Source organism: Phalangium opilio, unplaced genomic scaffold (genome assembly GCF_054372755.1).
Source record: "Phalangium opilio isolate 3A_F unplaced genomic scaffold, DU_Popi_V2 ptg000391l_1, whole genome shotgun sequence".
In the NCBI taxonomy this organism is placed as follows: Eukaryota; Metazoa; Arthropoda; class Arachnida; order Opiliones; family Phalangiidae; genus Phalangium; species Phalangium opilio.
In genome coordinates this window covers 1600821-1744999 of record NW_028324235.1, presented here as the reverse complement: position 1 = coordinate 1744999, position 144179 = coordinate 1600821, and the positions used below count along the sequence as shown (strand labels likewise).

The 144179-nt window shown below is 36.9% G+C and overlaps 8 protein-coding genes and 1 long non-coding RNA gene across 10 annotated transcripts; 5 read left to right on the top strand and 4 right to left on the bottom strand.

The window, feature by feature from the left end:
* The first annotated feature begins 27418 nt into the window (after positions 1 to 27418).
* LOC149594087 (uncharacterized) lies at positions 27419 to 28069 on the top strand. The gene is made up of 3 exons (XM_089861630.1): positions 27419 to 27503; positions 27560 to 27710; positions 27834 to 28069. Exons 1-3 carry the CDS (start codon positions 27480 to 27482, stop codon positions 28067 to 28069), a joined length of 411 nt encoding a protein of 136 aa, XP_089717756.1. The 5' UTR covers positions 27419 to 27479.
* Positions 27835 to 28520, top strand: LOC149594086 (uncharacterized). The gene is made up of 2 exons (XM_089861629.1): positions 27835 to 28039; positions 28101 to 28520. The coding sequence occupies exon 2, from the start codon at positions 28218 to 28220 to the stop codon at positions 28518 to 28520; it is 303 nt and encodes a 100-aa protein (XP_089717755.1). The 5' UTR covers positions 27835 to 28039; positions 28101 to 28217.
* A 32662-nt stretch (positions 28521 to 61182) lies between these two features.
* LOC149594085 (uncharacterized) lies at positions 61183 to 68393 on the top strand. Its single transcript, XM_089861628.1, has 4 exons — positions 61183 to 61213; positions 62642 to 62764; positions 64133 to 64213; positions 66238 to 68393. Exons 1-4 carry the CDS (start codon positions 61183 to 61185, stop codon positions 68391 to 68393), a joined length of 2391 nt encoding a protein of 796 aa, XP_089717754.1.
* Positions 68394 to 70214: 1821 nt separating this feature from the next.
* LOC149594084 (uncharacterized) lies at positions 70215 to 71638 on the top strand. The gene is made up of 5 exons (XM_089861612.1): positions 70215 to 70313; positions 70482 to 70736; positions 70812 to 71174; positions 71244 to 71348; positions 71405 to 71638. The coding sequence occupies exons 1-5, from the start codon at positions 70251 to 70253 to the stop codon at positions 71579 to 71581; spliced, it is 963 nt and encodes a 320-aa protein (XP_089717738.1). The 5' UTR covers positions 70215 to 70250; the 3' UTR covers positions 71582 to 71638.
* A 9781-nt stretch (positions 71639 to 81419) lies between these two features.
* On the bottom strand, positions 81420 to 83198 carry LOC149594083 (uncharacterized). The gene is made up of 2 exons (XM_089861627.1): positions 81900 to 83198; positions 81420 to 81788 (listed from the first exon to the last, which is right to left on the bottom strand). Exons 1-2 carry the CDS (start codon positions 83196 to 83198, stop codon positions 81420 to 81422), a joined length of 1668 nt encoding a protein of 555 aa, XP_089717753.1.
* Positions 83199 to 83258: 60 nt separating this feature from the next.
* LOC149594082 (uncharacterized) lies at positions 83259 to 85037 on the bottom strand. Its single transcript, XM_089861626.1, has 2 exons — positions 83739 to 85037; positions 83259 to 83627 (listed from the first exon to the last, which is right to left on the bottom strand). Exons 1-2 carry the CDS (start codon positions 85035 to 85037, stop codon positions 83259 to 83261), a joined length of 1668 nt encoding a protein of 555 aa, XP_089717752.1.
* Positions 85038 to 100781: 15744 nt separating this feature from the next.
* Positions 100782 to 101774, bottom strand: LOC149594081 (uncharacterized). Of its 2 annotated transcripts, none has more exons than XR_016379499.1 (4): positions 101563 to 101774; positions 101338 to 101485; positions 101156 to 101254; positions 100782 to 101048 (listed from the first exon to the last, which is right to left on the bottom strand). It is a non-coding gene; the product is annotated as an uncharacterized LOC149594081 (long non-coding RNA). The 2 variants fall into 2 exon arrangements; XR_016379500.1 differs by having other exon boundaries at positions 101543 to 101593.
* A 5772-nt stretch (positions 101775 to 107546) lies between these two features.
* On the bottom strand, positions 107547 to 110559 carry LOC149594080 (uncharacterized). The gene is made up of 6 exons (XM_089861625.1): positions 110410 to 110559; positions 109452 to 110330; positions 109175 to 109383; positions 108806 to 109087; positions 108606 to 108741; positions 107547 to 108353 (listed from the first exon to the last, which is right to left on the bottom strand). The coding sequence occupies exons 1-6, from the start codon at positions 110557 to 110559 to the stop codon at positions 107547 to 107549; spliced, it is 2463 nt and encodes an 820-aa protein (XP_089717751.1).
* A 26120-nt stretch (positions 110560 to 136679) lies between these two features.
* Positions 136680 to 137970, top strand: LOC149594079 (uncharacterized protein F54H12.2-like). The gene is made up of 4 exons (XM_089861624.1): positions 136680 to 136783; positions 136844 to 137193; positions 137252 to 137443; positions 137522 to 137970. Exons 1-4 carry the CDS (start codon positions 136680 to 136682, stop codon positions 137968 to 137970), a joined length of 1095 nt encoding a protein of 364 aa, XP_089717750.1.
* Positions 137971 to 144179: the final 6209 nt, after the last annotated feature.

Genomic DNA, 144179 nt, shown 5'->3' with positions numbered 1-144179 from the left:
CTTATAAGATACAGCTCACAATTCGTTTTAGAACCCGAGCTTTATAGTCAATTTCAAAACAAACCTGCCACGATTTTAAACTATCAAAGCCGTATATTTTACAGTCCACTTTACGATTGCAATTATCCATGACATTGCGTGCACTGCCCTTGTACGTTTACAGTGATTGGCACCGTGGACAGTTATTTTAATTAAAATACCTAGGCCACATGTCCAGTTTTAAAAATATCCTTATTTCCAACACTGATCCATCTATCCTTCCAGCTTTTACAATCACCCATTGCATAGACTCACTCAATAGTCTGCCTAAGCATGGATTTATAATAAAAGCTTACGCTTCCTGGATATTTCACTCACCTTAAAACGCGCGCAACATTTATTCCTCGTCTGAAATAGTACCAGCCTGGCACGCGCGTTTGTGAGGTAGAATTTGAGGCAAATTCAGAGGGGGGTTGAAGTTTTTCACGTGATCGAGTTCTAATTTTGAATAGCGCGCGCGCACGCGCGCCAAAAGTAAAAAGTTTGCCTCAATTTCTACGTCATCAGCCCCCCAGTCCCCACCCGCGCGAATTTTTGTGCCATAAATGTGTTTAAAATCAAAATGCCTTACTGAAGGCTACAGGGAAATATCCATGATGCGTAAGCTTCTATTATAAATCCATGGCCTAAGTAAGGTAACTTAAGCCTTGGTCGAAACTAACATCTAAAATATAAATTAAAAAGGTATCTTAAGTATAGAATTTCAACCGAGACACATAATTAAATGAAAATTAGACCCGCCAGAGAAGTTTTTAATAAATATAGTGTTATATTTATTGAAAAATATTAAGTTAAAGTTTCAAGGCGGTGAAATGGCAAGTAAGCGTCCTCTACTGTAGAGTAACGAACAATTAGCGTCGTCTGCTGTAGAATAATCTTTTGAGGTACTTACATTTTTAATTAAATTAACATACTTAGACTTAATTAAATTTGATGAAACTTGAAAAAGGCACACCTTGAATAGTTACTTGTTAATTTAAAAGTATTCCGAAAGCTAACGGCTATGTAGTTTTTAAATGATTCGATGTACAGGAGCACCAAAAACCCCATGTTATTCCTATGGGAAAATCGGCGAAAATCTGTGAATTTTCATTTAACATTACGGGAGGGTGTGGGATCTTATCTAGAAGGGCCTACCGGCCCTCTAGAATAGTACGGGAGAGGGTAAAACAGCCTTTGTACCATCATAAAACTTAATGGTTTAATATATCCCATTGTTCGCCCACACTTGTCAATACGGCTAAAATGAGTTAAAGCGTGTGAAACAAAGTTGACAAAACCAAGCGTATACTTTAAATGAAGATTATGGAATTGAACTTTTTAATTAGCTTCTCTTTCACCAACAAGTGCGGCAGCAAAGCAGCATTCAAATAGAGTTTATCACCAAGTTCAAACGTGGCTTGGAAGCAGCCTAAATGCTAGAGATTGGGGTTGGAGACAGGTAGGATCTGAACTCAAACCAATCGTTACAACTACAACCTGCTCCAGCTGAGCTTCTGCAGATGATCCCTCGTAAATGCAAGGACGTCTGTGACTTGAAATGTGAATGCGGTAAAACTGGTCCAATCTGTTCTTCAATTTGTAGACAATGCAAGGGAGCATCTTGTTCAAATAAACATAGAGATTTTGAGGCTCAACCTCAAGTAGAGGACTAAGATTAAACTTTAGCTTAACCAATATTGATAAATATACTAATATACAAGTTGGTAAACCAAAATAAACCTCTCCGATACGAGACGCAATTAAGAGGTTATTCTTAAATAATTAAGAAAATATAATTGATATTAATTACTTTAGTCGTCAGTAGTTTAACGTAATTCTACTGAGGTCGTTTTAAGAAACTTAATTCCTAAAATAATTTTAAACATAGCTCTTGTTGACGTTTGAATTCTAGCGTATGCCTCTTTAACAATTTTTGGAAATTTAGGGTATATAAGGCGATTGATTCACAATAAATGATAAGAAATCCGCAATTGCATGAACCTTTGGTTGAAGCCCTGCAATTGGGAGGCTAGAAGTTTCTCGTGACCCTAGCCGATCGCCACGCACTTCTTGATCCTAACGTTGGGAGTTATTATACTGCGAACACGTTTGCTCCGATTTGCCAATAGGTGTTTCTTCAAATCCTAGAAGGTCAAATTTTACTGTTTTTATATTAGTTCAGTTCAGTTCAGTTCAGTTTGGTTTGGTTTGTCTGGGTTTCCCATCGTGGTTAGGTCCCTCCGGGAAACTGGATTCCTTCTCTTGTAATCGACTTTCGCCCAAAGTTAAGTTCTTGTCTTTCACCGGTTTAAATAATAATTTAGCTCGCCAAGAAGAGTTTTTACAAACACTTGAACTGTTCGGGTAGATAAATTTCATATAAAAATATCTCCGGGCCTTAGCGTGCCCTAACCCCTAAGCAGTAATTTTAAATTTCTTACAGACGACATAACAAATAAACGAATTTTTAGAGTGACGTTTTGCCTGCGTTCAGTGAGATAAACCGATCTTATGTATTATACTGAATCGAAATCTTTGGTACCTTTCACTGAACGTATTTATTGTGACGTCGACAAAAACAGTAAACCCGTCCCGAAACAAGCTGGAATGTGCCCAGACAAATTGGAGAAACACCTATTGCGAACGCGGTGACCGACACACACAGACAGACACCCCCCCGTTCACGTCCAGTATAATACCGCTCCGTGACGTCATCGTCACTTAAAGAGGTAAAAATATAATGGGAATAACATATTTTAGGTTTAAAACCCGCTTTGCTTTTATTTCGCTTGAAACCGTTTAGAAATACTCAAAAATTAGATAGGTCTGTGAGTCAAGTTGTTGAAGTACTGATTATAACTGAAAAGGTAGCCTTTCCCATTTTTCACCCAAATGTCCTGGCAACGCTTAACTGCAAAATACCCTTTAGAGTTTGACATTTTTTGAGAGGTTTTTTTAAATTTTCTACTTAATTTGTTAGGTTTCGAATCCATGGACAATTTATTTTGAAATCGTCATTGCCAAATTGAAATCGAAGCAATAAATGAAAGTTGGGGAAGAACCCCTTCTTTACCTTTCGAAGTAATAGGTGTATTGGCCGATACGTTTCTAGCTTCCAAAAAGCTGAGGAAACATTGGATAAAGTAGAAAAATGGCTAAATTTTATTCAGTCGCCCGAAAGGTGGCATAGAAGAATCTTCAATACGTCAAGTTCCCTTGAGGAATTGGCTTCCTTGAAAGAAAGCCATTTAGGTTTTACACTCTCTTTGACGTTCTTGATTGTGTTGTGATGGTAAGAAATATATAACTAGGAACGCGATAAAAACACGCAACAAAATTTTGTATCATCAGCTCATTGTGTGCCTAAACTTTAAATTAACACGATATACAGGATCAAGATTTCATTGACTCTCTGAGATCTACATGTTTGATTGCGAACATAGAGAACGTGCCGCAACCCAATCCTGAGGATCCTTTGCGCATGATGAGGATCTTCACTCTATTATGAAACCATCCATAAACATCGCGTCTATTCTGAGTGAAACAGGCCCGACCGTTTCTAAGATCATGGGTTTGATACTGGGCCTCTTCAACTCTTTGAGGAAAATGACAGAAAACATATTTGACGTCTTCATTAAGGAAGTCCAAAAAAATTTGCCAAAAGGTTTTCGAATTTAATTAAAGGCAAAAAATTTGTTGTACCTTCTGTTTTGGACCCCAGGAAAAAACACGCTTGTTTAAAGGTAAGATCTCAATGTTTTAGGATATGGTGATTTTTAATACTAATAATTTAATGATAACGACCATAACAGTATTAATGATTACAAAACATTTTACAGTCTACCATGTGCCAGTTTGGCACCAGCAATATCCACTTTTCAACACAGTGGATGAAAATGTTGCAAAAAAATGGTTCTGGAGCAAATGCCGACTAATGAAACAATTTTAGAACCAGAGAAAGAGCTACATGCTAATTTATTTGATGACATTCTGGATCTCAATAATGAAACGAGATCGAATAGTAACAACACATCAGTACCTGAACGAAAGGGTTGTTACTAATAAAGAGGCCCAAACAAACAATAACTTTGTTTTGGACTTTTCGCGAACCAATAATAAGGCAAATATTGCCAGAAAAGCCTTGGGAATGAGCATCTCTTCGGGGTTCGAAAATATACCAGTGGAAAGGACAAAGTCAATTTTAGAGTACCAAAAGGCAGGACACGATTTAGTAACAACTGCCTCGTTCCTAACCTTAAAAGGAGCTTAATGATAGGCAATAGTCCCTTTTGAAACAGGAAGGAGCAGTTACGCTGCTCGCAATTTGATTATTTTTTTGTAAAATAAAAACATTTCATTTATTGTACTTGAGGTTATTAAATGCCTGAATTGACATAGGCCGTTTATTTACCACGAGAGTGCTGTTACGTCCCTTGTGGGGTATTACGGAAAATCTAAAGGTCTCATGTAGCTGGTTTGATAATTAGTAGCCGCGTAGTCGTTATAAGCGAATAAACAGACTTATTTTGATGAAACGAAAAACTTATTTATTGATTAACGGAAATCGGTAAGAAACACTTTTACTAAGTTTAAAACGCCAAAGGGGTTAACTGATTATTAACGTATTGCGGTGATAGCGACGGATTTAGGGTTAGCGTTCGGCTAAAGCGAGGGGCCGAAAGGGGTTTCAAGCGAAAATTCAGACTAGGGGGTCCGAAAGCGAAAGCGTGTATCCTTAGCGAGATACCAAAAAACGACTGACTTTTTTTCTCCTCGAGTCCTAGCTCTCTTCTTTTTTCAGGGTGGTCTCAAAAGCTTAGGTAGAAAGGGGCAAAGGTCAACTTACAGAGCAGTTTCGGGGGGTTTTTGGTGACGTCGTTCTACACGTTTCAGTGACGTCTTGGGTTTTTGGGTTCTTTGGCGTAACCAACTTAGTCTTACAAATATTTGAGTATAAAGAAAATGAAATTGGCAGAGGGCCATAACCAAAAGTTTAAACTAAAAAAATTCATAATGTGAAGTTGTGATTTCACACCATTGGAACGAATCATAAATCCGCCAAAGTGCGGGTTTTTCGGTTGATTGGGATTCGGTGCAATGGAAGTGAACCACATACAACAAATATGTTTTCTTTGGGAAACTTTATTAAAGAAAACTTTGATTAAAAAACTTTCTCAGATGAGAAGGATCAAGGGGGTAATCACTATTTTCCCCGCCTATACACCAATTGGGGAAGAACAGTAACGAGGTGTCAACCGTGTCATCATTACACACTATTTATTTAAAAAGAACAGAACAGCCACGAATTAGGCCTAATAGTACAGGAAAAATAGGTTTTAACCCGCAACAAATTGAAACAAAGCTGAAAATTTCAGATCTTATAGATTTTTGGGCGCTCTTTAACGTGGTGTGGTCTCCCACACTCTCCCATTGGAGGAATTTCCGCCATATTGGAAAATGGCGGACAAAAGCGAGAAAACGTTTAATAACTCCGGTTCTACTTAACCGATTAACACGTAGTTAGGCTTAAATTGTAAATCACCTTCGAACACATAATTCATGTCTCACGATGTTATGCCCTACAACTAACCGGAAGTTCACAATCTGACCCTGAAGATTAGCCTCATATAAAAAAATGGGGATTTAAAGCATTTATGGTTTCTATTTTCAGAATACGTTTCCAAAATTAAACATATAGTTCCTATTACTGATAAATTTTGTTTCTTTTCTGACAAGAGCTATAATGTATTATATAAAAAAGGACTTGGTTTGCCCAAGCCTAAAAATCAAAACGATAAGAGTTTTTTCCAGTTGACTGAAGCGCGGATATTTTATTTTTCTATATAATTTTAAAGACAATCTGTATTTTACTACTCTTTAATTCAATGTCCTGATTTTACTGGTAATGGATTTATTTCCTATAAATTAATTGAAATAAAAAATCTTATCTCAGATTTTTCAACAACAATTTCCATTTTCGTAAAAATTTTATCATGAAAAATCTGAAATAAGTAATATTTTATTTCAATTAATTTATAGGAAATAAATCCATTACCAGTAAAATCAGGAGATTGAATTAAAGAGTAGTAAAATACAGATTGTCTTTAAAATTATATAGAAAAATAAAATATCCGCGCTTCAGTCAACTGGAAAAAAACTCTTATCGTTTGGATTTTTAGGCTTGGGCAAACCAAGTCCTTTTTTATATAATATCTGTTCCTTCAGTCTGCATTTGTTTTATTCTATTATAAAACAATTTTTTGCCTGAAATGCGAAATTTTCCACTTCTAGGACGAGGTTAAAAATGGTTCTACACTTCTACTAATTCTTATAAGATACAGCTCACAATTCGTTTTAGAACCCGAGCTTTATAGTCAATTTCAAAACAAACCTGCCACGATTTTAAACTATCAAAGCCGTATATTTTACAGTCCACTTTACGATTGCAATTATCCATGACATTGCGTGCACTGCCCTTGTACGTTTACAGTGATTGGCACCGTGGACAGTTATTTTAATTAAAATACCTAGGCCACATGTCCAGTTTTAAAAATATCCTTATTTCCAACACTGATCCATCTATCCTTCCAGCTTTTACAATCACCCATTGCATAGACTCACTCAATAGTCTGCCTAAGCATGGATTTATAATAAAAGCTTACGCTTCCTGGATATTTCACTCACCTTAAAACGCGCGCAACATTTATTCCTCGTCTGAAATAGTACCAGCCTGGCACGCGCGTTTGTGAGGTAGAATTTGAGGCAAATTCAGAGGGGGGTTGAAGTTTTTCACGTGATCGAGTTCTAATTTTGAATAGCGCGCGCGCACGCGCGCCAAAAGTAAAAAGTTTGCCTCAATTTCTACGTCATCAGCCCCCCAGTCCCCACCCGCGCGAATTTTTGTGCCATAAATGTGTTTAAAATCAAAATGCCTTACTGAAGGCTACAGGGAAATATCCATGATGCGTAAGCTTCTATTATAAATCCATGGCCTAAGTAAGGTAACTTAAGCCTTGGTCGAAACTAACATCTAAAATATAAATTAAAAAGGTATCTTAAGTATAGAATTTCAACCGAGACACATAATTAAATGAAAATTAGACCCGCCAGAGAAGTTTTTAATAAATATAGTGTTATATTTATTGAAAAATATTAAGTTAAAGTTTCAAGGCGGTGAAATGGCAAGTAAGCGTCCTCTACTGTAGAGTAACGAACAATTAGCGTCGTCTGCTGTAGAATAATCTTTTGAGGTACTTACATTTTTAATTAAATTAACATACTTAGACTTAATTAAATTTGATGAAACTTGAAAAAGGCACACCTTGAATAGTTACTTGTTAATTTAAAAGTATTCCGAAAGCTAACGGCTATGTAGTTTTTAAATGATTCGATGTACAGGAGCACCAAAAACCCCATGTTATTCCTATGGGAAAATCGGCGAAAATCTGTGAATTTTCATTTAACATTACGGGAGGGTGTGGGATCTTATCTAGAAGGGCCTACCGGCCCTCTAGAATAGTACGGGAGAGGGTAAAACAGCCTTTGTACCATCATAAAACTTAATGGTTTAATATATCCCATTGTTCGCCCACACTTGTCAATACGGCTAAAATGAGTTAAAGCGTGTGAAACAAAGTTGACAAAACCAAGCGTATACTTTAAATGAAGATTATGGAATTGAACTTTTTAATTAGCTTCTCTTTCACCAACAAGTGCGGCAGCAAAGCAGCATTCAAATAGAGTTTATCACCAAGTTCAAACGTGGCTTGGAAGCAGCCTAAATGCTAGAGATTGGGGTTGGAGACAGGTAGGATCTGAACTCAAACCAATCGTTACAACTACAACCTGCTCCAGCTGAGCTTCTGCAGATGATCCCTCGTAAATGCAAGGACGTCTGTGACTTGAAATGTGAATGCGGTAAAACTGGTACAATCTGTTCTTCAATTTGTAGACAATGCAAGGGAGCATCTTGTTCAAATAAACATAGAGATTTTGAGGCTCAACCTCAAGTAGAGGACTAAGATTAAACTTTAGCTTAACCAATATTGATAAATATACAAATATACAAGTTGGTAAACCAAAATAAACCTCTCCGATACGAGACGCAATTAAGAGGTTATTCTTAAATAATTAAGAAAATATAATTGATATTAATTACTTTAGTCGTCAGTAGTTTAACGTAATTCTACTGAGGTCGTTTTAAGAAACTTAATTCCTAAAATAATTTTAAACATAGCTCTTGTTGACGTTTGAATTCTAGCGTATGCCTCTTTAACAATTTTTGGAAATTTAGGGTATATAAGGCGATTGATTCACAATAAATGATAAGAAATCCGCAATTGCATGAACCTTTGGTTGAAGCCCTGCAATTGGGAGGCTAGAAGTTTCTCGTGACCCTAGCCGATCGCCACGCACTTCTTGATCCTAACGTTGGGAGTTATTATACTGCGAACACGTTTGCTCCGATTTGCCAATAGGTGTTTCTTCAAATCCTAGAAGGTCAAATTTTACTGTTTTTATATTAGTTCAGTTCAGTTCAGTTCAGTTTGGTTTGGTTTGTCTGGGTTTCCCATCGTGGTTAGGTCCCTCCGGGAAACTGGATTCCTTCTCTTGTAATCGACTTTCGCCCAAAGTTAAGTTCTTGTCTTTCACCGGTTTAAATAATAATTTAGCTCGCCAAGAAGAGTTTTTACAAGCACTTGAACTGTTCGGGTAGATAAATTTCATATAAAAATATCTCCGGGCCTTAGCGTGCCCTAACCCCTAAGCAGTAATTTTAAATTTCTTACAGACGACATAACAAATAAACGAATTTTTAGAGTGACGTTTTGCCTGCGTTCAGTGAGATAAACCGATCTTATGTATTATACTGAATCGAAATCTTTGGTACCTTTCACTGAACGTATTTATTGTGACGTCGACAAAAACAGTAAACCCGTCCCGAAACAAGCTGGAATGTGCCCAGACAAATTGGAGAAACACCTATTGCGAACGCGGTGACCGACACACACAGACAGACACCCCCCCGTTCACGTCCAGTATAATACCGCTCCGTGACGTCATCGTCACTTAAAGAGGTAAAAATATAATGGGAATAACATATTTTAGGTTTAAAACCCGCTTTGCTTTTATTTCGCTTGAAACCGTTTAGAAATACTCAAAAATTAGATTTGCCTTACCTTCCGGGCTGGATTGTGAACTTCCGGTTAGTTGTAGGACAACATATCTTTTAGGATGAATTATGTGTTTGAAAGTAATCTACAATTGAAGCCTAATAACTTGTTAATCGGGTTAGTAGACCAGAGTTATTAAATTTTTTCTCGATTTTGGAAATGTATTCTGAATATAGAAACCATAAAATGCTTTAAATTTCCATTTTTATATGAGGCCAATCTTTAGGGTCAGATTGTGAACTTCCGGTTAGTTGTAGGACAAAATATCTTAAGACATGAATTATGTGTTTGAAGGTGATCAATATTTAAAGCCTAATTACATGTTGATCGGTTAAGTAGAACCGGAGTTATTAAACGTTTTCTCGATTTTGTCCGCCATTTTCCAATATGGCGGAAATTCCTCTAATGGGAGAGTGTGGGAGACCACACCACGTTAAAGAGCGCCCAAAAATCTATAAGATCTGAAATTTTCAGCTTTGTTTCAATTTGTTGCGGGTTCCCTCTATTTTTGGGCTAAAATGACTGTACTATAAAGTGGTTACAAAATTAACAAAGCGACATTTATTACTGTATCAATTTACGTACGCTAGAACGAGGGATTCGCTACGCGTCTCATTCCTCTACCATAGAAACCCCAACGTGCTTATACACTACGGTTGATTGTACTTTAGTAAAACTTTCTTATATTTCAAATGTACATTGTACGATTGCTAATAAAATGATGCAGATTATCTGCCCTCAAAATGATGTCAAAACTAATTTTAAACGCAAATAAAATTTAGTTTATGGGGAAACTTGCAACTACAACTATTACTAAGCTATGTTTTTAAAGCATAAATTTAGTGAATGGATTTTTGCAAACGAATGTTTAGATTAGCTAAATTGGCATAAGTCTACATTTTAAGTTTAATTTTTATCCACAATTTAATTGCAATTTTTTATCTTCAACTAACTTAAGGGCCAATCAGATTACCCAACTTTAGTCAGCTGACAAAGCCGACTGACCAGTCAGGCTAGATTGGCAAGAAATATGAACGTTTTCACCCAACCGTACTATTGTCAGGGCGAAGCTCTGATTTTAATCGGGTAGGTAGGCGATTGGAGTCGGGCCGACTAAAGTAAGAGAGAGAAGCGAAACAATCAAAATAGGCGAAACCATTACGTCACGGGGCACTTGTCGTTTTTCTTGTCACGAGAGAGAACCGACAGTAGCGGCCATTTATAGTAGCTAGAAGCGTGAGAAAGGATTTCGGGCCTTGGTTTTATATTAATATGCATCTAATAAAAATGAGGCATTTATTAAGTTTGATAGTTTTTTCCTCATTGTGTATTATTGATCTTTATTATATCTAGAACTGAAGAAATTTTATTGGAATAGTACGGATACTCGCAGATAAATCGAGTTTATTCGAGAATTTGAGATTCTATATAATTCAAAACATGAAAAAACCGGAATTCGAGACAAGGCGTTTGAAGATGCGTCGAATAAAACTGGCTGTTTTGGTAAGCACTTATTTCAAACTTCAATTATAGTTTTGGCTGGGATGAATGGCTAGAATGTAAATTTAAGTGAACGATGTTAAAAGCCTTTTTTCTCCTGAAATTTCTAAAGTTACGGCATCGAAAAAAAGTGGTTTTAGGACTGACGATATCTACGAACCGAAGTGGCAATTTATCCCTGATTTGCTTTTTCTCAGTCAAGAAAGGCCAGCTCCAGTTTGGAAATTGTACATTAAAAGCCGAAGACAATTGAAAAGGTATAGAAAAAATGTGAAACGTTAATTTCAGTATTTTCTCTCCTAAATGTGGTTTCACCTACATAGGGGCAAAACGAAGAAGCCATTGCCTTAAATCATGAGGAAGGCGTAGGATTTTTCCAAGGTGAGATTATTGAAACTCATTTTGATGAAAACCCAAGTGCTAATGACAATCCTGAAATAGTAGTAGATATACCAACGTCTCGTCCATCAACATCTGCAGTTCAAGTTCTGACGCCAGGCACTCTGAATATAATAGCAGCTCGAATAGAAAGAAAAGAAGAACACAGGGTACACCAACAACAGAGGAATTTCTGGCTGAAGCTTTGACAGTCCTAAAAACACCCAGCAAGAAAGAGGATGTTCCTGATGAACAAGAACTCTTTGGTTCTTTTATCGCTTCCAAACTGAGGTCGCTACCAATTAGAGAGTCTGCTGAACTTAAATGAAAATTCATGAAATATTGTGTTCGGAAAAATATACCTGCCCTATTTAATTGATATGCGATTGAACACCACAAAATGACTTTAATATAGGTATTTATTCAGTGACATTATAGGGAATGGTTTATGTTTGTTTTATTTGGTTTTAAAAAGTAGAAAATTTGTTTCCAATAAGCTCTAAAATATGTATTAATACTCTCGGATCCTATTCCACTGCCAATCCAAAGCCCCTTCATTGCAGAAAAAGCCATAAATTCCACCTGAACTTCTTTCGCTGGTAGTGATTCAACGGCATTGCCCATACTGAATTTAGTACGCAATGAGAATGGGTCTGAAAAGCGTGACATTTGACAAATCCTTTTAAACCAGGAAGTCTTCAATATTTACTTTGAACTTAGCGTCAACGAGTGCCAAGTGAACAATACTAAAGCTGCCTTTGTAATTGTAGTAGTATGAGCCTATAGATTTCGTTCTTTTGCTTTTTTTTAGAAATTTTCCGTTCAGGGAAATTATTTTGATTTTTAATTTAATAGCTGGGTGAGCTTAATTTATTTTCATTTAATCTTATCTTTTAAGCCGACCGAAAGAATTTTAAAGATAAGGCAACTATTTGATTTTCACAAACATTTTATTTTTGCGCTCAATTAATTGCGACAATTTAATTAGTTAATTTTTGTTTCAATTTATTGAGAATTTTAGATTGTCACTTAATATTTTTTCATTTAAATTTTCGCGCACAGAAATCGCGTCAATTTCGAAAGGGTACAACAATTGTAGTGGCCTTTTTATTACATTTCCGTTGTAGGTCCTAATCATACATGATGTAATTTTCCCGTCTCTACCATCGAATATTTCTGTCACTAGGCCTAACTTCTATAAATGCTTCTTTACAATTTCTTCGTGTTTCATCATTACATCTCCATTTTTAATTTTACATAAATTTTGAGCTAACTTTATTTTATGTGCAGATCTGAGCTCTAATAAATATTCTTTTTTTCCATTTGTTCCATAATCTGGTCATCAGAGCGGAGCGATACTTTGGTCTATTATTCATTTATAATTGACTTTTAGGTACGTATTCATTTTTAATTATTAGTTACACGTTTTCCAATTAGAAAATGAGAGGCGGTCAAAGGTTGGTCAGTGGCGCCACTATCCATGATCCAAACATTCTTCCTAAACTCTGTATTCCAGATACTGATTACGCTTCGTATCGTATTTCGGTATTGCGAGTCGTTTTGTTCATTGGTTCAATGTCAGTTGTGATTTCAACGCAAGCTCTTTCTTGTTTGCTTAGTTCCTATTCACGACCCTTGCAATTTCTTTCAAAATGTCCAAATTCGAAACATCGATAACATTTGAGATTGCAGTGTGACTCATTGTCCTCACTTGATTTTGATGTAGGCAGTTTATTGTGCTTGCCATCACTGCACTGTTTTGGGGTGCGATTCAGCAGGCATGGGTTATGACTTTAACGCTAGAAAACTTGCGTTATGATATCACTTTGCGTTAAATTTTAAAAAATGCGATTCACGTGTCAGCGTCACGATATCACGCGTTATCATAACGCCAAATGTCGGGGATATCGTATCGGGATTCGTTTGTTAGCGTTAAAGCTTTATCGCGAGCGTTAAAAAACAATTTTCACGTTTTTTTTTTGAGCCAAAATCCAAAATGGCTTCCTCCGTTATGTTTGTCCATTCGTTGCGGACTGCTGAAATTGAGGAAAGGAGAAATTTAAATAGGGAAAGAGTTTTCAGAGATGATACTCAAGCGTTCTTCTTTTCGAACATTGTTTCGGTTAACTATACCACTGGTCATAGATTTAAATGAGGCTCTACGAGACAGTATAACTGGACCAAGGACCAGTATTATTTTAATCGATAATAAAGCAAAGATTTGCTTTCTACTTTTATTGAAGTGTAAGGTCAACAAACATTGATTTAAAAATGTTGCAAATCCTGTAGGTGCTTATTGCATTAGGATTTTTGCGGTTGGTTCGTACCAACGAGCTGTAGAGCTAGTCTACAGTTTCTAGATGCGTTAAGGCTGTAAGCCACTCATTAACCGATACGCTGCTCAAAAAGACATTTAAATTCCCAACAAGTGAGATGGAGCAGATAATGATCCAAGTTAGGTGTGTAATAATTATCTATAATGCTAAGCACCCTTTTAATTACTGATCTACTTGAATGTAACTTATGCAGTGTAGATTCATGGATACAAAAGGTTTCCAGGGTGTTTTAGCGCAATTGATTTCACCCATATTCCAATAATAGCACCACCCAAATCCGACGAACGATTTAGAGAAAATCTGTACTTAAATCGCAAAGGCTTTCTTTCAATTTATTTTCAACTTGTAATGCGCTAGGCCTAATTATGCATAACGATACTACTGTGCAAAAACATAAATGTCTTCATTTGTAGATTTGTGACTATGACACCGTCGTTTTAAATTACAATGCCCATTACCCAGATCAACTCACGATCTATTTAAGTGGAATAATAGCCCAATATATTCCGTAGAGAAGGATAGAGTGGACGGGGCCGTGGCTGGTTAATCGGTACAGACTAATAATAACACTTAAATAAGCCAACATAAGTAAAGTTCTGGTTTTCTCAGGCGAAGTTGGTTATCCGTTTCAACCGTGGCTTATGTTTGCAATTTCGAGTGGCCTACCAAATTCCCCAGAATGGAATTTTAATGAGCGACTGTGAAGCGCGAGACAATGCGTTGAAAGATGCAATGGTTTGCTGAAAATGAGATTTCGATGCTTGTTTCGAAAATTGCAGTACAGTCCAACAGCTGCTGAATTTATAATTTATGCCTGCGTTATTTTGCACAATATTTTGTGAAAGAAAAGGTTCTTGAGGAATTCGAACCCATGGAAATAGGTGAAGAAGCTTTAATTGCGGATCAAAGAGTTGGAGACGATGTTTTTTAAGGAATCATGGACAGAAAGGAGAAACACTCCATGGACGCGGGTCGCGCATCCGTAGGGACTCAACTGAACTCGTTGTTTCAACAAAAAATGAATTATTACTATTACTATTGTAGCGTTTAAACTAATATATTTATTTGAAAAATGTATTAATCAAATTAAATTGGCTTGTATACCCGGGGTTTCATAATATGTTATCGGGGTTATTAATTAATGGTTGGCAAAGCGCCTCAGAGATATCGCGAAATGATGCCGCGATGCTTGTCAAGGCATCTGCAAATTTTTCATCGGCCGTAGCGCGTCCCTCTTGCCCCAAAAATGCACCTCGCGGCAATCCATTCCCATTAATGCCCCAAACATGCGCTCGCGGCAAGCCTCTCCCATTAATGCCCCAAACACGCGCTCGAGGCAAGCCCCTCCCTTTTATGTCCCAAACAAGAGCAACGGGAAGCTCCTCCCTTTTATGTCCCAAACAAGCGCCACGACAAACCTCTCCCTTTTATGCCCCAAACATGCACCTCGGAAAGCTTCGCTCTTTAATGCTCCAACCACACACGATGGTAAAGCCCCCCTCGCCCCTTTAATTTCGACCATGCACTATGGCAGCCTCCACTATAACCCCTCAGACATGCACCATGGCAAACCCTACACTAATCTGTTACAAAATTCCAACGACCAGTCAATTTTTTAGTCAACCATAAATAGTCAAACCATGGAACTAACTAACGCTAGGGACGGTCCGCACCGATAGAACTGACATTAGTCTCTCTGAAAAACATTCGTTGATACACCCTCTCGCTTTTAACTCCCTCTCCAGAAATTTGGTGTTTCAAAATGGAATTGGGCTAGATTCGTAACGCCAATTATAATTTAGTTTTCGTACTAATATACGGGATCTATTGTAAAAGTCGTCTGCTATGTTATACTTAGCGTAATCTTTGTGTAGATTGTGCTACTATGGAACTAATTAACGGTTAGAAATTCATTTTATCCCTAACCTTGAAACATAGTTTATTAATCAAAAATCCCTTGATTACAACAAGACTTAAAAAAGTATCGATAAGACTGAGGTTATCACTTGACTGAAGGATCAGATATTAATTTTTCTTTTTAATTGAAACTTAAAGGCATGCTTAAGAAAAAAAACAACGTTCCATTACCGTTTTCCTTTGAAATAACTTATTTTACAGGTAATCAATTTCAAAAATTTACTTATCTCGGGTTTTCGACCACAATTTTATTCCCCCAAAACATTTTATCATATATATTGGTCGTAAAGTGATATATTAATCGAAAAGTGATATATATTAACCGAAAAGTGATGTATATTAATCGAAAAGTGATATAACAGTCGAAAAGTGGTATATATATTAGTCGGGAAGTGATATATATGTTAGTCGAATAGTGATTTATATATTAGTCGAAAAGTGATATATATTAGTCGAAAAGTGATATATATTAGTCGAAAGTTGGTGGCCAAGAGTGACACTTGTGCAATCTCCGAGTGGGATTGTGGGGGTCAACAGATAGAGGGGAAGGTAAAATTGAAGCGTGGAAAATTTTTTGTTAGCTCGTCCCAGTCTTCTGTTCTTTAAAATAGCAGAAATTGGTTTCTCTTAGAAACAATATTATTCAAAATGAAGTCCGTGTTTTTAGCCACATCGTAGTATACGATAGGCTCTTAGTTTGACCCAAGCCGTCCGTAGTAGTAGCAGTAGTAGTAGTTGTAGTAGTGGCCGGGGTTGTCGCTTCGTTATCGTCAGATTTTAGCTTAAAAGGAACTTTATATTACCACAACTCACCCAAAGGGGTTACTAGGCTCCGTTAGAGATTTAATTTTAATTAAAATTTTTTCAGGTCAGACCCGGGAAACGAACCCGGGTCGCTGGCGTAGTAGACCGCCATTCTACCAATGAACCATAGAGACTTCATAGAAACCCAGAGTTTTTTATTATTTATTCTTATCTCTAAAATGTCGGGGTGATGTGGGGTGGGGTACCTCTTAATCTGTTTTGTCGGAAACTTTTGAATTTTTATCTGTGGGGTCGGATACTTATGAATTTAAATGTTTGGGGTTTTTATATTTCTTTTATTTATGTGCTAATTAAATAGATAACGATTTTCCCCGTTTCCTACCGCGCTCCTCATGTGTTTCGTTCTCGTTCGCCATCTATGTTATGTTTGACTGGAACGTTTTGGCGGTTAATTCGTTTGCCGGTCGGATACTTCTGAATTTGTCTCTTTGGGGTCGGATACTTCTGAATTTGTATCTTTGGGGTCGGATACTTCTGAATTTGTATCTTTGGGGTCGGATACTTCTGAATTTGTATCTTTGGGGTCGGATACTTCTGAACTTGTATCTTTGGGGTCGGATACTTCTGAACTTGTATCTTTGGGGTCGGATACTTCTGAACTTGTATCTTTGGGTCGGATACTTCAGAACTTGTGTCTTTGGGTTTTTACGATTGCGTACTAACTACAGTGTTTCACAAGTAAAACGTTCTCGATTGCTGGAGCCTTACAAACGATGCGGCTCTAATCTGGCCGGGGCCATCTTGTTTATATTAGGTTTTGTTATCATTGTTTTCGGTTTACATTGTAGTTGTAACGAAGTTGAAGACTACATTCGTGAATTAAGACACGCTTACGAGCAAAGTTTGCGACACCGTTATTCAATGGATATTAATGTTGTTGAAATAAATCATCGTAGGCTACAAGGCCACTGCAGAGTTTTGGAAGCAATTTTAACCTCTGTTCAACGTAATCCCGATCCAAATGGCGTCTTTCTATACTTAGTTCAAGTAGTATATAACGGATTGGCTTCTTTGGTTAACGAAATGGAGGATATTTTAAACACTAGGGAGGATGTAGAAGAACCTTACATTTGCCCTGTTTTGCGAGAATGCACAGTAGGAAGGCCGCGATATCAATTAACTATTGAGCAGATAGAATTTTGTCGAAGTACACTCGGTTTGTCGTGGGTGAGAGTAGCGTCATTTCTTGGAGTAACAGTTCGAACACTTCAGCGACACCGTTCTTATCTTGGCCTGGAAAGTGAAAATTACGAACCAATAACAGATCCCTAACTTGAACAATTTATTACAAATGTATTAAATAATAATCCCAACATTGGAGAAACGTACGTTATTGGTGCCTTGCGAAGCTCGAGATTAAGAGTGCAACGATGGAGAGTGAGAGAGCGACTAAATATACAGGGTGTTACAAAAAGATATTTCACAAATTCAGGGGCGTATTCTACGGGTCAAAACAAGATTAAGTCACCAAAGAACTATGGTTCAAAACTGAACACCCGCGGAGATACGGGCCATCAAAGTATCACGTAAAATGCGATGAATTTTCCCTTCGAGTGAAACGACGAATATGACTTGACCATATTGTTTTCAATTAATTGGTCATAATTGAAAAAGGTTCGATATTTAAGAAACGATCGATTCTGGGGGCAGAGCTAAAAGCATTTTAGACCAAAAAATTAAACATTTAATTTGGTAAAGTGTTTTAATGTGGCCTAAAGTTACAACGGCGTTTTCAGATCGCTGTAGTTGCTGAGTGGCTTGGTTTTTCATTCATTAAAACGATGGCCCATTAAACTTCTTTGTCAAGCCAACGAGTAAAGTGCTTTTACGTGTAATCAAGAGCGCCTAGTTATTGGAAAGATGTCGTGACAACGGCATGAACCTAGTAAAACCGGCGTTTTTAACCAGACCGTGGTATTATTACCCAATCTCGCATGTCTGTTATCGAACTCCTGTGGAAGTTACGTTTGCCATCGAACATTCGTGGATTTCTGTGTCGTGGGACATTCTTCTAAGATAGATTCACTATCGGCCACGTATGCAATAAATGACGCATACGGCGACAAACGACCAATGATATTTCTCACGTGATTGTAATATTGTATGACGCGTAATCCTTCGAAAAGAAGTCGCTTAAGTACATTACTGCTAGTAATGATTGATAACTACACCTGCTAGATCAAATGTCAACTAATACATTACAATGTTTTTTAAAGGGTGCAATGAGCATCGAGATAGTATTTTATTATTTAAATTTTACAAAATTGGTTCAAAATGTTGTAAATGAGCTCTTACGCAAGCTTCGGCCCTTTTAACGGAAGACCCACGATACTCGAATCTATACGACAATGAATCTATTACTAAAACAGTGTTCTTGAAAGGCTGCGTTTTTTAACACCATACCCATAAAGCGTTTAAAGCTCAATGCAAGAGATATTTGGTATCATTCTGGAAATATCTTATCAGGAGAAAATACTTAAAAATGGTTAAATTGTTTATGAACTTCATTGAAGGAACGCTTGGCCGTCGAGGGGAAAGGCGAGGTGGTGAAAGTCAAAGACCTGGCACACGACTGTGCTATGCTTGTAGGCAGTTTGGCCATCAGGCTGCCAACTGTCCGCTGTTAAGAGGTAACGACTATTTTTATAGATTTTTTAGCGATAGGTTAGTGTAATATGGGGAAACAAATAAGATTTTTATTCATTAATATATGCTCATTAGCCTTACAACAGCGAGCTACCACTCAGCCAGCGGCCACCCAGCCATCGCCCATCCAGCCAGCGGCCACAAAGCCAGCGGCCAACCAGCCATCGCCCATCCAGCCAGCGCCCACACTACCTGGTTTTCAAACGGAAAGTCTTAGGAAAAATAGTTACTGGTAACTGGTTATGAACTATGTTTTGGGGATATTTGAATAGGTTAATTAGAGAGCTGCAAAATGAAAATATTAACCTCCAACTCCTTCCAACTCCAAGGCGATACACAACAATGACTCCAATTCCTCCCAATGCCATAATCAAAAGTTTCAACTCCGCAGAACTCCGCCAAGCGAAATGTAAAACTCCTCCCAACTCCTTCCATGAAAATTAAAATTTCTTAAACTCCTCCCAACTCCACCCATGAAAATTAAAATTTCTTAAACTCCTCCCAACTCCTCCCATGAAAAATAAAATTTCTTAAACTCCTCCCAACTCCTCCCATGAAAAATAAAATTTCTTAAACACCTCCCAATTCCTTCCATGGAAATTAAAATTTCTTAAACTCCTCCCAACTCCTTCTAACTTCGTCCATTAAAACCTTTCTAGTTTCTAGTCTTTGGAAGATTTCTTTACTCTTTAGAATTGGAAAAATAGAAAGTTCAAGTAAAACGTGTAGCTCATTGGTTTTCTTTCAAACTTGGCCTGAGATTGATATCACGAGTGCTTATAAATTATGATTTTCAAATAAGGAATAATATTTACTCATACAATTCTTCTTGACTTTAAAACTTAAGATTTGGGGAAAAAGGCGCTACGCGTTGTCGTTCAGTCATATTTTACGCTTAGTTTCTTAAATTAGCTACTTAATTAAAATCGGACTGATTCGCTTCGCAAATGCTATTTTAAAGGACAAGTCCACAAACTTCATGAATCAAAAAATACTAACACTAGAGTTCATTCTGTTATAAGTTGTGCCTGCTAATATGCCTACTGCCTTACTTTAATATGCCTCAAAGCTAGAAAGGAGACTCTTGTCAATGGGTTTAAGAGAAAAGGAAAGCGCCCGCGGCCCCATTGTGTGAGAGACTCACTGAGGGGGCGTGTCACGTGAGGTTAAGGGTGAAAAAAGAATTTCGTACGAAGCTTCAAAAGACAAATAACGCTAAGGTCCGCTTTTAAATTGGAGCCCTGCCACTTGGCAGACTTAAGTTTTCCAACTCCATAGATTTCCATGTTTTAAGATAATTTTCCATTGCCTCCCAACTCCGCAATTATAAATATCATTATTCCCAGTGCCTCCCAACTCCGCACACGAAAACTTCCACTGCCACCAAACTCCAATCTTATCTCAGAAAAACACTTCCAACTCCTGGAGTTCCCATCGCTTAAACGCGGAACCCAGCGGGTTTCGGAGTTCTTCCACGGAGTTGCAGCTCTCTAAGGTTAATGGTGAATAATTAATTTAAAATTCCTTTATTAGAGACAATTATTTTGCTTTATTTCTTTTTTATATATAGATGAAACCAAATAAAACATTGAATTAATTCTGAACACGTTTTTGGAACCCATTTTTTTCCAAAATTTGCAATGTAAAAAGGGGGTTAGACAACACTCAGCATATCGGGACATATAAGGGGAGGTAATCTAATTTTTCTAAGGCTCAAAAGGCTAATAACGTTATGTTCCCTATACCGGCTTCTATACACCACCATCATCTGGTCTTTTGTCCATCCCACATGTACACCAGTCTGAACATACTGGCTTCTATCTCAATCATCATCGTTAAGGTTACGATATACGCGGCGATCGGCTAGGGTTACGAGAAACGTCTAGCCTCCCAATCGTGGGGCTTCCACCAAAGGTTCCCGCAATTGCGCTGTTATTATTCATAGATAAGATTTGAAACCTTTATGTACTACCGATTTGAGTAGGGCGAAACAACAGGCGTATCCTTCATTTCAAACGTCAATATTAGTCAAGTCTCCCAAGAATATTTAGTTATTCTTTTTTAAAACTATGTAACGCTTATTTATACTTATTTTAGTATTTAAGATAATATTGTTTCTCAACTCAAAGTTAATACAGAAAGAGTTAAACAGCAGTCAATGTGATTGTCTGTGTGTGTCCGTCAGTAGTTACACTAGTGCACCGCGTTAGCAGTTCGCCTTGTATAAAGAAATTCTGCAAAAATCTTAATATTTCCATTTTTCATAGTATAAAGTGAATATATGAAAATGTTTTTCGTAATTTCGATGCCTTAAGTAGTTTTGTAGCTGTAAAGATCCGTTTCATTATGATATTCCAAGAGTATTTTATGTATTATTATTTGAAATGTCGTCTGAATTACTGTATATTATAAGCCTATAATTATCGCCTTTCTTCATTTGTTGTTTATGGGGGAGGAGTGGGGTGTTCGACGGCTTACTAGAGCGGTTAGGAAGATGCAAGACAAACACCTACCTCTTTTCACTTATGATTCAACCTCGCTAACGCTAGACAAGATGTTAGAATGCAGTCAGTTGTGGAGAGTTAAGGCCTTTTAACGGGAACGAGGGGCTTATAAAATTTCTGAATCAAAAGTGACCGCGTTTGATGGTATGTGTCAATTGAGAGTCAAAATAGAGTCTAATCTAAATTTTAATATTCAACATAATATTCAATCTTGTTCATAAATTTTCACACACTTTTATAGGGGTCAAAATAAAAATTAAACAAAAATCAAAAGGGAGGTTTTTCAATTTATAACCTCTATGGAATGTCTCCTTTAAGTTTCAAATTTTAATTTTAGGGATGTTTGGGTTAAAACCGTCCAGTTATGCATTAAAAACAATAATGTTCAAAAATAGAAAGTTAAGATTTTTTAAAATTGAATCAATCCGTCAACCATAATCTAAGTTCTTTAACCATAGTTTCAAGTCAGTTTATCAAAATAGTTTCAAGTTTTTAATTTCTTACGCCAAGTTGCTCCTCTTCCATATTCTTCTTAATGGTTATTTTTTCTTCTTTCTAGATTTAAGAGATAATTATGATTTTTTTTCTTTTCTCGCGATTTAAGGGTTAATTATTATTTTTTTTTCTCGATTTATTTCGCGCACTCGTGCTCCTTCTCTTCTTCAACTTAGGGGTTAAAAAAAATGTCTCCGAGTTTTCTCCGAAAAATTAAGCATTCAAATTGACGAAAAATAAAGGAATCAAAATGAATAAAATAAAATCTGCGATATAAAATAATACTCCGGACTTCTAAGGGTTTCTCAAGGGTGAGCCGACAGGGTCTCGTTAAGACAGTTCAGGAATCGACTGAGGGTGGGACAGGAGGGACTTCGTATTTATAACTTCTACTTTTCGCGAGGATCTCTGGGACAATGACGTTTGTTGATTGACTTCGATTTGGCGAATAGTGAACCATATTTATGACGTAGCCGGGCGGATTCATGATAACAGGGAATAGGCAAAACTTTTTGTTTTGGGACCAAATACGGATTGGTCAGTTTAAGGGTTAAAAAAATGTTCTTGAAGTTTCTCGGGCCAGGTACCAGGATAGTAACTTAAGGTCTTGTTGCTTGGGGTCTAAATCAGCGTTCATGGAAAGTATTTTAGTTGCTAGGTATTTCATTTTGCACAGTGTATATAGGGGTATAGGATAGTTATAGAAAGTTTTCTGTCAATTTTGATGTGCTAGTTCCTCTTTTATTGTACGAAACCGTGAATCTCTTTTCAGTTTTTTTAAAGGGATAGGTCTAAGTTTAAAGTGCTAATATTATCATTATAATGTTAATTTAAGGTATTTCGTTAATAATTTAAAGATTAGTTGTAAATTTAATTCAATTTTTGAGTTATGATGGTTACAATATGCGCTATGCTTCGAATACTGCTTAAATAATTCGTAAATTTTTACTTCAAAAACAAATTGGAAATATTTCCATATCTAGGTAAATATGTTTGTAAGTAGACTTACTCTTGACTCGGAGAGGTAATATTTTGGGTTATCGTTTTAACACTTTCGAAGTTGTTGGCTTCGTGAGCGGCCGTCCAGACTGCTAATACGAGTAAAGGCCGGTTTTCAATCAAGTTTTTTTGATCAAAAACGCAAGCCTTTGCTTGAAAAATCACAGCAAAACGCAAAAAGCAAAATATTTTGCCGTTTTCAATCGCGCTTGGGCTGAAGCTTTAAGCTTTCATAGGCGTCGATTTTGCTTGAATGTTTGTTCAAGTGAATATCTATCCTCCGTAGATATTTGCGTTAACTTTTTGCTTTCAAGCGCGATGGAGGATGACGTCACAGTTCAGTATCCAATAGAAATTCTCCATTTTTCATGCCTCTTGAGTGTGTGTTGACCGTTCGACTCGGAGATTTTGTGTTATATTTTACATTGAATAACTTGTAACAATTATGCTATTATTGAAAATGGCAAAAAAAGTAAATAATAAAAGAAATGCTACGGATAGGCAGCTAAAAACGCTGTTAAAAATTGGGGACACATAACGCAAACTTGCGGAACCGAGGCTTAACATACGCCGTCTTTTCGAGGTGACCGCCATATTTGTTTATAGTTTTAGGGGCGAAAACGTGATATCGGTAGCCGCACGCTTTAAAAGGTTTGCGCCACCAGTTTGAAAACGGTTAGAAGTTTTGCAGTTTGCTTTTTTCTCACGCGGTAGCGCGCTGATTGAAAACCTTGCTTTTTTGCCACCTCAATTGTAAGCAAAACGCGTAAACTTTTTGCTTGATTGAAAACGAGCCTTAAAAGCGGGATCAACTTCTTCCATGTACTAGTAGAAATGACGAAACTTTTTAACGATGGTATCCTGCATAGCTGAACCTCTGGATCAAGGGTACCGTTCACAAAACCCGTTGTTAAGAACATCTCTTTCGAGATGTGGAATCTGCCGTTAATTTTACGTTCATTAGTTACGCCTATCTTCTCGAATAATGATACTCTACTCTATAAAGTCAGAGTGTTTTTATACTAAATTTATTACGTAGCTATTGCGAAATATCTATTGTACTTGACTGTCCCATTGTTAGGCTGTAAGCATATTTTTATGTCAAAGTTCTGAAACCATAGATGCCAGAATATTTTATAATACAATAAGTAATTTCTGGGGATTATTCTCCAAGATCTGACGAATTCTCGACAGCCTTTATGTATATTTTACGAGTGAATAAATTAAACAATAGTAAACTTGACCTATTTATCTATTACTAGATTTATCTAACCTGCCAATATTTGATTGATTGATGAAATATTTTCTTATTAATACATCTTCCTGTAATATCGTAAAAAAACCCCACTAATGAAATGACGCATCATCTCTTTTGTTACAATACTTTCGTTGAATTATAAAATCTATTGATGACTCATCCTTTTGTTACCATTTGACACTTCTTAAAATCAATCGGACGTCAATCTTATGCCACTATTGTTGATTGACAAACAATATTAGACTTGTTTAAACACGTCAGAAAGGTCAACGTACCATTGGTCAATAGAAGCTAGGTAACCCTTCACCCTCTACCCTCCTCCCCCTACTAATAAGCCTAGAGAAATTTAGTATAAAATAATAGAGATGGGCTGATACCTATCCCATCGGTATCGTTATCGGTTAAAAATGAACCGATATTTCTACCCGATATTTTGTAAAGAAAAATACTTATGTTGAGAGTAGATGGCACCATAAGACTTAATATTTAACGAGTCACAAGCCTAGAGAATTACAGCAGAGTGAGCAGACGACGTATAACTAGGAATTCTGTTACTTCCGTCGCCTGAAACCTCAAAAAGTCGGAAAGTTGGCGTTTTTGAACAAGTGCACTCTTTAAATACTACATTATTACATGATACAATTATAGTATAGTAACAACTGATTTCGTTGAGCAACACAAGTCGATCCTAAGAGAAACGTTTTTACGATGTGTTGAATCTTTGGTTACCAGAGAAGACGGTGTGATAATATGCAGAGAATTACAGAGAAAATTCACCCACGCTTATGCAACGAATTCATAACATCGAGAAAAGAGAAAGTGAAAGATGCCAATGGGCTAGTAGGTGAACTTTTTGTTCTAAGGAAACAAGTTTGGAATATAGTAGCCTAAAGTTCAAAATGTTACAGCATAGTGAAACGACCCCAGAACATTCCCGTAGATGTATGAAATGAAATTTGGTAGATAAGATAGCTAGTGAGCATGTTAATTCGGAAGAAATAAATCTTAAGAAACTATTATAAAATCAAGAAACAGTTAACCATCAAATTTCAGGATGTTGGAAAAACATTTACAAAGAAATTGATCTCAAGAATAATGCATTAAAGAAACAAAAAAGACCCACTAAAATGTTAAAAATATCTTAAATCAATGTGATCGTTTAGAAGTGAGAGAAAATGGAAGGAGGAGCAAAAAAGCTACCTGCTTACTTTTCTTCCTATGTATCGTGATATTGGTATTGTGATTAAAATGATGAAACTTTAAACAGATATCATTATACATTTTTTGGTGCCTGTAAAAGGAGAGTGAATTGGCAAAACATTAACTTTTTATGCACTTAGACTCCCAAAAAAATTACAAAATATTATTTATAAAATTTTAGAGTCTCAGTTCTTTGTTTCTTTTACAAATAATAGCCTTATAATTATCTTTATCTAAAGGCTATATTAGTAGGTTTCAATTAAAATTGTAAGGGGGACTCATCTACTTGCACCAGAGGCCATGGTATAATCAACCTCATCATAAATATGCCTATAAACATACATGGCCTCAAGTTTTGATGTGTTGTTCATATTTTGGTTAACAGCCATTCATTTATTTTTAATTTGTGCTCAGCTCTGGACCCAACTTAGAATATGGATTTCATTCAAAAGAACTACAGCAAAGCCATGGGCAAATCCATTAAGTCTATGATAGTAAACGTATTCAATACATTTTACGAAAGCAGTCAAATTGTTGCTTCACATGCTTCTGATAATAATGAGGGGATTTACGCATTCTATCCTAAATGACCAGCTAGATTGGCTCGTAGCTCGGAACTTCTTAAATATTTTAAAGATGATCTACTGCCACCCAAAACAGATATTCTACAATGGTGGAAGGTCAGTATGCAAAGCTGTCTGAATTAAGCTGGTCGTGTCTGTGGATTCTTAATTGAAAACCAGTTTTGCAACTATGGGTCCGAAATTTGCGAGAGCCCTAATATAAATAAAGTTGCGTACCATTCGCTATATTATACTCAATTTATTTGCAGGCAAATGAATTTAATTACCCGTCTGTCTCAAAAATGGCTAGAGATTATGCTGCGATACCGGCAACTTCCGTCCCTGCAGAGAGAATATTTTCTGCGGGGTCAGATTTAATTCCACCAAAGAGAGGAAGTCTACAAGCTGAAACTATATCCGATATGATGTGTCTAAAATGTTGGTGGAGAGATTAGGATACAAATACAATGAAATCAAAAACATCTTGAAGTTGAACCTTTCTAAACATTTATTATTCAAGTTTAAATAAAGTTTTCAAACCGATGATCTAAATAGTGCCAATTCTTTCTAGAGGTCTAATAATTTCCTAAAATATTATTTCATACTTGGCTTGCAATAATATTTAATGCAAGACGACGCATCTTCCACATAATTAACTAGAAAACATGAAAACTGCTATTGAAATCGTTAACCTGCTGTTTGGATAATAATCGTTTGCTTATTCATCAACGCCTTTGCGTTATATAGTTATTCGTAAATAATTGTAATTTGTGAGAGAAATTAAACGAAAGAACACGACTAAAGTTAATTAATTATTCGGATTATCCACAAAGAATCGCGCATTTATTGGTTAATTGCTCAATATCGCCGAGCCCTAGTTACACTTGTTTCAGAACAGTCATCACCATCAGCAAATTTTTCAGATTGATCATTTGGTTTTAGCAAAGAAATTATGTCTCAATCAAATGTATCATTGCTCAACGACTCTAAAAGTTCGTTTACTAACAATGAAAAATCTATAAGGAATTCTTTCTGGTCAAAATTTTCAGAATGAGGACTCCCACAGAAATTTCTTAAAATAATAGTGAAAAAAGAGATCTTTCACGGTAAAAATAGGGACCAAATTCTTGTAAATAGGAAACAAATAGAGACCAATTCAAAATCAAAATGAGATCTTTATTAGTACGGAAGTATCACAAAAAAGTGTTTAAGCTTTAGTTATCATATTGATAAAGGTTATATGAGACAAATTCTCTAAGATTATTTTCTTTTTGATAAAGTCACATTAAGTCTTCTGTTTCGCTTTTCAACAAAATAAGAAATAATGTCAGATGGCGCGTTCACACTATCCAACTTTAGTCAGCTGACAAAGCTGACCTGATAAGTCGGGCCTACAGGTCAGGTAGTGTGAACGCCGCACCTGCCCCAACTTTTGTCAGATTTTGGACCAGATTTTTATCGGGTAGCTACCTGACTTGAGTCAGGCCGACTAAAGTTGGATGGTTCAATAGCCAATAAAACACGCGAGAATATGCACGTGATCGTTGACGTAAATTGTAATATTTCCACTCTCGCTCTTGATTGTCGTCTGCTCGTTCAGGGAGGACACATTAAAAAGAGGCTTAAGATTTTTGTGGAAAATCTATTAAGATAAGTGCTAAAATATGTGTTCCAAAAAGAAAAACGAGGTAAGTTTTTGTTTACCATACGTTTTTTAATGTTAATTAAGGGTTTTGCTTCATAGAAATATAACTGGAACTCCATGAACACAAGGAAATTAATTGAAATCGTCAAGGATCATGAGCATATACATAATCCAAAGCACAAGGATTACAAGAAAAGTGGACTTCGGGATCAAGTTTTTCAGGAATTCGCTGCTAGTATTGATTATTCAGGTTCGTTAAACGTGAAGTTTAGAAATCGAATACTAGTAGCACTGAGCGTCGGGGGTGATATTAGTAAATTCTAATTAATAAACAAACGTTTTGAATGCTAATCAATAAACGTTTTGAATTCAGTAACTGATGTAAAGGCACGTTGGGAAGGTTTAAGAACCTATTTCATGCAAGAAATGGCAAAAGTTTCGCAATCGAAGACCAGTGGCACTGGTACAGATGATATATATACGCCAAAATGGGAATTTTTTACCGATATGGAATTTATGAGAACCTCTGTTCAAGCAAGGAAAGGACGGACAAACATGGATTTGGAAGAACCGGAAACAGTTACGACTTATTGCCTTTTATATTTATGAGCTATAATTGACCTAAACTTTTGTTTAACAGATTACGAAAGAAACCGATCCCCTCTCAGTTTAAAGTGTTGGATTATTTGAAGACGAAATAATAGAGCCATCTGATATTGAGGAGCAAGCGTCAAGGATCAGCGATGGAGTAAAAAATATGCCCAGTTCAAGCTCAAGTGCCGGATTTGATACCTTGAATGAAAAGAAAAAAACCTCTCCAAGGAGAACAAGAAAGAAGAACGATGATAGCTCCTTAGAAACTGATTTTATGGAGGAAGCCCTCAAATGCCTAAAATCTAAACCAGAAACTAAAGAATCGGAGGATGAACACGATAAATTTGCCGCGTTTTTAGCTACCCAAATGAGAGTTTTGAGCTTGGAAGACTCCGATAAACTAAAGTTGGAAATAATGAAATTAGTTTTTGAGAAGAAGCGTAAAAGAAGTTATTGTTCAATGTAAACATTCATGTTGTTCATTGCCACACATGTTCTATTAAACATTAACAATTTGAAAGGTCCTGCGATTTATTGAATATTTTTAATTGCATTAGTTAATAGTTATACAATCTTGTCCACTGTTTGCCAAAAGCACCTTCATTACAAAAAATGCCATATATTCACCCCTAACAGATTTTGCTACTTGTGATGCGTTGCATCCTTGATGTTCCAGGGCTGTTAAAGTGGAAGCATCTGTTTTATTTTTTAGCCACATCGTAGTATACGATGAGGCTCTTAGTTCGACCCGAGCCGTAGTAGTAGTAGTAGTAGTAGTACATGTGGCCGGAGTTTTCGCTTTCGTTATCGTTATTTTTTAGCTTAAAAGGAACTGTACATTACCACCCATAGGGATAACTGGGCTCGGTTAGACATTTAATTTCAATTAAAATTTTTTTCGGATCGCAGCCGGGAATCGAACCCGGGTCGGTCACGCAGTAGACAGACATTCTACCACTGAGCTATAGAGACTTGATACAAACTCCGAGTTTTTTATCCTTTATTTTAATCTCTAAAATATCGGGGTGATGTGGGGTCGGATACTTTTGAATTTTTATCTGTGGGGTTGGATACTTATGAATTTGTATGTTTGGGGTTTTTATATTTATTTTCTTTTTATTTATGTGCTAATTAAATAGATGACGACTTTCCCCGTTTCGTTCTCGTTCGGTTGCTATCGCCATCTATGTTATGATTGACTGGAACGTTTTGGCGGTTAATTCCAATGTGGGTTTAGATAGAGCTAACATAGTGTTAAATGAGCGTAATGCGTTTGATCATTTTAGCATTGCTAAAGGTAATTCGAGGAGATAATCACTAAAATAGGTAATCACTATAATGAACTTGTATCTTTGGGGTCGGGTACTTCTGAACTTGTATTTTTGGGGTCGGATACTTCTGAACTTGTATCTTTGGGGTCGGGTACTTCTGAACTTGTATCTTTGGGGTCGGGTACTTCTGAACTTGTATCTTTGGGGTCGGGTACTTCTGAACTTGTATCTTTGGGGTCGGGTACTTCTGAACTTGTATCTTTGGGGTCGGGTACTTCTGAACCTGTATCTTTGGGGTCGGGTACTTCTGAACCTGTATCTTTGGGGTCGGGTACTTCTGAACCTGTATCTTTGGGGTCGGATACTTCTGAACCTGTATCTTTGGGGTCGGATACTTCTGAACTTGTATCTTTGGGGTCGGATACTTCTGAACTTGTATCTTCGGGGTCGGATACTTCTGATTTTGTATGTTTGGGGTTTTTAGCCACATATCGTATCTTTGGGGTCGTATAATCCACCATACTTCATTAATTAAAATGAAAGTGGCGAATTTAATTCTTAAAATAACCATTAATAATCTCTAAATTTTTTCGCCGGAATATTACAATTACAGCATGGGTAAATCATTTCAGCATTGTACTCATTAGGGTAAGGTATAGAGGAGTGATCCACTCGTTTGGGTATGTATGGAGGGGCTATTCACTCGTACGATGTGGCTACTATTACGAGCCCTTGGGCCGTCTTGTTCTTATTATTTTCCACATCATCGTCATCATAATATTCTATTTCGGCATTTGATTTATCACGTAAAATGTTGTGCAAAGTGCAAATGCACAAAACAATAGTTTCTATGTTGTCAGGGGTGCATTGAAACGTCCCCAGCAAAATGCGAAAACGACTAGCGAGAATACCAAAATATTTTTTTGAGATTATTCTTGCTCTTGAGAGTCTAAATATTAACACAAACCTTATTTATGTGTTTTTTTTTTAATGGAAAAGTAATTTATTTATTGGTTTAAATTTAACCTGTAGTTGAAAACTCTTCTGTGGAAATTCAGCTCGTGTTTAGAATAGGGTCTCATAATGTTTTCCATCAAGAGCTCCGATGCAATGATCAAATTGCCATTTGTTTTTGAAAACTTCTGCCACTTTAATCCAGTCACCGGTGGATGTGGGGCAAAGAATGTGCCTGTCGAATCCAATATCATTTAGAAACCATTCATATAATTTCTCCCCTAAGCTTTAAATATCCATTGGTGCTAGTTGCTGGTATATAGCTTCACAGGTCTCGTACACTATATTATGAATGGTACTGAGTCCCAAACGGAATTGATACCTAAGGGAACGCATTGATTCTCCTTTGAAAACGAAACCATACCTGTTATCAACCTATCTCCTTAAAGGGCAAAATGAAATTCAAAACATATAACAAACCTGTGGCGAGAAATCTGAGTGTTACGGCGAGTCTTTCATCTGCTGGTATTGCGTCTCTAAACAACGTATCTGCTTTTTCAATCCTACATTTTACGGCGTTCAAAATGTAGGTGAAGGTTTCGTGGGACATACGAAGGTAACCTCGGTAATCCAGCGAATCTTAGAGCCTTAGCGGGAATTTTGGAGAATAGTACCTGCACCCCCCCTTTTTTTACTCGTTAGAGCGTGAAAAAAAATACGGTGCTAAATTTTTGGGCGCAAATGATTATTAATGGTAGAAAATCACAATTAAGAAATCGTGCAAAAATGGCGGGAAATTCAAATTTGACATTTTTGCGAATTGAATAAACCGAACCTAACCTAACCTAACCTAGTATTTGTGAATTAATGGGCAATTGCAATTGGAAATAACTTTTATTAGATGTATTTTTAACATGGAAAAAAGAAACAAAGTTTTTAGTTGGCAGCATCAGTATCTTGGGTTTCAATATTACCAACAGGATCATAAAGTTTCGTTGCAGCTTCTAAAAATGCCAAAAAAACGTTTTTGTTCTGACGTTTGGCCCACATTCTAAACATATACATCGCAAAATATCCGGTATAAAAAGCCTTTTTTCTTTCACCTCTTGGCATAGAGGCCTTCGCATGAGCCCATGCTCCCTCAATTTTATTTGTGTGCACACCGGTTTCTTTATCTTTAAAGTTTACGGAATGGTTCACTTTTAAATGAGTATAGTCCTCTTCCGATAAACAATCATAGGCTTTCCAATAATCACTATGAATTGTTGTTCCGGGTAAAACCCATTCCTTGATTATTGGTATCAGAGTTGCAGCATCGCTTTTTTCAACAGGGACCATGAAAAATTTTGAAGATTCCCTTTCGATTCCTCCGAAAATCCACTGTCCTTCCTGTATTTTACCTCTGTTATATTTCCGTTTTCCAAATTTTGGTTCGTCAATTTCGACAATTTTTCCGGGGCCACCTATTTTTTCACTATTACATACTCTGTCATACGCGACTTCGCGGCAAAACATTCGCCAATCAACTAGTGTCTTTTGCGAAATGTACAACTCGCAAGAGACATACGATTGGGGGTTTACATTGTAAACGTAGTATTGCACTACGAGCAAAATTTCACGAAAACTGAGTTTTGATTTAGAAAAAAAAGAATTTGCTCGTATGGAAGTTGCGGTGTCGCAGGATTTAAAACCTTTTTTTTTGGGCAATTTTTGCCTTCTCTGGCATCGCCAAACATAACCATCAATATTGTCTAGCTATGATAGTGTCATTTCCTGACCGCACGTATTACATTTGGTAGATTTGGCAATTAAATTGAAGATGACGCAAAATTAGATAAATCTCGCTCCGAAGAGCTGAAAGAGTCCGACATTTAAAAAAAAAGCTGGAAGTAATAGTGAAATGTGTTTGTCCAAAAAAAAATGAAATAACAACTCCAGTTTTAGTTTCACTTTTATTTGTAGGTTTAGTTTTAGTTTCATTTCTAGTTTATACATGTGTTTAACGCCTTCTAGTGACATTCCCCAACAAAAAATTCAAAATTGTTTCCTAGTATTGTCATTATTATCATTGCAACATCATTAATTCCAGTATATTTTCACCCTGAAACACCTGTAAATAAACGAGATTAATATGAAATAATGAAATTAATTATGAATATTTTTAACTTGCCATGGGATGGGCTCGAACCTGCGAGTGCTTGCTGTGGCTGGTTCCACGTTGCAGCGGCTATAAAGTCTCGGCTACCGGGTCGTTGCAACCTTTCGTTTTTGAGGTTATAATTATCTCTAATTTTTCTCGCGCATGCGTGAGCGTTTAATTTTGAACAATAGTGTTCTGTTCAAATTTGAACGCAAAGAAGTTATTCAAATTTGAACGCAAAGAAGTTATTCAAGTTTGAACGCAAAGAGTTTATTCAAATTTGAACGCAAAGAGTTTATTCAAATTTGAACGTTAAAGCGTACCACCACAATGTCGGGGCTATGCACGCCTAAGCAATCAAAGATGAACCTCACTTTTTTACAGTGTATGTTTTCCATCAAGGGCTCGCATTGATTCTCCTTTGAAAACGAAACCATACCTGTTATCAACCTATCTCCTTAAAGGGCAAAATGAAATTCAAAACATATAACAAACCTGTGGCGAGAAATCTGAGTGTTACGGCGAGTCTTTCATCTGCTGGTATTGCGTCTCTAAACAACGTATCTGCTTTTTCAATCCTACATTTTACGGCGTTCAAAATGTAGGTGAAGGTTTCGTGGGACATACGAAGGTAACCTCGGTAATCCAGCGAATCTTCGAGCCTTAGCGGGAATTTTGGAGAATAGTACCTGCACCCCCCTTTTGTTTACTCGTTTGAGCGTGAAAAAAATACGGTGCTAAATTTTTGGGCGCAAATGATTATTAATGGTAGAAAATCACAATTAAGAAATCGTGCAAAAATGGCGGGAAATTCAAATTTGACATTTTTGCGAATTGAACAAACCGAACCTAACCTAACCTAACCTAACCTAGTATTTGTGAATTAATGGGCAATTGCAATTGGAAATAAACTTTATTAGATGTATTTTTAACATGGAAAAAAGAAACAAAATTTTTAGTTGGCAGCATCAGTATCTTGGGTTTCAATATTACCAACAGGATCATAAAGTTTCGTTGCAGCTTCTAAAAATGCCAAAAAAAAACGTTTTTGTTCTGACGTTTGGCCCACATTCTAAACATATACATCGCTAAATATCCGGTATAAAAAGCCTTTTTTCTTCCACCTCTTGGCATAGAGGCCTTCGCATGAGCCCATGCTCCCTCAATTTTATTTGTGTGCACACCGGTTTCTTTATCTTTAAAGTTTACGGAATGGTTCACTTTTAAATGAGTATAGTCCTCTTCCGATAAACAATCATAGGCTTTCCAATAATCACTATGAATTGTTGTTCCGGGTAAAACCCATTCCTTGATTATTGGTATCAGAGTTGCAGCATCGCTTTTTTCAACAGGGACCATGAAAAATTTTGAAGATTCCCTTTCGATTCCTCCGAAAATCCACTGTCCTTCCTGTATTTTACCTCTGTTATATTTCCGTTTTCCAAATTTTGGTTCGTCAATTTCGACAATTTTTCCGGGGCCACCTATTTTTTCACTATTACATAAAACTCTGTCATACGCGACTTCGCGGCAAAACATTCGCCAATCAACTAGTGTCTTTTGCGAAATGTACAACTCGCAAGAGACATACGATTGGGGGCTTACATTGTAAACGTAGTATTGCACTACGAGCAAAATTTCACGAAAACTGAGTTTTGATTTAGAAAAAAAAGAATTTGCTCGTATGGAAGTTGCGGTGTCGCAGGATTTAAAACCTTTTTTTTTGGGCAATTTTTGCCTTCTCTGGCATCGCCAAACATAACCATCAATATTGTCTAGCTATGATAGTGTCATTTCCTGACCGCACGTATTACATTTTGTAGATTTGGCAATTAAATTGAAGATGACGCAAAATTAGATAAATCTCGCTCCGAAGAGCTGAAAGAGTCCGACATTTTAAAAAAAAGCTTGAAGTAATAGTGAAATGTGTTTGTCCAAAAAAAATGAAATAACAACTCCAGTTTTAGTTTCACTTTTATTTGTAGGTTTAGTTTTAGTTTCATTTCTAGTTTATACATGTGTTTAACGCCTTCTAGTGACATTTCCCAACAAAAAATTCAAAATTGTTTCCTAGTATTGTCATTATTATCATTGCAACATCATTAATTCCAGTATATTTTCACCCTGAAACACCTGTAAATAAACGAGATTAATATGAAATAATGAAATTAATTATGAATATTTTTAACTTGCCATGGGATGGGCTAGAACCTGCGAGTGCTTGCTGTGGCTGGTTCCACGTTGCAGCGGCTATAAAGTCTCGGCTACCGGGTCGTTGCAACCTTTCGTTTTTGAGGTTATAATTATCTCTAATTTTTCTCGCGCATGCGTGAGCGTTTAATTTTGAACAATAGTGTTCTGTTCAAATTTGAACGCAAAGAAGTTATTCAAATTTGAACGCAAAGAAGTTATTCAAGTTTGAACGCAAAGAGTTTATTCAAATTTGAACGCAAAGAGTTTATTCAAATTTGAACGTTAAAGCGTACCACCACAATGTCGGGGCTATGCACGCCTAAGCAATCAAAGATGAACCTCACTTTTTTACAGTGTATGTTTTCCATCAAGGGCTCCAATGCAATGATCAAATTGCCATTTGTTTTTGAAAACTTCTGCCACTTTAATCCAGTCAACGGTGGATGTGGGGCAAAGAATGTGCCTGTCGAATCCAATATCATTTAGAAACCATTCATATAATTTCTCCCCTAAGCTTTAAATATCCATTGGTGCTAGTTGCTGGTATATAGCTTCACAGGTCTCGTACACTATATTATGAATGGTACTGAGTCCCAAACGGAATTGATACCTAAGGGAACGCATTGATTCTCCTTTGAAAACGAAACCATACCTGTTATCAACCTATCTCCTTAAAGGGCAAAATGAAATTCAAAACATATAACAAACCTGTGGCGAGAAATCTGAGTGTTACGGCGAGTCTTTCATCTGCTGGTATTGCGTCTCTAAACAACGTATCTGCTTTTTCAATCCTACATTTTACGGCGTTCAAAATGTAGGTGAAGGTTTCGTGGGACATAAGAAGGTAACCTCGGTAATCCAGCGAATCTTCGAGCCTTAGCGGGAATTTTGGAGAATAGTACCTGCACCCCCCTTTTGTTTACTCGTTTGAGCGTGAAAAAAATACGGTGCTAAATTTTTGGGCGCAAATGATTATTAATGGTAGAAAATCACAATTAAGAAATCGTGCAAAAATGGCGGGAAATTCAAATTTGACATTTTTGCGAATTGAACAAACCGAACCTAACCTAACCTAACCTAACCTAGTATTTGTGAATTAATGGGCAATTGCAATTGGAAATAAACTTTATTAGATGTATTTTTAACATGGAAAAAAGAAACAAAATTTTTAGTTGGCAGCATCAGTATCTTGGGTTTCAATATTACCAACAGGATCATAAAGTTTCGTTGCAGCTTCTAAAAATGCCAAAAAAAAAACGTTTTTGTTCTGACGTTTGGCCCACATTCTAAACATATACATCGCTAAATATCCGGTATAAAAAGCCTTTTTTCTTCCACCTCTTGGCATAGAGGCCTTCGCATGAGCCCATGCTCCCTCAATTTTATTTGTGTGCACACCGGTTTCTTTATCTTTAAAGTTTACGGAATGGTTCACTTTTAAATGAGTATAGTCCTCTTCCGATAAACAATCATAGGCTTTCCAATAATCACTATGAATTGTTGTTCCGGGTAAAACCCATTCCTTGATTATTGGTATCAGAGTTGCAGCATCGCTTTTTTCAACAGGGACCATGAAAAATTTTGAAGATTCCCTTTCGATTCCTCCGAAAATCCACTGTCCTTCCTGTCTTTTACCTCTGTTATATTTCCGTTTTCCAAATTTTGGTTCGTCAATTTCGACAATTTTTCCGGGGCCACCTATTTTTTCACTATTACATAAAACACTGTCATACGCGACTTCGCGGCAAAACATTCGCCAATCAACTAGTGTCTTTTGCGAAATGTACAACTCGCGAGAGACATACGATTGGGGGTTTACATTGTAAACGTAGTAATGCACTACGAGCAAAATTTCACGAAAACTGAGTTTTGATTTAGAAAAAAAAAAAGAATTTGCTCGTATGGAAGTCGCGGTGTCGCAGGATTTAAAACCTTTTTTTTGGGCAATTTTTGCCTTCTCCGGCATCGCCAAACATAACCATCAATATTGTCTAGCTATGATAGTGTTATTTCCTGACCGCACGTATTACATTTTGTAGATTTGGCAATTAAATTGGAGATGACGCAAAAATAGATAAATCTCGCTCCGAAGAGCTGAAAGGGTCCGACATTTTAAAAGAAAGTTTGAAGTAATAGTGAAATGTGTTTGTCCAAAAAATTGAAATAACAACTCCAGTTTTAGTTTCACTTTTATTTGTAGGTTTAGTTTTAGTTTCATTTCTACATGTGTTTAACGCCTTCTAGTGACATTTTCCCAACAAAAAATTGAAAATTGTTTCCTAGTATTGTCATTATTATCATTGCACCATCATTAATTCCAGTATATTTTCACCCTGAAACACCTGTAAATAAACGAGATTAATATGAAATAATGAAATTAATTATGAATATTTTTAACTTACCATGGGAGCCCCTGGGCTCGAACCTGCGAGTGCTTGCTGAGGCTGGTTCCACGCTGCAGCGGCTATTCTAGGAGAGCGGTCGCTCTCTTAGATAAGACTTGATACTGCCTCTAATGCTAAAGGAGGGTTTTTTGATTGACCGTAACTTTTTTCGTATTGTGTTCGCAGCTTTGAAATTTTGCCAGTGAACTAAAATTCGGGCCCTTATTGTGTGGTTAAAATTTCAAAGAGATCTAACTAACAGTTAATTCTATAAAGAATAAAGTTGTTAAGGGTGGTTTTAGAATCCATAAAATGAATCCGACATTTGGTGAAAAATACTATATTCTTCCATAGAGATAACATGGGATTTTTTGAAAAATTACCTTAATTGCGATTGTGTATAAAGAAAACTATTCATTCGTTACGTTTGGGAACCATCTTAAATGAAAGATAGCAGTCCATAGATGTGCCTTCCCTTAGTTTCATTAAGATAAGTTAAGTTTAAGTATTGATTTTTATCATTATTAACACATACTTTGACTTACGTTGTTTTGGGTATTGGAATTACGGCGTCTTACCACTGTTAGAGACACGCATTTTAGCCCTAATTTTTTATATTGGACTTACGACGTTTTTGTCGTTATTCGCGCCGTAACTTCCCGTAAGAGGGACTTTAGCTAGATAAACATGGCGTTTGAGCTCTCTCGGTTAAAACCAAAATTTTGGAATTAGAATTAGGTCGTGGCTAATTAGGTATGATTTTTTCTTACTTTCATAACAAAAAACGTCTTTGAAATTTACTAAAATTAATTTTAAATTTAAATTCCAACAGAATATTTTATTATTAAACAAATAAAACAATTTCGCTAAGCCTCGGTCAAGGTAGCGTTATGTGATGTTGATTTTCTACTTGTCTAATTTGTCTTCTCATCATCAACTTCGGTTATTTGGGATAAAAGAATACTGTCGGTAGGTTCAAATAAATTATTATAAAAAACGTCTTGGTTTGGACCAAGGCCGAAAAAACAAACGATATGTGTGAGGTTTATCAATTGGCTGAAGTTCAGATATTGCAATTTTTTTAGTTATTTTTATCCATTTAATCCTTAATCAATATTAAATTCAATCAACTGATTTTACTGTTAATCGATCTATTCCCTCTAAATTAATTGAAAAAATTACATATCTACGCTTTTTCAAGAACAATTACATTTTCCGAAAACATTTTATCATGAAATTAATTATTTTGAAGGGAGTACGTGTTGAGAGCTCAGTATTGAATATTTGAAACACTCTGTCTAAAAAGACCAAGCGAACTTTGATATAATTCGAAAGGAAAATGTAAATATTTAATAGTGGATGCAAAACCAGGGTGTTGCACGAATTCATACATTTAATTTCGTATATCGAAATGCTGGGTGACTCCCATAATCCCCCTGGACATAATCCCCCCAAAAATTTCCCCCCGTCCAAATGGGCATAAGACAAAATCCCCCCATTTGCATACAAAATCGCCCCAAACTGGAGACAAAATCCCTCCCAAATTGGAGACAAAATCCCCGCTTACGGAACGAAATCCCCACCTTGGAGACGAACCCTTCAGGGGTCATTCCAATTTTAGAGGTCGTTTTCCACAGTGGAAATATTTTTAGTAGGATAGTAGTAAAAATAGTAGTATTCCCCCTACGAGGAAAAGCGGAACCAATGATGGAGAAAATAGTATGAATTGCCGACTAACCATAAATTTTCGCCTTTTCCAAAATATTGCTGACTAACCATAAATTTACGCCTTTTCCAAAATATCGCTGACTAACCATAAATTTCCGCCTTTTCCAAAATATCGCTGACTAACCATAAATTTCCGCCTTTTCCAAAATATCGCTGACTAACCATAAATTTCCGCCTTTTCCAAAATATTTTTGACTAACCACAAATTTCCGCCTTTTCCAAAATATCGCTGACTTACCATAAATTTCCGCCTTTTCCAAAATATCGCTGACTAACCATAAATTTCCGCCTTTTCCAAAATATCGCTGACTAACCATAAATTTCCTCCTTTTCCAAAATATCGCTGACTAACCATAAATTTCCGCCTTTTCCAAAATACTGCTGATAACCATAAATTTCCGCCTTTTCCAAAATATTGCTGACTAACCATAAATTTCTGCCTTTTCCAAAATATCGCTGACTAACCATAAATTTCCGCCTTTTCCAAAATACTGCTGATAACCATAAATTTCCGCCTTTTCCAAAATATTGCCGACTAACCATAAATTGCCGCCTTTTCCAAAATATTTTTGACTAACCATGAATTTCCGCCTTTTCCAAAATATCGCTGACTAACCATAAATTTCCCCCTTTTCCAAAGTATTGCTGACTAACCATAAATTGTCGCCTTTTCCAGAATATCGCTGACTAACCATAAATTGCCGCCTTTTCCAAAATATTTTTGACTAACCACAAATTTCCGCCTTTTCCAAAATATCGCTGACTAACCATAAATTTCCCCCTTTTCCAAAATATCGCTGACTAACCATAAATTTCCGCCTTTTCCAAAATATCGCTGACTAACCATAAATTTCCGCCTTTTCCAAAATATTGCTGACTAACCATAAAATGCCGCCTTTTCCAAAATATTGGAATTTTGGAAATAAGTTAAAACAAAATCAGTAGTTTACTTCTTTTGGTTTAGGAACATTGTTTGCAATACCTTTCACTCTTGTGAATTATACTTTTGCATTATTATTAAAGATAATCTTTGGATTTGGGCTTCCGTTTACCTTTACTTCTAAATGCCTATTATCTGGGGGATTTTCAATAAAATGATCCTTTCGGTAGGATTTTGTTGAACAGTTTTCCTTTTGGGGGATTTTGTCCTGGACGTTTTCTCTGGGGGGATTTTGTACAAACACGTCTAAAATCGGGGGGAAAAAGTCTTGGCAAATCCAAAATAGGGGGATTTTGTCCGGGGGGATTATGTCCAGGGGGATTATGTACGAGACCCCGAAATGCTACATTTCTAATGTCGCGACTATGAAACAAAGGTTGCACTGCAATTTCCTTCTTCGTACTTTAGACTTTCTGGGGGGGGAGGGGGTTAAGTTAAGTGTGACCTTCTTCGTTTAACTGGTAATGAATGGAAATGAATATAACAAGCCATTGGTACTGAAACGTATTTCTTTTTATGTAATCTTTACCTATACCTTTGGTTATATTTATACCGATATCATATATTTCCAGTGCTACATATAGCTACCTACTAACAAAAACCAGACAGGATAAACGATGTTGCTTTGTCTTAAGTATGCGGCATTCGTTTATTAACTAGTCTGAACAAAATAAATTTTAATTATCATATTTTTTTTAACATCAGTCGTCTTAGCAACTTACCGATTTAAGTTTTTTTTTGATGCAAACTTGAAAATTTGTCAAGCCAGGAACAATTAAAACTATGTCTGTCAAGGGGCTTACACGAAATCCCTTCAAAATAATTAATTTCACGATAAAATGTTTTCGTAAAATGGAATTATTCTTGAAAAAGCGTAGATATGTAATTTTTTCAATTAATTTGGAGGGAATAGATCGATTAACAGTAAAAATCAGTTGATTGAATTTAATATCGATTAAGGTTTAAAGGAATAAAAATAATTAAAAAAAATTGCAGTATCTGAAACTTCAGCCAATTGATAAACCTCACACATATCGTTTGTTTTTTCGGCCTTGGTCCAAACCAAGACGTTTTTTTATAATATCTGTTACTTCAGTCTTAATGTAATTAAATTTTGAATAATTATGTTTGCTTTACCGTCATACATTTGGGGTTGATCTATTTCTAATTGCTTAAAGAACTACTTAAGTATCGTTAATTACATTTAACTTATATCCAATAACATTGATTTCGATAAGCATATAATGTTGCACTTTACTTATGAAAGAAGCTTAAAAACGACTGTATTTGAAATATGGAAGAAGTTTAATTATAAGGTATCCATGATTTTACCAAAAACATTCGTGGTTTGGGTTAATTTCACATTAATTATACTTGATTAAGTTTAATTTGGGTTAATTTCACATTAATTATACTTGATTAAGTTTAATTTAACGGTTTATCTAGTGTGGATTTAGTTTATAATACAAGTTTCAATGAAATATTAACTTTAATTGCAATTACTCTAAACTTTTGAATTTCGCGTCAATTAATGTACTTTAAACATAGTTGAAATTAACTGATGTGTTAAATAGAAAACATTGGGATTTATCAACGGCTTGGGTAGTTTTAATCTTAATTAAACAGTTTATTTAAAAGTTATTTGAGCTTTTAATCCAAAAAATGAATATTTTTGGTTTAATTTCACGTTAATTATATTTAATTGATTTAAAATTAACGTAGGATTGTGTTTCGGCAGTGTACAGTCCCCGACAAAAGTTTCTGGACATTTTCATTTGGCTGCCATTTTGTTCCTATTTGAGCTAAAGTAACAAAATAGGGCTTTCTAGATAGGTTGCCTTCTCAAGATTATTTTAAAATTACAAATGACACTGTGGCGCTAATAGGGCGTTAGCCATAGCGGAAATAGTAAAGCCCTCCGATAATGACGTTACGAAATAATGCTTCAAATGGATCAATAATTCTATCGTTGCACGCGTCTTGTCACGTAGAATCCGAAACTGTTTTCAAATTGTAAATCGGTTCAGAAAATCAAAAGTTATGACAAAAAACGTGACGTTCAAAACAATAGCAAATAAGCCTAACGATTATTTATTTGTTCTATGTCAACTTAGCTCAGTAGTAAAACATTACGATTAGAAAAACAAGATGTTCCAACCCAAGAATTTTTAGTTCCACACTGACATATGAGAAATGGGAACTTATGAATTAGACTCAGTCTTCGGAAATGGAGGATTGTTGGTGGCGGTTTGTAAACGTCTAAATATTTAGAGATTTGGATATGCTTAAAGATTTTTTATAATTTACTAGTTGCTTATACAGTGGGTGGATATTTAGGGATAATTCTTTTGACGGATATTTTACGGCAGACGGCGTTATGTGTTGAATTGGTATTAAAAGTTGGACGAGCCGCGGTATTGGATGATGGACAGTGTTTCAAGAATATACTTTGAGATGGTTTAAGGAGCAAAATAGGTGGCATGACTAAAATACAGGTGTAACAGAACTTATTTGACGTTCGGTAATCAATTTTTGGACGCCTGAGAATTGGATGTTGAGAAATGCTCTGAAAATAATATTGTGGGAATAATATTTCGACGGCAAATTCATGAGGATGGTTGAGAAGACATATTGTTCAATTCAAAGTGGATGAGAATGGTTTGAATTATAATAATATATATATATTAAATTATACGCAAGTTCTTATGACATGAAAATATTTAAGCAGCTATTGGATATTGTTGCTATTGAAATGCTTGTATAAAAAGACTAGCTTGACCGTTATTTCATTTCTTAGCCTATCCAGCAAGACAAACTGAAGTTCTGGGAAAAACTTAAACTGAAATTTAACAACACTATGATTCATTTTAATTATAGGTCTTTTCTAGTTAAGTTTCTTCTCGAGTTTCTTAACCTACTTCTTGGAATCTTAGAAAACATTTTTTAAAAATAAAAATATATTCTTGATTTTAATCAAATAATTTTTTTAAAAAAATCGCTTGATTTAAATAAAACAACCCTGGAACAGAGCACACAATTTAGACACTCGAGCAGTTAGAATGTGTAGTCTTTACGAATGATAAACGTTTCATCGTCGGACACGATGGCCAGATAATTTTTTAGAGGATGGATGTGCACCAATTTATGCCCATCCACTTCGAAAGGCTTAATGTGGTTTAGTAGGGTAAAAGTCTTAAAACGGAAGTTAAAGAATGCCATTTTTTACAACTCAACTTTCATAATTTCTCTATTAGGTGATGAAATGATCTTCAAAAAGCTGCGATATCAAATTATGAATGGTTTTAGCATTTTTAAAATATTATAATTTTTACTAAGCGCTATTTTAGAGGAAACCTTTTCGTATATTTCTATGTAAATATTGTAGTAATATTGTAAAATATAATGTTTACCAAAGGTTCTACCGCTAAAAATTATAAAAATCAATTTCTATTTATGTAAAAAGGCGGATCTCATGGCGAATTCCACTGGGTCCTCCCGGAGCGCTCCCATGGAGCAATAAACATGGGAGGAGTAGTTGCCGGATAGTTAAAGACTGTTTTTCCGTAATTAGGGTCTCTCATTTTTATTGCTCCATGGGAGCGGTCCGGGAGGACCCAGTGGAATTCGCCATCAGTCTGTTTTTCCTTCCAAGGGTTTTTATCCTACTGGGTACCATAGGAGCATGGATAAAGAATTCGCGTGAGGAAATTTGTATTCACGCTATAGGATAGGCAACTCCCCTATTTCTGACGACAGCTTATTCTGTATAATCTGATTCAGCTTGGGTTGTCAGCACGCGCAAAGCTGGGTCTCTATGTAACGTAGCTTTGTTCGTGATGACAAGAGACGAAGAAAATAATAATTCTCTGGATTTAAAATATCCGCGAGTTTTAGCTCAAATGTATGGGCGGAAATTCTAGTAGGCTTCGAAAAAAGTTGAAGTGCCTCGACTGTCGAGTGTCGACTTCATAGTCGAGCCAGTGACTTTTAAAATTTCAAGTAATACTAATTTAGACTATTACAGAAGGATGTTAGAGTTAGTATTATAAATATTTATTACGTTTCTAAATCTTTTGGGAATCTAAAGAAATAATTTTCGCTATTTTTAATAGCACAACGTTCCTTGATAATGTTTGAAGGACCCACCAATTGAATACATACGACTATGCACGTATTTGAAACTAAAGCCTACAGGTCCGTGCATTTGAGATAAAAATCTCGCGGATATTTATAATCCTTTTTTTTCTTCGTCTCTTGTCAGCACGCACAAAGCTACATAACATAGAGACCTAGCTTTGCGCGTGCTAACAACCGAAGCTGAAAATAGTGTATATACATAATAAGCTGCTGTCGGAGATAGGGGAGCTGCCTATCCTATAGCGTGAAAACAAATTTCCTCGCGTGCATTCTTTATCCAAAACAGAAGGTTGAAATTTGGCAAAGAGTTTCCTGAGACCCCGTGAATGGTATCCGTAATTCTAAAACTCCCACAATAGCCCAGGACTTTTAGGGTTTGACCTAGAACATTTGAACATAAAGATGAAAATTGGTACATGTGTTGTTTTTGACCCAACAAAAAATATACTAAAAGTCCCCTGCTGTAGAGCGCGAGCTTTCGCCGCCATCTTGGAAAATGGCCGCCGGGAATGCCAGCTACAATGTATTCCACGTTCTTCTTCAAAAATTATCAAAATTGGTACACATAATGATTGGAAACACATAAACATCATGGCAAACTTTTACAGCTCTGTGTTCAATAGTTTGGTCGCCATATTGGAAAATGGCCGCCGTGAATGCTAGGTACAGTATATTTCACCATGTTGTTGGAAAATTATGAAAATTGATAGGTATTATAATCAGAGCTGTGTGAACCTCATAGTAAAATATTGAAGCCATTAGTCAGATATTTTGGCCGCCATGTTGGAAAATGGCCGCCATCAATGCCATTTAGATAGAGTATATGGTTCAAGAATTATGAAAATTGGTAATTATTATGTTAAAGACCATCTAAATATCATACTTGAATATTGAAGACGTGCTACTGATAGTTTGGGCGCCATCTTCGAAAATGACTGCTCGAAGTGCCAAATATATTACTGATATATAAATTTTTACGATATTTGTTTATTGAGTAGATGATTTTCATTAACGTAATGAATAACAAAAAACGGATATCTCAAAGTCGAAATTATCGACGCCATCTTTAAAAATGGCCACACGAAAATCATTGCCCTAAATTCTGAAAGAAAGTTATTCTAAGCTGTTATTCTCAACATTTTGATTAGAGAATATGATTTAATATGGGGTTTATACATTCTAGTGTTGTTTAAGATTAGAATTTAGACAAATATCTAGCATTTCATACATATTTATCGTCATCTTGAAGATTTTTCATAATAATTGCATGTCAGAGCCCTTGATTAGGCGCTACACCTAGCTGGCGGCCTTATCAGCGCCCCTCCCCATCATATTCCAAATTTAACCTGCGGAACCGCCGTCATGGCACACGGGATCGGCCAGCGGGTCCGACAAATGCCACTTGAGCAGGTGACTGAAGCTGGACACCGTCAGCGGCGAGCCCAGTCAGGAGGTGGTCGGTGACAGGGAAGGATTAAGGCAGCAGAAGACTCGAGGGGACGGGGGGGTTCTCTCCAAGCACAACAGTGCCATACGGCCCAAACAAATAGTGTATTCGCGACCCCTAGAGGGTGGCCAATAGCGGGGGTGAAAGCGGCCCAGCAAAACCTTCACGGAATGGGGCAAGGAACGGTCTGAACCAAGGGCGAAGCCAAGGAACTCCCGAACCGTCACACCGAACTCGGGACCCTCCGCCACGACAAGTCCTTTGAGTTAAAAAGGTTAAGAGAGCACTTCTTTCATTTACATGCTGTAACTGGGTGTGGTTATGATAAGGCGTGGTTTAAAGTAATGACAGATAATCAACATCTTACAAATTTGTTGCGCTTTTTTAATGACCATATTGCATCTAAGGAAGCCATAGCTCCTGCCGAAGAAGGATTTCTTTTCGCTTTTTTTAGGGTGATAATTGACACACACTGTCAAGTCCTCATTTGATCTTGCCAAGCTTCATCCAACAACCGACGCCCCAAAACTACATTTTTGCCGAGCGTATCTTCAAGTCCAACAATAGCTAGGAAACGATTTAATCCCGAACAGTGGGGATTGGTTCGCGATCGGGAAAGTCGAAGACCCATCCACACCATTCTCCTTCCGGCATCAGATGAACTTATAACACTCATTATTTGTACCTGCAGCCTGCAGAACATCTTGTGTCAAGAACTGTGAATGTAAACGATCTGGATTAGCTTGCTGGGCAATGTGTGGTCATTGTCAAGGTATAAGCCATAATAAAAAATCTTCAGGATGACGAGAAATATGAACGAAATGTTAAAAATGTGTCTTAAATCTAATCCTTAACGACACTAGAATGTATATACCCCATATAAAACGGTTTTTCCTAACCAAAATCCGAGTAATATGGCTTTCCTTTTCTTTTTTCCAGATTTTAGGATAGTAATATTTCAGCGAGCATTTTTGAAGATGGGTCGATAATTTAGACTCGAAAATAGTTATTTTTATGGCGTTTTATACGTTCATGAAAATCATCTACTCAATAAACAAATATCGAAAAATTTTATATATTAGTAATATATTTGGCACTTCGAGCAGTCATTTTCGAAGATGGCGTCCAAACTATCAGTAGCACGTCTTCAAAATTCAAGTATGATATTTAGATGGTCTTTAACATAATAATTAAAAATTTTCATAATTTTTCAACCATATACTGTATCTAAATGGCATTGATGGCGGCCATTTTCCAACATGGCGGCCAAAATATCTGACTAATGGCTTCAATATTTTACTATGAGGTTCACACAGCTCTGATTATAATACCTATCAATTTTCATAATTTTCCAACAACATGGTGAAATATACTGTACCTAGCATTCACGGCGGCCATTTTCCAATATGGCGACCAAACTATTGAACACAGAGCTGTAAACTTTTGCCATGATGTTGAAGTGGTTCCAATTATTATGTGTACCAATTTTCATAATTTTTGAAGAAGAACGTGGAATACATTGTAGCTGGCATTCCCGGCGGCCATTTTCCAAGATGGCGGCGAAAGCTCGTGCTCTACCGCAGGGGACTTTTAGTATATTTTTTGTTGGGTCAAAAACAACACATGTACCAATTTTCATCTTTATGTTCAAATGTTCTAGGTCAAGCCCTTTTTTGGCCTATCTGTCCTGGCCTACAAGTGTTCTTTCAGTGGTTGAACTTATTTTTTCCCTTGAAATGAATGAAAGTCAACGAATTAATTAGAAATAGTCCAATGCCTGATCTATTGCACTACCGGATTGCTGAAGTGTTTCGGATTATATTGATATTGTATTTTTTCTATGATGGGGATAATTATCGGGGGATTTTTCACTTTTCTCGGATAGGGTTAACAACCGAGGATTTTGTCTGGGGATGGCGGATTTTGTACAATTTCAGTAATGGGAGATTATGCCTGGGGTTCTTTGTCTTGGAAGTGTTTAGTCCGTATACCCATGTGAATCGATAAAACCTAAAAGGTATTTTTCAGTTCTTATATGTAAATCGAGATATTGAACAGGGTTTGAACACGCTCCAGCTGTTTATACGTCAATCAATCGTATATCGCGGTTTTTGCATAAGTAAATAAACTGTCGTAAGTATACCAATACAGAAATTAGTACTGGAAGACCAATAAATCAAACCCATGTTCTACAATGCCCTCTATACCATTTGTTACTCAAATTTCAAAGACACCACTAATCTAAGACATCGAGTTTTTTTTACATTGGGAATGTCAATTTAAATCTTAACCACGTCTAGGAAAGGTCAGACACTTTTAGGCTTAACATCTATAAAACCATTCGTTATAATTTGAAAATATTCATGATACATTTTTTCTCTATATATTCATATGATGCATTTTTTCTCAATATATTCATGGAGAATTTTTTTTCAAATATTCTAGATGGATTTTTCTAAATATTCATGATAGATTTTTTCTTAGTTATCATGATTGATTTTTCTAAATTTTCATGATTAGTTTTTCTAATTTTTCATGATTAAATTCTTGAAAATATTCATGATGAGATTCTTAAAAATGTTCATGATCAAATTTTCAAAAATATTCATTATTAAATTTTTGCAAACATTCATGATTAAATTTTTGCAAACATTCATGATTAAATTTTTGCAAACATTCATGATTAAATTTTTGCAAACATTCATGATAAAATTCCTGGATATTTTCATTAGTGAATAAACGTAAATCGTAACATCATCTCCAACGTAGGCAGGCACTTGTTTACCGTGATTATACACTTTGGCGTGGCTGATGAATTAAGTGATTGCCATGCTGCAAGCTTAAAAAACAAGGCAGCCTACCTACTCGGAAATAAAATACAAAAGGTATTTATTTCTCGTTTCATGGAGCCCAGCCCCTATTATTATTATTATTATTATGATGTTGATGACTGTGTAATTTCCAGTGAACTACTTATATAGTTTTTTATATACACATTAAAAATCCATTTCATTCATTGTTTGAAGACTACTTTTTTAAATACAACGTTCTCTAATTAACCTTAGATTTAACAAAAAATATATGGCATTCTAAAATTTAAAGAGATAGTTGTCTAATTTCAAAAGTGGTGGAAAAATTAAACTTCCAGACAAAAGGAGAAGTATTCGAATATCAATATTTTCATGTCATTAGGACAAGTGAGTCTTTTTAATTTAAATAATATAATAATTCGAACCATTATCTTCGGAGATTACCATCCATTTCACAATGAGGATTAATATTGGCATCCTTCTTCAAGAATTTGTCGTTGTTACATTCTTCTCTAATTCATGTCATCGTGAATCTTCATTCCCGATTCTCCGCTACATTTCCATGGTAGACACGTCACCTATTCTGCAAACTGGAGTTCTGCCACGATATTTATTCTCCAAGCACTCAAAACATTTCTTAAGAAAATCCAAACCAAACATTTTTATACCGAAAAGACACCCAATCATTATTTACCGAAAAGACACAAAAACATTAATCATCGAAAACCCACCTAGAGCTCGGCATTTTCGATCAATTATCCACAAATTGGTGGATAACCGATTATTTATAAACAAATTTGTGGATTATAATACGATTTAACATGTAAGTTCTGTGGATAATTTTCGGGTATGGATAAAGATAAAATAAAGTGGATAATTGATCGAAAATGCCGAGCTCTAAACCCACCCACCCGTAAGCTACACAAAATATTTTTTCTTTAAGAGCTTAAAACATTTACTACAGAAAAGCCACAGAAGAATTCAACCCAAAACGCAAACTTCGCGCATTATAGAATATTTGGAAAATTTTTAATGTCGAAAATCCTTCCACTTTAGCAATCACAACTTGCTTATTATTCCAAATTCACAGACTTAACACTACCCTGCACACAAAATCCAGAATTTCTACTTTCCAAAGCGCCATCCAAAACCTTTATTTCTAAGTTGGAACCCTATTGTCCTTTTAAAATCGAGAACCCTATTGGCAATTAACTAATAAATCGCCACATTACTGAACGTAATTCTTAAAACCTCATCTCTATAATTTCAGACTAAAACTATGCTATGGCTTGAACATCCTGTTTTTCTGATCGTAATGTTTTACTACTGAGCTAAGTTGATATAGAAGAAATAAAAAATCGTTAGGCTTATTTGCTATTGTTTTGAACGTCACGTTTTTTGTCATAACTTTTGATTTTCTGAACCGATTTACAATTTGAAAAGAGTTTCGGATTCTACGTGACAAGACGCGTGCAACGATAGAATTATCGGGGGGCTTTACTATTTCCGCTATGGCTAACGCCCTATTAGCGCCACAGTGTCATTTGTAATTTTAAAATAATCTTGAGAAGGCAACCTATCTAGAAAGTCCTATTTTGTTACTCTAGCTCAAATAGGAACAAAATGGCAGCCAAATGAAAATGTCCAGAAACCTTTGTCGGGGACTGTACATTTAGGTTATAAATGGCTTTCAATATATACTTAACCTTAATTGCAATTTTTAGTGGGTTTTGAATCTTATTTTACCTTAAACTTTCGAATTTAATTAATGTACTTTAAAGATAATTTAAATTAACTAAGTATAATGAGATAGAAAACATGGGGCTATACTAACAGCTTGTGCAGTTAAATCTTAATTAAGCATTTTATTTCAAAGTTACTCGAGTTCTCATCCAAATATGTATATTTCATGCTTAAATTCACGTTAATTATACTTAATTAAGTTGAAATTAATGATGGATTGAGGTTTGGCAGCGTTGATTTAGCTTATAAAATGAGTTTCAAATCACCTTAATTGTAAAGTTTAGAAGAGTTTTTCATTCTTGCCAACACAATGTGTTAAATTTTTATCATACCACGTGCTAAATTTGCGGTAACATAAAGATCATCTATAACATATGTTAATGAATGATGTGATTCTATAGTTTAGCAACTTTGGCTTCAATAACAGTAATTAAATTAAATACCTAAACAATTCATAGCAATTTAGACAAATGAACAAACGGCAATGTGAACTGTGGAGATAGCGAACAACGTAACCCTCCGTTGCTGACGTGGTTACGTTGGAAAAATCTGCGCTGATGGTAACATGGAAATTATTTGACTAATTAAATTACATAACGACACTGTCCTCCTGGATTAATCAGCACCACTGTTACTTATATTTATAAATTAACAAAATCCACTGTTGGTAACAACTGCGCTAATGTAAACACCACAACTCTTTTAACTGCCGTAGGGAAAACATATTAAACTTTTTGTCATCTTACCAGTAGTATTTTGAAGTTTTCGATCTTTTCACAGGGTGAAAAGCACTATCTTTATTTCAACACGTTAATAATTTGAATAGGTATGCCATTTTTACATCAAATTGGAAGCGAACACGGTAAATACAGCATAAAAAACCTAGGGTTAACCCGGTTAGGCTCTGTTTCTAGCATAAAATTGAGCAGACTATACACTGGATTCCAAAACAAATGAGAGCTGGAAATCAGCCTTTTTAAAAATCTTTAAAGAGGAAAGACACTATATGAGACTATAATTACACAGAGTAACTAAAATAGGGTAATGGCAGCCCTCTGCCTTCGACTGTATTAAGCTCTATGGGGAAATAACATGCGGTGCTTTTAGTCTATACAACTTAAGCCTTGGCCGTAAAGAACGCCGAAAAACTTACTTCAAAAGATATAAAAACTCCTATTAACTGTAATTATTTACCTGAATTACTTTTCTAGACGAAAATTCGACCTGATTACGACCTATTTCTTATTAAGGGTGCTACAGTTAATTAGAAAATACATATAAAGGTGCTCAAGCTCGGACGAAATACCAAAGTAATTTGTTAGAGTCTACTGCTAAGAAATTAGGAAAATCAGCAAGAAAGCCAACATTTACAATTAGTCAACGTAACTTGTTAGCACCCACAAACCTAGGACCTTCTAGTTGTCAACGAGAACGAAATGAAGAAAATAGGTTTAGGCGCGCTATAAGGTTAGGCTGACATCTGACCCAAAAGTAATTTTTTGACGTACTATCTTAATTAGTTAAATTACAAAAATTAGAATTCATTAATTAAAAATCGAAACAGGTAAGTTTCCCATTTAATAAATGCTTGTTAATTTAGATGTATTCCGAAAACTAACTTCGCTATACTTTTTCCGTATGGCCTGTCACAATTGCCTTAAAAAACCGAAAAATTTTAATGCTTTTTCTATGGGACGCTAACCCTAAAAGGTGTGACTTTTTCTTTAACATTACGGAAGGGTGTCATGTCATATCTACAAGGGCCTACCGGCCCTGTAGAATAAACAAATTAATTATTAATCAATTACTACATTGTTATCTGTGAGAGCTGAGAGATATTAATAATCAAAAATGTCTTGATTAGAACCAAGCTTAATGATCAAACCTCCGTTCATTAAACGTTAGTGATAACTTTCAAGGTAAATAATGACGAAGAGAACTGTACAGATTCTTTCATTTAACAAATTTTTATACTTATATTATTAAATTCAAATTCTTTAACATGCATTCCCAATTTTTGACATATGAACGTAGCTTTTGTGGTTTTAGGTTGCGTTTTTTAAAGACGTTAGTAACACTATTTTGATTAATTAAATTATATTAATTTTAATTTATGTTAAATAAGTAACACTGTTCAGTGTTGCAGTGGTTTTTACTACTAAGCCCAATTAAAGAAGTAAAAATTTCTGAAATTATCGTTGGTAAATATGAAAGGAACGCAAGTCCACGTTACCAAAAATGGTTTCAAACTTACACTCATGGGTCGTGAATTAAGGGGATCCAAATCTCAGGCTTCTTATTTTATAACGCTTTTAGCCTTTCACGTTTAATTAGTACCAATTCTGTTTAAATATGTAACACAATTATTTATTAGGTTTCTGAAAAATTATCGGAGCTTAATATTCGGCTGATTTGATCAGGCATTGCCGCCTCTATTGTATAGCCGTAGGCCCGTAGAGGAGAGGTAAATAAATACCGGGCTGCCAGGCTGTCTCTTGCAAAAGAGAGATGGCCATTCTCGCTTACGATAAATGTTTCCTTGTCAAATGAATCTCAAGCTTTGTTTCAAAGAACTAATGTAAAATGAGGCAGCTATTTAGAATTTCAAATTCAATAAAATTCAAGAAATGTTTTTAATTTCTTTTATTTCTTAAGAAATTTTAAAAAAGTTTTAAAATAAGGAGGAGAAAAAACATTAAAATGAAAAAAAATTAAAAAAAACAGTTCACAGAAAGTTATTTTTCTTCAAAATAATTTTTGAACCTACGTAAATCAAAATCTCAACATTATTATTGATGCAATAAAAGTGAAATTATATTTAAGTAAAAAAAATTATCCGTGACATACATTAAGAAAAATTAATTTTTTTTTTTAAATTTTTGAGTTTTCCTCGGTGGAGGTTTCATTGGCCGGGGTCGGGGTTTCAGATGCCTCCATTTCTTCTCCCTCTTTTTTTTCCTCTTCGGGCTTTTATTCGTCTACTTTTTAAACAATATAACTCAATTAACATGACCTTACATTAATTTCCTAAAGCCCAGTATTTAAGATTGGTGAAAAATACCAGTTTTGAAAAACTGGGGTAAGTCTAATAATTCAAACAAAGCCAGAGAATTTTAAAATAAGAATTTAACAAAGTCTGAGAAAAGTCAGGAAATCTTAAGCATTTATATTAAGTAAGGTAAAAGTCAGAGATCACCGAAATCACACGGCTCTTAAATGTTTTACCCTGGATAAAGAATGTGAGCGAGGAAATTTGTTTTCGCTCTATAGGATAGGCAACTCCTTATCTCGAACGATAGCTTATTCTGTATATACTCTCTTCCAGTATCGCTTGTCATAACGCGCAAAGCTAGGTCTCTATGTAACCTAGCTTTGTGCGTGCTAAAAAAGACGAAAAGCTTCAGGGTTCTTTGGATTTAAATTTTTTTAGCTCGAATGCACACCTCTAGGTCTAGTTTCAAATACGTGTGAAATTGTACGTATTTGAAACTAAGGCCTAAAAAACTCACTTAAATTTAAAATCCTGAAGTTTTTCGTCTCTTGTCAGCACACACAAAGCTAGGTTGCATAGAGTCCTAGCTTTGCGCGTGCTGACAACCGATGCTAGAACAGAGAATATACAGAATAAGCTGTTCCTCGAGATAGGCAGTTGAATATCCTATAGTGTGAAAATATTTCCTCAATCGCTTTCTTTATCTATGGATTTTACGTTAAACATTCATAAAATGGGTTTTAAAAGCGTACGTCTACTAATATCACCATAAGTTTATAAGATATGTTCCATAAGTATGATACTTCATATACTTCGTAATGTTAGAGGCTTACTGAGAGCTAGTTTGAGAACGACGCGAAAATTTAATTCATGCGGTTTTGCACTTCAACCTCCTATTTAATCTGTAAAAAAACTTTTGACAGCGCCTCATTAGGCGTCGCTTTACGATAATCTGACGTTTCGCCTACGTCTTTTATGACAAGCTCTCAGTAACTAGTGACAAACTTATGTTACATATCTTATGAACTTATGGTATCACAAATGCTTAGATTTAAAACATTAACAGTTGCGTCTAAACACGTGAAGACCCACGGAAAATTTCAAATAGATATTTTCTTAACCTACTTTTTGAATTTTTGCAATTACGGGCAATATGCCCCGGATGTTTGCACAGGTAGCAAATTCTTTTCCCTTAAGGCCTCGCTATTTTCCGCCTCGTCCACCACCCCTTCCTCCACCTCGTTCACCACCCCTTCCTCCGCGTCGTCCACCGCCGCCACGTCCTCCCCCATATATCATGGTTATTTTGCACCCTTTAATCTCATTTTTGACTGTTTCCATTTTGCTAAGCCTAAATCAATTATAAAAAAATGTCTTGGTTTGGACCAAGGCCGAAAAAACAAACGATATGTCTGAGGTTTATCAATTGACTGAAGTTCAGATACTGCAATTTCTTTTTTAATTATTTTTATTCCTTTAAACCTTAATCGATATTTAATTCAATCAACTGATTTTTACTGTTAATCGATCTATTCCCTCCAAATTAATTTAAAAAATTACATATCTACGCTTTTTCAAGAATAATTCCATTTTCCGAAAACATTTTATCATGAAATTAATTATTTTGAAGGGAGTACGTGTTGGGGGATGAATATTGAATATTTGAAGTATAATACTAAGTGTCTAAAAAGAGCAAGCGATATTTGATATAACTCGAAAGGAAAATGTAAATATTTAATAGTGGATGCATATATTGGGGACACGAATTTATACATTTAACTTCGAATATCGAAATGTTACATTTTTTTGTCGCGACTATGAAGGAAAGGTTGCACTTTAGTTTCTCTCTCCGAAGTTCAAAGCTTCTTGGCCATAACTCAATCTAGATTTGGAACGTCATCACGGCAAACTACATTGTTGGCGCTACTTGTAAACCGGTTACGTATTACGCGTAATCATTTTATCAGGAGTAGAGACCATTTCGGAAAACACACAGGGGCGAGGCGACCATTGGGGTATTCTTCCTTGCACCAAGGGCCATCGCCAGACGACGCAAAAGTTCACTACAGGCGGGAGGCTAGTCAACACACAGTGCCTATAGCGGTGCTTCTAGGCGAGAGGGAGAAGACCCCAATGGCGGCATCGCCCCTGTGTTTTAGTTTCTCCTTATGTAATTTCTGTATGATCGGTCCTTGGCACAAGTGGTGAAGTATGATGTGTTCAACCATTTTATTTCTGCTGAGAAGTATTTCTTTTTATGTAATCTTTACCCTTTCCTTTGGCTATATTTATACCGATATCATATTTTTCCAGTGCACAAAAGGAGAGCTACCTATTAAAAGAAACCACACAGGACCAAGGTTGTTGCTTTGTCTTAAGTAGACGACATTAGTTTATAAATTAGTTTCAGCCAAAAAAATTATTTATCATAATTTCTTGAACATCAGTTTTCTGAGCAACTTACAACAGATTTTAACTTTTTTGGTGCAAACTTGAAAAATTGTCAAGCCAGCAAGAATTAAAACTGTGTCCGTCAAGGTGCTTAGAAGTTAGTGAGCATCGACACGAAATCCCTTCAAAATAATTAATTTCACGATAAAATGTTTTCGTAAAATGGAATTATTCTTGAAAAAGCGTAGATATGTAATTTTTTAAATTAATTTGGAGGGAATAGATCGATTAACAGTAAAAATCAGTTGATTGAATTAAATATCGATTAAGGTTTAAAGGAATAAAAATAATTAAAAAAAATTGCAGTATCTGAAACTTCAGTCAATTGATAAACCTCAGACATATCGTTTGTTTTTTCGGCCTTGGTCCAAACCAAGACATTTTTTTATAATATATGTCCCTTTAGTCTTAATGTAATTAAAATTTGAATAATTTTATGTTTTTTGTACCGACATACATTTGGGGTTGATCTACTTCTAATAGCTTAAAGAAGTACTTAAGTATCGTTAATTATATGATCTTATATCCAATAACATAGTTTTCGATAAGCATATAATTTTGTACTTTATATGTGAAGTTAGTTCAAAAATGACAGTATTTGAAATGCAGAATAAAATTTTTTATTTGTTGTGTACACTCTATATACATATATGAATGAGAATTTTTGAGGCAATGCATCATGAGTAGAAGAGCTAGAATAAGATGTCTATATACTTTTAACGGTGTAGATCAGCTTCAAGAGAGAGGAAAAGGAGATTAAAACGGTCAGAGGGAAAGAGGTTTGTCTAGGCGCGTGCTCGGAAGATTATGGCCTTGTATCTTTTTAGCGGATATGAAAAAGTGAGTATGGCCCTAGACACGTGTGACCCACATTGCATTGCTGGCAAGGGAAAAAAATGCCCCCCCCCATTCACCCGTATACTAGAGGATATTTCAGTAAAAGAAAAACGATTGAATCAGGATAGCGAGAGATCACAAGTGATATGGCTTAATTATGGGCTAGATCCCCTTGTTTTGTTTGGCAGCATTCTATAATTTAATGTAGCTAGATTTAATTGGCTGGTGATTTTGCGAACTATGTTAATGATATATTGAAATTAAAACGGAAAAGTTACATTTTGGAATATTCGTAAGCGTAACAATAGCAATAGACGGCAGGGAATTTGTTTCTTTGGGGTTTGTGGATAATTTCTAAATAACTATAACTATTTCCTTTAACTTGTAGGCCAGGACAGATAGGCCAAAAAAGGGCTTGACCTAGAACATTTGAACATAAAGATGAAAATTGGTACATGTGTTGTGTTTGACCCAACAAAAAATATACTAAAAGTCCCCTGCGGTAGAGCACGAGCTTTCGCCGCCATCTTGGAAAATGGCCGCTGGGAATGCCAGCTACAATGTATTCCACGTTCTTCTTCAAAAATTATGAAAATTGGTACACATAATAATTGGAGCCACTTCAACATCATGGCAAAAGTTTACAGCTCTGTGTTCAATAGTTTGGTCGCCATATTGGAAAATGGCCGCCGTGAATGCTAGGTACAGTATATTTCACCATGTTGTTGGAAAATTATGAAAATTGATAGGTATTATAATCAGAGCTGTGTGAACCTCATAGTAAAATATTGAAGCCATTAGTCAGATATTTTGGCCGCCATGTTGGAAAATGGCCGCCATCAATGCCATTTAGATACAGTATATGGTTGAAAAATTATGAAAATTTTTAATTATTATGTTAAAGACCATCTAAATATCATACTTGAATTTTGAAGACGTGCTACTGATAGTTTGGACGCCATCTTCGAAAATGACTGCTCGAAGTGCCAAATATATTACTAATATATAAAATTTTTCGATATTTGTTTATTGAGTAGATGATTTTCATGAACGTATAAAACGCCATAAAAATAACTATTTTCGAGTCTAAATTATCGACCCATCTTCAAAAATGCTCGCTGAAATATTACTATCCTAAAATCTGGAAAAAAGAAAAGGAAAGCCATATTACTCGGATTTTGGTTAGGAAAAACCGTTTTATATGGGGTATATACATTCTAGTGTCGTTAAGGATTAGATTTAAGACACATTTTTAACATTTCGTTCATATTTCTCGTCATCCTGAAGATTTTTTATTATGGCTTATACCTTGACAATGACCACACATTGCCCAGCAAGCTAATCCAGATCGTTTACATTCACAGTTCTTGACACAAGATGTTCTGCAGGCTGCAGGTACAAATAATGAGTGTTATAAGTTCATCTGATGCCGGAAGGAGAATGGTGTGGATGGGTCTTCGACTTTCCCGATCGCGAACCAATCCCCACTGTTCGGGATTAAATCGTTTCCTAGCTATTGTTGGACTTGAAGATACGCTCGGCAAAAATGTAGTTTTGGGGCGTCGGTTGTTGGATGAAGCTTGGCAAGATCAAATGAGGACTTGACAGTGTGTGTCAATTATCACCATAAAAAAAGCGAAAAGAAATACTTCTTCGGCAGGAGCTATGGCTTCCTTAGATGCAATATGGTCATTAAAAAAGCGCAACAAATTTGTAAGATGTTGATTATCTGTCATTACTTTAAACCACGCCTTATCATAACCACACCCAGTTACAGCATGTAAATGAAAGAAGTGTTCTCTTAACCTTTTTAACTCAAAGGACTTGTCGTGGCGGAGGGTCCCGAGTTCGGTGTGACGGTTCGGGAGTTCCTTGGCTTCGCCCTTGGTTCAGACCGTTCCTTGCCCCATTCCGTGAAGGTTTTGCTGGGCCGCTTTCACCCCCGCTATTGGCCACCCTCTAGGGGTCACGAATACACTATTTGTTTGGCCGTATGGCACTGTTGTGCTTGGAGAGAACCCCCCCCCCCGTCCCCTCGAGTCTTCTGCTGCCTTAATCCTTCCCTGTCACCGACCACCTCCTGACTGGGCTCGCCGCTGACGGTGTCCAGCTTCAGTCACCTGCTCAAGTGGCATTTGTCGGACCCGCTGGCCGATCCCGTGTGCCATGACGGCGGTTCCGCAGGTTAAATTTGGAATATGATGGGGAGGGGCGCTGATAAGGCCGCCAGCTAGGTGTAGCGCCTAATAATATTTTGTAGTATTTTGGAAAAGATGGCAATTTCATAATAATTTGATATACAATAACAGGAATACATTTAGCCATTCAGTTTTAATGCAAAGGGCCCCTCCTTTGGCGCGTCTTAAAAAGATTTTCTCTTCTGTATAGTGTTTTAGTTTGGCATATTTTATTTTTAGCTATGTCCTTAAGTACAATCTTAATTGGATTTAGCCATTGGGATAGATGATAAATGATTAGCCACCATACTAGGGTAGTCTGGCAATGGAACTGTGCTTAGATTTATCATTGAATATAGGAAATACCAGGACCAACAAATTATTTACTAGTATTTATGAAACTAATGGTAACTATTTTACCTTTGATAAATAAAGTCAAATGAGAGTTACAGTAGTTTATTGATGACAAAAGTTAGGGTTAATAATATTATTTATTTTATATAATAGTTAAAATATAAATTGTAATTTTTTAAAGTTATGGCTGTTCAGTAATTACTTAAAAGTCATTAAAACAATAAATTGCTTTAAGAATATTTTGGTTAAACTTTTTGTCAAGGTTTAAACACGCATGATTATTTTATTGGAATGTGCTAAAGATTTATTTTAAAAACACATTTGGATTGATAATTGCTACGTTTATTTATAGCACGCAATTTGGAATTGAATTTCCCTGGTTGTTATTTATTTATGGTATTCATTATAATTATTTTCCAGTAAATAAAAATTTGGTTTTTCACGTTCAAAGCTAATAGTTGCGTTTATTTTAAAGGGTTTCATTCGTAGCTTTAGAAGGAAAATTATTTTTGACACCAGAAAGGCTTTTGAGAATAATTAGTGATTGCGTCCTGGCTGGCAAAAAATAGACCTTAACAGGGAAAAGCTATGAATAACTATAATTAATTTTAACTGAATCTAAAATGTAAGTTTCACTATGAATACATGAGAGGGATTAAAAAAAAATGTTCAAAGACAGTCATACGTGAAGGTTGGACTTAAAAAGTGTGAAAAGTTCAACATTAACGTTAGAGCACCAATAATCATTTTGTTAATCTCTCAAGTGAATAATTCAATGATGAAAAAATATTTATACACATTTAATTCTAGGACTGTAAAATTGAGAATATATAATAGCCAGAAAAATAGTAAGCATGGGTTTTAATGTTAAATTATTTTGGGTATAAAAAAGGGAAGGGGGAGTTTGTTAAAATACTGCTAATATACTAAAAGATGCTTTTTAAAAAGGGTAGTGATTTGTTGGTGTAGAATCTGCAGTTTAGCTCAGAGAGTTAATGAAGCGCGTTGTATTTCGTTAGTGACATCTTCAATCCAGTTGATTTTTTTTTCTATATTTAATACTATTGAACTGAGATGGCGTTAGTGGTTAATGTCATTAATTGGTAGCTTTTTTTACTGGTTCCATCGCGCTTGGTTTTGTTTTATTGATGTAGAGTCTGCAGTTTAGTTCACAGTTAATGAGGAGCCTTGTGTTTCACTATTGAACTAAGATGGCGTTAGTGGTTAATGTCATTAATCGGTAGCTTTTTACTAGCTCCATCGCGCGTGATTTTGTTTCGTTAGCGACATCTCCAGTCCATTTTATTTTTTTTATATATTTTTTACTTTTGAACTCAGATAGCATTACTGCTTAAAGTCATTAATTGGCAGCTTTATTTTACTAATTTCATCGAGCTTGTTTTGTTTGGTAAACGTCCGTAAAATAACGTTCATAAGGCGTTTCGATGGAGTCCAAGATGATTATGCGGTTAATCACAGTTGGGTTTTTTAGAGTTACGAGTGAAGTACTTGAGGTTTAATCGGGTGGTGAAGGAGGGGGATTTGGGGTATTTCACCACCCGCGGACACGGGGTAGTCAGTTCCTGTAGGGTAGGCATGCTGACAAGTCCCTTATTCCCTCAAAACTTTGTCGCCCAGAAGCTTGGCTTACAGGAGTGCGCCCAAACTCCCAACATAGTAAAGTACATAATTTTAGTAACAAACCATTGCAGTTCTAAATTTTAATAACGTTGAAGCAACTTTTGTTCAAAAAAGTTTTTTTAGCGAATTCATATCTGTTATGAACTTCTATTGTGTTGATGAACTTGAAGGCAAGGCTTGCCAAGCCGTTATATAACTATGCAGGGAAACCAAATAATTGACATGTATTGTTTGGCCTTGGTACAGCTTGACGTTCTATAGACACTCGCTCAACCAATACGAAGGTTATTTCTTTGAAATCCTTGGTTTTTTTAATCCAAAGTCTCTCTCATTCTTTGAACACGCCAGTCTAAAGTGTCTGTTGTTTCGGCATAGAAGTTGAATATTTATATTTCTTGATCTGTCTATCGAAGCCTTGTGGTGTTGTTTTTTATAATGATGATGATCATATTTTTTAGCTGTGTAGTTTTAACCTTTTATTATACTGGTAAAGGCTATGATGAATTATCTTTCTGTTGAAGCTTAGCAGCTGGCACGTGTTGATACAATACGCTTATAATTGTACGAAAATAGTCTTTAAATTGCATGTTTCAAACTTGAAAATATGCACTGCTTGTAGCATTTATGTCGAAATAATTTTGTTCTTCGTTATATTAGTTATGTAAAGGGGCGGAGGGGGAAGAGGCGAAAGAAAACTTTACTATTTACTGGCTATTATATGTTCATTTAAAAATAGATTTTGAGGGTCAATTTTTTTAAATTTTGTTAGGCAACTCTTAGCTTTAAGTTTAGAAACAGTGCTGCTAGAACATGAGAATTATTGTTTTGCGCGTGGGTTACCAAAGGGACAATGAAAAGGTTATTAAATTTTGAAGAAAAAAAAGCTATTCGAGAAGTTTTGCAAATTCTACCTCTGTTGGTTTTACTCAATGGCACCCGTCACTCAGACTACTCCAGCTGGTGAGAAACACATAGAGAATATGCAAAACTTCCTGGAATATTAATTGTAAAAAGAAAATGGTTTAGTTATTTTATTTACAAGGGTAATGTAATATATATATATATTGGTAAACGCAATTGGGGAAATAATTCTCAAACTTTATAAAAACAAATTCTCCAACAATAGTAGGATATTAGTTAGTGGGACAAATTAATTAGTTCATATGGCCATTAAATAGTTTAAAAATGGATTTTTGTAAGTGGTATTAGATTGGGTCGGGTACACATTAATGATAAGTTATACAAAGAAAAGGTTATATTAATAAATAATATTTAAACACAAAATCTTCGCTACAGGGGGGTTTAAATTAAAACAGTATAATATTAGATTAAATTAATTTAGTTTATAAAATCTCGTGGATTATTTTGAACGGTTTGAAATTGTTAATGCAAAAAATTTATGGGCGTCTTAATGTAAAAAAATATAGCGCGCTTAAAAGAGAAAAAAATGGAAGATGCGAAACTGATATTTAGAAAACTCTTCGAATATATTAAGTTTAATCAGTATTTATTTAAAATTTGGATACGAGTGTCTAAATCTCAGTCCTAAAAATCTGTTCAATGTTAACTAATAATATGAGTTTGTCTCAATAGTATCACCAGCTTATTAAAGAATTATATTTAATCACATAGCATTACCAACAGGGGCTACGTTTTTAACTTGTTTTTACATAAAATACCATTGGGGCAAGACTAATACAGAGTATTAAAAACCCTTCACTAGAAAATTTACAAATTAATGCAAGAAACATCGCCTTTTTTCATAACAATAGCATGGCCCTACAATCCTCCCTCCTCTCCCATTCACGGTTATTATAGTCTGGGCAACATCAAAATTAATCTCAAACCATTGTAAACCTTACACACACAGAAAAAACAACGTATAGGTTTTGAGCACATCATTTGATTTAAACATGCTGAAAATCAAAACCCCTAGATTTGACGTGCGAAAACTAAACACCAACTAGTACTAATGGGTTTAATAGCTAAACATATGAAAACTAAACACATCAACGCAGTGAAAGTCTTTGAAAACACGTTTAAAATCTAAACATATAGTAAAGTGGGCATAAACCGAAACGCCAGGGTTTAAACGTGTTCAAAACAGTCTCTAAGTGTATACGATATAAACATAGTGACGTCATGTGATTAACGCGAGCGCATAAGGAAGAAAAATAAATCGTGTGTTTCGGTGAATCAGTTTTAACCCCTTCTCATGCAGTAAAGCCGTTCGGCAGAAATTTCGGGCAGTGTTGCCAATGTGAGGAATACATCTCTTTTCGATGGTTTTTCGACCTGTTTTATAAACTTGAAGCATAAAAGTACTTTTTGTAAAAACCAGTCGAATTTGAGGAATTTTCAATAAGGACGGGAAAATTAATATTTCAGTATTTAAACTAGAAGTAGTGAGGGATGAAGTGGCAACCCCATCCTATATCGTATTAACGTTGCCTCTGTACCACACTTACGGCACTGAAGTCCTCCCACCATCCTCAGCGTTTAGGTCATACAGTATACTGCGGAATCGTAAAGGACGCCACCCGAGGGGGCCGTCATTACTCATGAGAGCGTACGAGATTTGAAATCTTTCTCGATTTTGATGATTTCAAAGATTTAAGAATTATTTGACTGATTTGCTGATTTGGAGCCGATTTGAATGATTTGGGAGTGATTTTCACGATTTTACGATGATTTCGATTCGATTTATGTGATTTGAAGAATTTGGAAATGATTTGAACGATTTGTACGATTTGAATGACTGGTGACTTAACGAGGATTTGAATGATTTGTCGAGGATTTGAATTATTTGGTGTGATTTGAATGATTTGGTAGTGATTTGAATGATTTGGTAGTGATTTGAATGATTTGGTAGTGATTTAAATGATTTGTCGAGGATTTTAATAATTTGATGCGATTTGAATGATTAGTCGAGGATTTCAATGATTTGATGCGATTTGAATGATTTGTCGAGGATTTCAATGATTTGATGCGATTTGAATGATTTGGTAGCGATTCGAGTGATTTGCTAGTGATTCGAATGATTTGCTAGTGATTAGAGTGATTTGGCGTTGATTTGGTAGTGATTTGAATGATTTGGTAGTGATTTGAATGATTTGGTAGTGATTTGAATGATTTGGTAGTGATTTGAGTGATTTGGTAGTGATTCGAGTGATTTGATAGTGATTTTAATGATTTGATGATTTCTTGATTTGACTGCTTTGTATAGTGATTTGACTGATTTACGATTGATTTCACTGATTTGAATGATTTACGATTGATTTCACTGATTTGAATGATTTACGATTGATTTCACTGATTTGAATGATTTACTAGCGATTTCACTGATTTATCAACGGTTTGAAGGATTTGATTGATTTCATAGCGATTTTAGTGATTTTCAAGATTTGGGAAGTGATCTATGTGATTTGAGTGATTTAAAAACCCAGTTGTACGAGATTTGAAGGAGCGACGGCCCCCTCGACGCCACCCCTCTTTCTCAATAACAGAGGCTAGTTCTATTACGAAAACCATGGCACTATGCGGCACTAACATTTTACACGGAATTTTAATTCCGGTAAAATTTAAGAAAGGCCATCTTGTTTATTCAAAAAGTCTCCACGCATATTAAAAAAGCCAAAAGGGAAAGTGAGCCAGCCGCCAATCGTTTTATTTATTTTTTAAATTTTTTTGTTGCCTTTCCATGGATTTTCGGAAACTAGAATAGTCTATTTTAGTGGGAGAAGACTAAAAAATTGTCTATTTTAGTGAGAGAAGACTAAAAAATAAACGTTAAAAAATTCTGGAAATTTATCACGCCCCAAAATTTTATCTGGGAACTGATTGATTTTCGACTTAAAAACATTGACAACGCTGCTTTAGAGTCCATTCACTCGCAGTTGCTTCACGAAATCTACAATTTTCTCATCAAAGAAAGCAAGATTCTGAGTTCGCAGATATTTGGTAAGTAAACTTTCTTATATTATTATTTTAGTAAGGCTTATAATAGGACTTGGTTTAAATTTGGGTTCCAATTATTACGATATGCTGTATTTCTATATATAAAACCTACATTTCCAATTCTAATTTTAAGGTAAGTGTTGCTCATTAAACGGCTTGGTTTGAGTGTTAATTTTGGTGTGACTTATGATTTTAGAATTGAGGTTTATATATTATAACTTAAAAAAACTAGTTATCGTGAAGTACCACTTTAAAAACATAAAGGTTTTTCTATTCAAAACTAAAATAATTCCAATCTTGCGGTAACAGTTTGACTGTATTACCATTTATCTTAGCAGAGCGGATAGTTGAAAATTTTAACCGGTGAGCTAAGTCGTCATATGAACGTCATAGCTTTGCTGAACACTTTTCCCTAGTCATAGGCTTGTTTTAAAAATTATGGAAGCTCAATAAAGCATGGATTAACTAACGCTAGGGATTGTTCACTAACCGTGTTTCCCATGTATTTCTATCGCCAACTACATGTTCCGAAATATTCCTTGTTTGCCCTCTTCATTCCCCCAATTTATTGGACCAAAGCGGATGTAGATATAGTGCCATCTCTAGGCAAAATAAATAGTTTTTACGTATTTTAAAGATGGCGGCGCCCAATTTTAGGCGGGATTTCAATTTTTGACGTCATAGGACACGTGAAATTTGGTCCAACTTCCTGTTAGGGATAGTAGCTGCAGCTAGGGGGCTTTTGGAACATGTATACTTTATCTTCTAGGGGGAACGAACAATCCCTAGCGTTAGTTAATCCATGTCATAATAACCCCCCTTCGGGGGGAGAATGAAACTGGCCATAGAGCTAATGGTTAAAATCGCGAACAACAAGATTCTGTCGTTGCGCATAGAAAAGATTAGCCTGTTCATGGACATACAACTTACAATATATCGTAGTGGTATCTATGCTCCTTGGTTTTCGTTCCAAAACTTCCGTTGGCTGGGATCTCCGTCGAAAAGAAAAATGGCGATATGGTGGACGTAGAAACACGTTGCAATTCTTATATTAAAGATACTGGGAATAAATTTGTCCAAACCGTTTTAATTTAACCACGGAATTCTCACTCACACACATCACAACAAAACATCATTGACGATCGTTTAAATGTTTTGTAGAAAACTAGAAACCCCGATTAAAAGCCAACTTCTTAGCCAAGGCTTAATTTACACAGTTCCGACAGAAGCAGACGTGAGCCATTTTCGCTCCCAAAATCACAAGATAAAAATAGTGCTAAACCGGAAGTTTGTATGTTAATGCGCGTGGGTACTAAAAAATGGGTAACTATTTCTTTGGGAGTTAAGCGGTGTATGAATCCGGTGAGCTTTACGGCGAAACTTTGAAGTTACGGGCTTTTTAACCAGTTTCGTACTTCGGGTTATTATGAACTCCTGGTGATAGGTAAATTTTTCGTAGCGGTTTGATTTCTCGGGGAAGAAAGGAACCGTGAAGGGGTTGAATAAGACCAAATAAAACCCTTTCATTGAACTAGTAAAAAAGTTCAAGTGCCTTTTATAAGTAGTTCCCGAGTTTATTTCGGGAAAATTATTTAATTCATTTACATGACCGTATCTTTAGCAATGACAGCAATAGTTAATAACAACAAAATAAAATATGGGAAGCAAACCCCAAACGCAAATTAGTAATATATCCTTGAAATGTGACAGCGAGAATAATATCAGTTTTAATTTTATTTCTAACTTAGGCAAACAAATTGGTTCAAAGCCATAATTTTGGATGGTTTAAATGGACCTGCAAGACTTCATTGTGTGCCAATACTGTAGTTTCTTCACGAAGGACGAGAGAGTACTTTTAAAACATATTATTCGTTACCACAAACACTCGGCTAAATTACAGTTCCGGTGTAATATATGCGGCACAGTTTTTAAAAATCGAAATTCATATCGAAGCCACAAGTTTAGAAAACACCCAAATTAAGAACAACATGTAGAAATAGAAAATTATAATGAACCTTTAATTGAAGCTAATCCTAATGGAAGGTATAACGAACCTTCAAAGCAACAATATATTGAAGCAAGTTATATCTTGAAATTAAAAGAAAAACATGGTTTATCCGACGAAGTAATTAACGATGTTATGGCCACTACATCTGATCTTGTAAAAACTTACAGAGCGAATGATATAGATATTAATGGAAGAACTATGTTTCAAGGCTTAGAGAGTTCATATAAAAGGAATAAATTTTTTAAATCTGAGATGAATTACATATCGCCGGTTCCGTTAAAAATTGGTTCTTACAACAAGCCAAGCCTCTCGCAACCCACTGCCAATATTAATAATGTGAAACCAGCTATTGCTTACTATGTTCCTTTTCTTGCATCGGTTAAAGTCCTTCTAACAATGCCAGAAATTGAAAGAACTCTATCTAATCACCTTACCCAATCTGATAATGATTTCATGTCAGATATATTTAGTGGGATTGTAATGAATCAAAAATGCCCTGTTTCAGATCAAAAAACTTTATTGTTTCAACTATACTTCGATGATTTGGAAATTGCAAATCCCATAGGAGCACACGCGAAAAAACATAAAGTAACGGTATTTTACTGGCAGCTCCTTAACATTCCTCCATTTTTAAGATCAAAATTAACTTCAATTCAATTACTAGCGGTAGCAAAACAGAAAGATGTTAAGGCATTTGGTTTAGACATTTTGCTTGAAGATTTTAAAAAAGATATGATTTTGTTCAATTCTGGGGTTAAAATCATAGTTAATGGCGTAGAAAAAATTATTAAAGGAAAATTGGCGTACATTATTGGAGATACACTAGCTGCGCAGGAAATAGGTGGTTTCAAAGAGGGTGTTGGTAGCGCGTACAAATTTTGTAGAACTTGTGAAATTACAAAACCCGATATAAGAGACTGTATCGATGCTGGTGTTTTCCCATTGCGAGATGAGAAAGAACATGACGACCGCATGCATGCTCTAACCGAATGTTCCCAGAAAACCAAAATATATTGGTCTAAACAGTGGGGGGTGAATAAATTGAGTCCCTTTGCTGGACTACCGGAGTTTAGAGTCACTAAAGATATTTTGCATGACCCAATGCACGTTCTTCTTGAAGGTGTTGTAAAATATGAAACTAAGGTCATGCTTCACCATTTCATTTACGAGCTAAAGCTGTTGACACTAAGTGAGCTTAATTATGCCATCCAGACCTTTACTTATCAGAAAAGAGAATTAGAAGCAAAACCCTCTTTAATTGAAGCAAAGCACTTGAAATTGAATGGCGAGCTTAAACAGACGGCTTCCGCGATGAAAACTCTTCTATTTCTAATGCCCTTGTTTATCGGCGACGACATTCCAAAAACAAATCCACACTGGGAAAATTATTTGCGCTTGACTCAAATAACACAAATCAGTCTATCGTCTCTCGCAAACAGCACGTCACCCACGACTCTCCAATGTCTAATTGCTGCTCACAATGAAAACTTCAAAATTTTGTATCCAAATGTTCCTATAACGCCAAAAATGCACTATTTATTGCATTTTCCTGAACAATTAAAAAATTATGGACCGTTAAGGTATCATTCTTGTATGAGGCAAGAAAGTAAACATTCTTATTTTAAAAACAAGAAATGGAGATGTTTTAAATCAGTGCCGAAGACAATGGCTTTAATGCATCAACGCTGGCTCTGCTTAGAACAAAGCAATGGAAGCGGAGGGAAAAATGAAAACTTTATTAAAAATTTGGATGAAGTTAAAGAGGGGTTTGTCTGTGATATTGATAAGGATATTAAGCAGTTATTATATTTATTTGATGAAAATGCTATTGAAACCAATTCCATGCATGTCAGCCCAGCTATTAGAATTAATGGACACTCGTACGAAAAAAATACAGTTCTACTTCAAAAATATTCCGAAGAAGAAGGTCCGACCTTCATGATAGTAATGAATGTAGTTTGTATCAACCTTTCATGTTACGTTATTGGTCTTTTAGCGGAATTAGAACATTTTGACGGTCATTTAAATCGGTACGTCTTGAAAAAACCTTTAAGCGGTAAAAGATTGTTAATGCCAATTAAGGAGCTTTTATTTAAATGGCCTCAAATTGCTCATATAAGAGGGGGAAAATTTTATGTTATGCTTTATAATACCCCAAATTTGGAATTCGTTTAAATAAATAAGCTAGAAAAAATCCCTAAAATCAAGTTGTTTTTGCATTATTATAAGACGCGATTCCCATGATAAATTTTGTCTTAAAAAAGCTATCGTTTCACATAAATTGTTTCTGTTACAGATTATGCCATAATGCTTTTTAAAATAACAACCTCTAACGGTAAGCTCAGAAAAGCTGTGGTTACGGATACTTACGAAAATTTCATTAAACTTGGTAACTACAGTTTTAAATTTTTCCTTTAAAATTTTCTAAATGTAGAGATTCCCAAAGCTCAATTAATGCTATTTGTGAATTGATCGATTATGACTTGTCATTAATGATATTATCTATCATATGGCGAGTGACTTTATAAAAAAATTACTTCCTTGAATTAATAGATTTTTTCATTTTTAGCGTGTGCAAAGCTCTGTTTATCGCCAATACATGGCGTAAAAGCCGTTTTAGAGAGCGATGGCACAGAAGTTGATGATTGGGACATTTTGTCACATTTTAGCAGTGAAACTATTATGATTCTAAATGGAAATGAAATTTACAAATCAAATGGAATTGAACCCTCACCGAAACAATTTAATTCCTCAGAAGTTCAGGTTTCCTCTGATGTTCAGGTATAGAAACTTAAGCGAATTGTTGAAAAAGGGTTTAATTTATTCTGTTTTAAAATTAACGCATATACCAGGAGCAGATGACAAAGGAGTCTCGGACGCTAGCTTCCATAATGTAGAGGGCAATGGGATCCGCGAACGTCACGGTTATTAACCAAAATCATTACGCCAGTGCCACCACTCGTAGGAAATTTGAGCTTTATTTTCCAACCAATAGCGTGGCTGCAAAGTCTCGAAAGGAGATCTGGGAAATCGCGTCTGGAAACTCTTTTTAAAATACGTATCGTCTGCTTATAATTAGCCTAGGCTTAACGAGTATTAGAGTTAAAAATGGATTTCAACGGCTTTTTAATCTTTTTTGGGGCTAAAATTGATAATGAAAAACCCAGCGAGTAACGTATGTACACTATTAAAAAACTAAAATGTGTTTCAGTGCCAATTTTTTCTAAATTTCTTCTTGAATTAAATGATAGCTACAAGAGGTTGGGAAAAGAAATCACTCACGATCTTTTAAAACCCAAAAAGTAAGAGACAGTGATTTCGTTTCCAACCTCTTGTAGCAGTCAATTAATTCAAAAGAAATACGGAATATTTTGGCCCTAAAACACATATATAACATTGTGTTTCGGCATCTTTTAAAACCTTGCTTTTATCTTTTGAAAACCCAACCCCAATCATTCCAGTGGGTACAGATTGTTAATTAAGCCTTGGCTTACCTGGGTTTCTCTGCTAGTTGGGACTTAATTTGACTATTTAGTAGGTTGAAGTCACAAAATGTAGTTTCTATTATCTTAATACCAACGGTTACAGCTGTTTCAATAATGTAATTATATTGTGTATATTTATGTCGCGATCGGATAAGACGAACCTCAGTATCCACCGTTAGTCCGTTCATAGCCCACTCGATCACGCGCGTCACGACGCAAGCTGCTCGCGCTATGCTTGCGTCGTGACGCGCGTGATCGAGTGGGCTATGGTCCGTTATTACAAAAAAAAATTCCCAGCAGACTTTGGTGCCAGATATAGTCCACCAAAAACATCGTCTGCTATAATGTCTGATAGCGTCTCTATGGCAAACGATACCGCTACAGCTGTGACGTACGCGGGTGCCATTGCCCTCTTTATTGGGGAAGCTAGCGTCCGAGACTCCTTTGTCATCTGCTCCTGCATATACTATTATTGCAGACTCTTTTTGTTCAAGATGTTTCGGTTGATATATCCAATTTAGATGTTCCCAAGGATGGATACTCTATAATGGCACCTGTCGAAAAGGAATCTCCGATTTCATTAATTGCTGAAGATCAAATAAAGATCGTGGTAATGTTTATATTTGAATAAACGTTTCATAAGTATCTAGCCATACCGTCTTTATAATTAAAGACCCATTTAAGACTTGAGGAAACCAAAAACGGGGGGAACAACTAAGCTCGCGGCATTATATTTTTCTATTTCCCCTTTTTTCATGCAAAATATTTTTAATCACAGGATATCGCTGACAATACTGCATCCATCCAAAAAGAGCAAGATCCTCTTCACTTGCCAGAGTTTTCAGACTTCATTGAAAAAAGATTAAGAGAGGGAAAGCCTATGGGGGTTTTTAAAGATCTCGTCAACGAACTTGCGTATGGGCTTCTCGGGAAATTTGACATAAGAACAAAACATCAGTACGAACTTATAGGCAATATGATGCTTCGAAAATATCCATGCATACACGTTGATAAAAGCAGTCACGAGCCAGCGGTCAGTAAAAACATTTTTTTTTAAATTATAGTATTTTATTTCATGAAGTATCATATTTTTTAATACTTTTTTCAGAGGTTTTTGATCAACAAGCTCTCAACAAAAATAAGGCATATTAGGATGTTGGAAAAAATGAGAGAAAGGAGATTTGAAGAAAGAAGTGCGGAGGTGATCAAACATGGATACAGCAAACGTCCAAAAATTCCTGGCAAAGGAACGTCTTACACTGTTGAAATCGAAACTTCTGAAACTGAGTTGTCGTATGAGGATGCCATTCTTCAAATTCAAGTAGAATTTAGCGAAATTGATAAGGATATTCCGAAGCTGCTCAAACTAACCCGCCAAACATTCACGAAGAGGCGAAACTGGATTGAAAAAGAATCCATTAAATTTGAAGACATTGTTGAAAAATTCCCTCATTTCAAGGATGTGCGCTTTGTAAGTGGTTTAAAACCTAATTGCTTAAATGAATAACGCTATTTACTTGGTGAAATACATTGACCATAGCTTGAAGCTGAAATGGATTTACTTCTAAATATTGAAAATTCAAAGAGCACGTTTTGCCAAAACTTTCAAAAACTCTCAGCCATTCTAGAGGAATATTTGGAAATGGTAAAATTGGGAAATTATTTAATGACTTATCAATTTTTAATATCTAATTTGCTTAGGATAATGATGCTGAAAAGAACCGAGAAATGGCGCTGATTTTTTACTTGGAAAGTAAAATAAACTCTACACCACGAACCAAAGGCTCAAAGAAGCCTAGCGATAAAACTAAAAAGAGAAAATCGGCTCCATTCTCGATTATTAATGTTTCAGATGTTAGTATTATCAAACCGTGTTAAGTTAATATTCCTGCATTAACCCAAGCCTTTACAATCTATGACTTAATTATTTGAACCTATAAGAAAGAAATATTAATAAGTGCATAAAGTAATGAATAATTTTCCTTTTTATTGTTTAAAACATTCGGCCATTATCTATCAATTGTATTATAGAAGATACGACCAATTAAATTTTCTTGGGAGTTAAACCTATCGCGCAGTCTCAGAGACAAGAACGCAAAATTTATTTAACGGATCGGTCAGGTGATTCTAGTCGTCCAATAGAGGTGGTCCTCTTCGATGAGAAGCCTAACGCGTGGTGTCCATCAAGAAAACTTTATTGCTCGTATCTTCTTTAATAATATTGATGGAAGCATGCTTCCGAATTGAAATATTCGTTATTTTCTAAGCTCTTTAGTGAGTAACATTTTCATATTTTAGACAACAGCACCAGCTGCAACGCTGAAAAATGCACCCCAACTTGTTGCTTTAACAGATGATCAAAACATTAAAGTATTCCTTGTCTATGGAAACATAGAGATGGAATTGGTAATGACATTCGTTAACTGCATATATCATCTTTTAACATTTTACTATGTTATGGATTTGTCATATCCAACTGTATTTGCGCAAGTTTTAGGGTTCTTGCAAGAGTACGTTTTGCAAGACCTTTCACAGAAATCATCATTTAAAAAATCCGCCAAATATTTAAAATTTGTGGAAGAATTTAAGATTGATGAAAAAATGTCGTCGAAAAACCAATAAATTCAAGCAATTCTTTAAATGCATCTTTGATTTTAATTTACGTTAAGCATATCAACCTCGACGTGATTAAAATGGGAGCACAATACGTTTTCATACTAAACGCGTTGGCCGAACCACACGTTTAAAACCATACCATTTGGAAGGTCTACGTGCTTGAAATCTAAACATTTGAAACTTTGACATGCTTAAAACCTAAACATTTGAAACTTTGACATGCTAAAAACCTAAACATTTGAAACTTTAGCATGCTTAGAACCTAAACATTTGGGGAAACAACGTGTTTGAAACTTAAACGTTTCGCGCCTGTTCGTATGCAAAACCTAAACGTTTTAAACTACATTCGTTCAAAACCTAAACGTTTGACAAAAAAATGCGTTAATAACCTAAACGTTTGCCAAAAATATGCGTTTAAAAGCTCAACTTACAAAAGTGGAACGTGTTTCAAACCTAAGCATTTGATACTAAATGCGTTCAAAACCTAAACGTTTGACCAAAGTATGCATTCAAAACCTAAACGTTTGACCAAAGTATGCATTCAAAACCTAAACGTTTGACAAAAAAATGCGTTAATAACCTAAACGTTTGCCAAAAATATGCGTTTAAAAGCTCAACTTACAAAAGTGGAACGTGTTTCAAACCTAAGCATTTGAAACTAAATGCGTTCAAAACCTAACCTTTTGAACAAAGAATGCGTTCAAAACCTAAACGTTTGACAAAAGAATGCGTTAATAACCTAAACGTTTGCCAAAAGTATGCGTTTAAAAGCTCAACTTACAAAAGTGGAACGTATTAAAAACCTAAACGTTTGAAACTACATGCGTTTACAACCTAAACGTTGGAAGACAAGATGCGTTTCAAACATAAACATTATCAATCTATACGCATTTGAAACGTAAATATTTCAGCACCAAACGCATATAGGCTGGGCACGTGCTTAAAAACGCGTTGAATTTTCCCGTTTAGGAAAACGTTTAGAAACTAAACGTTGTTTTTTCTGTGCATGCTCTAGGGCCACCAATCTTACCCAAGCATAAATTACTTTAAAGGGAATATGAAACTATTAGTATATCTTTGACAGATATGATGCTCCTTTCTGGTACGAATATTGAAATTTTAAGCTTTACCCGGGGTAAATTTGATATGGATTCTTCAATCACGTTAGATCCTTTAATGTGTCTGGACTCTTTCCAAGAGCAGAACAGTGACGTCAGTCAAGTTACTGACGAATCTCTCCCTTTTTCTGATCATTGCATCACTGACCTCGTACCAGCCGTTGTCTTTTCTCACAAAGCTCACATAATGTCCCTCGGCCAACGATTGACCTTTGTGATTAATCACCCCTTTAGTTTTAAAAAGCATCTTGCTCAAAGTGACATTTTGATTTTCAAAACTTGATATTTTGGTCGAAATCTTAACTGGACGACCATCTTTGTAATCGCCACGGAGAAGACACAAAAATACGTACTTCCCGCTGGATATCAATACATCACGCTCTTGTATTTTTGGGTTGTTACAAAATACGCACCGCATCTCTGTTAATCTCATCCTTTTTTCTAGAGATTTCCAATCAATTTTATCTCGGTTTTCTAGTGGAAGATTGAAAATGTTGCTTTCAACAATATTTTCCGAATTTTGTTCAACTTGACATTTGGGGCATTTGGTAACGTTTCGCGACTTTGACCAAAAAAGATCTTTTAGAGCCTTAGAGTAATCGGCTTCCATTTCTTGACTTAGTGTCGTCAAGAGCACCATCAAAAATTCACTGGCGTCTTGTTGATCGTTTTGCGTAAAATGATTTCCAACAGCCATTCTCAGTTCCAACCCTTTACGACTGAAAGTTCCTTGAGAACTCTCGATGTCGTTTATCGTGTCATGGAGGCAACGTAAAACTGGTTTTTCAACGAACGATCTATTGTAAGATTTAACCAATTCTCTTAATTCCGGCACTAATAAGAGCAGTTGCAAAACGCTATTAGAATAGCACGTTACTTGATCATCGTTAGCTAAACCCTTCAAGGGAAAACTATCCAAACTCTGTTGGGCTTTCCTTTTCTTCTTCGGTGTTTCTTCACATCTCTCTTCCTCGCCTTCTAAAAGGCTTTTAGATAATGTAGGCGCACTTCTTTTCCCACCGCGCCTTTCTTTCGACTCCGTTATTTCCAAAACAGGCAGATCTGGCCTATATTTTTTGCGAAGCCTGTTATACTCCATTATGGCTCGTCCATCCGCCTTAATTTTAGTCGGATCGAACTGTAATAGATGGAGTCCGGCTAAGGACGTCACTCTCGATAAAGCGACGTTCGCCATGCCCGTTCCAAATAAATTCGGACCCAAATCCATAATGGCGCATTTTAAACTCATTCCTTGGCTTTTGTGTATCGTAATAGCGTACGCCAGGATGACGGGAAACTGCGAGCGCTTAAGGTAAATGTTTGCCATGAGCAAAAATTTTACGCAAATTTTCTCAACTAAAAAGTCAGAGTTAGCGTCGTCGTTATCCGGTTCGCGATCTACTCTGAGAAAAATACCAATAACGTTTCCTTGTTCGTCCTTCTTGAATCCAGTTACGAAACCCATCGTACCATTTACAACGCCTTCTTCAAAACTGATATTCCTTCTGACCATTATGTGGCAGCCAACGCACAGAAATAATTTGCTCTCCAAACCACCCGTTTTGGACGGTTCGTTTTCTAGCCTTTGCAGTCTCCTGAGAATGTTTTTATTCATTTTTTTGCCGTAGTCAGCGAGTCTATCCTGGCAAGGAATGACTTCAACTTTCTCGCCGTTTTTTCGCAGCATTTCACAGTTGAATTTTTCGCACATGGCTAATTTAGGCATCAAACAAATTGGGTGAAACCCTTCATTGGACAGCTTTATGAAAAGGTCCATAGCCACCTCGATGTGTTGTCCGTCAGCAACCAATCTACTTTTTAAGGTTGCAACATCAGCTTCGGAAATATTTCCAATTCTAACTCTGCTTAGAATGTCGCTGTAACTTTGGTCGTTGGCTTGTCTAACATTTTGCGTTAGTTCATCGTATTTAAAAACTTCCAAAGATCACTTCCTCCGATGCAATTGAATCTAAGTCTGGCTTCTTCGGAAGTGATTTTGATGAACGCGGGATTTCCTTGAACCGGAGGCAATTGGAAAAAGTCTCCCAAAACAAGGATAAAAACAACCCACCAAACGGTTGGTTCATTTCCCAAAATTCGTTCAGCCTCAAGTGAACATGAGTCAGTAACACCGACGAGACCATGGAAATTTCATCAATAATTAACAGTTTTAAATTTTCAAAAGTTTCTTTCATAATGCTCATATTGTCAGAACTTAGGGAATGGTATTCGGCAATACGCCCATGATCTACGGGCAACATTAGTAATCTGTGTAATGTTACGCCATTAACATTCAACGCTGCCAAACCCGTTGGCGCGGCAATTGCCACGCTAGCAGGATTTTAAAGCGTCGCCTTACGGCGTTGGCGAGAGTGTCGATAAGAAACGATTTGCCAGTGCCACCAGGTCCCGACACAAAAAGGCACTTGTTTCCAGATTTTTCTCCCTCTTGGGAGAAGTGATCCATTATGTGATCATAAATTCTCTTTTGATCAGAGTTTAGTAACGCCACATTGTCAACATCAGTCTCGAAATTCATTTCCATGGCAGCTTCTACATCAGCCATCGCATTCTCAACTTCAATAACCATTTCCTTCCCTTGCAACGCATTTTCATCGTCGTCACTTTCTGCTTCCGAAATTACGGTTTCTGGCTCTTTCGCCTTTTTAGAAGCCTCGCGTTTCTTTTCAACTTCTTTGGAAACCGAGAGTTTCTCGTGATATTCTCTAATATCTTTTAACACCGAAAGCGAGTTTTCGAAAGCATCCGCGTAAGTTTCAAACTCGCCTAATAGTTCAATTTCGTCACGCCAAGGTTTGAAGAGGATCAGTAGAGCGTGACAATACTTTTCTTTATCCTCTATCGGGTCGTGAATGTAGTGCTCCACTATGTAGGGCTTAATTCTCTTTCTCATGAAACCCAGATTGTTTTTCAACTCGATTACATTCGCATTTTTCTCGACACCTTCAGAGTGCTTCGCGTAATCGTAAAACTGACCAAATTCCCGCAAACTAAGATTTTCCAAGCTGTCAGGACGATTCGGATACTTGTCGTCGACGAACCCTTTTTGGCAAGTGTCCTTGCTTTCGGGGTCAGTTTCCCTCAAACGAGCGAGTTCCTTGTAACCTTTCAAAATTCTCGATCGGTTTTCTTTCAAGTTAGTGTTTATAAATTTAGTGCTGTCGGACTTGTTGTAAAGATCTTGGCCCAGCATCATATCAAGAGCTTCATAAATTCCTATTTGCTTGCACGTCAAAGATTTCAATCTATAGGCAAATAATTTGTTGGACAAACTTTCATTCCCTAACTCTGCAAAAGTTTGGTCCATGTCAGCTCGGTCTCCCTTTGTCACGTACGCAGTGACATAGTTTGCCACAATTTCCGATTTGTCAGCGACAAATTGCAAATCCATATTGGCTTTAAAAGCCAAAAGAAGCATGGGATTATAATCATTTATTAACTCTTCGTGCTATTTTCTCGGCAAGTCGTACAGTCGTTTCTGCACCTTTTTCATCTTACGATGACGAGTAACTGATCTGACGGAATTCATAGTGGAAACGTTTGTTACGTTTTGAGGGAAACCGTAAAGACACACTTTTGATCCCTTTTTAGAATTTTTCACCTTCTTATAACAACTGGAGGTGCATTTGTGAGTTTGAATTTTTTTTACCAGCCGGTGCAGCTCCGGACTCACCGATGCGCTTGGCATCGAACACGTGACGTGTTTTTGAACGTAATCCAAAATAGTCTCGGCCGAAGAAGTTCCAATCTTTGGAGCGTCCTTGGCCCACAAAAGCTTGTGGTAGTGAGGTAAACCTCGAGATTGGTATTCAACCCACCAAAAATGATGTTCTATCATGCCAAGAACTGGATTTTGCTTACACAAGACAAAGTTGTTTAACAGCGACCGCACTTTGTTGTGAAAGTGCAAATTGACGCTAAGTGGATCGAAATTCAACAATTCAGCCACCGTCATCGACTCTACTCCTGGAACGTCTGAATTCACTTTTCTCAAGTGATCGTGCAGTTCCACGTCATCATATTCGGCCGAATGGGAGGGCCAAATTCCCGAATCATCGCTAGAACGGATCTAAGGACTTTATACCAGTAGTCCTTAGTACCTCGAATATGGCCCAAGAAAGTAGCTAAATTACTTTCAAGTTCTTTATCGCCAGATTCAACCCGACTGAGCAAAGTTCCAACTCCAATTGGCATGGGTTTTTTAACACGAAGAACGTAGTTCAAACTGCTAGAAATCGCTTTCATTTCGCATTCTTGATAAGAATGAAACAAATAGGCGTAATCTCGTCTAAAAATTGGAATTTTGTTCAAAAGACGGGATAAACGATACTCGGTTTCCGTTATTTTTCCAAATGGTCTATCATCGTGCTTGCCAAAGCGACCCCGAGGGAACAAATGAACGAAGCTCATGTATTCCAGTTTTTTGTCCCAAGTGCTAACCGGCTCGGCTTCGACGCGCTTCATTTGGTAAGTACCCAATAAATCCTTCGGTGGTTGGACGTTCACCGGATGAATAGAGTAGTGATCGTACAGATCATTGGCTTCGTATTCGGAAAGTTTTCGCAACAAAGCATCGGGCTGCGTTAAAATTGCGTAGGCGTCGTCTGCTGCAAGGTTCAAGTGATTTTCACCCTGCACGCCCATAATTGAAGCGTTTTGGCCAGCTTGCATGTCGTGACCGCTATTCACCGCTTCCATTGGAAGCGCAGCGGGAGCACGTGGCACCGCATCACAGCCATCGTTGATCAGCGTTAGTGGATCTGTCACGCTCAGTAATTCATCGGGAGTCAATGAATTTTCTCCGCCATCAACATTTTGCGTCCCACAAATATAATCCAGATTCATTGCCGAAATATCAATGTCTTTGTAAAAAGGATTAATTTTTTTTAGCACACTGAATGCTTTCAACACTTTTTCGAGGCAAACAACCTGCTACCAAACTTTTTTGTCCGCAGTGGGAACGCCATTCACCAAGATATGCAGTTCGTGATTTGTGGGCAACGTCTTAGGAATCATCTTCAAATTTTTCTCCACGGGTATTGGAAGATAAATTACTCTTCCCTTTAAAGCTTTAACCGTACCAAACTGCATGTTGTAGTCGCAGGGTGTATCGTGAAATTCGTTGGTATGTAGCATTGCCCGAGCGAATTGATTCTCGTAAAGACTCAAGATTTCACTTTCATCGAGACTCGGCCGAGGAGCGTTAACGCTTCCTGTAGGAGCATCGTTTTGTTCCTTATTCAAATTTTTTCCACGTGTGACAAGGATTTTTCTCAATTCCGCCATGACTTTTGTCAGAGACTCGTAATCACCATGTTCAATTTCAGTTGAAATTTTAGTTAAAGCGTTGAGCAACGCTTTGACGCGATAAATATTATTCAGAATACTTCTAATTCCCGAATAATGAGGAGCGAGTTCAGCGAAAGAACGCAAATGACTTTGGCACTCTTCGGTATCAGCGCAGTAAGCAGCGTGTCCTAGAAACGGAACTATTTTCACGACTATTTCGTCCCCATCTGGTGGTATAGACACGTTTGATTTTGCGCAAAATTGTTTTCTTAATTCGCAAAGGTCCAAATCTGACTCAAAAATTTTAGTCAAAGATTTTTCATTGGCAGTCGCAACTGTGTTTACGAAAGCGAGTACTTTTGAAATGGCTTGATTTCTAACTTTGCAAATATGACTGCATTCCCAATAAACTGTTTTGGGTTGGGTTTCAATGAACCCATCTTCGTTGATCACTAAATTTGCTTTGGGGTTCTTCTCCTCATTCTCAACAACGTTGAAAAGATTCGTAACAACCCCCGACTCTTTAATTTGTAAGACTCGTTCAATGACATGAGTTTTGTCATTGTTTCTTATTTCAACGAAATTTCCCATTTCATCAACAAACAGTTCTTTAGTCGAATTGGAAGCACGGTCTCTCAGAACCTTTCGTACACTACCATCAGAATTCAATTGACAAATTTTGGTATAGCGTGACTCTTCGTCATTTTTCAGTATTCTGCCATTATTTCCAATTGCATAATAGGTAATTTCATGAAAATAGGTTTCTTTTAGGCTACTGTGAAGCCTTTTCCCACCCAAAACTTCCGTCAAATTGTCACAAGTGACTGACCCAATTTCTTTGATTTTTTTGACAAAATCCTTAAATTCGCTAACCATCCCTGATAGTTGGGCGTGGTATGCCGAATACATTTGCCTTTTCAAATGCAATATTTTACCAGCTAACAATTGGCATTTTAGCTTGTAAGAGACAAATTTGGTGCATCTTTTACTAGTCTCACCGTCAAAAGACTTCAATACTGCCAGCCTTTCAGTTAAACGTGTGACTAGAAACCGTTTGTAACTTTCGGCTATAAATTTCTTGTTTTTCGTCTTGAAAATCCCCGCATTAAGGAGTCTTTTCGCAAAGACAAATTTATCCCGTTTATTTGGTTTTCTATTTTTTGAGCGCAAATTATCGTCTCCACCTGGCGGCATAGTTCTCATAGGTTTTTTCCCTGTCTCAAGTAGAGATTTACGCTCCACATAGTTTTGTGCACTATTTCTCTTAAACAACGCCTTGTTTTTAAGATAGTACCGTTTACACTTAAGTTTGTTAGTTTTATCATGTTTCAATGATTTACTCTGAACTTGCGATTTTAACTTGCCTTCCGCTCTTTTTTTTCGCATTACTAAGCGCTTATATATTTTCTTTTGTTCTGCTCGAGAAACCATTTCGAATATTCGTAAAGAAATATAACACAGTTCTGTATTTTTGAAACTGATTTTAATTCCACGCAGCAATTTTCAACTTGTGTTTGCAAAGAACCCGAATTAGCTCTTGCACAAAGAACACTGTTTGCAGTGTGTACTCGTTTAATAAAACCCAAATCTTCGCAGGACTTGAGGCCTAAAATCGGTACTAGGTTCGCCGAGACTAAGACGAAACTGGCGGGGTACCTGCGGCCTTTAAAGTTAACCTCTGCATCAAACGAGCCAAAAGACTGTATGTTCGACCCACCGTACGCAGTCAGGTTAGTCTTACTGCTACGTATTGCCGGCCTTGGTTCTAAACAATTAAAGATGTCAAGTGGGAACAGGTTAGTTTGAGCACCTGTGTCCAGTTTGAATTGAACCGTCTTGTTGTTCAACGTGAGGGGTTCAACCCAATCGTTGGAAGATGCATTTGAGGTAGCGGTGTCTTGTTCGGCGACCGCCGCTCCTATGAAGAAATCTTCATCTTCCTCAGCTTGTACATCATGTATTTGGCCAGACGCTGAACTTTTGCAAGCCTTTGCATAATGGTTCCTCCCATGGCAGCGTAAACACTCCTGATTATACGCAGGACATTTTCGCCTCTCGTGGGTACCCAGACAACGGAAACAGTTTTTAATCATTCCTTTACTTTGAGGTTGTCCTCCTGTACTCGTTGTAGTCGGTCTCCCTTGGGCTTGGTGTTGTGTATTCTTTGCTGCTTGCTGCTTTTTGCGGCCACGTTTCTTATCGTAATTGGCGTGTATCGCATGTACGTCTTGATTTGCTGCTGATAACCCATTATCGTCGAAAGATTTCACATATTGTTCTATCGGTTCGCCATCCTTCTGTAAGCGCCAACGGAAAACATAACGATCATGTGCTTCGTTACCTTTAGGGGTACAATAATCGTCGAACTTTTGAACCACATTAGCATATGTGCGATCCGTAGCTGCTGCGAACGTGAAAGAGTTATATATATCTATGGCTTCCTGACCCGCAATAGTTAAAAACAGCGAGAGTTTCTGCTTATCAGTTCGTGCAGTCGTAGATTCAGTAGCCATTTCATATAATTCGAACCTCTGTTTGAAAACCCGCCATGCCTGCTGGGCATTTCCAGTTCGAATTTTAAGCTCCGGTGGTGATTTTACGTGATCCGTCATTTTTTATAGATCTGGGCGGGCAAGGCTTAAGGACACAATGAGGTGTGCAAGGCCTATCGCTCAACTTTCCCTCTCTTCAAACAGCGAAGAACGCGTGAAAAACGTAAAACTCTGGCACCGAGTTTTACCCCATACTAGAACGTCATCATGGATGGGCCTTGCTTGCTTGACTCCATCAAAGATTTGACTGAACACCTTGTAGAATATTTCAGGTTCCGATGAGATTCCAAAAGGCAAACGTGTGAAACAGTAGCGCCCATTCGGTGTGTCGAACGTCGTCAGTAACTGACTGTTTTCATCTAGCGGGATCTGATAAAAACCAGAGGCAGCGTCCAACTTCGAAAAATATTTGGCGCCTGCTAATTCCGCTTCGATTTCCTCTTTAGTAGGAATCTGATAATGTTCCCTACGTATGTTCTGGTTTAAAGGCTGCGGGTCCAGACACAGCCGAAGTTTAGGAACGTCGTTAGTGCTACTCTTTGCATGTCCATCACTGGAGTCCGCCACAACCTTTTTCTCGATTATAACAAGGGGACTCACCCAGCTGGTTGGTTCATCTACTTTGCGTATGATCCCTTGGGCCTCTAATCTGTTAAGTTCTTGTATAAGGCCTTCTTTTAGTGCAAAGGGAACTCGACGGGGGGGAACAACGACGGGTACTGCGTCTTTCGCAAGCTGGATAGTACAAGACGTTTTTAGGCAGCCAATCCCCGTAAAAACTGTAGGAAATTCTTTTATGATGGTTTCCCGAAAGTTATCTTGTACTTTGTACGCAGGGAGTTCAGCAGTGTGTACTCGTTTAATAAAACCCAAATCTTCGCAGGACTTGAGGCCTAAAATCGGTACTAGGTTCGCCGAGACTAAGACGAAACTGGCGGGGTACCTGCGGCCTTTAAAGTTAACCTCTGCATCAAACGAGCCAAAAGACTGTATGTTCGACCCACCGTACGCAGTCAGGTTAGTCTTACTGCTACGTATTGCCGGCCTTGGTTCTAAACAATTAAAGATGTCAAGTGGGAACAGGTTAGTTTGAGCACCTGTGTCCAGTTTGAATTGAACCGTCTTGTTGTTCAACGTGAGGGGTTCAACCCAATCGTTGGAAGATGCATTTGAGGTAGCGGTGTCTTGTTCGGCGACCGCCGGTCCTATGAAGAAATCTTCATCTTCCTCAGCTTGTACATCATGTATTTGGCCAGACGCTGAACTTTTGCAAGCCTTTGCATAATGGTTCCTCCCATGGCAGCGTAAACACTCCTGATTATACGCAGGACATTTTCGCCTCTCGTGGGTACCCAGACAACGGAAACAGTTTTTAATCATTCCTTTACTTTGAGGTTGTCCTCCTGTACTCGTTGTAGTCGGTCTCCCTTGGGCTTGGTGTTGTGTATTCTTTGCTGCTTGCTGCTTTTTGCGGCCACGTTTCTTATCGTAATTGGCGTGTATCGCATGTACGTCTTGATTTGCTGCTGATAACCCATTATCGTCGAAAGATTTCACATATTGTTCTATCGGTTCGCCATCCTTCTGTAAGCGCCAACGGAAAACATAACGATCATGTGCTTCGTTACCTTTAGGGGTACAATAATCGTCGAACTTTTGAACCACATTAGCATACGTGCGATCCGTAGCTGCTGCGAACGTGAAAGAGTTATATATATCTATGGCTTCCTGACCCGCAATAGTTAAAAACAGCGAGAGTTTCTGCTTATCAGTTCGTGCAGTCGTAGATTCAGTAGCCATTTCATATAATTCGAACCTCTGTTTGAAAACCCGCCATGCCTGCTGGGCATTTCCAGTTCGAATTTTAAGCTCCGGTGGTGATTTTACGTGATCCGTCATTTTTTATAGATCTGGGCGGGCAAGGCTTAAGGACACAATGAGGTGTGCAAGGCCTATCGCTCAACTTTCCCTCTCTTCAAACAGCGAAGAACGCGTGAAAAACGTAAAACTCTGGCACCGAGTTTTACCCCATACTAGAACGTCATCATGGATGGGCCTTGCTTGCTTGACTCCATCAAAGATTTGACTGAACACCTTGTAGAATATTTCAGGTTCCGATGAGATTCCAAAAGGCAAACGTGTGAAACAGTAGCGCCCATTCGGTGTGTCGAACGTCGTCAGTAACTGACTGTTTTCATCTAGCGGGATCTGATAAAAACCAGAGGCAGCGTCCAACTTCGAAAAATATTTGGCGCCTGCTAATTCCGCTTCGATTTCCTCTTTAGTAGGAATCTGATAATGTTCCCTACGTATGTTCTGGTTTAAAGGCTGCGGGTCCAGACACAGCCGAAGTTTAGGAACGTCGTTAGTGCTACTCTTTGCATGTCCATCACTGGAGTCCGCCACAACCTTTTTCTCGATTATAACAAGGGGACTCACCCAGCTGGTTGGTTCATCTACTTTGCGTATGATCCCTTGGGCCTCTAATCTGTTAAGTTCTTGTATAAGGCCTTCTTTTAGTGCAAAGGGAACTCGACGGGGGGGAACAACGACGGGTACTGCGTCTTTCGCAAGCTGGATAGTACAAGACGTTTTTAGGCAGCCAATCCCCGTAAAAACTGTAGGAAATTCTTTTATGATGGTTTCCCGAAAGTTATCTTGTACTTTGTACGCAGGGAGTTCAGCAGTGTGTACTCGTTTAATAAAACCCAAATCTTCGCAGGACTTGAGGCCTAAAATCGGTACTAGGTTCGCCGAGACTAAGACGAAACTGGCGGGGTACCTGCGGCCTTTAAAGTTAACCTCTGCATCAAACGAGCCAAAAGACTGTATGTTCGACCCACCGTACGCAGTCAGGTTAGTCTTACTGCTACGTATTGCCGGCCTTGGTTCTAAACAATTAAAGATGTCAAGTGGGAACAGGTTAGTTTGAGCACCTGTGTCCAGTTTGAATTGAACCGTCTTGTTGTTCAACGTGAGGGGTTCAACCCAATCGTTGGAAGATGCATTTGAGGTAGCGGTGTCTTGTTCGGCGACCGCCGCTCCTATGAAGAAATCTTCATCTTCCTCAGCTTGTACATCATGTATTTGGCCAGACGCTGAACTTTTGCAAGCCTTTGCATAATGGTTCCTCCCATGGCAGCGTAAACACTCCTGATTATACGCAGGACATTTTCGCCTCTCGTGGGTACCCAGACAACGGAAACAGTTTTTAATCATTCCTTTACTTTGAGGTTGTCCTCCTGTACTCGTTGTAGTCGGTCTCCCTTGGGCTTGGTGTTGTGTATTCTTTGCTGCTTGCTGCTTTTTGCGGCCACGTTTCTTATCGTAATTGGCGTGTATCGCATGTACGTCTTGATTTGCTGCTGATAACCCATTATCGTCGAAAGATTTCACATATTGTTCTATCGGTTCGCCATCCTTCTGTAAGCGCCAACGGAAAACATAACGATCATGTGCTTCGTTACCTTTAGGGGTACAATAATCGTCGAACTTTTGAACCACATTAGCATACGTGCGATCCGTAGCTGCTGCGAACGTGAAAGAGTTATATATATCTATGGCTTCCTGACCCGCAATAGTTAAAAACAGCGAGAGTTTCTGCTTATCAGTTCGTGCAGTCGTAGATTCAGTAGCCATTTCATATAATTCGAACCTCTGTTTGAAAACCCGCCATGCCTGCTGGGCATTTCCAGTTCGAATTTTAAGCTCCGGTGGTGATTTTACGTGATCCGTCATTTTTTATAGATCTGGGCGGGCAAGGCTTAAGGACACAATGAGGTGTGCAAGGCCTATCGCTCAACTTTCCCTCTCTTCAAACAGCGAAGAACGCGTGAAAAACGTAAAACTCTGGCACCATGTTTTGTTGCTAAGTTACCTCAAGTGTGCTTAACGTAGTTTATGCTTAGTTTAATTATTTACTAAACATTACCCGATAGAAGACATTGTGAGATAAGTGAAAACTGAGAGACTTTATTAGGTTCTTTACTCTTAACGTCCAAACCCTCTCTGCCTGTTGCTTTAGCCAGAGAGTAGTCTTACAAATAATATCGATTGACCAGTATCTGACAGAGAAATATTACAGCGACATCTAGGTCGTTATTCTTACAAACACCTTTGAAAGAAATCCAATATAGCGTTGCACAAAGAACACCTTTGAAAGAAATACAATATAGCGTTGCACAAAGAACACCTTTGATCCGGAAAGAAATACAATAAAGCGTTGCACAAAGAACGCTTTGCAACCACAAAGCTATCCAATAAAGCGTTGCCCAAAGAACGCTTTGGAACCACAAAGCTATCCAATAAAGCGTTGCACAAAGAACACTTTGGAACCACAAAGAAGTACAATTATATACACTCTGAAATAAAAACAACATACAGTGAAATGTAATAAAAAGTAATAGGCTTAACGTGAAGGGAAAAAAAAGAGTAAAAATTAAACAAGGGAAAAAAATGGAAATAATTTAATACAGACGTTGTAAAGTAATGGGACTAATAAAAGCAGCTATTAACCCTTAAAAGATTAATTAGAAATGAAATTAATTGTAAGTCTAAGTAGTAGCAGAGGAAAATGTGTTGGAGAATACGTACCAAAACACCGAAAGGCGCCCGAAAACGTGGCGCTTAACATAAAAAAGGCTTAGTTAAAAAGTCAAAGTTGTGTACAGGACCGAAAATAAGCACAAGAAAATTTATAGGGTGGGGCCGGAAATAAGCACAGGACACTGGACATTGTCCAATAAAATTTTAAAATGTACCATAATAGTTTTAAAAACACAGGGCGGCTCCTTTATGGAGCTCAGCATTCACACAAATATTTAAATTTTTAATTATTATTATTATTCCTCTCTTTTATTTAACATCAGTGCTTAGCCCACTCGATCACGCGCTCCACGACGGTGGAGTGCGTGATCGAGTGGGCTATAGTCAGTGTCTCAACATTCAAATTTTAAGGAACGAAAGTGAGTTCTATGCCAAAGTTTATTTAAGAATTATTTTGTTTTTAATTTGTTTTTAAGCTAAGTCATATATTTAACAACTTAAAAGTTTATTTATATGATCTAGTTTGAAAATTGATAGGGAGCACTTTTTTTTGTTAAATTGTGATTTTTTTAATTCCTTGTTAACCGGCCAAGGCTTAAGAAAATGGACAACTGGAAGATAGGCGGTAACGTTTACGTAACTAACAATAGAATTCGAGGTTGTCGCGGCGGTCGAGGCGGTCGTGGTGGTCGAGGAGGTGTTGATAAACGTGGGGGGAGGCGTCCGCGAGTGTGTTACTCGTGTAAAAAACAAGGGCATTTTATAAGGGATTGCCCTGCTCTCAAAGGTACGGGATCCTTTTTTTAGAAGCTGTTAGTGTGACCATGGATAAAGAATGCCCGTGAGGAAATTAGTTTTCACGCTATAGGATAGGCAACTCCCTATCTCGAACGACAGCTAATACACCACTTCGACATTCTGTTGTGCGCATGCCCGATGCCCCGCGCTCGAAGCGCCTCAAGGGGAAAGACTGGAAACTGCTCTTTGTTACCCCTACTAGCAAAAGCGCAACCCCACGCGGTTTTTTCCCTGCCCATCTTAATAAGTACTAGTTCGCAGTAGCCCGCTGTGGCGCCCTAGGTAATGTCAAAGTGGTGTATTCTGTATATACTCTGTTACAACATCGGTTGTCAGCAACCGCAAAGCTTGGTCTCTATGTAACGTAGCTTTGTACGTGCTTTCAAGAGACAAAAAACTTCAGGATCTTCAGAATTTAAAATATCCGCGAGTTTTTTAGCTCGAGTGCACGGCCCTCTAGGCCTTAGCCTCAAATACGTGTAACATTGCCACAGCCTACTGCACGTATTTGAAACTAAGACCTAGAGGTCCGTGCACTCGAGCTAAAGATACTCGCGGATATTTTAAATCCTGAAGATCCTGAAGGTTTTCGTCTCTTGACAGCACGTACAAAGCTACGTTACATAGAGACCAAGCTTTGCGGTTGCTGACAACCGATGTTGTAACAGAGTATATACAGAATAGGCTGTCGTCCGAGGCATGGAGTTAATTATTTGCCCTATATGTGTCGTTTAAATATTATAACAAGTTAGAGCCAACTAATCAATATGAACAATTCACTCTTGATACTTCCACGGAGATGTATTTTAAGAAATGATACAACTCCGTGGTTGCAAGACTGGTAGCATAACACTTTTTATCCCGTCCTCTACTCTCTCATGACTAGTTAATTCTAAACACCCGGCCTTTTTCTATCCAAAGTCTAGTCCCTAAACTATATTTAGTTTTCACAAATGGAGGATTCACACCATTTTCGCCAGGAGGCCTGGCTACTTGGAAGACAAAAACCCCTTTCGCTTTTTTCCTTCACATAGCTCTTTGCCTTCTGGTGTAATGGTATGAATCCTCCATGTGTGTAATAATTGTTAAACCAAATGAATGGCTTAACAAACAAGCAGATAGTCTAAATTCATTAAAGATAGTTAATAGCCTATTTCTATTATTGGAAAAGAAAAAAGGAGGAGAAAACGCCTGAGGGCATGGAGGTCGGTGAGGGGGCGCAACCAAAGCCCCCACAAGATGTCGTCATCGATATCGAAATCGATGACGATAAAAAGGATGCGCCAGTGACAGTTTAATTTTTATTTTGTAAGTAAGATAAATAATTAAAGTTATTACAAAAATGTGATGAATCATATTAAACCCGGGGCACAGGAAAAAATGTTAACAGTTTTAATGTGTTAGACATGAATACCATATAACATGGTAAAATTTGGGAACAAATATAATTAATGACGAAATATAGATAGTTTTCACACATGGAGAATTCAAACCATTTACTACAGGAGGCCGGGCTACCTGGAGGACAAAAACCTGTCTGCTTTTGTCCTCCAGGTAGCCTGGCTTCCTGGTGTAAATGGTAGGAATCCTCCATGTGTGAAAACTATCTATAGTTCCTTAAGCATAAGGAACTTACATTGGCGCCCTATAAATTATATAAAAAAGGACTTGGTTTGCCCAAGCCTGAAAAACAAAACGATAAGAGTTTTTTCCAGTTGACTGAAGCGCGGATATTTTATTTTTCTATATAATTTTAAAGACAATCCGTATTTTACTACTCTTTAGAATTTAATTCAATCCCCTGATTTTACTGGTAATGGATTTATTTCCTATAAATTAATTGCAATAAAAAATTACTTATCTCACATTTTTCAACAATTCCATTTTCGTAAAACTTTATCATGAAAAATCTGAGATAAGTAATTTTTTATTTCAATTAATTTATAGGAAATAAATCCATTACCAGTAAAATCAGGGGATTGAATTAAATTCTAAAGAGTAGTAAAATACGGATTGTCTTTAAAATTATATAGAAAAATAAAATATCCGCGCTTCAGTCAACTGGAAAAAACTCTTATCGTTTTGTTTTTCAGGCTTGGGCAAACCAAGTCCTTTTTTATATAATATCTGTTCCTTCAGTCTGCATTTGTATTAATCTATTATAAAACAATTTTTTGCCTGAAATGCGAAATTTTTCACTTCTAGGACGAGGTTAAAAATGGTTCTACACTTCTATTAATTCTTATAAGATACGGCTCACAATTCGTTTTAGAACCTGAGCTTAATAGTCAACTTCAAAACCAACCTCCTGCCACGATTTTTAAACTATCAAATCCGTATCTTTTACAGTCCACTCTACGATTACAATTATCCATGACATTGCGTTCACTGCCCTTGTACGTTTACAGTGAGTGGCACCGTGGCCAGTTATTTTAATTAAAATACCTAGGCCACAGGTCCAGTTTTAAAAAAATCCTTATTTCCAACACTGATCCATCTATCCTTATGCCTTACTGAAGGCTACAGTGAAATATCCATGAAGCGTAAGCTTCTATTATAAATCCATGGCCCAAGTAAGGCAACTTAAGCCTTGGTCGAAACTAACATCTAAAATATAAATTAAAAAGGTATCTTAAGTATAGAATTTTACCCGAGACACATAATTAAACGAAAAATAGACCCGCCAGAGAAATTTTTAATAAATATAGTGTTATATTTATTGAAAAATATCAAGTTAAAGTTTCAAGGCGGTGAAAGGGCAAATTAGCGTCGTCTACTGTAGAGTAATGAACAATTAGCGTCGTCTGCTGTAGAATTCTAAGGGAGCGGTAGCTCCCTTAGATAAGGCCTGATGACGGCTCAAATGTATAAGGAAGGTTTTTGGATTGGTTGTAACTTTTTTCGTATTAAGTTTATTGTTTTGAAATTTTTTTACTGAACTAAAATCGGGGCCCTTAATATGTGGTAAAAATTTCAAGATGATCCATCCAATAGTTTATTTTATAAAGCATAAAGTTGCTAAGGGTGGTTTTCATTTCCATAAATTTAATCACAGATTTCGGCGAAAAACTAGAGAATCTCCATAGAAATAACATGGGAAATTTTCCAAACTTACCCATTTTGTAACTACCCTTACAAAAATAACTATAAGTTTGATAGATTTGAAAACTGTCTTAAATGAAAGCCCCATTTTTATAGTGGGCGCCAATTTTTGTTTCATTAAGAAAAACAAAGTTTAAGTATTGTTTTTAATAGTTTTAAGTACCTGCTCCGAATTACGTGGTTTACCTTTAAACTGTGGAACTTAAGACTTTTTTTGCTTGGGTTAAGTAATAAAGAAAGTCATTCTTGGACTTACGTCGTTTTACTGCGGATAATCAAATTGGTAGGGCAATTAGCTAGCTTAATTGTCATTATAACTTTTGCGCGTCCAAATAATTTAGTTGCGAAGTACAGATTAAACTGAATTAAACAAAATATGCAATTAAATATAATTAAACAAAATAAGCAATTAAAGATAATTACCAATTATAGGTAATTAAATTTTTTTCACGAGTCTAAACTATAACATCTGTTTGTGTACAAGTCTACGGAATCTGTTTAAGCGCAGACCCACAGAATATTTTTGTGCAAGGGGGTATAAAATCTCTTTGTGCAGAGGCGTATGCAATCTTTTTGTGCACAAGTCAGTGGCATATTTTTGTTTCCAGGCCTATGGAATCTTTTCGTGCACAGGCCTAGGAAATATTGTTTTACACAGGCCTATGGTATATTGTTTTACACAGGCCCATGGTATATTGGTTTACACAGGTCTACGGAATGTTTTTGTGCAAATCTGCATGGAATCCTTTTGAGTATAGGAGTATGGAATCTTCTGTGCACAGGTCTATGGAATTTTTTGTTCATGGGTCTATGGTATATTTATGTGCACAAGTTTGAAGAATCTTTATGTGCACAAGTTGAAGAATCTTTATGTGCACACAAGTTTGAAGAATCTTTACGTGCACACAAGTCTGATGAATCTTTACGTGCACACAAGTCTGATGAATCTTTACGTGCACACAAGTCTGATGAATCTTTACGTGCACACAAGTCTGAAGAATCTTTACGCGCACACAAGTCTGAAGATTCTTTACGCGCACACAAGTCTGAAGAATCTTTACGTGCACACAAGTCTGAACAATTTTTACGTGCACACAAGTCTGAAGAATCTTTACGCGTACACAAGTCTGAAGAATCTTTACGCGTACACAAGTCTGAAGAATCTTTACGCGCACACAAGTCTGAAGAATCTTTACGCGCACACAAGTCTGAAAAATCTTTACGTGCACACAAGTCTGAAGAATCTTTACGTGCACACAAGTCTGAAGAATCTTTACGCGCACACAAGTCTGAAGAATCTTTACGCGCACACAAGTCTGAAGAATCTTTACGTGCACACAAGTCTGAAGAATCTTTACGTGCACACAAGTCTGAAGAATCCTTACGCGCACACAAGTCTGAAGAATCCTTACGCGCACACAAGTCTGAAGAATCTTTACGTGCACACAAGTGTGAAGAATCTTTACGTGCACACAAGTGTGAAGAATCTTTACGTGCACACAAGTCGGAAGAATCTTTACGTGCACACAAGTCTGAAGAATCTTTACGTGCACACAAGTCTGAAAAATCTTTACGTGCACACAAGTGTGAAGAATCTTTACGTGCACACAAGTCTGAAGAATCTTTACGTGCACACAAGTCTGAAAAATCTTTACGCGCACACAAGTCTGAAGAATCTTTACGTGCACACAAGTCTGAAGAATCTTTATGTGCCCAAGTGAAAAATCGTTATTTGTACAGGTCTACGACTTCTGTTTGTGCACAGGTCTACGACTTCTGTTTGTGCACAGGTCAATGGAATCTGATTTGATCATTTCTATAACATCTCTTTTTGCGCATGTCAATAACATTTGTTTGTACAGTACACAAGACTAAAACATCTGTTTGTGCACAAGACTAAAATATCTGTTTGTGCACAAGTCTAAATCATCTGTTTGTGAACAAGTCTATAACACCTGTTTGTGAGCAATTCTATAACACCTGTTTGTGAGCAATTCTATAACACCTGTTTGTGAGCAATTCTATAACACCTGTTTGTGAGCAATTCTATAACACCTGTTTGTGAGCAATTCTATAACACCTGTTTGTGAGCAATTCTATAACACCTGTTTGTGAGCAATTCTATAACACCTGTGAGTGAACAAGTCTATAACACCTGTGAGTGAACAAGTCTATAACACCTGTGAGTGAACAAGTCTATAACATCTCTTTGTGCACAAGTCTATAACATCTGTTTATTCACAAGTCTATGACATCTGTTTGTGCACACGCGAGTGACTTCTGTCTGAGCAAGGGTCTACGGAATATTTTTGAGCACGGGTCTTCGGATTATTTTTGTGCAAATGGGTTTGCAATCTTTTTGAGCATTAGGGTTTGAAATCTGTTTGAGCATAGGGGTATTGAAAATGTTTGTGCATAACTCTATGGAATCTGATGTGCACATGTCTATAACATCTCTTTTTGCGCGAGTCTACGACATTTCTTTGTGCACAAGCCTGTGATTTCTATTTGTGCACAAGTGTACGAAATATTTTTATGCAAAGGTGTACGGAATATTTTTGTGCACAGGTTTTCGGAATATTTTTGTGCACAGGTGTACGAACTGTTTTTGTTCACAAGTGTACGGAATATTTTTGTGCATAGGTGTACGAAATATTATGGTGAAAATGGATTTGGAATATTTTTGTGCACAGGTGTACGGAATATTTTTGTGAAAATGGATACCGAATATTTTTGTGCACAGGTGTACGTGATATTTTTGTGCTTAGGTGAACGTGATATTTTTGTGCAAATGGGTAAGGAAAATTGCATAGGGATATGGAATGTTTTTGTGCAGAGGTCCATGGAATATTTTTGTGTACAGGTATATGGAATGTTTTTGTGCAGAAGTCCGTGGAATATTTTTGTGTACAGGTATATGACTCATGTTTGTGCACAAATCTATAGAATGTTTTGTACACCGGTCTAGGACATATGGATGTGCACAAGTCTATAGCATCAGTCTGTGCAAAAGTCTAAGGGATGTGTTTTTGCACAAATATTCGACATTTTTCACAAGTCTATGGTATCAGTGTGTGTACAGGTCTACAAAATATATTTGTGCACAAATCTACGGAATCTCTTGTGCACAAATCTACGGAATCTCTTGTGCACAAATCTACGGAATCTCTTGTGCACAAATCTACGGAATCTCTTGTGCACAAATCTACGGAATCTCTTGTGCACAAATCTACGGAATCTCTTGTGCAAATGTCGATGACATCTCTTTTTGAGCAAGTCTATGAAATCGGTTTTTACACAAGCATGTGACATCTGTTTGTGCACAAGTCTATAACATCGGATTGTGCAAAACCGTGTGACTTCTGTTTGTGTACAAGTCTGTGGAATCTACTTGTGCATAGGGCTCGGGGTTTTTTGGTCGATTTTTTCGAAAAATACGATTAACTACAAATAATCGAAAACTATTCAGAAGTTTATTCGTTTAAACAATTCAACAATTTTAGATGATATTTTTTGACATTGAATAATCTTAGTAAGATTTTAACCGACAAATGTATTCAATCGACAAAATTATTCGAAAAAAAGTGATGTAGAAAAAAGGGTCTTACTCTTCATTCGGTTAAATTAAAAATATTTTCTATTATAAAATCCACATGCTTTGAAGTCTAACTTTTAGCGTAATATTTTGTAATTTAAGCTTTGCAAAAAATATCCAAATCATTTTTTTGGAATAGACTTTCGTCTGGAATATTGTCACTAATATTTTTTATTAGAATTTAACATGTATACGTTTTTCTCCGTATCAGTTATTTATGATCAGATCGCCAAACTCAATTATTGTTACAATCTTTTCGATAAAACCCAATTCCAAAAAGCCCTAGTTATTACGTTAGTGGACTCTATGGCAAAATACTTTCCTCCAAGCGCCAAAAGTGTATATCTGTGATATTTTTGCCAGGGATCTCGCGATACCGCTTACCGTATCGTCGAAATGGCGATACAAGCAACAACTATTAATGTTTAACATCAGAAGGGGATAATAGATAATGCTAGCTTTAATTCTAAAATGGATGTCTTCGATTCTTGGTGCGAAACCCATCCATATTATCTCAACATAAACGCCCTAGACTCGAACAAAGAAGTTTTAGTGTAATATAAAAGGGTTAAGGTAAAAAGGGGAAGTGAAATAAAAAAATATTTGAGAATTACCAACATACCTATTTACCTAGATATGCAATAATTTCTCTTCATTGATAAAAAATTGCAGAAGTTAAAACAAAACACAGACAGACACGTCAGGCACAAAGCCTATCTCTCAGGAGAAGTAAAAATCCACTGGTTCCTACCGCCAACTATATTTCAGAAAGTCACACTCGAAACATATTTTGATCATTTACTTGAAAACGACTTCTCTATTCCGTTTTTATAAACTAACGATATCAATACCCATCCTATATTAACTTTGGAGATAGTTTCGTGGTACAGTGGAGTAAAGACTCAGTATCTCGCTTTATAAAACTATTAAATGTATCCAGTCTTTCGACTTCATACCCAATCTTCGTTACTCGTCCTTTATAAACTTTGACTACAGATTTTTCAGTTAAGAGAGGTTTTTCTCAAATAATTTATCAAAATTATATGATATTAATTATTTTTATCTGAAGTTACTTATTATTCTTCTAGTTGTATCGTTTTAAGAGACGTTTTTCCTAGAGTATGCCTCTTTCGCGAGTGTCTGAAAGACCATAAAATGGTGTAGTTAGATTGTTGATGTCAGTTAATAGAATAGTGGTCAGTACAGTTTTTCAGATATCCGTCAACTGTGAATACGATTCGGAAATTGAGAACCCTTTTGTTCAGATTAGGAAACTGCGAACGTGATCCCCTGAGGTGTAACAACAGGCAGACAGACTAACAAACACACAGACAGATGAACACGTCGTGAACAGAACGTTCCAAAACAATCATCACTCGATGAAATAAAAAATCTAGCCTCTATATTGGCTTCATGTGACTCCAATATTGTTCGACAGTTGTCCACTGTCGGTTAGATATTACACCAATATGCGCTTGATATTAGTCCAATATCGGTTAGAAATTGTCCAATGAGGGTTTGATTGATGTGTGAATAAAATCTTGACCATTTCTGGGTAATAATCGATCCCTTAATAGATGATTCTGGATCCAATTTTGGAAGAGGCTTCAAATCTGGCTTTTCGTTCGACCCTTCCTTTTTGGACACTAGTTACGTTATCCAAAAATAGATTAAAAACTGTGCTTTCTCAGAGTCAGCCGTTTGGATCCATTTACATCCGATTTTGGACAATATTTTTTAACAGTGCACGTCTTAGGAAATAGTCAAGTGCTAATAGAGTAGTGATGAGGGTACTATTTTTCGCGTATGTGATTCGGTTTAGTTTGTTTTCATGTTCTCATGTTACCACACTTTGTGGTACACTTCTCTCGAAGAGAAGTATTATATACTTCTGATAGTATTGACAATCACAATGTTTTTATTGATAGTTCTTACCATTATCAGGTTTTTAAATACAATAATTTTTCAATGATTTAAACTTTGCGTTTTTTCGTTAATATATAGCTATAACAATTTAAAAATGATCAAAGTTTATCGTAAAAAATAATAACGGCGGTTACTCGTCCAAATACTAATCGATAAAAGAAACCAAAACCACATTTGTATCAAGAAACGTATGGATCATAATTTTTTATTCGAAATCGAATAAAAGGTATCGCAAAAAAGGTTTTTGGACTAAAATTCTTCTGATTATGTTAAAAATTTTAGTTTTTCGGAAAAAATACTTACGATTAATAATTGCATCACTCTACCTTTTTCCGAAAAAAATCGAGACGAAATACTTTTATATAATCTTCGTTTTACAAATTTTGGTATGTGAATATATTTGAATAATAGTTAACCGATCCCCGAGCCCTACTTGTGCACGAGTCTACGTAATATATTTGTGCGCAAATCTATGGAATCTGTTTATGCGCTAGTCTACGGCATCTGTTTGTGCACGGGTCTACGGGAAATGTTTGTGCAAATGGGTGTGGAATATTTCTGAACAGGTCCAAGGAATGTTTTTGTGCACAGGTCCATGGAATATTTTTGTACACAGGTCTATGTCACATGTTTATACAAAAGCCAATATAATATTTTGTGCATAGGTCAGTGGAAACTTTTTGTGCACAGTTTTAGAAATATTTTTGCGCGCAAGGGACCGTCCATAAACTACGTCACGCAAAAAATGGCATTTTCTGAACCCTCGTCCCCCCCCCAGATCACGCTTCGTCACGTTTTCTAACACCCCTCCCCTGAAAACCACGTCATATTTCTTTAACCCCCCCTCAACGAACTATGAATTGTCTTAATTTACCAATTCAATTTGATTAATTTAAAGAGATTCTTCTTGAGGCATGATATGGGTTCCACTCAGAAATGTTTTGCTCGACTTGACAGTCAAAGTTCATTTTTGTTTAAGCTTTAACAAATATCGTTTGCCCATGATTGAGCTTTAGAACTTTAATGTATGGATGTGCTTTTTCATAACCTTCCAAAATATTTCCACAAAGCGTAGTTAAAGGGGCACACTTCATAGTTTTCGACATTGTCACTTGAAAGCCTTAAGGCTAATCGAGCTTGGGATTCAGATTTTAAAAATGTGCGAAAAAAACGAAGCATTTAAATCGAATGGAGGATCCGATTGATCCTCGCTAATGCGAAAAAGCAGTGACATTAGAGAGTTTAAGCTGACACTACATTTAGCAGTCCTTATGCGTACGTGTAAGCTAGCTCTCCAGTGAAAGTGTCAATCAACCTCTAACTGACTTCGCAATGAAATTAATTTTAAATGTGACGTCACGCATCGAAGGACCCCTCCTCCCCCTTCGTCACGGACCGTCACAAACTTACAAACCCCCTCCCCCTAAGAGTGTGACGTAGTTTATGGACGGTCCCCCGGAGGTCTAGGGAATATTTCTGTGCGCTATGGGTATGAAATCTTCATGTACCAAGGTCTATGGAATCTTTAGCGCGCAGGTCTAAGGGATCTGTTTGTGCACAAGTCTACGGGATCTGTTTGTACACAATTATATGACATGTGTTTTCACAAGTCTACGGGATCTGTTTGTACACAATTATATGACATGTGTTTTCACAAGTCTATGGTATCTGTATGTATACAGCTCTACGAAATATGTTTGTGCACAGACAGGGTGACCACAACAAAGCCTTGTAATAGTTATAGGAAAATAGGAAATTTACAATTGATTTACAGGAAATTATAGGAGACTAGCTGTTACCCGCGGCATCGCTTGAGTGTAGTAAGAACTTCCATCAAGTATGGGTACATTTAACTGATTCGACTAATATTTTTGTAGCATCCTAGGAGCGAAGACACTCGGCGTCGGCCATCAGCTCGTCGGGACATTTTTTATTGCTTTACACGCAGACATTCTATAAAGAAGGGCTTTTAAATATCTGGTCGCCATTTAAAATGGTGACAACAAATCGATCCCGAAAGACCATTCTGCCCGTCTATAGGTTAATGGAATCCAGTGAACTAAATATTTGTGAAATCGGTTGAAACGCGCGGACTTTCTAACAAAGAGAAAATTTGTTACATTTCTGGGCGCCATTTATTAAGGTGGCGGCGGATTGGAAAAATCTTTCTTAGTACGCGCCTACTATTTACGAGTAACGTTCCTCCAAATTTTCACCCTTGTGGGGCCAGCGGTTTGGGCTGGGCGGTGATTATCAGTCAGTCTGTAAGTCAGTCAGGACTTTGATTTTTATAGATATAGATGTATAATTTAAAAAAAAAAACAGGAAAAGACAAGAGAACTAATCTTGAAAAAAACAACAAAATATAGGTTGCAAATGCTTTGAAAATAATAAGACAAGATTTACAAAAGAACTTTGGTTTAATTATAACCATAAGTTCGTAAGATATGTTACATAAATTTGTCACTGGTTACTGAGAGCTTGTCTCGAAGTGACATAAATGAAACGTCGTAGATTCTCGTAAAGTGACGCCTGATGAGGCCCTGTCAAAGGCTTAGTACAGACTAAATAGGAAGATGGAGCAGAAAATCGCGTGTAGTCAATTCTCGCGTCGTTCTCGAACTAGCTCTCATTAAGTCTCTAGCATTTCGAAATATAGGAAGTGTCATACTTATGGAACGTAATCTTAGAAACATATGCTATAACTTTAAAGCATCACGGACTTCCGTGACAAATATTTTTAGAGGCTTCCATAGCTTTAGCTACATACATCATGCAATACTAAACTTAAACTTAAAACACGATCGGAATATCTGAATCACAGAAGCGTTAGCCTGTATTGTAAATCCACGGTGGCTGATTGCTAGTAGCTAGTGGAAATCGGCATTACTTTCTGTCAAATTTCTGTTTTGAGTGATATATAACAAAACCAAAAGTGAGACTGCACAAAATATCTACAATTTCCAAAATAGGAAAATATAAGAAAATTATCGATATTATAGGAACTAATAGGAAGACATCCGAAAATAGGAAAAATTATAAAATTTAGGAAATATGGTCACCCAGCACAGGTCTATGGAATATGTTTGTGCACAGGTGTATAGATTGTTTTTGTACACAGGTCTACGTAATAATTTTTTAGCCTAAGTCTTCGGAATCTATATGTATTATTGCATCCACTGTGCTTTGGACATGAAAACGACGGGAAGGCAATTTGAGTTGGACTGGGCGTTGAAGCAATCAAGATTAATACTTCTATAATAGATGGTTAGGTAACTAATAAAAGCGCAACACCACAAGACTTAAATGGAGCGCCTGCTTTTCAGAATAAGTTTTAAAATACTAGTTTCTAAACAGTTTTAATTCATATTAAGACTGAAGTGACAGATATTAATCAAAACTGTCTTTGTACACAAAGACGCGAAAAAGTAAGAGATAAGTGTAGAAAATTAATTGTTTGAAGTAACAGATATTCAAATTTTCATTTTTGAAGACGTGATTATAAAACATCAATTATTTGAAAAAATTTCTTATCTTAGTTTTTTTCACAAAAATTTCAGAGAAACTACCTTGATACTATGTTTATTTTCGAGAAACATTTGCTTCGAGGAAGTTCAAATACTCGGATATCTGAAAAATAGAGCTAGAAGTATTTATTTTTATATTTCAAAATTGAAAATATTGCGAACCGAAAATTACATTCGCCCTTTGACTGTGATGTAGTTATTAGAGTCAAAAGGATCTGTAACTTGATTGTGATCTTTTGAGAGATATTCAACACGTCAATTTTTGAAACCTCGAAAAATTCAAAATAAACGAACACGTTTTGTTAAGTTTTCATGCTTGTTTTATTTTGTCTGCTATCAACAATTTTCTCACCATTTTATTCTCCTTATGGGCCCGAATTACCAAACTAACTCTAAATTTTAAAAAGAAAATAAAATGCATACGTTTTCTACTTTTAAAATGATGCACATGTTTAAGGATAAAATATTTTACTTAAGGAATTTTGGTGAAAAAAACTAAGATAAGAAATTTTTTCAAATAATTGATGTTTTATAATCACGTCTTCAAAAATGAAAATTTGAATATCTGTTACTTCAAACAATTAATTTTCTACACTTATCTCTTACTTTTTCGCGTCTTTGTGTACAAAGACAGTTTTGATTAATAATCTTTTGAGGTACTTACATTTTTAATTAAATTAACATACTTAGACTTAATTAATTTTGATGAAACTTGAAAAAGGCACACCTTGAATAGTTACTTGTTAATTTGAAAGTATTCCGAAACGTAACTTCGCTTTAGTTTTTAAATGATTCGATGTACAGGAGCACCAAAAACCCCATGTTATTCCTATGGGAAAATCGGCGAAAATCTGTGAATTTTCATTTAACATTACGGGAGGGTGTGGGATCTTATCTAGAAGGGCCTACCGGCCCTCTAGAATATGAGCAAAGTATACATAGTTTACACGCAAGGAGGATTCATACCATTTGCACAAGGAGACCACGCAACTTAGAGTGTAAAATCACAGACGATTTGACACACTAGGTGGCTTGGTCTCCCTGTGTTAATGGTAGGAAGCCTCCATGCTTGTAGTTTCCAAGTTAAATTGGTGGGTTATAGATTAGTAGCCTTATTATGTATTTGTTACTTGCTTTTCTGCCGGTATTGTATAGTTAAATTAATTTCCTGTGTTCCAATAACATTCTTATTAGAGTATAATTTTGTCATCTTATTTCATATAGCATCATCACAATTATCTTTTCTCGTTTTTTTATGTAGATTTTTTCTTTTTTTAATGTAACTAACATAAATAATTTTTTTGTAAAAATCATTATTTTCTTTTTTTAAAATCATAACTTCATTACCTAAAAATAATAAATATTTCATTTTTTAAAAATCATAATTTCATTTTGTAAAAATCATACTTTCATTTTGTAAAAATCAATTATTTCATTCCCTAAAAATAATAAATAAAACATTTTCCGAAAATCATTAAAATCCATATATATCTTTTTATTTATCATTTAAATCTTGTCTATCTGCATGCCATTTTTTAATTCATACAAAGGGGGGGGGGATTTTTCAGGATTTAATGTGTTTTTTAAGTGCCGTTAAAATTCTATTTAATATGTTAAAATTCTATTTAAAATAAAATCAATTTACTTGGTTTGATCCCGGGTGGTAGCACTGAGTTCATCAAACTTGCAACAAACCCTTGTAGAGTAGAACTCTACGGTTGATTTCTGACTTAATGTTTATTACTTCTATGCGACTTAGCTGTGGTACTTATTTGACATAAACCAAAATTAATACCATTTAATTAAGCAAAATAGTGTTATAAACGTCTTTAAAAAACGCAACCTCAAACAAGCAATGCTATGTTCGTATATCGAAAATTTGGAAAGTATGTTAGAAGTCCAATAAACCACAATGGTTTTTCCCATAAAAGTTAATACAGCCCTTTAAATTTAAATAATTCGAAATGAGAATATTATTAAATGATTCAATCTATACGGTTACAGTTGTGTTGAAATGAGATTTTTGGTAAGGTCAGGTAACGTACATTTGCATCTAAAAAACATTTTTTCCCAATAATTTCAGAATAAATTAATAAATTATTTATAAATTTGCGTTAACAATTTTGTCCACATAATTAATTTCCACACATATCAAAGCAAAATATCTGTTAGGGTTAATTTAACCCGACGGCACTAGATGGTCCTGTAATGGAGTAGTTTATTTCCCCGCTAACCTTGGCAAAATAAACAGTTTTTCTGGAAATCAATAATTTTACAACAGTAGGAACATTGGTTTTTTTTTAAAAATGAGTTATAAACAGTGACTGGACACGCAAACAATTTAATTATAATTCAATTTTTACCTAATAACAAATGTTGGGCATTAAATACTGATTTCAACATCCCATTATTCGATGTTCAGAAAACTATGTTAACGCTAACGGTCAATTTTCTCCCCCAAACTGATGCAAGTATTTTATGTTGAAATAAAAGAAAAATACTTTTAGCATTCTAGGAAATTATTTACTTTAATTGATTTACTCACAATAGTCTATTTAGTTAGAAGCCATTGTTTGTTGGTTGGCTCACGTAAAGTGGCATCGTAACAAACTGAGCTTCATCCATCAAACGAACATTTATATTACCACAATTAATAAAACTTGTTAAAAGCGTGTCAATTATAGCACTTTGAGCTAAAATTATAATAAATGAGGACTATTAGCTAACAAAATAAGGTGTGCAGTCATTACTTATTTCATTGGAAAATCACCGTTAAAGGCAGTGCTATTTCTTGTGTTTAATATTTTACAATGTAAACAAAGATGTTACGTTAGTTGTTCTGTAGTAAGCGTGGCCTTCCATAAAGTATTACCTAATTAAATATTTCAATTATTTGGGTAGAAATGCTATTTTTTAATTAATACAATGGAGATATGGAAATAGCGGTAACGGACTACATTGTTTTTTACCCTGATTTGAGCAAATTAGTTAACGGTATCCAGAATTAACTAGCGCTACTGTTACCCATGTTAAAGAGATAAACAAAGCATAAAATCATAGCATAATTACGACTTCGAAGTTAAGAACAGAGGATATGAGGAAACCTGGGTAATAATAAGCACCGTGCTTGCTACTAACTGAAATTGTTTTGACCAAGGCTTAGTGAAATGAAATAGATTAATTTACAATAATTTTCAAATTTAATGATAATTCTTACCTTAAGCGTTTAATATTTAAATAATATTAAGTTTTAGCAACTAAAAATACTAAAATTAGACCAAATTACTATCCCAAAGCTTCATAAAGTTCATAAACGCTATTTAAGGCGACGATTTAGACTCGAGTATTTGATGGCGTCGCCGACTATCGCCGTTTCAACGTCACGGGACTCACGGCGGCTGCGCGGCAGGCTGGGAAATAGCACACTTCCTCTGGTCCAAAACCAGTTTATTAATTGCTTGGACTAGTTTTTTAATACAAAAAGTGGGGGTTACTGGTCCTCGGGACCAGTTTATTAATTGCAAATCTATTGGAGAACAAAGGCTGGGACCAGTCCGGAGACCAGTTAATTATTCGGGGACTAGAGGGGTCACTGGTCCCAAGGACTAGTTTAAAAAATATCCTTATTTCCCAGCCTGCTGCGCGGCATTATTAAAGCCGTCTTATCGCTCTCTCTATAGGCCATTTCATCCATAAAGCATTATGAAGAAACTCTCAAATTATTATCAGGCAACTAAGCGTTAAAAAAGGCCAATTTTAATCGCGCTGATATTTTCTAGTAAATTAGTGTATCCATGATATAAAATCGCAAATCGAGTTATGTTCTAAATGTTATCAAAATTAATACTTAAACTTAATTATTTTCCATGAAAATCGCTTAGCGGAATGAAAAATGTTGTACCTTTCATTTAAGACCGTTCCCAAAACTAACAAACGTATAGTTTTTCTAATATCGGAGCCACCGGATCGTTTTTTTCAGAAAATTTCCCATGTTATTTCTATGGGAAAAATTCCGGTTTTTCAACAAAAGGTGTGATGAATTTTATGGAAATGAAAACCACCCTTAGCAACATTATTTTTATAAGAAAAACTAATGGATGGATCTTTTAGAAATTTTAACCACATATTTAGGGCCCGAATTGTAGTTCTGTGGAATGTTTTCAAAACAGTAAACTTAATACAAAAAAAGTTACATCCAATCAAAAAACCACCCTTATACATTAAGGGCAGTATGAAGTCTTATCTAAGAGAGCTACCGCTCTCTCAGAATATTTGAATGGAGTATTTGCTAGATAATTTATATTTTCCTTTGTATCTCCGTTATATTTCAACAATTACCTTCTATTCTTTTCCCTACAATTTATTCCTAGTTTTTACCCCACAATATCTCCAAGTTTTTTCCCTGCAATTTCACTATTTTCTCGGTAACATTTTACACCAATATCTGCGTATATTTCAAGGGCAAATTTCCTATGTTTCCTTAATTTACCACTTTTTATTGATGACCCTGTACAACGCCAGTTATGCTGGGTTCTCTTTAAAAAAGAGAGACTTTCTCTAGAAGGATGATTGAGACGTCAGTCAAGTTACTGACGAATCTGTCTCGCTTGCTGATTGTTGTATCACTAACCTCGTAAGCCAGGTGTTATCTTTTTGAATAAAGTTCAGATAGTGACCTTGGTTTAAAGAAGAACCTTTATGAATGATCACGCCCCTAGTTTTGTAAACGCTGTGGTTTAAAACCACTTTATGATTTTCGAATCCCGATATTTTGGTTAAAATCTTAATTGGGTGACCATTTTCTACAATATCTCTTGGAAACCATAGAAATACGTACTTACCGGCAGAAATCAATACATCACGTTTATCAATTTCTCTGCGTTTACAAGTTCCACATGGCGTCATTGTTGGTCTCATCCTTTGGACTAATAGTTTCCAATCAATTTTACCGAGGTTTGGCAAAGGAAGAGTGAAGATGCAGCTTTGGATAATGTTTTGAGAACTTTTTTCCAGGTGACAGCTGGGGCATTTGGTAACGTTTTGCGACTTTGTCCATAATAGTTCCCGCAGAGCGTTAGAGTCCGGAGTTTCCATTTCTTCGCAAAGTCTTGGCAAGAGAACCCATAAGAATTCACTAGCATCTTGCTGTTCGTTGTGGGTAAAAGGCAACCCAACAGCCGTTCGCAAATTGAAACCATCGTCGCTGAAACTCTCATTGGAATTTTCAACATGCTCAACAGTGTTACGAAGGCAAGTCAAAATGGGCTTATCGCTCAATGATCCTTTGTGATCTTTAATAATGTTCCTTCCCATGATGTTAATTGTTGCGTAACCCAACTCACACAGTGTTTGGTTAGAGCTATGTCCGAAGCCATACCTTTAAAGCCTTCGCGACCGCGGGCAAGATTTCCTCACTGGTACTCTCGCGAGCTACAGAATGCTATTACAAGAAAAAAATATTATTTCAAAAAGAAAAAGCGTACAGGCGCTTTGGCAGACCTTGACAGTTACCGGTCGCTTCGTGCAAAGGTCACGAAACTTCTTGATCGCGACAAGTCCATCCTGGCTGGCCAGGTTTGCCAAGACGCACTAGCCCATCCCAAAAAGTTTTGGAGATTTGTAAATAATAATATAAAGACTCGGGAGAATGTAATTTCATTGAAAATTGGTACCAAATTTATATCGGATTCGGAAGATTTAGGGCGTACCTTTGTTGATCATTTTTCAAACATTGCTGTTGATAAAACCATACCAGGCACAAAGTACGATATGGACACCAGAAACTTAGTCACTGACTCTTACTGTGATCAGATTATCTCCCAATCTGATATTTATCACGCTATCATGAAATTACCGAACAAGTTATCCACTGGAATTGATAAAATTCCTTCCTTTATAATTAAAGGTTGTGGCGATTTGCTTCTGCCAGTCTTAGAACATATTTTTAATTTGTCTCTGCGCACGCGATGCTTTCCTGAATTTTGGAAAAAGGCAGTGGTCGTTCCAGTTTTTAAATCTGGAGCATCATGTGACGTCAAAAACTATCGTCCGATATCCTTACTTTGTGTCTTGGCCAAGATTTTCGACCGTGTTCTGCACCAACATTTGCAACGGTGGTTTGGTTCTTTACCAAATAATTGCCAACACGGCTTTGTCCCTGGCAGAGGGGTGGATACAAACCACGTGGCGTTTTTAGACTATGTAGCTCCTCAGGTCGAAGGTCAAGGCCAGGTCGACGTGATTTTCCTCGATCTCGCTAAGGCTTTCGATCGCGTTTCTCACGCCTACCTCGGTGATAAGCTTGAAGCACTTGGATTGACGGGGAATCTGTTGGCTTGGGTGAAACATTACTTGGCTGGTCGCGTTAACGTCCTGAAATGTAACTCTCACATTACTACATCTACGTACGCGGTCTCCTGTGGTGTTCCGCAAGGTTCCTCACTGGGACCGCTGTTATTTAACATCTATCTCTATGACTTACAATTTTCGATTCGGCATTCTCATTTATTACAACTAGCTGACGACAATAAAATTTCCAAAATTATTAATTCCAAATTTGATAGCCAGCTCTTGCAACAGGACCTTGATGCGACTGCTACTTGGTGCTCAAAAAATAATCTCGCAATTAATCCAGCCAAGTCAATCCACGTGTCCTTCACTAGGAGGGTCTCACGTGAGATAATCAATTCTTATTCGGTCTCTAATGTAGATATCCCTTGTAAAAATTCTGTTAAAGACCTTGGTATTCTATTTGACCGTGGATTATATTATATCGACCATATTACCCGTACGATTGGTTTGTGTCGCCGAACACTTGCTGTGACTCTAAAAATTTGTAAAAAAATTAAATCTTTAAGACATTTTCGAATACTGTACCTAGCTTTAGTTCGGTCTCGCGTGTTATATGGTTGTCTCGCTTGGGGTAGTAGCGCTCTGTACCTTAGAGCTAAATTGGAATGTGTCCAACGTAAATTCATAGCATATTGCCATACATATTTTCTTCAGAATGAATTATATGACTATCACCATTTACTCGAAGTTCTAAATTTAAAAACCCTTTCTTACCTTTGCCAATTAAATGACTTCAAATTTGTTTACAAATTAATTAATAACCGGTTGAACTTGCCCAATTTAATAGAAAAATTAAGTTTCCATGTGCCTCGATCAACGCGGTACCCTAAGACTTTTACTGCCCCTAAAAAGATACTTGTTCCTTTAAATCGGATGCAGGCTACAATTAACACCATAGGTGATAAATTTGATTTATTCTCAATAAACTTTAAAGATATTAAATAGCGCAGCTTAATTTCACATGTCTTAAAACCTATGGTAACTAGTCGATGATTCCTCAACATTGTAAATATTTGTATAATTGTATATTTGTATTCTGTTTTTTTTTTCTTATCCCTGTGTATAATCTCGTGAGCCAGTAGGCTTTTTTTATACACAATAAACTCCATTCATTCATTAATTCCAGAATCAGTAACAACAATTGCAAAACGCTATTTGCGTAGCACGTTACTCCATCTCCATTTTCAAATCCCTTCAAGGGAAAAATGTCTATATTCAGAAGACCTAGTCTGATCTTTTTATTTGGTCTTTCTTTTGCCGTTTCATCAGATCTCTCTCCTTTAACTTCTAAAATACTCCTCGACGTCGGCCTTTTTGTACCTCTCTTTCCTTCCGACCCGACTATTTCTAAAAGTGGAAGATCAGGTCTGTGTTTTTGACGCAGCCTGTTATACTCCGCAATGGCTCGTCCATCTGCCATAATTTTATTCGGGTCTAATAAAGCGACGTATGCCATGCCATTTCCAAATAAATTTGATCCCAAATCCATAATTGCGCATTTTAAACTCATTCCCTGGCTTTTGTGTATAGTAATGGCGTATGCCAAGATTACCGGAAATTGCGTTCGTTTGACGTATAAATTGGTCATTAGCAAGAACTTGACGCTCATTTTCTCGACCAAAAAGTCGGGCTTATTGTTCTCGTCGCTTGGTTCCCGATCTACTCTGATACGGATACCAGTGATGTTCCCACTGTCGTTCTTTTGGAATCTCGTTATAATGGCCATGGTGCCGTTAATAACACCTTCTTCAAAATTGATGTTTCTCCTAACCATTACTCGAGAGATACAGCTTGCTCTCTAAACCTCCAGTTTTTGACGGCTCATTGTCTAACATTTTGAGTCTCCTGACAATGTTTTTGGTAATTGTTTTGTCGTAATCAACGAGCTTGTCTTCGCATTGAACGCATTCAACTTTCTGTAGACTTTCCTCTAGCATTTTCATGTTGAATTTATCGCATATGGCCAATTTCGGCATCAAACAGATGGGATGAAATCCTTCTTTAACCAGCTTAAGGTAAAGATTCATATCCACCTCAATTTTGTTCCCTCCCGTAACTAGTCTACTTTCTAAGGTTGAAATGTCATTTTTTATAACAGTTCCGACTCTAATTCGGTTTAGAAGGTAGCTATAAACTCGGTCGTCCGCCTGACGAACGTTTTGCGTTAGTCCATCGTATCGGAAATACCTCCAAAGATCAGTGCCTCCAATGCTATTAAATCTTAGTCTAGCTTCTTGGGAAGTGACTTTTAAAAACGCAGGATAACCCTGTACAGGTGGCAATTGGAAGAAATCTCCAAAAACAAGAACGCAAACCACACCGCCGAAAGGCTTGTTCATTTCCCAAAATTCATTTAGCCTCAAATGAACGTAAGTTAGTAGTACCGAAGACACCATAGAAATCTCATCGACAATCAAGAACGTAAGTTAGTAGTACCGAAGACACCATAGAAATCTCATCGACAATCAAGAGTTTCAAATTTCCAAGAGTTTGTTTCATAATGGAAATGTTTTCGGAATTGAAGGAATGGTATTCCGCGGTACGCCCATGTTCTACTGGCAACATAAGTAATCTGTACAACGTTACGCCGTTGATATTTAGGGCTGCCAAGCCCGTGGGAGCGGCTATGGCGACGCTACCGGCATTTTTAAAGTGACGTCTAACGGCGTTGGCGATAGTAGCAATAAGAAAGGACTTTCCAGTGCCACCCGGACCAGATACAAAGTGGCAGAAATTCTCAATTTCTCTTCCCTCTTGAGTGAAGTGATCCATGACTTTGTCATAAACCCTTTTTTGATCAGTGTTGAGTAACGCAACTTGGTCTAGTGCCGTGCCCTCGAAATCAATTGCCATAGCGGCTTCGACATCATGCATGGCATTTTCAGTTTCAACGACGATTTCTTTCCCTTGAAGGGCATTTTCATCGTCATAGCTTTCTGCATCCGAAATCGCGGCAATCTCTTTAGCTTTTTCGGAGGCTTTGCGCTTCTTTAGAACTTCTTTGGATACCGAGAATTTCTCGTGGTATTCTCTCATGGGTTTTAGCGTTGATAATGAGCTTTCGAAAGCTTCAGCGAAGGTTGCAAACTCGCCCAATAACTCAGTCTTGTTTCGTAATGGTTTGAACAGAATTAGTAGAGCGTGGCAGTACTTTTCTGGTTCCTCTATTGGGTCGTGAACGTAATGTTCTATTATGTATGGCTTTATCCTCTTTCTCATAAAACCGAGGTTATTTTTCAACTCGATTACATTTTCAGATTTTTTCGCTCCCTCCGATTATTTGACGTAATCGTAAAACTGGCCGAACTCTCGGAAGCTTAAATCTTCCAAGCTATCGGGTCTGTTGGGATACTTGTCGTCCACAAACCCTTTTTGGCAAATGTCTTCGCTTTCAGGATCAATTTCCCTCAAGCGTGCAAGATCCTTGTAACATTTCAAAACTTTGGATCGGTTTTCTTTCACGTTAGTGTTAATAAACTTGGTGCTGTCAGACTTTTGATACAATTTCTGACCCAACATCATGTCCAAAGCTTCGTAAATTCCGACCGACTTATTTGTGAAAGATTTCAGTCCATAAGCGAACAATCTTTTTGACAAGCTTTCGTGTGCCAACTCAGCGAAACACGGATCCATTTAACCCCCAATCTCCCTTTGTCACGTACGACGTGACGTATATCGCCACTTGTTCCGAGGAATCGGCGACAAACTGCATATCCATATTGGCTTTCAAAGCCAAAAGTAAAGCCGGATTGTAGTCATTGATAAAAACTTCGTTTTCATTTCTGGGCAAATCGTACAGACGTTTTTGGCTTCGTTTCATTTTACGATGACGCGTAACTGATTCAACAGAGTTCAGAGTCGCGACGTTTGTTACGTTTCGAGGAAAACCGTAGCGACACACTTTCAGCTCCTTATTTCCTCTCTTAACCTTTCGGTAGCAACTGCTGCAACATTTATGTGTTTGAAATTTTTTTATTAGCCGGTATAGTTCTGGACTTTCAGCAGCTTTTGGGATTGAACACGTGACATACTTTTGCACGTACTCCAAAATAGCTAGTGCCGAAGAGGCACCAATCACTGGAGCTACCTCAGCCCACAACAAGCAATGGTAATGCGCTAAGCCTCGGGATTGGTACTCGACGCGCACAAAATGATGCGCTATCGGACCAAGAACCGGATTTTCTTTACATAGAACAAAGTTGTATAGGAGCGACTTCACTTTGTTGTGAAAATGCAAACGCTAAGAGGATCTAAATTTAATAGTTCAGCCACCGACATAGATTCGATCCCTGGGACGTCAGCATTCACTCGTCGTAGGTGGTCGTGAAGTTCAATGTCATCGTATTCGGCCGGATTAAAAGTTAAAAGCCAAGTAGGTGGGCCATACTCTCCAATCATGGCCAAAACACATTTCAGAACTTTATACCAATAATCCTTGGTTCCTCGAATGTGGCCCATGAAAGTCGCTAAATTACTCTCGAGCTCCGAATCTCGAGATTCAACTTGCTTCACGAAATTATTTACCGATACGTTCATGGGTTTTTCCACGCGTAGAACGTAATTCAAACTACTGTTTATGGATTTCATTTCGGCCTCTTGGTAGAAATGGAACATGAACGCATAATCTCGTCGAAACATTGGATTTGCGTTCAATAGACGAGAAAGTCGGTATTCAGTATCCGTTATTTTCCCAAACGGTCTTTCGTCGTGCTTGCCATAACGAGCCATTGGGAACAAGTGCACGAATGACATGTATTCTAGATTTTTGTCCCAATTACTGATAGGCTCGGCTTCCACACGCTTCATTTGGAAAGAAGCCAACAAATCTTTTGACGGCTGAACAATCACCGGGTGAATTGTATAGTGATCGTACAGCTCATTCACTTCATCTTTTGAGAGTTTTCGCAACAGTGCCTCAGGTTGCGTTAAAATTTTATAGCAGTCGTCTGGGGAAAGATTCGATTCGATCTGACCATCATTGAGATCGATCTGGTGCGATTCCGCTTGCGGATTTGTTACGGCTGTAGAGAGGCCCTTTGCATTGACCTCATTGCAGTTGTTTAATAGCGCCAGTGGATCCGTTTTCGCCAATAGTTCATCGGGAGTTATTGAATTTTCATGTTCAATAGGTCCGTTAATCTCTTCGGTACCATAAATATAATCTTCATTGATCTGAGTAATATCAGTCTTTGTACAACGGATTAATTTTTTTCAGCTCAGCGACGGCCTTTTTCAAAGCATCAAGGCGAACAATTTTTTGCCAAACCTTTTTGTCACTACAGGGTAGACCATTAACCAAGACGTGCAATTCGTGGTCTTTAGGTAGTGCTGCTTGTATCATATCCAAATTTTTTTGGACTGGAATTGGCAAGTATATGATTCTACCTTTCAAAGCTTTCACCGCGCCAAACTGCATGTTGGAATAAGTTTTAGTACCTAACCGGACCACAGTGTGAAATGCCTTCACAAGCTGAATTAAGGCCTTTTCAAACATGTTCAAACTCGTGACTTCTGTCGGAGGGACGTCAACTCCCAAGCCGTTAAGGAAACATCTAATTGAAATTTTTCCCTTTCGCAACTCTTTAGAACAATAAAGGCATAAAAGCATGTCCATTTCTCTAAAGTCAGGATTTTTCCATTGCAAACAGCTCTTAAAATGAGAAAGGCATGGTTGTCAAAAACTGACGTGCATGTCAGTTTTTCCACGGTCCTCAAATCAGAATTTTTTAATAATCTAGTGCAACAATCGCAAGATGTGTCGTGAAATTCATTCGTATCACGCTCAGCTCTAGCAAATTGTTTATTGTAGAAAGCCAAGATTTCACTCTCATTGAGACAAGGCCTTATATCGTTCTCATTGCCTTTTGTCGCCTCGTTTTCCGCATTCGACATTTTCAAGCCACGCGCCTCAACAATTTTTCTCATTTTGGGTATAACATTTTGAAGAGATTCGAAATCACCATGATCAATCTCATCAGTCAATGTTGATAAAGCGTTAAGCAACGCTCGAACAGAGTAGATTTTACTTAAAATAGTTCTAATCCCGGAGTAATGCGGAGCCAATTCTCTGAAGGCTCTCAAGTAACTTTGGCATTCCTCGCTTTGAGAGCTATAGGAAAAATGACCAAGATACGGCAGAACTTTCACTTCAAAATCTGAATCGTCCAATGGCAATTTGACAACGGATTTTTGGCAAAACTTATTTTTGTAGGAGCAAACGTCAAAATTAGAACTAAAAAGTTCATTTAAGACGCTATCACTGGCCTTTGCCGCCTGGTTAATGAAAGCTATGACTTTAAAAATAGTCCGCTCTCTAACGTTGCAAATGTCACGGCATTCCCAATACGAAGCTTTTTCATTGGTTTCAATAAACCCAGATTCGTTAACTACGATATTCGCTTTGGGATTTTTGTCCTTTGAAACGTTTTCTACTGCATTGAATAAATTCGTGATAACACCGAAATCATTAACTTGCAAGCAGCGTTCAATGCCTCTGTTCAGTCTTTTCTGGTCAATAAAATTACCAGTTTCATCAACCCATAATTCATTAACTTTTTTGCCGCGACGAGAGCTTTCTCGTAGCACCTTTATTACAAGACCATTTTCGTTGAACCACAAAATTTTTTCATAGCGCTTTTCGTGGTCCTGGTTTTTTAAAATTCTGCCATCATTCCCCAAAGTGAAATATGTTGTCTCGTGATAAAAAGCTTCTTCGAGACTATTGTGAAGCCTTTTTCCTCCAATGACTTTGATAAAATTGTCACTATCTACCAATCCAATTTCTTGCACTTTCTTGGCAAAACTTTTGAAATCTTCAATAAGTAACGAACGTCTTGCCTGGAATGCCGAATATATTTGCCTTTTTAAGTGAAATGTTTTTCCAGATAGCAACTGGCATTGGAGTTTGTGGGATGTGAATTTGGAACTTTGCTTTTTACATGAATTAGCAGGAATTTTTGTCGTCAGCAAACGTTCCGTAAGTTGCGTGATCAAAAATCGCTTGAAACTTTCGGCAATCATCTTTTTTTTTTAGTTTTAAAAATTCCTTTGTTGAAGATTTTTTTAACATAATAGTTGGCAGGGTTTGCACCACCTTTTCTTTTTCGCGAAGTGGCACCTATTTTAGGGGCCTGCAAAACCTTTTCAATTTTTGTTGAACTTGTCAATAAAGACTTACAATTGAGTCCATCACTCGGTTATTTACTCTGAGAGAGCTGTTTATTAATGGTTTATTCGGACTGATTTTTTTCAACATCCATAGTTTGAAGTAAAAAAAATGTCATTACTACCCGTTTTGAGTCTGTAAAAATCAAGGACCGTGGCGGCAATGCTTAAACATCCATGACTCACATCAGTGTTCATAAAATAAAATAAAGATAAGTTCTTCAAGTAGCTTTTCTTTTTCTAAAACATACCTTCGCTTCGCTATCCTAAAGATCAACAAGTATCACTATTTTTAACACTAACCTAAACTGTGAACCTTTAGTTGAAGAAATGAGAGCGTAAGGCATACTATACACTGGAGGCTCTGGAGCTGGGGGTTCCCGCCGTCTCCCGAGAGTCGAGAAAAACTACGTACGAAATCTAAGCCTTGGTCTTCCAAAAACCAATATCAAATAATGTAATGAAATCAATTACCTTTAGTTTTATATCTGGATTGCTTTTTTCAACAAAATTTCGACCTAATAGCAAAGTGTTTCTTAGCAAGGGTGTAAAAGAAAATTTATAAAATGAAATAAACATTTTAAGGCGCTAAAATACTAAAGAAGCGTCGACTGTTCAAAAACAAAATCAACCATGGAGGCTGTATCTTCATAAGATACAGGCTCCATGGTTCAACTTCCACAGAATGAACCAAACTGAAAACGTCAACTTAACTTGTTATCAGGCATAAAGCTAGGCCCTCCCTTGTTCTCAATCTCTTTGAAAATTGAAGAAATGGGTATTAGCGCGCTAACAGGTTACCCTGACGTTTAACTCAAGAGCCGTACTTCCGTAATTAAGTAAAATTAACATACTTAGACTTAATTGTTTCTGATTAGACTAGCCGATCGCACACCCTGAATACATAATTGTTAAATTAAGAGTATTCCGAAGAGTAACTTCGCTCTAGTTTTTCAGTTAGAGGTGGTTAAATATCACGAAAAACCCCATGTTAATCTCCATAGGAAAATTGGTAAAAGCATGTGAATTTTGCTTTAACGTTACAAAAGAGTATCAAGTCATATCTACAAGGGCCTACCGGCCCTGTAGAATAATCGAAAAATTATTTATGTTAAAATATTAAAAAAGGGATTATTTACCATTTTTTTTTAAACTTGGCAACAAAATTAAGTGTTATTAATTCTAATTTTACGTCGAAGTTTAAAAAAAATGGAAAATTATGACATATTAAATAAGTTATATAAGAACTTACTTTCAACGAAACAGTCTAATTTTTAAAATTAGGGCTAAATAACGTTGCTCTGGTCCAATTGGCTATCGCCAAAGAGTGACGCGACACCTAGCAGTAGCTGTGGTAACTGCTCTAACGGAGTAAGTTTATATAGGAAGGCGAAATTTCCATTCCGTTAGGCTTAAGATATCATAGTATCATATTTATTAAACATGGCGCCTAGCAAAAAGTATTGTTGTGTCCCACAGTGTGATTCTACATTAAAACTAAATATCCCAGGGTTAAGTATGCATAGTTTCCCAAAAGAAATCAATTTGCGTAAAGAGTGGCAACGCGTCCTAAAAATTGGAAAACCTATTTCAAATCACATGGTTGTATGCAGTTTACATTTCAAGAAGACTGATTACTTTTTTCCTGGTAAGTTCTTCTTTAAGTATTAAGAATTGAAGACCGGGATTTAATGTACTTGTTACTTCAGATATACCGACAGGGAAAAGGAAACTAAAGCTTGGAACTTGCCTTTCACAATGTTTGACCCACGACAAAATTATTTCCGAAGATACCAGAGGAAAAGTTAATGACAGAAAGAAAAGAGAGCTGATAATCGACAAAGAAACTTTAAAAGTGATGCAGAACCTTCAACTTATAGCCAGTCGAGTTCAGAAAGAGAAATAGAAGATGCCCCAGTATCCACTGACAAACAAGCAAATATTGAATTTGGTTTGAATGCTCCCGAAACTGAGGTTTCTCGGCTCTTACATCAAGAGAGAAGAGATGCTTCAGTGCAACTAAACACTTACTTTTTCTGTATTATAAATTCAGTTAAAACTGAGAAGGATTTAAGCCGTATAACTGGTATCTCCACTTTCAAATTATTTTACTCCGTTATGGAATCTATGACAATGTTTCGAGTGCACGTAGAGCGAGCATTACAAAGATTAAAACTTTTTTCAATCATTAAAGAAAAACTGGACTGGGAGATGATGCCTTTCATTAACCCTATGTTTTTAATTGCAGCTGGTATTGTTAACGTGTCATCACCAATATTAGATGAAGTTAAATTTTAATGAAATGGATATATGGTTTTAAAAAAATTAAATGATTTTGATTTTGACTCAATTTTATTCCACTAATTTCGGTATCAAAAAATAAATGTATTTTAAATTTCCAACCAATTTCAAAACAAAATTAATATCTTTTTTTGCTACAGGATCTAGTAGGTCCTCGTATTTTTTTGCTATAAGTGACCAATTGGCATTGTTCCAAATTTAAAACTGCTATTCTGATTGAACCTGTCTGTAATATTTTTTTCTTTCTTCAATCCATAATTGTCTTCTTCCTGTTTTAAATTTGGAATCTCCTTTTGTTTTGTTAACTCAGCCATTGAAAGCGTGGCTCCATTTGTGTGACACTTTATTACCAAAGACAATGCAGGTTACCTTTTCTTAAAAACAACACCATCTGGGCTAAATGCCAGACAACAAATCCATAGCAATTTTACATGTCTTTGAAGCGCTAATTCTTCAGTGTCGTTTACATATTGAGTAATTTTATTACCCTTGAAATTTGACGATTAAAGATACTATACGATTTTTAGTGGCCAGTCTTCTCCTTTTTTTCTGTGTACGTATTTGTTGATTATCACATCAAGCCGGAGTAACTTTCCCTTCTCTCGAGCATCCACTTGTGATCTTTTTCTTCTTTCCCTTGCTTTAACTGTTTCAGAACATAGTCTCTAGGCAATTTCTTTTGTCACAGAAATATAAATTTCATACTATTCTACATTTTATCCCTTTATTTCATTGAAGAAATCACTTAAACTTTTGTAGTTCTTCCAAGGATTATTTAAAACATGGACATTTAAATAATCCTTGGTTAGTCCTTGTTTTCGGAGCAGTGTTTAAACAGAGTTGTAAATTGCACACTCTAAGAAAATGAGGTGTGCTTTAACACCTTTAAAAGTAGTTTATATGGGTCCAAATTTGACACCGTTACAGGTGTTCATTTACACCCCTGAAAGGGTTTAATAACACTTATTTGAGCAATTGTTGGCAAAGATAAGTATAAAATTATGCAACAGAGGTGCAGTTTAACACCTTTTTAACTCTTATATCGGCACTGAAAGTGAATTTTTACTCTCATATTAGTGTTGTGCAACTCCTTAAAGGGTGTGGCATAGCACCTTTCAGAGTGTCGCGTAACACCTTTAAGAGTGGGAGATTTTTTGGTAGGGTAGTAGTAGAAATTCTAGTACTTTTCCTAGACTTAAGAGCAAAACCGATGAGTAAAAAACACTAGAGTAGCTACATTTTGACCACTCATGAGGCATAACTCAAATATCGCGTATGGTTTTCCTGTTTCATTAAATTTTGATTATCCGCCATTCCGCAGTATTACTAGCAATTAATGCTATATTCATAGCAGGGTTCCATCTTGAGAGAACTTCATCACCTATAGGGAGGAAAGTTCTCACTTGCAGAACTATACCTCTTTAAGCGAGGGTTGTTGCATTTAAAGTCATTTTTACGGGTTTAAACATTTCTGAAAAAGGCAGAAAGTTTTCAATTCGTACAGTACAAATGCATAGGGTATTAAATTAGTTTTGGAGGCTATAATATTCAAGCTGTAGATATAGATGTTCTTGTTAAATTTAATAATCTCTTTTCACTAAGAGTTTTTCGAGCACCAGAAACGCGTTTAATCTAATTTGCACTACATATTTTCCAAAAAAAATCAATTTAGTACTCTAATTTTTCTCAAAATAATGATAAAACATATCCCAAAAGCAAGAGCCCCACTTTGGCTTTTCAAGCTGGCCCTACTGTGAGGCCAGTATCTAACCTAGTCTCGTTTTTTAAGAGTATCGCTTAACACCTGTAAGAGTGTCGCCTAACAATTTTAGCATAGTTTTATGATGGTACAACACCGCCACATTACCAATTTCTTTGTTAATTTTGATTTTATTTAAAGGATTAAACGGTGTTCTTTCATGAATATCATCTTTAAAAACGGTTTAACAAGTACGTTTTTCAATAATTTTTTACTGTTTGTATTGACTTTAATATTAAACGATTAATGAAAAATAAATGAAAGACCTTATTTAAGAAACCCGCAGTATTATAATTTTTCATGTTTAATTTCGAACGGTGTTGTAATAGTGTTATTTCACACCGAATTTACACTTTAAATTGGCCCCTAAAAACTCAAGGTAATAAAACTCTCTTTTGGGTGTTTTTACGGTGTTTACACCGTTTTAACACCTTTTTAACACTTCCATTTCTTAGAGTGCAACATAATAATAATAATAACGGCTTTTTATTTGGAGATATCCTTTCAGATAAATCTGATTTACAAAGGTGTCCATAAAATTAAATTAGAGTGATAACAAATTCGAAATGAAAATAAAATAAAAATAGATATAGGTCTTTAAAGATTTAGCCAACTATTTTTTAAATTGGGTTATTGAGTCCATGTCAACTTATTCCATAAAGCTATATAACGAAATTTTGCACTTTTTTTCCGTAATAACAAGAAAACTGTTAATATGTTTTGGTAGGTGGACTAGTTTATTATTACAAATCTGGCTGATGTCTAACTTGTCTTTAAGCCGCCACGAGGAGAGGAGTTTTGGTTAAGTTTCGGTCGTCTTGTATGCCGCATAATATGACGTGCTTCCACTTATATATCTCTTCTCTTTCTATTAGACTTCGTTTTCGGTCTCCGCGTATTTATAAATTTCAAACAATGTTACCTTTAACTTGTCAACATTTAACATTATTAATTTTTCTATTGCACTATTATCGATAAAAACATCATACCCCGTTGAAGCGGCCATTTTGAAAACACTGCAGCGCCCATAGATAAAGTAAAACTTAATATATCTATGGCAGCGCCAGCGCCCCTATATTCAGTGGCGATAGCCAATTAGTTCAGTTCAGATTTTCCCCATTCGTAACCATAACCAATCCAAGTCCGAAAAACCAACCAAATACTGCAGAAGAATTTACGCGAAAAAACTCAGACAAGATTGGGCCGGAAGCCGCCGGATTCACGTGGACACGTGGTTCACCCATCTTTAAGCCTATTTTTGTGCTGTATGTTTTGCCAAGGGGTTTGCGTTGTTAAAAGGCAATCTCATAGTAAGTTTAAATAATCTTCTTTAAACTTTTGAAACGTATTTAGGCTTTTATTATCCTTTTTGGTACATAAATAGTACTAATTAGTTTGACTCAAGTGTTATTCTTTCATTTGAGTTATTCATTCGAGTGTTTATCATTGCACTTGAGTGTATTGTATTTATCAGGTTTTTTATGTATATGTAATACATTGTATTACGATATTAAAACCTAATTTTTTTTATAGTACAACATCTCAATCTGAGTGTACTTTGGATTCACAGTTCTGGGTGTGTAGCAAATACCCATTTATTTTCAATCTTTTGCAGGTACAAACTGTTCTGTGTGAACCACTTAATTGGATATCTTTGTGATTCCAAAGTGTTCTGTGTGAACCACTTAATTGGATATCTTTGTGATTCCAAAGTGTTCTGTGTGAACCACTTAATTGGATATCTTTGTGATTCCAAAGTGTTCTGTGTGAACCACTTAATTGGATATCTTTGTGATTCCAAAGTGTTCTGTGTGAACCACTTAATTGGATATCTTTGTGATTCCAAAGTGTTCTTAGTGAACCATCTAATTCGATATCTTTGAAATTCCAAATTGTTCTGTGTAGACCACGATATTGGAAATCTTTACGATTAAAAACTCTTCTGTGTGAACAATCTAATTGGATTCAATATTTAAAATGGTTTCTCAACAAAGAGTTAAGAAACAAAAAAGGCGTCAACGATTTTTAAAACTGCAAGTTGCTTTTTAAAAAAAGCAAGATAAACAACTTGTCGATATGAAATACTACTTGAAAAGCAAGGAGTATTATCAGAAAAAAAATTCAATAAACAATGCGACGCGCAAATCTCTGATTGAGAGAGCAAAGAAAAATAAGAGAACTATGCCACCAGGTGGCGCCACTAATGTTCAGGCAAAAAATAAAAAACCCAGTAAGAAAGCATTTCCGTTGGGTAAAAAGGGTTTCCCGAAAAAAACCCTCAATTAAGGAATTTTTAAAACAAGGAACAAAAAAATCATAGCTGAAAATTTCAAACGATTTTTAGTGACAAGGCTCACTGAAAGATTGTCTGTGACAAAATCTTTGGACAGCTTGACTAAAGAGGGGAATTCAAAGTTAATCTCTCTCAATCTAAAATGCCAATTGTTAGCGGGTAGAATTTTGCATTTGAAAAGGCAATTATATTCGGCATACAATTACCATCTTACAGGGATGATTAGTGAATTTAAAGATATTGCCGAGAAAGTCCAAAAAATTGGGTCTGTTAATCAGAACAATTTAACGGATGTTGTGGGTAATAAAAGGCTTCACAGTAGTCTCAAAGAGGCCTATTTCCATGAAACCACCTATTACCCAATTGGAAATAATGGAAAAATATTGAAAAATGACCACGAGTTACGCTATGCCAAAGTTATCCAATTGGATGCTGATGGTCATGTACGTAAAGTGCTGAGAGACCGCGTTATCAATGGCAATAAAGAACTGTACGTTGACGAAACGGGCAATTTCGTTGACATTAATAATAAAAACAAAGCTGATGATGTTGAGAGAGTCTTTCAAGTAAATAATTCGGGAGTGGTTACGAATCTTTTCAACATTGTTGAAACTGGGGAGAAGAATCCGAAAAGAAATTTCGTGATCAATGAAAGTGGTCTTATACAAACTAAACCCAAAACCGTTTATTGGGAATGCAGTGATATTTGTAATGTTAGAACTCGAGCCATTGCGAAAGTGGTAACTTTCATAAACACGGTTGCGAATGCGAATGAAAAATCAGTGACTAAAATTTTTGAATCGGATTTGGACCTTTGCGGTTTTAGAAATAAATTTTGCTCTAAATCCAACGTGTCTATAACACCAGATGGTGCTGAGATCGTGGTGAGAATAGTTCCTTTCCTGGGACACACGGCTTATTGCGCTGATAGTGAAGATTGCCAAAGCTATTTACGTTCTTTTGCTGAACTGGCTCCTCATTATTCGGGAATTAGAACTATTTTGAATAATATTTATCACGCGAAGGCGTTGCTTAACGCGTTAACAAAGATTTCGAATGAAATTGAAAGTGGTGATTACGATTCTCTCACCAAAATCATGGGGGAATTGAGAAAAATCCTTGCCTCACGAGGAAAAAATTTAAATAACGAGCAAAACAACGCGTCCACAGGGAGCGAAAACGCTCCAAGACCGAGTCTCGATGAAAGCGAAATCTTGAATCTTTACGAAATTCAATTCGTTCGAGCGGCGCTAAATAATAAAGAATTTCACGACACTCCCTGTGACTGCTGCTTAAGATTGTACAAAAAATCGGATTTGAGATCAATAGAAAAAATGGTAGACAGTGCTGTTTTCGATAACGAGGCCTATCTGATTTTAAGAGCTGGCTGGATAATAAACAATTCAGAAACAAGAGAGGCAGACAAGCTTCTATGTCGTTACTGCTCTACGGATTTACGAAAGGGAAAAGTTCCCATCAGATGCTTCCTGAACAACTTGTTGGTTGACATTCCTCCGACAGATGTCACTGATTTAAACATGTTTGAGAAAGTTTTAATTCAGCTTGTGAAGCCCTTCCACACTGTGTTGCGGTTAGGTACTAAAACAATTCCAACATGCAGTTCGGTACGGTTAAAGCTTTAAAGGGAAGAGTACTTTATCTTCCAATACCAATGGAGAAAAATTTGAAGGTGATTCCCAAGACATTGTCCAAAAATCACGAACTGCATATCCTAGTGAATGGCGTTCCCACTGCGGACAAAAAGGTATGGCAACAGGTTGTTTGCCTCGAAAAAGTGTTGAAAGCGTTCACTGTGCTAAAAAAAAATTAATCCTTTGTATAAGGACATTGATATTTCGGCAATGAGCGAGGAATAAATTTGTGGAACGCAAGATATTGATGGAAATGAAAATTCATTGACTACCCATGAATTACTGAGCGTAACAGATCCACTGGCGTTGCTTAACGATGGATCTGATGCGGTGACAAGCGCTTCCGCTGCGGTTCCAACAGAAGGACTAGCGGATGGTCCTCACGACGGTCAAGGTGACCAAAACGCTTCTAACATGCAGGAGCAGGATGAAAATCAGTCTAGCCTTGCACCAGGCAACGTCTACAAAATTTTAACACAGCCCGAGGCTTTGTTGCGAAAACTTTCTGAGGGAGAAGCCAATGATCTGTACGATCACTACTCTATTCATCCGGTGAACGTCCAACCACCGAAAGATTTATTGGCTGATTTCCAAATGAAGCGCGTCGAAGCCGCGCCGATTAATACTTGGGACAAAAACTTGGAGTACTTGAGCTTCGTTCATTTGTTCCCCAAGGGTCACTACGGCAAGCACGATGATAGATCATTTGGGAAATTAACTGAAACAGAGTATCGTTTATCTCGTCTTTTGAACAAAAGTCCAATTTTTAGACGAGATTACGCCTATATGTTTCATTCTTATCAAGAATGCGAAATGAAGGCGATCTCTAGCAGTTTGAACTCCGTTCTTCGTGTTAAAAAACCCATGAAAATTGGGGTTGAAAACTTGCTCAGTCGCGTTGAATCTGGCGATAAAGAACTTGAGAGTAATTTAGCCACTTTCTTGGGTCATATTCGAGGAACTAAGGACTACTGGTACAAGGTCCTTAGGAGCGTTTTGGCGATGATACGGGAATTTGGTCCTCCCACGTGGCTCTTGACTTTTAATCCGGCCGAATACGATGATTTTAAACTGCATGATCACTTGAGAAAAATTAATTCAGAGGTTCCAGGAGTAGAATCGATGACGATGGCTGAATTGTTGAATTTCGACCCACTTAGCGTCAATTTGCACTTTCACTACAAAGTTAGTACGCTGCTAAACAACTTTGTTTTGTGTAAGCAAAATCCTGTTCTTGGCATGATAGAACATCGTTTTTGGCGGGTTGAATACCAATCACGAGGTTTACCTCACTACCACATGCTATTGTGGGCCAAGGACGCTCCAAAGATCGGAACTTCTTCGACCAAGACTATTTGGGATTACGTGCAAAAACACGTCACGTGTTCGATGCCAAGCGCATCGGTAAGTCCGGAACTGCACCGGCTGGTAAAAAAATTCCAAACACACAAATGCACCTCCAGTTGTTATAAGAAGGTGAAAAATTCTGATAAAGGATTGAAAGTGTGTCGTTACGGTTTCCCTCGAAACGTAACAAACGTTGCCACTATGAATGCCGTTAGATCAGTTACTCGTCACCGTAAAATGAAAAAGGTGCAGAAACGACTGAACGACTTGCCGAGAAAACAGCACGAAGTTATAATCAATGATTATAATCCCGCGCTACTTTTGGCTTCCAAAGCCAACATGGATTTGCAATTTGTCGCTGACAAATCGGAAATAGTGGCAAACTATGTCACGGCGTACGTGGACCAAACTTTTGCCGAGTTAGGGCACGAAAGTTTGTCCAAAAGATTATTTGTCTATAGATTGAAATCACTGACTTCTAAGTCAGTAGGGATATACGAAGCTATGGATCTTATGTTGGGCCAAGACCTTTACAATAAATCCGACAGCACTAAATTTATAAACACAAACTTGAAAGAAAACCGATCGAGAGTTTTGAAAGGTTACAAGGATTTCGCACGTTTGAGGGAAACTGACCCCGAAAGGAAGGACACTTGCCAAAAAGGGTTCGTCGACGACAAGTATCCGAATCGTCCCGACAGCTTGGAAAACCTTAGTTTGCGGGAATTTGGTCAGTTTTACGATTATGCGAAGCACTCTCATGGTGTCGAGAAAAATGCGAGTGTAATTGTGTTGAAAAACAATCTGGGTTTCATGAGAAAGGGAATTAAGCCGTTCATAGTGGAGCACTACATTCACGACCCGATAGAGGAGAAAGAAAAGTATTGTCACGCTCTACTGATCCTCTTCAAACTATGGCACGACGAAAATGAGCTATTGGGCGAGTTTGAAACCATCGCGGATGCTTTCGAAAACTCGCTTTCAGTGTTAAAAGATATGAGAGAATATCACGAGAAACTCTCGGTTTCCAAAGACGTTGAAAAGAAACGGAAGGCTTCCAAAAAGGCGAAAGAGCCAGAAACCATAATTTCGGAGGCTGAAAGTGACGACGATGAAAATGCACTGCAAGGGAAGGAAATCGTTATCGAAACCGAACATGCGATGACTGATGTGGAAGCTGCCATGGAAATGAATTTCGAGACTGTTGCTGACAATGTGGCGTTACTAAACTCGGATCAAAGGACAATTTATGATCACATCATGGATCACTTCTCCCAAGAGGGAGAAAAATCTGGAAACAAGTGCCTTTTTGTGTCGGGACCTGGTGGCACTGGCAAATCGTTTATTATCGACACTCTCGCCAACGCCGTAAGGCGACGCTTACAAAATCCTGCTAGCGTGGCAATTGCCGCACCAACGGGTTTGGCAGCATTGAATGTTAATGGCGTAACATTACACAGGTTACTAATGTTGCTAGTAGATCATGGGCGTATCGCCGAATACCATTCCCTGAGTTCTGACAATATAAGCATTATGAAAGAAACTTTGGGAAATTTAAAACTGTTAATTATTGATGAAATTTCTATGGTCTCGTTGGTGTTACTGACTCACGTTCACTTGAAGCTAAACGAATTTTGGGAAATGAACCAACCATTTGGTGGAGTTGTATTTATCCTTGTTTTGGGAGACTTTTTCCAATTGCCTCCGGTTCAAGGAAATCCCGCGTTTATCAAAATCACTTCCGAAGAAGCCAGACTTAGATTCAATTGCATCGGAGGAAGTGATCTTTGGAAGTTTTTTAAATACGATGAACTAACGCAAAATGTTAGACAAGCCAACGACCAAAGTTACGGCGACATTCTAAGCAGAGTTAGAATTGGAAATATTTCCGAAGCTGATGTTGCAACCTTACAATCTAGATTGGTTGAGGGAGGAAAAAACATCGAGGTGGCTATGGAGCTTTTCATTAAGCTGTCCAATGAAGGGTTTCAACCAATTTGTTTGATGCCTAAATTAGCCATGTGCGAAAAGTTCAACTTTGAAATGCTTCGAAAAAGCGGCGAGAAAGTTGAAAGCATTCCTTGTCAGGATAGACTCGCAGACTGTGAGAAAAAAATGAATAAAAAAATTCTCGGGAGGCTGCAAAGGCTAGAAAACGAACCGTCCAAGACGGGCGGTTTGGAGAGCCAGTTACTTCTTTGCGTTGGCTGCCGAATAATGGTCAGAAGGAACATCAGTTTTGAAAAAGGCGTTGTAAATGGTACGATGGGTTTCGTAACTGGATTCAAGAAGGATGAACAAGGAAACGTTACTGGTATTTTTCTCAGAGTAGATCGCGAACCGAATAACGACGACGATATCTCCGATTTTTTAGTTGAGAAAATTAGCGTTAAATTTTTGCTCATGGCAAAAATTTACATTAAGCGCTCCCAGTTTTCCGTCATCCTGGCGTACGCTATTACGATACACAAAAGCCAAGACATGAGTTTAAAATGCGTCAATATGGATTTAGGTTCGAGTTTATTCGGAACCGGCATGGCGTACGTCGCTTTATCAAGAGTGACGTCTTTAGCCGGACTCCATCTATTACAGTTCGATCCGACTAAAATTAAGGCGGATGGACGAGCCATTTAGGCCAGGACAGATAGGCCAAAAAAGGGCTTGACCTAGAACATTTGAATATAAAGATGAAAATTGGTACATGGGTTGTTTTTGACCCCACAAAAAATATACTAAAAGTCCCCCGCTGTAGAGCGCGAGCTTTCGCCGCCATCTTGGAAAATGGCCGCCGGGAATGGCAGCAGCAATGTATTCTACATTCTTCTTCAAAAATTATGAAAATTGGTACGCATTATGAATGGAACCATATGAACTTCATGGCAAAATTTTACAGCTCTGTGTTCAAAAGTTTGGTCGCCATATTGGACAATGGCCGCCGTGAATGCTAGGTACAGTATATTTCACCATATAGTTGGAAAATTATGAAAATTGATAGGTATTATAATCAGAGCTGTGTGAACCTCATAGTAAAATATTGAAGCCATTAGTCGGTTAGTTTGGCCGCCATGTTGGAAAATGGCCGCCATCAATGTCATTTAGTTACAGTATATGGTTCAAAAATTATGAAAATTGGTAATAATTATGTTGAAGACCGTCTAAACATCATACTTGAATATTGAAGACGTGCTACTGATAGTTTGGACGCCATCTTGGAAAATGACTGTTTGAAATGCCAAATATATTACCGATATATTAATTTTTTTCAATATTTTTCTATTCAGTAGATGATTTTCATGAACGTATTAAATGTCATAAAATTAACTATCTTCGAGTCTAAATTATTGACCCATCTTCAAAAATGGTCGCTGAAATATTACTATCTAAAATCTGAAAAAAAGGAATGCCATATTACTCGGATTTTGGTTAGGAAAAAGCATTTTATATGGGGTGTAAACATTCTAGTGTCGTTAAGGATTAGATTTACGACACATTTTTAACATTTCGTTCATATTTCTCTTCATCCTGAAGATTTTTTTATTACGGCTAATACCTTGCCAATGACCACACATGGTCCAGCAAGCTAATCCAGATCGTCTACATTCACAGTTCTTTATACAAGAAGTTACTGCGGTACAAATAATGGGTGTTATAAGTTCATCTGATGCCGGAAAGAGTATGGTGTCAATGGGTCTTCGACTTTCGCGATCGCGAACTAGTCCCCACTGTTCGGTATTAAATCGTTTCTTAGCTATTGTTGGAATAAAATACACTAGGAAAAATGTAGTTTTGCGGCGTCGCTTGTTGGATGAAGCTAAGCGAGATCAAATGAGGACTTAACAGTATATGTGACAACGGTTCCATTATACGTGTAATATCTACATAGTTGAAGCGTGACGTGTCAATTATCACCGTAAAAAAAGCGAAAAGAAATCTCTCTTCGGCAGCAGCTATGGCTTCCCTAGATGCAATATGGTCATTAAAAAAGCGCAACTAATTTGTAAGATGTTGATTATCTGTCATTACTTTAAACCACGCCTTATCATAACCACACCCAGTTACAGCACGTAAAGGAAAGAAGTGTTCTCTTAACCTTTTTAAGTCAAAGGACTTGTCGTGGCAGAGGGGGCCTGAGTTCGGTGTGACGGTTCAGGAGTTCCTTGGGTTCGCCCTTGGTTCAGACCGTTCCTTATCCCAATCCGTGAAGGTTTTGCCCGGCCGCTTCGCCCATGCCCAGGTGTTGTCTTGGCTCGCCCCCGCTATTGGCAACCCTCTAGGGGTCGCGCATACACTATTTGTTTGGGCCGTATGGCACTGTTGTGCTTGGAGAGAACTCCCCCGTCTCCTCGAGTCTTCTGCTGCCTTAATCCTTCCCTGTCACCGACCACCTTATGACTGGGCTCGACGTTGACGGTGTCCAGCTTCTGTCACCTGCTCAAGTGGCGTTTGTCGGGCCCACTGGCCGATCCCGTGTGCCATGACGGCGGTTCCGCGGGTTCAATTTGGAATATGATGGGGCGGGGCGCTGATAAGGCCCCCAGCTAAGCGTAGCGCCTAATCAAGGGTTCTGACATGCAAATATTATGAAAAATCTTCAGGATGACGATGAATATGAATGAAATGTTAGAGATTTGTCTAAAATCTAATCTTAAACAACACTAGAATATATAAACCCTATATTAAAGAACATTCTCTAATCAACATGTTGAGAATAACAGCTTTGAATAACTTTTCTTTCTTTCAGAATTTAGGGCAATAATTTTCGTGTTGCCATTTTTAAAGGTGGCGTCGATAATTTCAACTTCGAGATATTTATTTTTTGTTGTTTATTACGTTAATAAAAATCATCTATTCAAAATAGGAATTTCAAAAAGATTTACATATTTGAAATATATTTAGCTCTTCCAGAAGTCATTTTCGAAAATGGCGCCCAAACTAACAGTAGCACGTCTTCAATATTCAAGTATGATGTTTAAACGGTCTTCATCATAATTATTACCAATGTTTATAATTTTTGAACCATATACAGTATCTAAATGACATTGATGGCGGCCATTTTCCAACATGGCGGCCAAACTATCTGACAAATGGCTTCAATATTTTAGTATAAGGTTCACACAGCTCTCATTATAATACCTATCAATTTTCATAATTTTCCAACAACATGGTGAAATATACTGTACCTAGCATTCACGGCGGCCATTTTCCAATATGGCGACCAAACTATTGAACACAGAGCTGTAAAATTTTTCCATGATGTTCATGTGGGTCAAATCATTATGTGTACCAATTTTCATAATTTTTGAAGAAGAACGTGGAATACATTGTAGCTGTAATTCCCGGCGGCCATTTTCCAAGATGGCGGCGAAAGCTCGCGCTCTACAGCAGGGGACTTTTAGTATATTTTTTGTTGGGTCAAAAACAACACATGTACCAATTTTCATCTTTATGTTCAAATGTTCTAGGTCAAACCCTAAAAGTCCTGGGCTAATTATGGAGTATAACAGGCTTCGCAAAAAATATAGGCCAGATCTGCCTCTATTGAAAATAACGGAGTCAAAACAAAGCCAAGGTAGGAAAGGAAGTGCACCTACACTATCTAAAAGCCTTTTAGAAGGCGAGGAAGAGAGATGTGACGATACGGCGCAGGAAATGCCAAAGAAGAAAAGGAAGGACCAACAGAGTTTGGATAATTTTCCCGTGAAAGGTTTAAATAACGATGATCAAGTAAAATGCTATTCAAATAGCGTTTTGCAACTACTGTTATTAGTGCCCGAATTAAGAAAATTGGTCAAATCTTACAACGGATCATTCGTAGAAAAACCAGTTTTACGCTGCCTCCATAACGCAATAAACGACATCGAGAGTTCTCAAGGTAGTTTTAGACGTAAAGGCTTGGAACTGAGAATAGCTGTTGGTAATCACTTTTCGCTAAATGAGCAATAAGACGCCAGTGAATTTTTGATGGTCCTCTTGACGACACTAAGCCAAGAAATGGAGGCCGATTACTCTAAGGCTCTAAAAGATCTTACGTTACCAAATGCCCCAAATGTCAAGTTGAACAAAATTCGGAAAACATTGTTCAAAGCAACATTTTCAATCTTCCACTAGAAAACCGAGATAAAATTGATTGGAAATCTTTAGAAAAAAGGATGAGATTTACGGAAATGCGATGCGTATTTTGTGATAATCCTACAATACAAGAGCGTGATGTATTGATATCCAGCGGAAAGTACGTATTCCTGTGTCTTCTACGTGGCGATTACAAAGATGGTCGACCAATTAAGATTTTGACCAAAATATCAAGTTTCGAAAATCAACAAAAAGTCACAATGAACAAGATGCTTTTTAAAACTAAAGGGGTGATTATTCATAAAGGTGAATCGTTAGCCGAGGGACATTATGTGAACTTTGTGAGAAAAGCCAACGGCTGGTAGAGGTCAGCGATACTATGATTAGAAAAAGAGAGAGATTCGTCAGTAACTTGACTGACGTCACTGTTCTGCTTTTGGAAAGAGTATAGACATTTTAAAGGGAATGTTAAGCGCCCGGATTCCTAAAAAAATGAACCAGTAGTAAACCCTAAAATTAATGTTATGTATCAGATGGTTTCACGTCCTGCCAGAGATGTACCAATAGTTTCATATTACCTCAAGAGTAATTCATGACTAGGTAAAATTATCGGCCCTCGAGAAAGTTTAAGGTTTACGTTGGTTCAATGATCATTTCGGAGTTGTCTTGGCAATGGCTGTGAAAAGGGAGCGGAGGGAGGGTGGTTGGGCCAGTGTTTTACGGAAGAAAAAGTTATATAGGATAAGAAATGTAACTTTTTTTTAAGAAAGATTATCGTTCGCCTCGTAATTAAAACGTAATTTTTTTTAAGTTTTGTAGTACATCATCTAAATCTGAGTGTACTTTGGATTCAAGGTTCTGGGTGTGAAGCGTGTAAGTAGATGGAAAAGGGGCGTTCAAATTCACTTGACGGTATCGGGTTTCAAAGTCACTCGACGGTATCGCGGACTGGCTTCAATATCACTCGACGGTATCGCAGACGATTTTTTCGTAAAATTCTTATCTCCAAAATTCCCTCTTTTAACTTTCAACCAATTCCTTTACTGATAAGATAGTCTATTGACTTTCCAAAGTTCAGGAATATGTGATATTGTTATAATACATGATAACTGAGAGTCTTATATACTACAACATTACAGTAATGGCGGTAGACGTGGTACGCTCAGATTCAAACCTTAATATTAATTAATGTCCAATTCAAATCATAACGGTATTGGTTTATAACGGTGTAACGTATCTTATTACATACATCTGTTAATTTTAATCATGTCAATTTAAATATTCAAGAAGAGGTGGTCAATGAAACACCCCAAAATTATTTATTTACATCTTTATCAGTAAGTAAATTTTGGGGTGAAATTAAAAAAAAAATCACGCTTGTTTACATTCAAGTTCACTGACAGATAAACATAATTACAACAACTCCCAATGCTAAACCTATTGCACTGCAAATATTCTATTTAAATCTCTATGGCTACCCCCTAAGCTGATATTTTCAAATCTTGCGGCAAATAAATAAAGTGGAAATGCATGCAGCGTACTTCCTGTCGTCTGTCCAAAATGTTTGTTTAAGAATTCAGTCGAACTTGGGGTGAAGCCAATTAACTAATTTATATCTAAATATACCACATATGCTAAATTAAGTATTATCTAAGTGAATGTTGCTTGTTTCCGAAACGAAGTATATGAATAATGAAAACCTTGGTAAGAACTGTTTGTAAATATAAGTTAAAAGCCAGATATTAAGCCTCGGATCTCTCTTTATAGTATGTGGTAGCAGATATGGGTTATTTCACCTATAAAATAAATTCAACTTACTATTTAAGAAGAGGCGCATCTTGTAAACCATTCCGGAGGAGAATTAAAATGCTAAGACTAGATTACACGTGGTGGTGGTGGTTTACAATATCTAGATACGTAAAAAGACACGTTTCCGGCGATAAACAAGAACCGATAACAAATGTGAAATCTTTTATCGATGAGATATCGTTCCACATGGTAGGAAAATTTTCAGATAGTAAACCGAAAGCGGAGCTAGAACCATTTATCGATAAGATATCTTTCACCATGGTGGATAAAACCAGAACCGATAACCGATATCATTTCCAAACTTATCTATGTCTTCATCAAAACTAGAAATCTTATCGGACCTATCAAAGATTAATCATGTATATAAACTCGTGCACGTGGTGATAAGATCATTTTACGGTTAACTAAGCTCACTCCAGCACCTAAAGTACCACAGCAGCAGAACTCAACAACTATAGTTCCGGATGATATTCTACGTTAATGTAAGTTTTAAACTTTTTTTTTATTTCCGTTATTTGGAATTAATTATATATAGAGCATGATTATAGTTATTTAAATCACTTGAAGAGATGGATTTAACTTTGCAACACCCATTTACTGGGCTTGTAGCCGGGGTCACTGGTTGTGGAAAGAGTGTTTTTGTAGCTAAATTAATTAAGCATCGTGAAATATGTATTTTACCATCACCCGAAAGGATAATTTGGTGTTACACGGAATATCAGGCGAATCTTTTTAATACTATATCCTCGCATTCATCGATGGTGGAATTCCATGAGGGTTTATTAGATGTTAGCATTTTAGATGCCAGTGTGAAGAATTTTGTTATATTAGATGATCTATTGTGTGAAATTGCCAATAATAAGGACGTGACAAACCTCTTTATACGAGGTTCCCATCATAGAAATACCTCGGTTTTTATTCTAATGCAGAATTTGTATTATCCCGGGAAAGAAATACATACTTTAAACCTTAATGCTCATTACTTGGTTATATTCAAAACACCACGCGACCAGTCGGCCATTATTCATCTTGCGAAACAGATATACCCAACCAATAGCAAATACGTGGTAGACGCGTTTAAACAAGCTACCTCTGAAAGTTTCGGCTATCTTTTTGTTGACCTCAAAGCTTGTACCTCGGGCGATCGCAGATTGCGTAGTGGAATATTGCCTGGAGAACAAGCTGCAGTTTACGTCCCAAAATGACTGCTTTCATCGAGGTTAACTTCTTTCGAGTTGAAGGGGAATGGATAATTAAGGAAATGACCGCATACTTTGAGGAGACGCAGGATTACGAGATGTGGATTTTCAAATCACCTTGCCCCTTTGCGGATCTATCGCGTAGCGATAAAAGGCAATGTTTTTGGATAACTCGGAACATTTGCGACCTGCGATTTGAGGAGGGTGATCACGATTTCGAGGAATTACCCAAAATACTTCTGGATATCCGTGACCGTGCCAGCACCTTTGTGACTAAAGGGATCGAGAAAGCGGTGGTGTTAACCCGTCTCTTAAAAACTGAAGTGTTGAACGCTGAAGATCAAGGTTGCCCCCGACTGACGACGGTAGTGTGCTCTCATCCCAGAGCTTGCACTTTTCACTGGAACATCAATAACTGCACCCTGGTCAAGGTGTTCCGTTTGGCGGCATGGCTCCGTCACAGAGAGTGCACGACCATTTAGACTTTTTAAAATACCTCAATAGTTGCAATGCGTGCCAGAGGAACGCCGCCATTAAGCTTGCCAATAAGGAAGCGATAAAGGCCATAGCAGAATGTTGTATAGATGTTCTACAGAATAACGTACCACTCTCAGAGGATGAGAAGAAGCGACTGAAGAAGCATCGAAGTTTTATAAGAAGAGTGGCTCAAAATATCTCTCATTCGAGAAGGAAGCAGGTATTGACGCAGAACGAAGAATTTTTACCCATATTGTTAGGACCGTTACTATCCATCATAAGTTCCGTTGCCGGTGCAGCTATAAGTCGAGCAATAAAGTAAAATGGCTCGAAAAAAGTTGTTAATCTCGGAAGCCGCGTATCAAAGACTGAGTAAAGCTAAAAACGACTTCAAAGTGGATACCACCCTAGAATTGGGGAAGGACGACAAGCTAAAGACAGTTATCGAAGATCCAAAGCTAAACAATACTGAAAAACTTAGCCGTTATAACCACATCCTATCAAGACAGATAAATAAACGGGTTAAGAAAAAAGTGACGAAACCCGGAAAGAAGCGGGATTTTAGCGTTGAAATAGCTTCGTCCGTTCCTACATATATGGCGGCGGAATGTTTAAACTTATACAAGTGGATGGGGTATTCATCCAATATAAAATGGACGGACGCCGGTGAATTGATTTACGAAAAACGCAAAATAACCGGATCTAATATAATCGACCTTTTATGGTACACGGTGGCAAAGTCGAAGAAAAAGACCCCTGTTAATGGCGCTGAACAATTTTATGAACTTTTGTATGACGCGAATGTACCTAGAACTTTAATTAAACTTAGGAAAAATGACTTACACCCTCCCGAAAAAAGTGAGAAAAATTAGGAAGTCGATGAATATAAGTTAGTTTCAGAGTCTATGCATGGGGAAGGTTTCAGAAACTGGATTTGTCTGTAATACTTTTTTACCTCTCAGAGTGACGTAAGTCACGGAGAGGTTCTGTAACGATCGTTTGTGTCCGTGTGTGTGTTTGTGGGTGTGTGTGTGTGTGTCTGTTGTTACACCCACGTGACCGCGTTCGCAGTTTCCAAATCGGAGCAAACGTGTTCGCCATTTCCGAACTGCTTTCACAGTCACGGAAATAGCTCCTCTACTTGAGTTCTCACACCACCATCTTCTGGTCTTTGTCCATCCCACACGGACACCAGTCTGTACTTACTGGCTTTTAATCACCACCATCTTTTGATCTTCGTCCATCCCACATGGACACCAGTCTGTACATACTGGCTTCTAATCACCACCATCTTCTGGTCTTTGTCCATCCCACTTGGACACCAGTCTGTACATTCTGGCTTCTAACACCACCATCTACTGGTCTTCCGTCTATTCCACATAGACACCAATCTGTCTCATTGGCTTCTACTCCATTATCATCGTTTGGTTTTAGGATATACGCGGCGATCAGCTAGGGTTACGAGAAACGTCTAGCCTCCCTAAGGTGGGATCGCCACCAAAGGTTTTCGCAATTGCGCTTTTTCCTTACTATTATAATGGAAACGAGTCGTATATATACCCCAAAATTTGAAGAAAGCGGGCAAGAGGGGTACCCTTCACTTTAAACGTCAATATTAGCAAAGTTTGAGATGATAATAGGTATAACTTTATTTTAAACGATTTAACTATTATTAATGTTAATTATTGAAGATTAAAATAATTAAAAATAATTATATTTATTTAAATATTAAAGATAATCTTGTTTCTCAACTCAAAATTAATACGGAAAGAGTTAAAAAGCAGTCTATGTTTTTGTCTGTGTGTGTCCGTCCATTGTTACACTAGTGCGTCGCGTTAGCAGTTAGCCTTGTGTTGATGTGTTAAGAAATCATACAGAACCTTAATATTCCCTTTTTCCATAATATAAAGTGAATATGTGGAAGTATTTTTCGTAATTATGATGCATTTAGTACTTTTGTAGCTTTAAAGCTCTGTTTCATTTTGATATTCCAAAGATTTTTTTAATATTGTTATTTGAAATGGCTGTTTATATATTTCTTAAGCTATACTACATCTGTATATAGAATAATCCTTGGTTTAGTGATTTCATGAAGAAAACTAAGACCTAGACTCCGACGGGTATATGAAGTATCATTCGCAATAGGCTTAGTGAAACAAAGAGTAAATAATTGAGGCCTGAGGTGAAGTAAACTTTGGGCTTTGATTTTCGTGTCTGAAATGAAGAGACATCAACGGTTCAGAGTGAGCCGAAAGTTAAATACACTATTAAATAATCAGGTTAAGATTTTATAATAGAAGAAAAGATCATGGTGGCAATTAGAATAGTAAAAGGGCTAAGGGTAAACGGGTAGTAGCTACAGACTTTTTATTCTCTTTATGGTGCGCATTGACTATTAGTGCGTCTAGCTACAATTTAGCTTTGGTATTATTTAACATTAACATTCATGTTGGCAAACTAAGAATATTGTTGAGGTGAGACGAAACGATAGTGTTTACACTGCAAACCAGTTGTGAATGTAGCTATCAGAATATACGGTAAACAGCTGAAGCGTAGACTTCATTTCCTGATCTTTTCCCCATTGACTGATTTCCATGTGTCCAAGATTTATCCTTAATGGATGTAAAATGTCGTCTGCTTTACTGTATTATTCGATATGCTTGGAATATTGCTTCAATATTTCGTCAATTTTTACTTGAAAAAAGAGAAATAATTCCATATCTAGGTAAATAAGTTTGTAGTAGTAGACCTCTTGACTCGGAGAGGTAATATTTTGGTTTTCCCAACTTGTTTTTCATTATTTTTGAATATTTGTTGTCGTTTCCATAGTAAATAAAATATCTTTAATTTATTTCAAAGTTTCGTTTGATTAAAGTATTCAGCCATGGAAGGTTTTAATGAACAGGTGGCTACTTACGCCGTGTTAACTAGCTTAGTCGAATCTTTCTTTAAATCACCTAAAGTATTAACCATAGTTTTAATATTACTTATAATAATAATTATAGATGTTAGCGATTTTCTCTTCTGGCATTATCAATTGCACGTACAATGAACAGATTAAAAGAGATTTACTCAAATGTTTCCGACCCTGGTTCGTACGGTAGTGTACACGGTTTATATAGAGCGGCTAAAGAGCAAGGTTTGAATGTTACCTTGAAAGAAGTGGAAAAATTCTTAAAAACTCAAGACACATATACTTTACACAAAAGTGCTAGGAAACATTTTCCGAGAAATAGGACGATCGTGTATGGGATTGACGAACAGTGGCAAATTGATTTCGCCGATTTGAAAAGCGTAACGCGTCATAATAAGGGTTTTCGTTACCTACTCTGTTGCATAGACGTCTTCAGCAAGTATGCCTTCGTGGTAGCGACCAAGGACAAGAAAGGTCCAACCATACATATGGCGTTTAAAGCCGTTTTAGAGTCAGGTCGCTCACCTAAGAGGGTACAAAGCGATCACGGCAATGAGTTCATTTGTATGGAAGTACAGAGGGAATTGAAAAGAAGGGGTATAGAGTTCTTTGCCCCTGACTCTGAGCAGAAAGCCACGATAGTTGAAAGGTTCAACAGGACGTTGAAGAGTAGAATGTACCGCTATTTTACGGAAAATAATACTCTAAAGTACATTGACGTTCTAAAAGACTTGGTCTGGACGTACAATAATAACTATGATCGCTCAATAAAATGTAAACCGATTGAGGTCACCCCCGAGACATCGAAACGTGTCTGGGAAAATCTGTACGGGGACGTAAACTTTACACCGCCTTTAAATTATCCTTTCTCAATCGGTGACGTGGTGCGTATAAGTAAACATAAGAACATCTTCGAGAAGGGGTACCTAGCGACGTGGACCGAAGAATTATTTAAAGTGGTGGAGAGATTGCCTCGAAGTCCTCCGGTATGTAAGATCCAAGACTTGAATTCATTACTGGAATTTTCTACAAGGAGCAACTACAAAAAGTGGGGAAAGACCTTAGTACCAGTGTCTTTAAGATAGAAAAGGTTTTGCGAAAACGTCGCAGACCAGACGGAACCCTCGAGATGTTGGTTCGTTGGAAAGGTTATCCTCCGTCTTTCAATTCTTGGGTTCAAGAAATAGATATAGCATGAGTTTCTACATGACTTTGCCGTCGGATTCGTCGATGGGGTTCTTCCTCGATAACACGAGGAGTAAATTCAGAACCCATCTCCCCGAACCCATAAAATTACAAGGGCCGTACGAGGTTGGCCTTGCTGAAATTTCTTACCCACACACTTGGAATAATATGGACGAGGCTTGTACGTGTACGCTCACTGGCACTGGTAAGGAAGATTTGAAAGGATATTCCAGATTGGTAGAATTACCCGCCGGTTATTATGGGAATATTGACGACCTTCTGGAGCAGCTCAATTACGATGAAGATGACACTTCAAACGTCACTATACTGAAATCCACAGTCGACGATGATTTTTTCGACACGGAGGCACCCATTACTGCCAAGTACAGTTTTAGTTACGTTGCCCGAATCAGACGTGTTGAAGTTTATGTTGAAGAAAATTATATGCTAACTATACCGGGGAAACTTGCCGTTATGCTGGGATTTTCCAAAGATCCACCGAAATCATCGTCTTTCTTGTACTCGAGAACTGCCACGTATCCCGTGGACCTGGACGCTGGTCTCCACTCCCTCTTTGTTTATTCTGACGTAGTAGAGAGTAGACCCGTTGGTGATGTGCACGTCCCGCTACTCAGAATCGTTAGCATTCACGGCCGAGATGGTGAAACTATTGACCGAGATTTTACCAGGCCGCATTACTTACCCGTGGCTACAAATACTTTCCAATCGATTGAAGTTAACATAATGAGCGAGCTCGGTTTGCCCGTGGATTTCAAGAGGGGTAGGGTTCACGTGACCTTACATTTCAGACCTCGTAGAATGAGGATGCCGCTATAAATACAGTAGTGAAGAGTCCCGACATATCATTCACGTTTAGAGTGTTAATGAAGCGTGTCATAAAGGAGAAAATGGCCATCAACCAATCGGACTACGATGCGCACTTTCTGAACCAAATATGGACATGGGTCAAAAATTAATTTCCACAAACACTTTGAATCGCAGATTCATAATTCGTTGGCAGTATATAGGGGACATACAGTGCAACACGGGTACGGGTTAGGGAATTTTATCGCATCCGCCTTCCGTCGAGCTATGCCTTTACTCAAAAGAGGCGCCACATACCTTGGTAAAAAGTTTTTAAATACGGGTGCAAAGGTTGTGAGTGACGTGGCGAGTGGAATCCCGGTAAAGTCACGCGGTAAATTTGCGGCGAGGGACACGGCGCTTAGTGCAGCTGAAGAAATTCGAAAAATGACTGGAAATGGGAGTAAGAGGAGGCGTAAAACGAAAAAGATCATCAGTTCAGTCGTGACAAGAAAGAGGAAAGCATCATCCCTTCAACGTCCCGATATTTTTTCCAAAATATAATGACGCATGTTCATCCAGACTCGTGTGGATCTATTAGTTCCGAAGTCGAGCTTTTCAACGTACCCTTAACCAATACCAGTATATTGAGTGGAGAATGGATAGAGTACAGCCCAATATAGAACATTAACGAAAATTCAACCATAACGTTTTCCGTGGCTGGCAGTTCCGACGCTTACTTGGACTTGTCCAAGACATTACTGCATCTTCAAGTTAGAATAGATAATCCGGCTGATGGGACTACTATCCCTGTGGCTCCTGTAAATCTGTTCCAGCATAGTCTCTTCAGCGAAGTGCATCTTTCGGTGCAGGAGAGATCGGTGACTCCATCCCCGCAAAACTACCCGTACAAGGCCATGTTTCAAACGGCTGTGATATTTGGAGGGCCGGCCAAAGAGAGTTTTCTTACGAGCTCTCTCTTCTACAAAGATACAGCTGGTAAATTTGACACACCGGCAGAAAACTTTGGATTTAAGAAAAGAGCCTTGTTTGCCCAAAATGGGACAATCGATATTGGTTAGCACCGTTCACTTCGATTTATGTCAACAGTCACGTTATATTCCCAATATGACAGATTTGAAATTCAAGTTTGTTAAAAGTCCAAACGACTTTTGCATACAGACTACGGGAGCGGTTAAATGGAAGGTTATTTACGAGTTAGCTTCGCTCTATATACGAAAAGTAAAATTACCAGCGGAAGTGCTTGTAGCCCACGCTAAATGTCTTGAACTGGCAACCATGAAGTACCCTATTATTAGAACTGAGTGTAATTCTTTCTCCATTAACAGTGGAACTAAAATATGTGTTAGAGATAATTTATTTATGGGGCAATTACCAAAAACAGTTCTTTTCGCGCTTGTTGACCAGAATGCATACTTGGGTGATTACGCAAAATCCCCATTTAATTTCCAGAATTTTGATTTAAATCACATTGCTTTGTATCTCGACGGAGCGAGCGTACCGCACAAATCTCTTACCCCTAATTTTACCGGAAAACAGTACATGAGATCATACACTAATCTCTTTACTCAAACATCTCAATGGTTATTGGACGAAGGGAACTTTATTTCTCGAGATGAATTTCCCGATGGCCAATGCATCTTTGCTGTTGATTTAAGCCCGGATCTCAGTAGTTCAGCCACGCAATTTCAACTGATAAGGAATGGCAACTTGCGTCTTGAATTAAAGTTTGCCAAGGATTTGCCAAAGACTATCACGGTTTTATATTACTCTGAATTTCAGAATTTGGTCGAGATTGATAAAAATAGGACCGTCATTTACGATTATAACTAAGAAACAATGGATACTTTACAATTAACTAAAATTATGAAAAATGATAAATATGCCAAAGACTTGTTTCGTGGGGTTTTTGCTGCGAATACTTTATCGAAAACTGTAATACGTTATCCTTCTTTATATATCGTAAATACTGGATTAGCAAATACTGAGGGTATGCACTGGACTGTTATTTATTTTTCAAGTAATAAAAACACAGAGTTCTTTGATAGTTTTGGCCACGCCCCCATAGTGTTTAGTTTCAATGATTTTGTGAACTGTAACTTTTAATTCTAAACAGCTTCAAGGTAATTTCAGTCGAACTTGTGGGGGATTTTTCATTTATTTTTCTCTGTATAGATGTCGGGGTGTTAAAATGTATGATATTTGCACTAATTTCGGGAGAGATAAGAATTTGAACGATAAGATGATATCGGAATCTTTGTAGAAGCGATTTGCAATAAAGTTTTTTTCATAATTTAATATGTTTTATTTACACTTTCAAAAAAACATGAGCGCGGTTAATTTGAATCGCGCGCGGTTAACTTGATTCGCGCGCGGGTGTATTCGCGGGGCGCGGGATGCCTTCCCCCCCTCCCTCCTGAACTAAAAATTATAGTAATAAATATTCATGGTAATAACAGTTATTTTATTTATTATTTTCCAAGATTTTAAAATGCCCGTGAGCCAAAGTAGATATACCGTCAATAATAAATCGTTTGTCATCACAAGGGTTAAGACATAATTTTGTTTGCCTAACAGTGTAAAGTTCATGCTTTTTACTAGTTATTCGTTTCATTACCGCCATAGTTAGTTGTCGATTTAGTAGGCACTCCTTGTACTGGATATGACGTAGTTTCTTCTTTACTACTGTTGTGTTCGGTGAGTTAAATGATCGAAGTGCGTTGTTACTTAAACATATTTATTGCAAATAAAAATATACTGCGCGTCTGGACAACACTATTTACAGAGTTAAAATCTAATCTTGTACGCTTCAGCTCGCTCCATGTTACTGCCTGCTTATCATATGTTGTTCGGGGCTTTTATACTGTTTTCTTATCTAAGGTCAGAGGTCTATTCTTATCTAGTGTTAGCTTTTTTATTAGATGTAACAACTACCCTCCTGCATATTCCTTTCGCGGTTTTCTTTTCACCGTTGGCAGAAAGGATAGAGTACATTTTTGGTCGAAGACCGCAAAAGTCAGAGATTGGGATACCGTCCATTTCGTCTTTGAATTTTCCCAAGACTTTCTTGTTTACATCACTGAAGAGGTGATGGTCCTTTGGATAACCGGAAAAATCGTACATTTCCTTCTTATCCGCGAAATCACGGTAGAGGTCTTCAGTCTCTATATGATACGTTAGCGAATCCGTATCTGTGAAAAGTAGCTTGGCTCGGTCTCCATATTGTTTCCGTATGACGTCATAGTGAAACTCGTACATTAACAGTTTCGAGAGATTGAGAACTGCGAATCCCGTTTAGATGGGGCGGTTCAACGTCAAAGTCTTCTGAACTCGGTGGATACCCACCAGGTCGTTTTTAAAGACTGTGAAACGCTCAAAAGCTGGTGAGCTGGCCATCTTGACTGCACGTTCTGGTGTGTTCACGAGGGTAAAGTCTATACGACTTCGTAGGTTCTCCATCGTCTTACCTACAAATAGAAACATTGATTAGTACATTTAATTACTATAAAGGGGTAGGTTGGGTTAGGTTATGTTACATACCATACACGCTATTATTCATGAGTTTAAAGAAATTTTTCTCGAACTCATTCGCCGCCATCTTACGTTTGTCCGTATTGAAGTCAATAAAGGGCTTCAACCAAGCCCCCTGCTTGAACGATAGAATGCGGTGAATCTTGCTGATGACCAGTCCCTTAGATACGTAGTACTTGAGGTTGCGGTAGTGCACAACGTAGTTCCCCTTCTTGTAGAGCGATGGTACTAGTTTCGGGCAGCTATCCTTCTCTTTCATATTTAATTCACGTAGCTGATCCTTGGAAAAGGGCGAAAGTTCAGCCGTTGTGATTATGCGTCTTTCAGGTGCTAGAGGGTAGCAGTTGTGATCGTTGTGAAGGTGTTGGGGGTAGTCCAAATTAACCTCGAGTATGTATCCAGTGTCATCGTCATCCGGATGGTTTAGTAAAGTCACGGCAAGGTCTGATCCATTTAAACGCGGTCATTGGGAGATTATCGCACATAACTGTACCATAGAGATTGTTACAATCTTGCGAGCGAAGAAAAAAAAATAAAAGAAAAAACATTAATAAATAATGAAAAAACATAAATAAATAAATAAATAAAAAGGAATATATATCTTGGGGGGGTGAAACAGTAATATATTCTCACCTAGGTATGTTATATAATAATAATAATTATAATAATAATAATAATTTATTTGCAGTTTGGGCTAAGTACAACTCATTGGGCAGGGCAAAGTCGAAAACGACTTTTTGCCCATTTGGTTAATGGTTAATTGTTATTAAAATATATGAAGTAGATAGTTTAGTAAGTAACATGAATTAAATGAGATGATTTTTTTAGCTTACATTGAAATTTAACAAAAACGATTTCACAATATTTTTATAGTTATTTATAGTTAGATTCGAGAGTGGGTTTAGCTCATTATATAATTTAACAGACTTACAAAATATAGAATTTAGCTTTAACGTTGTGCGCGCATGTGGGGGCTCAAGGATATAGGTTTTCCGCGTGAAATGTTTTGATAGTGTACTGTATCGAAAAGGATTATATATAGTAGATGTGATAGACTTAAATATAAAAATCAAACAAAGGTATTCTTTAAGCATAAATATGTTTAGTATTTCTTGTGAATTGAAAATTGAAGAGGTATGCCCTAGGAAAGGTTTCTTTTCTATTATTCTTAGCACTCTTTTTTGAAGGACTAGTATTCTATTTAGGTTTGTCTTACTTGTGTTGCCCCATATGGATAAGCAATACGACAGATGTGGGTAAATAATGGCATAGTACAATTGGCGCAGTGTACTTTCTCCGAATATGTCACGATTTTGATGGATTAAGTATATTCCATAGGAGATTTTTTTTGCAACCTGATTGGTGTGATAGATCCATTTTAGGTGCGGGTCGTAGAAAAGACCGAGATACTTATACATATTTACTTCTTCTAGGACACTGTTTCCCAAAATTATAGGTTCATTATGGTGACGCGATTTATTTATGTTGGAGAATATCATATGGACTGTTTTCCCAGTGTTTATCTCTATATAGTTATCTGTTAGCCATCTTTCAATTTTACTAAGTGTGGTGTTTACCTCCTTTATTATGGTACCTAGATCAGGGCCTGCACATAGGATAAGTGTATCATCAGCATATAGGGTGATGGAATCGTCATTATCAATGCTTGTAATGTCGTTTACGTATAAGTTAAAGAAAAGAGGTGAGAGTATTGACCCTTGGGGCACACCACTGGAGACTAACTTATAATCAGACAATTTCCCGTTTAATTTAGTTCGGGCTTTCCTATCCCTTAGGTAGGACTTAATCCATTTTATATCCTGGACCTCTAAAACCCATGGTATGAAGTTTTTCCAGTAGTCGTGTTTGGTTAACCGTATCAAAAGCTTTTTTAAAATCGAGGAAAACTCCAAGGGCGTAGAAATTAGCATCTAGGGCTTCTATGATTTGCTAATAAACCCTAATATTAGCTACCTCTACACCCGATTTCTCTCGAAATACAAATTGTTTGGGGGAGATTAAGTTGTATTTGTTGCAAAATTTGGACATCCTATGGTAAAAACATTTATCGAAAATTTTGGCTAAGATTGATAGAATCGATATAGGTCTGTAGTTAGACGGAGTATTTTTATCTCCTTTTTTTATATTGGTATTATAATAGCTTCTTTTAGGGAGTTGGGATATTCCCCAGATCTAAAGGAAAGGTTAATTAATGACGTAATGGGCGTTACAATATAGGATGCTGCCAATTTAATTATTTTTGGTGGGAGATCATCAAATCCAGGGGCTGAGTCAACTTTAAGGTCTTGTATTATTCCATATATTTCAGTAGTATCCGTTTCATATAAAACAAAGGTATTTGGGAGATGCTTAACATTTTTTAGGGTTCGATATCTTTCATTTTGTTGTTGATAGTTGGGCACCGCGGGATTAAAGGCATCATTGAACGCGTCCGCCGAGATATTAATTTCATTATCATTAGCTTTTTTACCTTTTCCAAGTAAATTGTTTATTAGTTTCCAAGTTTCTTTGGGTTTAGACTTAACCTTTAGCAGGGCGTCTTTATAGTAGGCAATTCTGGCGTTTCTTATCAGGTTATTACATCTATTGCGGGAATTTTTGTAAGCCTTACTGTTTATTGCTGTGGGGTTGCGTTTGAACGTTTTTAATAGTTTTCTTTTATTTCTTATTTCTGCTAGGATTGTATGGTTGATCCATTTATGAGAATCTTTTTGGGTTGCATTATAATAGGGGAACGCGTCGTTAACAATGATAGATAACTTATTGTGAAAAACGTTAAAGGCTTGGTTTATATCCTCATAGTCCTGCAGGGGTTTCCAGGACTCCATACTTATATTGGTGATAAATTTTGCAATATTGTGTTTAGACAGATTTCGTATGCTAATGGTTGTTTTTGATTTGGGTAGCTACTTTAAAGTTCAAAAGTATTGGTTTATGGTCGGTGATATCGATGCCTGTTAAAACTTTGGTTTCGACTTCAAAATTTGAATAGCAGTGGTCGATTAAAGATGCTGAGCTATTGGTCACAATGGTTGGGGTTGTTATGAATTGTTATAGTCCATAGCTAAGAGTTGTGTCTATCACATTTTCTGTTTCTTTGTTTTGAGATAGGAGATTGATGTTCATATCCCCAATGATAATCTTTTTACTATTTGGTGGGCCCATTTTCAGGATCATGTGTTCAAGTGTTTTTAAAGATTCACTAACCTTATTACCTGACCTATACACAACAGATATATATATATTTGGTCTATTATGATAGTGAATATTTCGAGAAACTCATTTAAAGTACATGCTTCATTAGCGATTTCATATTTTATATTATTTCTAAGATAGAATCCTACCCCCCTCTTTTGCGTGTATCACGACCATGACCAGCAAAATTCAACCCAGGGTAGCTTTCAGAGAAGTCTTTCTTGAACCATGTTTCAGTTAAAGCGTATACAGGGTGTTTCTGGAAAGTCTGGCACAAATTAACAGGCATGTTCCTTGGGTCAAAAGGAGTCCGAAAGGTCCTATGACGTTTTGGGGTAAAGCGCTCCGTTGCGACGTTATGGGCTCTCAAAAGTAGGCCGAAAAACAAGGAGATTTTGCAGAATTATAGCACTAGTATTGTGGTTTTGACCCAATTGTTTTCGATTATTGAGCATAAGGCAATGATCGAAATAAGTTCAAACCTAGTGGAAGACCGTGAACGTGTTAAACGCCCAAAAGCGTTAATCCCTTTGTTTTTATTAATGATTGTAATTAAAGGTAAGGAAAGTAGCTCAGATATCGGTTACTTGTTTGTTCAGATGTACTGGTAACTGACCAGTCTTTTATTCTTTATTTCAATTAGACACATTACTTTTACAATAATTCGAATGAACCCCTCAAATTTTACAATAAATCGAATCGATTCCATTAATTTTACAATAATTTGAATCGAACCCATTACATTTACAATAATTCGAATCGAACTCCATTACTTTTACAATAATTCGAATCGAACCCTATTACTTTTACAATAATTCGAATGTAACCCAATTACATAGTTCTACAAAAATTGTTCAAAATGGGCACCAGCAACGTTTAAGCAAACTTGTTCGCGTCGTTTGAAAGATTCACGAACACGTTCGAAGATTCCTGGCGTGTTACGGATGCTATCACATTCATCAATTATCCTTTGTCGTAAGTCTTCGACATCGCGAACTTCACTTCGGTATACCAAGTCCTTGAGATGGCCCCAAAGAAAAAAATCGCATGGGTTGAGATCGGGAGATCTTGCTGGCCACGCAACAGTTACTTAAGAAATCGAAGAAGTCCTCAAATTTAGCCAGTCGCGTACAGTTGAAGATTTCTCTTAGAATATAGCTGCTGGGTTTTTCGGCGTCGAAGGATTCTGGTAAATCCTTGTTGTTGGCCTGGGCCAATCGGTGACTAATCATTGAGACACCCCCTCTTATACCCTTCTCTATGAAAAGGTGCATATCGGAGTCAACTAATAAATT

Excerpts from the sequence above, each read along its gene's own strand:
- LOC149594082 (XM_089861626.1), bottom strand. The coding sequence starts at position 85,037 with ATGACGGATCACGTAAAATCACCACCGGAGCTTAAAATTCGAACTGGA. Across the intron at positions 83,628-83,738 it reads TAGATGAACCAACCAGCTGG|CCTTTAAACCAGAACATACG; the intron begins GTGAGTCCCCTT and ends CTGGACCCGCAG.
- LOC149594085 (XM_089861628.1), top strand. The coding sequence starts at position 61,183 with ATGGCACCCGTCACTCAGACTACTCCAGCTG. Across the intron at positions 62,765-64,132 it reads CTCAGCGTTTAGGTCATACA|AGTCCATTCACTCGCAGTTG; the intron begins GTATACTGCGGA and ends ACGCTGCTTTAG. Across the intron at positions 64,214-66,237 it reads TCTGAGTTCGCAGATATTTG|CTAATCCTAATGGAAGGTAT; the intron begins GTAAGTAAACTT and ends CTTTAATTGAAG.
- LOC149594084 (XM_089861612.1), top strand. The coding sequence starts at position 70,251 with ATGGCACCTGTCGAAAAGGAATCTCCGATTTCATTAATTGCTGAAGAT. Across the intron at positions 70,737-70,811 it reads AAAGCAGTCACGAGCCAGCG|AGGTTTTTGATCAACAAGCT; the intron begins GTCAGTAAAAAC and ends TACTTTTTTCAG. Across the intron at positions 71,175-71,243 it reads ATTTCAAGGATGTGCGCTTT|CTTGAAGCTGAAATGGATTT; the intron begins GTAAGTGGTTTA and ends CATTGACCATAG.
- LOC149594086 (XM_089861629.1), top strand. The coding sequence starts at position 28,218 with ATGCCCAGTTCAAGCTCAAGTGCCGGATTTGATACCTTGAATGAAAAG.
- LOC149594087 (XM_089861630.1), top strand. The coding sequence starts at position 27,480 with ATGTGTTCCAAAAAGAAAAACGAG. Across the intron at positions 27,504-27,559 it reads GTTCCAAAAAGAAAAACGAG|AAATATAACTGGAACTCCAT; the intron begins GTAAGTTTTTGT and ends TTTGCTTCATAG. Across the intron at positions 27,711-27,833 it reads TGCTAGTATTGATTATTCAG|TAACTGATGTAAAGGCACGT; the intron begins GTTCGTTAAACG and ends TTTTGAATTCAG.
- LOC149594083 (XM_089861627.1), bottom strand. The coding sequence starts at position 83,198 with ATGACGGATCACGTAAAATCACCACCGGAGCTTAAAATTCGAACTGGA. Across the intron at positions 81,789-81,899 it reads TAGATGAACCAACCAGCTGG|CCTTTAAACCAGAACATACG; the intron begins GTGAGTCCCCTT and ends CTGGACCCGCAG.
- LOC149594080 (XM_089861625.1), bottom strand. The coding sequence starts at position 110,559 with ATGCAGTTTGGCGCGGTGAAAGCTTTGAAAGGTAGAATCATATACTTG. Across the intron at positions 110,331-110,409 it reads TACCCTGTAGTGACAAAAAG|ACTGATATTACTCAGATCAA; the intron begins GTTTGGCAAAAA and ends CGTTGTACAAAG. Across the intron at positions 109,384-109,451 it reads TTCACGACCACCTACGACGA|CGTTTGCATTTTCACAACAA; the intron begins GTGAATGCTGAC and ends AGATCCTCTTAG.
- LOC149594079 (XM_089861624.1), top strand. The coding sequence starts at position 136,680 with ATGACGCATGTTCATCCAGACTCGTGTGGATCTATTAGTTCCGAAGTC. Across the intron at positions 137,194-137,251 it reads AAATGGGACAATCGATATTG|ATTTGAAATTCAAGTTTGTT; the intron begins GTTAGCACCGTT and ends CCAATATGACAG. Across the intron at positions 137,444-137,521 it reads CCCTATTATTAGAACTGAGT|TTCTTTTCGCGCTTGTTGAC; the intron begins GTAATTCTTTCT and ends TACCAAAAACAG.